The sequence below is a fragment of the Theobroma cacao genome, chromosome 5, assembly GCF_000208745.1.
Source record: "Theobroma cacao cultivar B97-61/B2 chromosome 5, Criollo_cocoa_genome_V2, whole genome shotgun sequence".
NCBI classification, from domain to species: domain Eukaryota; kingdom Viridiplantae; phylum Streptophyta; class Magnoliopsida; order Malvales; family Malvaceae; genus Theobroma; species Theobroma cacao.
In genome coordinates, this window is record NC_030854.1 from 33,039,625 (window position 1) to 33,180,572 (window position 140,948).

General features: G+C 33.5%; 20 protein-coding genes and 2 pseudogenes across 24 annotated transcripts in view; 7 read left to right on the forward strand and 15 right to left on the reverse strand.

Annotated features, from left to right (window-relative positions):
• Window positions 6,120-14,047, forward strand: LOC18599631 (disease resistance protein At4g27190). 2 transcript variants are annotated; one of them, XM_018122387.1, is made up of 6 exons: window positions 6,120-9,072; window positions 10,285-10,752; window positions 10,861-11,350; window positions 11,444-11,562; window positions 12,562-13,386; window positions 13,536-14,047. In XM_018122387.1, the coding sequence occupies exons 1-6, from the start codon at window positions 6,535-6,537 to the stop codon at window positions 13,575-13,577; spliced, it is 4,482 nt and encodes a 1,493-aa protein (XP_017977876.1). In that variant the 5' UTR covers window positions 6,120-6,534; the 3' UTR covers window positions 13,578-14,047. The 2 variants fall into 2 exon arrangements, with proteins under 2 accessions (XP_017977876.1, XP_017977875.1); XM_018122386.1 differs by having other exon boundaries at window positions 10,861-11,562.
• LOC18599632 lies at window positions 14,355-16,296 on the reverse strand (annotated as a pseudogene).
• Window positions 18,008-19,730, reverse strand: LOC108661858 (cytochrome P450 89A2-like). The gene has a single exon (XM_018120633.1). The coding sequence runs from the start codon at window positions 19,647-19,649 to the stop codon at window positions 18,087-18,089; it is 1,563 nt and encodes a 520-aa protein (XP_017976122.1). The 5' UTR covers window positions 19,650-19,730; the 3' UTR covers window positions 18,008-18,086.
• On the reverse strand, window positions 21,253-23,188 carry LOC18599633 (50S ribosomal protein L17, chloroplastic). Its single transcript, XM_018120551.1, has 2 exons — window positions 22,821-23,188; window positions 21,253-21,876 (listed from the first exon to the last, which is right to left on the reverse strand). The coding sequence occupies exons 1-2, from the start codon at window positions 23,023-23,025 to the stop codon at window positions 21,467-21,469; spliced, it is 615 nt and encodes a 204-aa protein (XP_017976040.1). The 5' UTR covers window positions 23,026-23,188; the 3' UTR covers window positions 21,253-21,466.
• Window positions 24,853-27,989, reverse strand: LOC18599634 (cytochrome P450 89A2). Its single transcript, XM_018122339.1, has 2 exons — window positions 26,406-27,989; window positions 24,853-25,262 (listed from the first exon to the last, which is right to left on the reverse strand). Exon 1 carries the CDS (start codon window positions 27,946-27,948, stop codon window positions 26,407-26,409), a length of 1,542 nt encoding a protein of 513 aa, XP_017977828.1. The 5' UTR covers window positions 27,949-27,989; the 3' UTR covers window positions 24,853-25,262; window position 26,406.
• Window positions 34,372-36,282, reverse strand: LOC18599635 (cytochrome P450 89A2). The gene has a single exon (XM_018122438.1). It carries the CDS (start codon window positions 36,157-36,159, stop codon window positions 34,618-34,620), a length of 1,542 nt encoding a protein of 513 aa, XP_017977927.1. The 5' UTR covers window positions 36,160-36,282; the 3' UTR covers window positions 34,372-34,617.
• LOC18599636 lies at window positions 46,884-48,921 on the reverse strand (annotated as a pseudogene).
• Window positions 50,319-51,040, forward strand: LOC18599638. The gene is made up of 2 exons (XM_007029689.2): window positions 50,319-50,599; window positions 50,700-51,040. The coding sequence occupies exons 1-2, from the start codon at window positions 50,410-50,412 to the stop codon at window positions 50,891-50,893; spliced, it is 384 nt and encodes a 127-aa protein (XP_007029751.2). The 5' UTR covers window positions 50,319-50,409; the 3' UTR covers window positions 50,894-51,040.
• Window positions 54,576-56,590, reverse strand: LOC18599639 (cytochrome P450 89A2). Its single transcript, XM_007029690.2, has one exon. It carries the CDS (start codon window positions 56,557-56,559, stop codon window positions 54,883-54,885), a length of 1,677 nt encoding a protein of 558 aa, XP_007029752.2. The 5' UTR covers window positions 56,560-56,590; the 3' UTR covers window positions 54,576-54,882.
• On the forward strand, window positions 58,076-58,772 carry LOC18599640. Its single transcript, XM_018121171.1, has 2 exons — window positions 58,076-58,332; window positions 58,432-58,772. Exons 1-2 carry the CDS (start codon window positions 58,143-58,145, stop codon window positions 58,623-58,625), a joined length of 384 nt encoding a protein of 127 aa, XP_017976660.1. The 5' UTR covers window positions 58,076-58,142; the 3' UTR covers window positions 58,626-58,772.
• Window positions 59,385-61,437, reverse strand: LOC18599637 (cytochrome P450 89A2). The gene is made up of 2 exons (XM_018120500.1): window positions 59,690-61,437; window positions 59,385-59,583 (listed from the first exon to the last, which is right to left on the reverse strand). The coding sequence occupies exon 1, from the start codon at window positions 61,288-61,290 to the stop codon at window positions 59,722-59,724; it is 1,569 nt and encodes a 522-aa protein (XP_017975989.1). The 5' UTR covers window positions 61,291-61,437; the 3' UTR covers window positions 59,385-59,583; window positions 59,690-59,721.
• LOC18599641 lies at window positions 62,402-63,205 on the forward strand. The gene is made up of 2 exons (XM_007029692.2): window positions 62,402-62,719; window positions 62,819-63,205. Exons 1-2 carry the CDS (start codon window positions 62,530-62,532, stop codon window positions 63,010-63,012), a joined length of 384 nt encoding a protein of 127 aa, XP_007029754.2. The 5' UTR covers window positions 62,402-62,529; the 3' UTR covers window positions 63,013-63,205.
• Window positions 64,175-67,070, reverse strand: LOC18599642 (probable folate-biopterin transporter 7). Its single transcript, XM_007029693.2, has 2 exons — window positions 66,455-67,070; window positions 64,175-65,543 (listed from the first exon to the last, which is right to left on the reverse strand). Exons 1-2 carry the CDS (start codon window positions 66,735-66,737, stop codon window positions 64,492-64,494), a joined length of 1,335 nt encoding a protein of 444 aa, XP_007029755.2. The 5' UTR covers window positions 66,738-67,070; the 3' UTR covers window positions 64,175-64,491.
• On the reverse strand, window positions 67,562-73,464 carry LOC18599643. The gene is made up of 8 exons (XM_018122361.1): window positions 72,818-73,464; window positions 71,585-72,114; window positions 69,285-69,335; window positions 69,099-69,206; window positions 68,243-68,338; window positions 68,024-68,122; window positions 67,873-67,932; window positions 67,562-67,768 (listed from the first exon to the last, which is right to left on the reverse strand). Exons 1-8 carry the CDS (start codon window positions 73,323-73,325, stop codon window positions 67,700-67,702), a joined length of 1,521 nt encoding a protein of 506 aa, XP_017977850.1. The 5' UTR covers window positions 73,326-73,464; the 3' UTR covers window positions 67,562-67,699.
• LOC18599644 (pentatricopeptide repeat-containing protein At5g14770, mitochondrial) lies at window positions 73,967-78,744 on the forward strand. 2 transcript variants are annotated; one of them, XM_018122302.1, is made up of 3 exons: window positions 73,967-77,362; window positions 77,640-77,715; window positions 77,887-78,744. In XM_018122302.1, the coding sequence occupies exon 1, from the start codon at window positions 74,158-74,160 to the stop codon at window positions 77,254-77,256; it is 3,099 nt and encodes a 1,032-aa protein (XP_017977791.1). In that variant the 5' UTR covers window positions 73,967-74,157; the 3' UTR covers window positions 77,257-77,362; window positions 77,640-77,715; window positions 77,887-78,744. The 2 variants fall into 2 exon arrangements, with proteins under 2 accessions (XP_017977791.1, XP_007029759.2); XM_007029697.2 differs by having other exon boundaries at window positions 73,967-77,715.
• Window positions 97,205-101,304, reverse strand: LOC18599646 (maltose excess protein 1, chloroplastic). Its single transcript, XM_007029700.2, has 9 exons — window positions 101,002-101,304; window positions 100,208-100,381; window positions 99,200-99,490; window positions 98,933-99,022; window positions 98,481-98,582; window positions 98,262-98,380; window positions 97,957-98,019; window positions 97,798-97,859; window positions 97,205-97,658 (listed from the first exon to the last, which is right to left on the reverse strand). The coding sequence occupies exons 1-9, from the start codon at window positions 101,242-101,244 to the stop codon at window positions 97,576-97,578; spliced, it is 1,227 nt and encodes a 408-aa protein (XP_007029762.2). The 5' UTR covers window positions 101,245-101,304; the 3' UTR covers window positions 97,205-97,575.
• LOC18599647 (septin and tuftelin-interacting protein 1 homolog 1) lies at window positions 102,423-106,111 on the forward strand. Its single transcript, XM_007029702.2, has 2 exons — window positions 102,423-102,552; window positions 102,692-106,111. Exon 2 carries the CDS (start codon window positions 102,738-102,740, stop codon window positions 105,315-105,317), a length of 2,580 nt encoding a protein of 859 aa, XP_007029764.2. The 5' UTR covers window positions 102,423-102,552; window positions 102,692-102,737; the 3' UTR covers window positions 105,318-106,111.
• Window positions 107,570-107,963, reverse strand: LOC108662019 (zinc finger A20 and AN1 domain-containing stress-associated protein 12-like). The gene is made up of 2 exons (XM_018121041.1): window positions 107,774-107,963; window positions 107,570-107,722 (listed from the first exon to the last, which is right to left on the reverse strand). Exons 1-2 carry the CDS (start codon window positions 107,933-107,935, stop codon window positions 107,570-107,572), a joined length of 315 nt encoding a protein of 104 aa, XP_017976530.1. The 5' UTR covers window positions 107,936-107,963.
• LOC18599648 (putative zinc finger A20 and AN1 domain-containing stress-associated protein 8) lies at window positions 111,621-112,557 on the forward strand. Of its 2 annotated transcripts, XM_018121408.1 has the most exons (2): window positions 111,621-111,748; window positions 112,096-112,547. In XM_018121408.1, exons 1-2 carry the CDS (start codon window positions 111,686-111,688, stop codon window positions 112,465-112,467), a joined length of 435 nt encoding a protein of 144 aa, XP_017976897.1. In that variant the 5' UTR covers window positions 111,621-111,685; the 3' UTR covers window positions 112,468-112,547. The 2 variants fall into 2 exon arrangements, with proteins under 2 accessions (XP_017976897.1, XP_007029765.2); XM_007029703.2 differs by lacking the exon at window positions 111,621-111,748 and having other exon boundaries at window positions 111,927-112,557.
• On the reverse strand, window positions 112,940-118,399 carry LOC18599649 (RNA polymerase sigma factor sigA). Of its 2 annotated transcripts, XM_007029704.2 has the most exons (10): window positions 118,169-118,398; window positions 116,483-117,323; window positions 116,191-116,389; window positions 115,990-116,082; window positions 115,104-115,232; window positions 114,827-114,880; window positions 114,664-114,741; window positions 114,500-114,562; window positions 113,727-113,839; window positions 112,940-113,336 (listed from the first exon to the last, which is right to left on the reverse strand). In XM_007029704.2, exons 2-10 carry the CDS (start codon window positions 117,169-117,171, stop codon window positions 113,228-113,230), a joined length of 1,527 nt encoding a protein of 508 aa, XP_007029766.2. In that variant the 5' UTR covers window positions 117,172-117,323; window positions 118,169-118,398; the 3' UTR covers window positions 112,940-113,227. The 2 variants fall into 2 exon arrangements, with proteins under 2 accessions (XP_007029766.2, XP_007029767.2); XM_007029705.2 differs by lacking the exon at window positions 112,940-113,336 and having other exon boundaries at window positions 113,815-113,901; window positions 118,169-118,399.
• On the reverse strand, window positions 119,829-133,063 carry LOC18599650 (dual specificity protein kinase YAK1). Its single transcript, XM_007029706.2, has 18 exons — window positions 132,285-133,063; window positions 130,148-130,347; window positions 128,690-128,843; window positions 128,485-128,594; window positions 128,288-128,357; window positions 128,086-128,168; window positions 127,906-127,984; window positions 127,774-127,814; window positions 126,530-126,652; window positions 124,992-125,142; window positions 124,715-124,829; window positions 124,514-124,596; window positions 124,352-124,426; window positions 123,376-123,450; window positions 122,449-123,275; window positions 120,973-121,125; window positions 120,272-120,567; window positions 119,829-120,110 (listed from the first exon to the last, which is right to left on the reverse strand). The coding sequence occupies exons 1-18, from the start codon at window positions 132,447-132,449 to the stop codon at window positions 120,034-120,036; spliced, it is 2,877 nt and encodes a 958-aa protein (XP_007029768.1). The 5' UTR covers window positions 132,450-133,063; the 3' UTR covers window positions 119,829-120,033.
• LOC18599652 (probable kinetochore protein NUF2) overlaps window positions 135,794-140,948 on the reverse strand; it is a 6,945-nt gene continuing 1,790 nt past the window's right edge. Inside the window, exons 4-11 of the mRNA XM_007029711.2 lie at window positions 140,809-140,948; window positions 139,973-140,062; window positions 138,502-138,609; window positions 137,515-137,568; window positions 137,076-137,190; window positions 136,826-136,983; window positions 136,623-136,718; window positions 135,794-136,225 (exon numbers count right to left, since the gene is read on the reverse strand). The exon at window positions 140,809-140,948 is cut by the window's right edge and continues 40 nt beyond it. Coding sequence (XP_007029773.1) covers window positions 136,163-136,225; window positions 136,623-136,718; window positions 136,826-136,983; window positions 137,076-137,190; window positions 137,515-137,568; window positions 138,502-138,609; window positions 139,973-140,062; window positions 140,809-140,948 — 824 coding nt within the window. The 3' untranslated portion in view covers window positions 135,794-136,162. The remainder of the gene's footprint in view (window positions 136,226-136,622; window positions 136,719-136,825; window positions 136,984-137,075; window positions 137,191-137,514; window positions 137,569-138,501; window positions 138,610-139,972; window positions 140,063-140,808) is intronic.

A 140,948-nucleotide genomic window follows, 5' to 3' on the forward strand; every position in this document is an offset into this window, starting at 1 on the left:
TCTTTGGTGAAAAAACAAATAGAAAAAAGAAAAGGTTTCATTTGGTAGATATTTTTGCTTTTTGTTATTTGTCTTTCATTTTCAGTTCATTTTTGACATTTTGTTTCCTCCTCTCCATTCAATTTTTAAAAACAAAAAACGAAAGTAAAAGCATTTATCAAGGGGAGCCTAAATGATTGATCGTGATAGCCAGTAACCTATAGAACGTTTATATGGCCAAAGAAGTTCACGTCAAACCGGCGATCGTCATATACTGTTGCAATGCATAATGACAATTCCTCCAATTAAGGGGTGACCTAAGAACACAAGAACAAGTTGAAAGTCCAATTTCTATTTTCCAAACAAGAATCATATTGCTAAACCAATAAAAATTCATAAACTTGAAATTCTTTGTTTGGATGGATTTTGGATTTACAATTCTGGATTCATTATATAGAGCTAGGGTCCCCTTGCAGGATCATCTTTCTGTACCTCATATCAAGTGCAAACTCATAGCTTAGTTGCTTTGGCTAAAAATAAATAGCTTAATTACATACGTTAAAACCTGTAATAAAACAAAATGGAAAAAACAAAATGCTTATTAGACAATATAATTAGTCGTAATCAAGCATGCAAAATAGTAAAAAATTTGAAAAAAGAAATTAATTTTTAGACTAGACAAACATAGGCACGTAAAAAAAATTTTAAAAATGAAAAGATTTAAAAAAAATAAAGACAATAAGTAGAACAACCTTTAATTGGATTGAATAAAAAAAGAAAAAACAAATATAAAGAAAATGAACTCTATCATAAATCAAATTAAAATTTATTTAAAATTTAAAATTATAAGAAAGAAATTTACTTATCATAATTTTTTAATAAAGGTGTTACATAAGTTTAATTTGAGTTTTTACAGTAGCATTCTTAATTCTAATAGTATTAAATAATGTATATAATAATAATAGTACAAAAATTTAATCATTTCCACATCACATTTTTTAATTTTAAAACTATTTGTATTTATATATAATTAATATTTAAAAATAATAAAGTATTCATGTGCAATGAATTTGACAGTTAATATTAGTAAAAAACTCTAAATACCAAAAGGATACTTTAGTCATTTCAAAAAAAAATAAAAAAGGAATAGCAAGGGACAAATTCCTTCCTTTAAAGAGAAAAATGTCGGGAAATTGAGAGCTACAAAAGAAGACTGATAGATCTATGGATTGGGATTTGGGAGTAGCTTTACTTAATGACAGATATCGATAAGTTGGAGGCTTTGGTGGAGTTAATAGTGATAAGAAGTTGAGCAGGGAGTCGAAGAGATCGTATCCACGCAATGAAAGGGACGTATGAGTTGTCCTTTCTCTGTTTCTCTCCCTTTCCATGCTTTGTCGTTAATGCTGAAAATGATCCTTCAATTATTTCGTAACGACATAATTGTAACTTATAACATCCACTCTACCATCTTTTAGAGGTGACTCAATAACTTTAAAATTTTAAAATAAAATTATTTAAATAAAGTTTTTTATTGAAATTTAAAAAAATTATTAAAATTTAATTTTTTTAACTTTTTGAGATATAAAATTTTTAATTAAATTTTTAGAATCAAGCTCTTATGATATTTTTTTTTAATTCATAATATAGTCAATTCATTTAATTTTTCTTAAAATATTATTAATTTTAAATAAGATTTTATTAATTTTAGTCTTGAAAAACTTTTTTCTCTTCAAATAACACTTATTAGAATTGTTAACATTATTCTAAGAGCAACAAAATGCGTTTGAAAAAAATCTAATCTTTTTATATGATTAAGTATGTCGTTTATACTTTTATCTTTCATTTGTATAATTTCTTTTAAATTTTTTAACTCTAAAAATAAATCTAGATTATCAATATCAAAGTAGTTGTTATATTTTATAGAACATTCAAGATCAGGCAATATATTCTTTTAAATAACTATCGTCTAATGACTTCAACTTTTTATCACTAAATAGATAACTAAAAATATTTTCATATATCTTAAATTGTTCAAATTGAATACTTTAGAGTGAAAAAATTACTTGATTTAATATATTTACGAAGTAATTAATTGTAAATGATTCTTCAAAAGATCTTGTTATTTCATTATAAACATTTTCATCAAATTGTTTTTTTCTTTTTGACAATTGATATGTGTATCATGAAATTTAGGTTATATGTTCATTTTAAATGCAATTTCTTTAGAAGAAATCATAGCAGATGCAAATCCTTAGTTGATTAAAAAATTAATATTTATTAGGCACATAATTAGAGAAATAAGAGAGAGTATGCTATTTTATTAATTTTCTTTTACTTTTACATATTTTTAATAGAAAATGAGACCAATAATTAAGAATTAATAAAAATATAAATGTGAAAAGAAATAAATATTTACAAAACATGAAAGAATAATTTAATATTTTATTAATTATTTTAATTTTATATATTTTTAATATAATTAATTATATTATAATTATTATAAAATTATGAAAGCTCTTCAAATTTGAAGTCGTAAAGACCTTCCATGGGTAAACCGGCCCTGCCATCTACACTCTACGTCAAAACGGTTTCAGCCAAGTCTTGTCACTAAAAGAGCAGCTAGTGGCAACATTGACACTTGCTTTTTTAGTTAATTAAGCATTTGGTACATGAGTTACAACTAAATTTTTTTAAAAAAGAAAATAAAAATAATACATTTTATTCGCAGAATTTTCGATGACGTGCTATGTTAAACTTTGAGTGTGTTCAAAACTGCAATCAACTCATTTTCTTTTCTCTCCACTTGTTTGCTTCTTACTAAACAACGAATGTTTTTTTTCTTCACCTTTGTCTTTCCACTTCTATTTTTTCCTTTCCATCTTATAAAGCACAAAAAATAAGCCTTTTTATCACCAATAAATAAATACACATGAAAAGTGATATTATCAAGTCTTCAACTTGCCATTGACGAAGGATGGTGCAAGAAAATTCAAGGACAAAACATTAAAGTTGGCACCAGTCACATTCAATCATTATGATGCATTTATTATTCAAGAAATTTATTCCTCCATTTTTTACTTTGTGATGAAAGGATTTTAAGACCTTTCCTTATTTTTATAGTCTCCATCCATTCGCTACCTTTTCTTTTTTCCTTTCTTTTCTTTTGCTTAAATTCTTAACAAAAATGTTATAATTTTAAATATTTTGTTTCTAATTTAGGTGCAAAAAAATAAAGAGAGAGACGATCAAAGAAAGGAAAAATGAAAAAATGATCTTGTTTTCTATTTTTTATTTTCCGTCTCCGTTTTATATTTTATAATAATTTAAAAATAATTACTAAATATAAAAATTTGACTAATTAATTTATGTTCTTAAAATAAGAATTATAACTGCCGTGAGTGTAGCGCTGGGAAAATTAATTAGTAATCGTATGGAATGAGAAAATACTAAAAGAAAAGGGACAAAGACTTACAACTTGCCTTTTTTTTCTTTTTCTTTTATTGTAAAATGGGACTGATATGGGCAGAGACCTATAGGAGAGTTTTAATTTATAGTCCAAGAACTTCAAACTAGAAAATTATAGTCCGCTCTAAATATGTAAACAGTGTAAATGGTAACGGGTAAAATGTCTAAAATGCTCATTACATAAAAAGGATGAACACATTAGTTTGTCAATAACTCTTTGGGAATTTTGTCAAACACTTTCAAATTTCACAACTCAAAAATGTTAAGTTCTCACAAAAAATTTTGAAACTCAAAATCTTAGATCAAACATGGGTTTATGGTTTTTAAACTGATAAACAAATAAGAAAAACTGACTCAACAACTCAACTTTCATTTTTTCTTCCCATCTTTTGGCCTCACTTTGAGTCACCCACCAAAATACAAAGATGAGTTTATGATTTCTCTTCACAAGTTGATTCTGAATTAGAGTGCCAAAAATCAATAAAAAACTAGAGCATTTGAGCAATTAAGTCTAGATTTTGAGAGGGTTTTAGCTTATGGTTGGTTTAGAAATACTGAACCTTTTATTTCTCTTGTGAAAGAAGTGTAGATTATCCTAAAAATGTTACCACATCATTAAAGTAATGAAAACATTAATAATTGATTAATGACAGGATTTATGTATCAAATGTAAAATATTTTTTTAAATAAATTATTTATTTCAAATACTAATGAACTCATGTAGTATTGTAAATAAAATTTAAAAAAAAAGAGTATTTTCGCTAAAAAAGAAAGCTGATTTTTATAATAGTTATTATGACTTAATATTCATTTTGCTTTTCATATAGGGCCGGCTTAGATGGAGAGGACATAATAATGAATGCTAATGACTTAAATTAGTTGTACCTTTCACATAGGCCACAACAATTCAAGTCATCGTAGAAATAAAAGGTCTTTGGCCAGTCAAATTATTATATTACATCTTAAAAACTTTAAAAATTTTATTATTTGATTTACAGGAAGTTTAAACAACGATTTGATTAGAATCATTCAACTTAATTATTTCAAATTCATGTTTTTGTTTCTGTTAAAAGATATATCTGACTTATTTCCTATTTTTGTCTCAATTAAATTCTAACTAGCGACAAAGTTAAGATTTGAACTTTGGAAGAAAGGAATGTGATAAAAGTAACATATAATTAAATATAATTAAAAGATGAGAAAAAAAACAGTAAATGCAGAACCGCTTTTGATAAAAATATTGTAAAAAGGATTGCCAAATTCGAATTAAAATAGCAAGTCTAAATTTCTTTTGAAAAGTAAAAAAAAAATAATTTTGAACATTGTAATTCATATTCCAATAAACACTCGAGTAAACTTAAAGTCTAACTAATAATTCTAATTAAAAATATAAGTTGCAAAACTTTCAAACACACAAAAAAAAAAAGATGACAGCTTGAAATAAAGGAATGATTTTAACAATAAGATTTTCAAAATTTAATTTTTCACACAGATTAGAATGTGAAACCAAAACTTAGTCAACCTGAAATATAGGCAAGAGGCACATGGTGGTTTGATTGTTGCTCTTCCTACAAAGATGAAATTGCTGAGAAACAGCTGGAAAGAAAAGAAAGACAAAGGAGACATTGACATACCCAATAGCACGAGAAAATTCTGACAAAGACTTGAGCTTTTCTTTAGAAAAAAACAAAGACTTAGACATCGGTTCAATTATTGTACTAGCATGAGAAAATGTTAACAAAAGAGGACAATGACTTGAGCTTTTCTCAAAAAAAAAAAAGAACAAAGACTTAGACATCGACTCAATTATTGTACTAACTCAATTAATTTTTTAAGTCATATAAGAATAAAATAATAAAAACACTTTTGGATTAGACTTAATAATAATTGTAACTGTGTACTAAAAAAATCCCTTCTGAATGAGTCGTTTCACTTTACATACCTCTCCTTTTTTTTTAATTGAAGAAATATACCTTTTTAGAATTGTGTTTTTTTTTTTTTCACAAATCTTTTTCCTTATACAATTCCCACCGAGTAAGCCGTTGAGTTATGTCTCTCCTTCAGGAAATTTGGTGGCAAGTTTTCATGAAAGAGAAAACCAGTAAAGGAGCCTCTTTAATAATAAGATATTTTTAATTTCCATAAACCACTATCATTAGAAAATGATTTGGTTCAAAATTTTTTGTTCATTATATTTCTAAATTATAATCATATTAAATATTTATATTTATATATAATTATTATTTAAAATGAATAAAATAAAATATTCACTTGTATTACCCCTTACAATAAATACTAATGTATTTTAAACATATTTTTATACAACACACTAGTACAAATAATTTTTTATTTATATTTATCATTTTATTATACTATAATCAGCCTCAATTGATTTGAGTTAGAAGTTAGAATTGTATCAATAATTCTCGCAAAATAAAATTTGATTGAGTTCAAGCGCTTAAATTTTGAAATTGTTCTCAAGCTTAATTATAAACATCCGGATGATTCCATTAAATTTGTGGACTTAACTTAATTGCCACCATGAATTTCGATTTCGATTTTTATGAAAAGTATAATTTAATTAAATCAGTCCTTATAATAATAATAATAATAAATTCTTTCAAATGTTTGATTGCTCTTTCCTCATCAATTTCTTGCCTTAAAAGGTTTGCCCTTCGTTATAACTCTCAAATATTCCCATTCCTCTGCAGCCTAGCCAAAAGCCAGAACTTCGTCCTTTACTTTTCTTTACCATTCCGATCTTAATTATGTTTACTCCTTTGTTCATTGATCCTCGAAAACCCTTTCCAGTACTTCCCTGTTCGTTTTCAGCTCACTTGGTTAGTATTAGTCCCTCCTTTCCTTTGTTCTGTTTCCAGTCAAGCCTTTTACTTTGATTCTCTGTTTATCAAATTAATTCCTCAGCTTTTTCCAGTCTTTGAAAACAGTTCCCGATTTCTCACCAGTTTTATATCGCGCTCGGTATCATCATCGTTGTTTTTCGTATTGTTTGGGTCTGCTCCCTTGTTGTCTCTGCTAGTTCATGATTTACTGTTGAAACCGAAAATTAAAAAAAACCCTAAAAATATGGAAATTCCTAGTAACTGCGCTGCCAATCTCGTTAGCGAAATTGCCAAATTCATGTTCTTCCAAATTAAGCGTCGTATCAGTTATGTATTCCACCATAAGAGAGAGGTTGAGAATTTTGAGGAAAAAGTTCAGAGGTTGAAAGAAAGAAGAGAGAGAGTGCAGCATGATGTTGATGCTGCTAAAAGGAACGTTGAGAAGATAGAGATCGGTGTCGAGAATTGGCTGATCAAGGTGGACAAGATGATCGATGAAGAGGCGAAAGAAACGAAGGACCTTGAAGACAAAGCAAAGAACAAGTGTTTCATTGGCTTGTGTCCCAATTTCAAGTCGCGTTACCAGCTTAGCAAGAAAGCAGAGAAAGATGCCAACGCTGTTGATGTACTCCTCCGGCAAGGTGAATTTGACAAAGTATCTTACCGTGATCCTCCTCAAGCCATGGTGTATGCATCTCCAAAAGATTTTGAGGCCTTTGATTCAAGAAAGCAGGTTTTTGACGAGATCATGGAGGCATTGAAAGATCCTAGTATCAACATTATAGGAGTGTACGGGATGGCTGGTGTGGGCAAGACCACACTTGTCAAAGAAGTTGCTAAGCAAATCAAAGGGGATAAGTTATTTGATTCGGTGGTTATGGCACATGTAACTCAGACTCTTGATATACAGAAAATGCAAGACCAAATTGCAGAGCCATTGGGTTTAAAAATAGAAGAAAAGAGTGTGGCTGCAAGAGCTAGTAGATTGCACGAAAGACTGAAGGGAGAAAAGAAGATTCTTGTTGTTTTAGATGATATTTGGGCAAGATTAGAGCTGAATAAAGTGGGAATTCCTGTTGGAGATGAACATAAAGGATGCAACATACTGCTTACGTCAAGAAATCTCGATGTTTCATTGAATGGTATGGATGTTCAGAAAAAATTTCGAATCAATGTTTTAAAAGAAGAGGAAGCTTGGGAATTGTTTAAGAAGATGGCAGGGAACGGTGATAAAAGTCCTGAATTACCGTCTATAGCGACTGAGGTAGCTAAAAAGTGTGCTGGTCTGCCAATCGCCGTTTCAACGGTTGCAACGGCTTTGAGGAATAAAGATTCATTTGAATGGGAGGATGCTTTGCGGCAACTGCAGAGGCCTTCCTCGAGCAACTTCAGTGAGGTACCAGAAGAGGCATATGCAGCTATAGAGTTGAGTTACAATCATTTAAAAGGTGAGGAACTCAAACAGACTTTCTTGCTTTGCAGTCTACTTGGTCATAATGTTGCTATTCAAGACATGCTGAAATATAGTATGGGTTTGGGTTTGTTTCATGGTGTCAACACAGTAGAAGAAGCAAGAAAAAGATTGTTAACGGTGGTGAGTAAGCTCAAAACCTCCTGTTTGTTACTTGATAGTTACACCGAACTGCACTTTGATATGCATGACCTTATTCGTGATGTCGCCATATCAATCGCTTCTAGGGACAACCGTGTCTTTGCATTAAACAATGAGGATGTTCCAAAAGATTGGCCAAATGTAGAGGCAATGAAAAGTTGGGACAAAATTGGTTTGCGTTATGCTATTAATCTCAAGCTTCCTGATCAATTGAAATGTCCGAAACTTACATTTTTCTATATGGGTAGCAGGGATCCTTCGATGGAAATGCCAACTAACTTTTTCAAGGAAACGAAAAATCTTAAAGTTCTAGATTTGACTGAAATGCATTTTCCGTCCTTACCTTCATCCATTTCTCTACTATCAAACCTTGGAACATTGTGCCTAGATCAATGTGTGTTGGGAGATATTGCCATTATTGGAGAGCTCAAGAATTTGGAAATTCTTAGCCTTTTGGATTCTGATATTAAAATGTTACCTGAGGAAATTGGAAAGCTGATTAAGTTAAAGTTATTAGATCTACATGGTTGTACCAAACTCAAAAGAATTACACCCGGCATCTTATCTAGTTTGTCTAGATTGGAAGAATTGTACATGGGTAACAGTCGTGTTCAATGGGAAGCAGAGGGACACACTCAACCAAGCAATGCCAGTTTTGCTGAATTCAAGGCTTTGTCTTGTTTAACCACCTTAGATGTTTGTATCCCTAATGCCAAGATTATTCCAAAAGACTTGTTCTTCGAAAATTTGCAAATATACAGGATTTTCATAGGAGAAGCATGGGATTGGGATGGTCAGATTGGATACTCGAGGACAAGGACAAGGACACTGAAACTCAAGCTAGATACAGGCATTGAGTATCTAAGTTATGGATTGAAAATGTTATTGAACAAAGCGGAAAATCTACATCTAGATGAAATGACAGGTGTCAAGATTTTGCTACATGAGTCAGAATATAGGGAAAGTTTTCGAATGTTGAAGAATCTTCATATCCAAAATGGTGCGTTGGTCCAATATATCATTAAAGATAATGATATTGTTGACAAAATTGAGTTTCTTCAACTACAGTCCTTGATACTTCAGGATCTGCCAAAACTCATTAGCTTTTGCTCTGAAAACAACAGTTCGACTTCTATTTCTCCAAAAGAGTTGCCACTTTTCAATGACAAGGTATTTAATAATTTTTCGTTCACCCAATGCCATATATTTGTCTCAATTCCAACTTGGTTTATATTTTATATTCATCTTAACAATATTTCTCCAAAAAATAAATAGGTTAAAGGAAGTGATATGTTATACTTGTTCTTCTATAAACTCTTATATGATAGCTATTGTCTTAATTGGTAGGATTGATGGTTTAACAAGAGATTTTATATATATTCTAATATTTCTAAAATTATGCCACTTGATATTTTACAGACAATTATAATACACACAATATATATATATATATATATATTCAAAGGCATATATATATATATATATATATATATTAATAAGATGATTTTTTTTCATGTGCTAATTAAAAAATCTTGTTACTTCTTATGATCATTCATTCCTTTTTGATCTCTTGATTCTCCTTAATTTTCTGTCCACTCTTCTTCCACCATTTCCCCACTCCCCAAAAACATAACTTTGTACTTTAATTATTTTTAAGAAATAAATTATAATTTATTTATGTAACATTTATTTATCTTTTTCTTTCACCCGCATTGCGGGTGGCATTCGGCCAGTATTCTTCAAACTACATATTTACACATTAGAATATCAGGTTATGACTTTAGTACCATCTTAACGTCCCTTTAGTAGTTAAAGAGCTGTCATCTGGTTTTCTTGGTTTTTACCTGTTGCATCGTGTTAGGTTTCAGCCAGAACTTAATCATCGTATAGGGGCTGTTTCTTTTTGCGGGTGCTGCCAGTTTCCTTTTGAGCAGGTTGTATTATTTTGCAATTGTATAGTTATTGACTCTTCTCTAAGCTACTTTTGATGCTAAAAGGAGTCTTTACCTACTAAAGTATAAGACTCTTCAGGGCATTCTAGTTTTTGTTATCAATAAATTACCAACTTTTTTTAAAAAAAGAAAAAACCGTCCTGTTTTTTTCTTAGCTAATTAGTGTCTTTGATATTATGGATTATGAATGGAAATGTTGATTTTAGTGTATTTTATATAAAAAATATTAATTTTTTAATATTTTTTATGATTAATTGTTTTAATGTAAAAAATAAAAATGTTATATATTTTCAATAAAATTTAATTCAATAGATATTTTACAGTTATTAAAATAAATTTATTATTTTAACAATAAAATAGTAGGTGACAAACGTCACACATGACCTTTCACAGCATGTTATTTGGTATTAATTCAAACTTCATTGTGCAGATAATGTTTCCTAAGTTGGAGAAGCTGAAACTATCCTCAATCAACATTGAAAGGATATGGCACTACCAACCTCCCAGAGGGTCTTATTCGATGCAAAATTTGACGAGCTTGATCATTGAGGGGTGTGACAAATTAAAGCACATATTATCCTACTCTATGGCTGAATGTCTGCAGCAGCTCCAAAGCTTTGAGGTAATTGGTTGTAGGTGCATACAACAGATAGTAGCAATGGAGGAGATAAAAGAAGATGGAAAAAGAGCAACGATTTCATTCCCTCTATTAAACTCCCTAAAATTAAAGGCTCTTCCGAAACTCATCGGATTTTGCCATGAAAACTATTTTCTTGAATTCCCATCCTTGAAGATTCTAGAGGTAGAGCACTGCCTTGAATTGAAGGGATTCATCAACAAATCTATGAGCAAAGATATCACTATTGGCAGTACTACTGAAGCGCTGTTCAATGAACAGGTGGGTTTCTTAATGTGCTCTGCATTTTCTTTTCTTAGCGATTTGATTTCCCTTTCACTTGCAGTTGGAATTATCGCTGCTTATGATCATTTTTACATTGGCTGGTAGGTTGCTTTTCCCAACCTGGAGAAAGTGACAATCTCCCATTTGAGGAACGTGAAGAGGTTATGGTATAACCAACTTCATACGGATTCCTTTTGTCAGATGAAAGAATTGAAAACTGAGTACTGTGATGAGTTGTTGAATATTTTTCCATCTTCTGTACTGGGAGTATTTCAAAGACTGGAAATACTAACAGTAACTGACTGTGAATTACTAGAAGAAGTGTTTGAACTCCAAGCCCAAGAGTTAGAAATCAAAGATACATACGATGTGACCTTCCAATTAAAACAAATGTATCTCCTTCGTCTGCCAAAGTTGAAGCATGTTTGGAATAGGGATCCCCATGGAAATATTTCTTTTCAAAATCTGCAAGGAGTAGATGTTTGGCAATGTAGGAGTTTGAAAAGTGTCTTTCCATTTTCAATAGCCAAAGGTCTTCCACAACTTGAAAGGCTTTTAGTTCAAGAATGTGGGGTGGAGGAGATTGTTTCGAAAGGTGAAGGATTAGAACAGGAAATTTGGTTTGAATTTAATCAGTTATCCTCCCTTATCCTTTGGATTGTGCCAAACTTGAAATGTTTTTACCCAGGAATGCACACCACTGTGTGGCCGGTGTTAAAAAATTTGAAGACATATGGGTGCAAGGAGATGGAGATATTCGGGCAGCTAGAGTCTAATATGCAGAAACCACTTTTCCATATTGAAAAGGTACAAGCTTTTACCGTTCCTTTGGAGATGTTCATACATTTTTCTGAAGTCATTCAGTGCCTTAATAATGTACCTAATTTTTTATTGGTAAAATAGAAAAAAATTAAAATAATCTTTTGTTTTGAATCTTATGTTATGTTTTAGTTCGCAAAAAATTATTAAAAGGACCAGGTTATTAGAAGTTTTTGGTTATAACATAAGGGGCCGTTACTGCACCCTTTAAGTAACTAGCTTTTATTTTACATATAATTTACAAGTGACTAAACTGTAGGTCAAGTATTAAATTTTTTTATGAAAAAAATGAGGGATACGATACTTAAATTTTCATATAAACTAACAAATTTTTTATTTAATTATAAGCCAATAGTATAGCTAATTATAACTAATAAATTAGTTTGATAAGTTAAACAATAAAAAATATTGATTTTGCTTAGATGATAACTTTAGTTTGTTTATTTTTAATCGTAATTAATTTCTTTAGTTTGTTTATTTTTAATCATAATTAATTTTATCTTCTATCTTTTGTTTCTACTTTTTAATAATCCTTTATGAAGTAAAAGTGAATGATAGAAAGAAAACAATAAAAATATCAATCAAAATAATCTCTCGAATTATTTAAGGCTGTTATTTTATTTGGAGCAATCATCCTAATGAAAATTGCCGACATGGCAATGGTTCTATAAGCTCGCTCATGTTAGAGTAGTGGTGGATAATATTAGCTGACATGTCATATACATATATAAAACAAAAATTGACATTGTAATTACATATAAATAAATAAAATTTACAAATATTTAAAAAGGGAATATGAAAGAAATTTTCCAAAAAAATTAGATTAAATCATCTACACCAGCAACCTGTTGCTTTCTCCATTTTCCCTTTTTTTCTTCTTCTTCTTCTTTTTTAACGAGAGCTTCTATAAGTGAAAATTTTAGTATGGTTTGAAGGCTTAATTTCAACATTATGGGTTCAACTTCTTACTGTTTGTTGACTTCTCAGGTCATCCCTCAATTGGAGGTAGTGTGGTTAAGTAGTGATGACATTGCAATGATATGTGGTGGCCAGTTTCCAGAAAACCTATTTTGCCATATAAAAGTTCTTGGGATTTCTTGCGAATCAGCTATTTATCCATTTTCTTTCCTCCGAAGATTTTACAATCTAGAAGAGCTTCTGGTGGGTCATTGCAACTTCAAAGAGCTGTCTCCTTCCGAAGGAAATGTTGGTGAAGAGAAAGAAGTCTGGATGCTCCCAAAAATTAAGAAGTTAGTATTGTACATGTTCCCTAGGTTGACACAGCTATGGAAGCAAGAGTCACCACTGGGTCATATTTGTGCAAGGCTTGAAACTCTTGACGTTTGGAGATGTGACAGTTTGATTAATTTAGGAGTATCATCCGCATCTTTTGAAAATCTTACAAGTTTATATGTCAGGAACTGCAAAGGGATGGTAGAGTTGATTACATCCTCCGAAGTCCAAAGTTTGATGCGTCTTGTCACAATGAGTATAAGAGAATGTGAAATGGTGAAAGAAGTAGTCGCAAGCGAGGCAGATGATGAAGCAACGTATGAGATTATTTTCACAGAGTTGAAATGTTTGGAACTTCATTGTTTAGCAAGCCTCAGAAGCTTCTGTTCAGGGGATCACACCTTCAAGTTCCCATCATTAGAACAAGTAATTGTGAGTCAATGTCCGAGATTGACCAGCTTTTGTCAGGGAGCTATTAGCACACCGAAACTACAAAGAGTACAACTAGCAGAAACAGACCATAATGGGCGTTGGGCTGGTGACCTTAATGTCACTATAGAACAGTTATATATGGAACAGGTACTTTCTAATTTCATTAAACATATATAAATTTATCACTTGCATTATTTTCCTTGTAGCCTTCAAGACCTGTTTGTATACCATCTAACGTTGAAAATGCTAGTATCAATGTTTCACCTTTTGATATATTGCTCCTCTTGTGATTATAGAATGTTCAAATTTTTGAAGAAGAAACTGAGGATACCATTTAGTTGCCCCAAGCTGGAATAAGGCTACACGGTGTTATACAAGTGAGACACTATTGTGATTGCAGAATGCTCAAATTTCTTTCAATTAATTGAAGTAAGATGGTGAGTTCGTAAAAAAAGAAGAAACAAGTCAGATGGTGAGTTCAACTTGCAGTTACTTTACAGAGATAGGGTCCTTATAGGCTGGAAATGCATTTGAAGAAGTATGGCTTGTCTGCTGCCATGCCTCATATCAGTCAAGTTTCTCCCTTGCAGTGTTCGTCCGCCTAAATTTCATATCCTTTGATTTTCTTGATTTTTGGTGTATGTCCATACCTTGGAGAAGACTTTGGTGTCTGTAATAGATTTGTTATAGTTGAGATATTTTGTGTTTAAATGAAATTATGTGTACATCACTCATTAGTGGGACTCGTAATTAGTTTCTAGAATTGATATGATTCAAATTTAGTTTTATCCAATTTATCTTCGTTTTCTGCCCACTGTTTTCAGAGTGTTAGAATCATCTATTGATTCAAAAGATAAATATCAAAATGTTCCAAATATTTGAGTTCAAAATAAGTTCCTAAGAAAATCAAAATGTTCTCATTCGGCCTCAGAGTGTATGTTCCCTGCTTTCTGTAAAGTATCCTGCTCTGTTTTGTTCAATTGCTTCTCAAAGGTGGATTCTTATGTGTCACTCTTGTTAGAAAGAAAACATGGGAAAATAATATACTTGTACAGGCAATGGATAAGTTGAGATACAAAGAGAGACAGAGAATCCATCAAGAATAGTCAAGAAGATATATACATATGCCTTTTCTTTTTATTATACAAACATATATCCATATTCTAAATCAATATGGGACCATTGATCTTATCCGGTTCAATAAAATAGTACAAAGAAACTATAGTACCCTTTTTAGTAAACAACAGTATTAAAATATATACAAACTATTTCTTCCAAAATATACATATATAAGCACAAACTATGCATGCCACTTATAAAATTTTTAAATTAATATTAGTTGTTTGATCAACCACAGCCTTATTACCTAAACCTGGGATATATGTGAGCCTACAACGGATTCTTCATTACCATTGTAAATTCTTGCTTCTCTGACAAATCAATGTCATCTCCATCCACAGCCTTCCATTCAAATGACAAAACTAAATTCGCTACAAAATACTCCAAATGAAGCATAGCTAAACCATAAGCAGGACATATCCTCCTCCCTGCCCCAAATGGTATCATCTTGATCTCCTTTCTGCCAGTTAAATCGAACACTTCCTCACCACCATCACTATTAAGAAACCTGTCTGGTCTGAACGCCATAGGATCTTCCCAAACCTTGGGGTCCCATCCCATTTCAGCAATGTAAAAATTTACAGTACCCTTCCTAGGCACCAAAAAATTGTTCAAAACGACATCTTCTGTCACTCTATGTGGCAACACAAAGTGTGCAAGAGGCTGCCCTCTTTGCCCTTCCAAGATCACTGCCTTCAAATAACGCATCGTCTACAAGTCATCTTCGTCAACCTCTTCTTTTCCATCTCCCACGACCCCTTTAATCTCCTCAAGTAGCTTTTCTTGAACATGCGGATATTTCACCAAATTTACCGTAATCCAATGCAACGCTGTGGATGTAGTATCTGTGCCAACATTAAGAAACTCCGAGCACAAACTTACCATTTCCACTTCATCAAGTTTCCTCTTCTCCTCATGGAGTTTTAAATCCAGCAGTGTATCAACATATGATACAATATGCTCTTCTTTATCTTCGATCTTTTTATCCTCTTTCTCCTTGCTCAAGTTTTCTTTCTTCACCTTCTTTCTGGCCTTTATCAAAGGGATCAATAGATCTTCTTGATTTTTGTGAATTTGAAAGATATATTTCCATTTCTTGCAAAACAATATCTTTGTCACTTTTGGCCAAAAGTTTATTTCATTGAACACCTCTACGTTCAGTAGAACGCAATGCTGAGCAACCTTAATTTTTTTCATCTGGCTTTCATCAAGCTTGTCACCGAAACACTTAAGGACTAGTAAACAGCACATGGCATATCTAAGATAGTTCACCACAAGGACAGCTTCACCAGCCTTCACACTGAGCTTCTCCTTAAGTATTTGCAAGACCAATTTGCGGCCATGAGAATAAGATTTGACGCGGGAATGGTTGAGTATTTCTGCTGTGAGGTTCCTGCGTAGAACACGCCATGTAAGCCCATAAACAGTAGTATCGATGGTACGTTGGTTGCTATTAATAATTCTGCAAGCGATAAGAGCTGGAGGACGATCAGCCAAAACTGCACCATTTTGGACCAAGGCTTGGTGGATAAGGAAGCGGTCAGAAATAAAGATAGCAGGGTGAGGGCCAATACCTACCATGGGACCAAACTTTGGGTGGAGGTCTCTGAGGATCGGTTCAAGGTCAGCGAAGGTTTTGGGTAGCCAGGAGAGGCTCTCAATGATTGGGAAGGTAAAAGGGCTTGGAGGAAGGTTGTGGGTAGGTCTTCTTGAAGGATAAAGAAGGTTAAAGACGGCTTTAAGGATTGCAGGAATGCAGAGAGAGGATATGATGATAAGCCAAGTTTCCATTCTGGCAAATCAGAAAGGAAATGTCTAGTGGACTGGATTTAAAAGAATTAAAGCAAAGAATTTATTGACTGGCTTTGGTCTTTTGTTTATTCTTATTAATTCAATTATATAAACTGTATAAAGCTAGTGCAATGTGGTAGGTTTGAACCATAAGTCTTGATAAGGATATATACTTGTTGTTTTTCTCAATCATATTGGTTATTTTATTCATCGCCATCATGGCGGTAATAAAAACAGCTTTCCAATAAAGAGGATAGCTGAAACAGAACACTAGACAAACTTATACTGCTGTCTGCAACACCAATAACACCGAAATAAAAAGTCATACAACACTGAAGAGAAAAAGAACCATACAACACCACTAATAGATTACTGTCTAAAACAGGACTCTACTGTCAACACCGAACCTTGCCAATGAGTCGGCAAACACATCAACTGAGATTTTAAAGGATTGAAGCAGGAGGTTTTATATTGACTAGCTTTGGTCTCTTTTTTTTTTTTTTGTGGTTATGTTAATTCAATGGTATAGTCTGTAAAAAGCTAGTCCAATCTGGGTGGGATTTGAACCATAGTTGATTGTCTTGATAAGAAGGTATACTTACGTGTTGAGCAGGATGACCACAAAACTACTCTATATCACGAACAGATAACTATCCTTTGTAATGATAACGCCATGCTCAACATTTTTTTTGTCTTTTTCTTTGTCTTTTTTTTTTTTTGAAAACCTAGGAAATGCATGAATGGAGGATGGATAATGCCAAATTTTTCATTCTTTATTGAAGGATTATCAACAATCAGAATGACCTTTTAGAGGGTTCAACCATCTTAATTTCTGCTTATTACATTATACAGGGTATTCCAAGTAGGACCAAAACTTGTTTCTTCTGTTGACTTCTATTGGGGTTCAATGCTGCTACATGACACGGTCCAAGGTACAAGAAAAGTCCAAATAAATTGCAAAACATTAACAGAGTTTTGCAATGGTTGATTGAATCTTGATGACTTCAATTTGAGAAGGAGGTTGCAATTATTTAATCTCTCTAAATTCGTTGTTTTGTTTGGTTCATTGAAGAAGGACAAAAACAGACATCACCTTCAGTACTAGAAAAATGAAAATTCTTAATTAAAAATAGCTATTATCGCTGTTACTGGGCCACTAGTAGTAGTTTATGCTTAACAAGCAAGCAATCTTAATTTAAAATTGCCTGAAGAACATTGAATTTATCAGCAGGAAAATAAAAATTGACCATTGACCATGTAACCTTGGTTAGAGAAGCTTGAATCTGAGACTTCAAACAGAGAGAGATATCTACAAGATCACTTTTTTCATCCTAAACTAAAGTAGGATTACATAATATTACTAGTTACTTATGTTTGGCTCAGAGCTGGACCTGACATCATTTGAAGAGATGTTTTAGCTGCGGTGGTATCTTTAATTGATTTATTGTTATATTATACATAATGTGGCAATGACTTATTCTCTGAAAGTTACATATACTTCTCAACAAATTTTCAGAAAAAAGAATTATATATAGTTTATCAAATAAAGTTTTCAACTTCAATAGGTTGAGTACAAGTATGAAGCAAATTGTGTTGGCAAAATAATTAAATAAAGCAAAGGAAAACTACACATTTTATCTACTTACATAGGAAAAACAATATATGTATATATACATATGCTAAATCAACATATGGACATCCTATCAAATTCATTGGAAAAGTAGAAAGAGCATCAAAAAAGGGGAAGTCAAAGGCATGACATTCAGGTAAGGCATTCTATGACAAGATTTGAAGGGAGGGAGGGCCTGTAGCAGCTTCTCTGTAATGGTTTGTCAAGACTATGCAAAAGTTCCAAAGGAACATCAAAAAATCTCTAAAAGATGCATTTCCAAAAGCTTAATAAGTATATTGACATTTCACCAGCATTTGTTAAATGATCAAACTTGCCTAGGCCTGCTATATATGCAAGCTTGCAATGGATTTTTCATCACAAATGTAAATTCTTCCTTCTCTGACAAATCAACATCATCTCCATCCTTGGCCTTCCACTCAAAAAACCAAACTAGATTTGCCACAAAAAACTCCAAATGAAGCATGGCCAAACTATGAGCAGGACAAATCCTCCTCCCTGCCCCAAATGGTATCATCTTGATCTCCTTCCGACCTGTTATGTCAACCTCTTCCTCACCACGTAGGAACCTTTCCGGTTTGAACGCCAAGGGATCTTCCCAAATCTTCGAGTCCAATCCCATCTCTTCTATGAAGAAAATTATAATACCCTTTCTAGGCACTAAAAAGTCGTTGAAAATTACATCTTCTGTCACTCCATGGAACAGAAAATGTGCAGGAGGGTGACGCCTAAGACCTTCCAAAATCACTGCTTTTAGGTAAGGCATCTTACGCAAATCATCTTCTTTGACCTCTTCAGCTGCATCTCCCACAACCCCTTTAATCTCCATGTATAGCTTCTCTTGAATAAGAGGGTACTTAACCAAATTGGCCATAATCCATTGCAACGCTGTGGATGTTGGATCTGTGCCGGCATTAAGAAATTCTGCGCACAAAGTCACAATTTCCCCTTCATCAAGTTTCCTCTTCTCCTCAGGAAGTTGTAAATCCAACAAAGTATCAACATATGATAAAATGTAATCATTTTCTTCTTTTCTTTCTTTACCCTCTTTCATCTTGCTGATCAAATACTCTTCCTTCACTTTTTTTCGGGCTCTGATTAATGGGATGAAAACATCCGCTTGATTTTTTCGAGTTTGCAAGAACTCCTTCCAGAGCTTATAAAGCAAAATCCTTGTCACCTTTGGCCAGAAATTTAGTGCATCGAACCTATGAATATTCAATAACATGCCCCTTTGAACAACCTCAACTTTTCTAAGCTGGTTTTCATCAACGTGAGCTCCAAAACACATCAGGGCTAACAAGAAAAACATGGCATGTCTAAAATAGTCTACCACAGGGATAGGATCACCGGTATTTCGTGACTTGATCAGCTGCTGCTTGAGGATTTGCAAGACCCTTATCCGAGCTTGAGAGTAAGATTTTATCCGAGAGGGATTAAGAATTTCAGCTGTCAGGTTTCTTCGCAGAGCACGCCAGGTAAGGCCATAAGCAGCAGAAGCAATACTATGTTGATTGCTACTACTTGTTTTGCTAACGGTAACTGCCAGCGATCGATCAGCAAAAACAGAACCATTCTCAACTAAGGCCTGGTGTGCAAGGGAACGGTCAGAAACAAAGATGGCAAGGTAATAGGTGATATGGAGAGTTACCATGGGGCCAAACTTTGTATTGACACTTCGAAGGATCGGTCCAAGATCGGAGAAGGATTTGTATCTGTGTAGCCATAACAAGTTGCCGATGATGGGAAATTTAGGGGGTCCTGGAGGGAGCTTGGGGCCAGGTTTTTGGGAAGGGAAGAAAAGGTTATAGAAGGCTTTAACGATTGCAGATATGCAAAGAGTGGAGACGATGAGGAACCAAGTTTCCATTTTGGCAGAAGGAAATTGAACCTCCAAGAGAATATTAGTACTTGAAAGTTATCAGATCAAAACCTGAATTGTTAAAGCAAAACTCGCTGCTAGCTACTGTTATATAAAGAATAATTTTCTAACAGTACTATCATTAGTGGGTTATGGGTATTTAATTAATCATTTGAATAACTTACTAATTGGCTTTATTACATAATAATCTGATATGACAACCATTTAATCTTTTCTTTTCTTTTCTATTTCATTTCTATAATACTAAATTATAATTATGACAGATATATTTTTTCCTTAATTCACAATGCTTTACTACGTAATTAGTGTAAAATTATTTATAATAAAATCCAAGTTATTATTCTACGAACAATTCACCAACGATTGTCCTATATATAAATATATCTCATTGGTCAATATTAATTTACAACAATGGTATGAATCGCATCACAATGAACGAGATACTGACAAGCATCAACTTAGATTTTTTCAATAATTTTATATATATATATATGTGTGTGTGTGTGTGTGTTTGTTAAACTGCTTATGTTGATAAATACTTATAAAATTTGTTGATACTTTATTGAAAATTATTGATTTTGTTGAATATTTTCAATAATAATAATAATAAGTGTGAGAAACAACCCCATATTGGAAAAATAAATAAAAAGGGAAAGAGTGTCCTTTAAATAAAAAAGAGTGCAAGTATTTAGTATTTGGACTAAAATGAACTAAAACGCAAATTGAACCATAGCTACACTTTCCCACGGTTTTAGCACAGTTTGTGCTATATATTGTACTGAATTCTAGATCAATCAAAAGGCTGAGTGGCATGCATTCCCACGGTTGTATGTAACTTTAGATTTGAATGATTTCCAGTTTGCTATCCACAACTATTTTCCTAAGCAAAATTCTTTGCAGACAATAAACTCCATAACTGCCACAATATTGGTGTGACGGGCACATTCCTGTTCAGATAGCACAGCAGTCACCTATAACGCACACAAGCAACATATCCCAAACTTTGAACCATCAAAATGTCAGGTTCACAGTAATGAAGACATCTTACCTTTCAGCTTGTACATCTTAGATATGCTGAGTGAAATATCATGCAGATTCAGAACCTCATGGCACTAGTTCTAAACATTATTAATGAAATTAAAGTATGAACCCAGCTTCAAAAAGAGGCAAAAAGTACTATGCAGAATGTGAAAACACCAAAATATAATGACGAATCAGTATAACAGGTGTTGCTAAAGTGAGAAGTGGGCATGGTGTGATGGATGAATGATGGAGAAACTAACATATCTGAAAACAGATATTTTAGGTACTACATCTACAGTATAAACAAAGCAAGTGAATTTCAATTATTTGGTCCTTTTCAATATTGTTAACCTGACATGTGAAATATGGTAAGGATCCAAAACACTAAAACAGAAAAGGAAGGTCAGATATAGGTGCAGCAGTTAGGAAAAAAAAGGCAGCCCATCATCAAAAAATATACATGGCCTGTGGAAGAAAATTTGTAGTGAACATTTAGCCACACATTCTAGGGTGTGGGAGGTGGCTTACTTACAATTTACTTATGTAGATCTTGTTGGGACATCATTCATTCAACGAACATTAAAGTGGCACGAAAATTTAGCTAAAACATCATCTAGAATCAAAGAACTTACATATGAAGGTAAACACAAGAAGAATAAAGACAAACCTTGATCTTCAAAAAAAAAAAAAATAGAGACAAACCTTGTCCATCTGCATTAATGTATATCAAAACAGGCAACTGTTCATACAATCATGCAATGTTCCTTAAGAACAGAAAGTACCTATACAAGTTCAATGTATGCCATTGGTGCATTGTCCCCTCGCCTAGGCAGGGTTCTAATAATTCTTGTATATCCACCATTTCTGTCACCATACCTGTCTGGCACCTCAGCAAAGAGGGCATGCACAATTTGTTTCTCATAAATGAAGCCAAGAGCCTGCCTCCTTTTGTGAAGAGAACCATCCTTAGCTAAGGTGATCATTTTGTCAACATACTTCCTCATAGCGCTTGCCCTGGCCCTGGTAGTTTTGATCCGACCATACTTAAGGAGCTGAGTTGTGAGGCCTCGTAGGAGTGCACGTCGCTGGTCCGGAGGCCTGTTGAGTTTAGGTACTCTTCTTCCATGCCTCATAGCATAAAATCGACAACCATTATCAATTATGGTGAAATTGTGCTCAAAGTTGTTGAGGTCTGCCAATGTTTGGTATGGTGAGTAACATAATAATTAAAGTTAAAGATCAGAAGAGTGTCTGTTTTGCATAATTTGAAAGAAAAAACTATCCTATGATGCCACTGCCTACTCATAAATGAAACGAAGCTATTAAAGAGTAGAAACAATGTAGAACAAGTGATCTCAAATAAAACACTCAAGAAATAATGTATAAATTTCAATCTCAATTCTCAATAGTCAATTTTTAATATCAAAATCTCAACTATCAAAGGCAACATTTAAAGTCTCAATAATCCAAATTTCATTAATTCATAGTAAATTAGTAACCAGAGAACTCAACAATTCCTAGTCCAAAAACAACCAGAAACTAGAATAACCAAGGTAATTACAAGCAAAAACCCAAATCCTTAATATAAACGCAAACTACCAAGCATACCCCAGAAAATAACAAAAAAACCTAGAAAAATACAACAAAGTATTTCATAAAGTCCTAAACAGTTTTAATACTCTACATCCAGAAATGGAATAAAAACAAATTAATAAACCAAGCCCTCCTCCCATTTAGTTTCTAGGGGACTAACAAAACATTTAAGCTTATTCTTTGCAGTTAATTTCTAGTTTATCGCCATAGAGAGTCAGCTGACAGCAACTTTAATTCTACTATTACACAACAATTAAAGCCCTGTAATTGATTAAAAATGACCAAATGACTAAATTGTTACACTAGGTCTACCCTAAACATTCTGCATAAAAGTAAAAATCATGCATTTTATTCTCCAAAAAAGAAAAATCCTCCATTCTCAATTATTCAATTGCTTTGGTACTCAAACCGGATGCTATTGGAGTAAAAAGCCCAGTAGCAAAAACCACAACCCAACTGTTACCTTATAAAGCAAAAATAAAGCGAAATTGAAGTAATTATATATAGAAAAAACAAAGTGGATGACAGAAGCATTAGTATTACCAGAGAAGCCAAGGGAATGGAGAGGGTTGACAGGAGAGAGAGCAGTAAAGGAACGGACAAGCTGAGGGCACTTGGTAGAACGACGGCGACATGGTAATTTAATTGAAGAAGTTGTGGAAGTGAGTGGCGGCAGAGCTGACTTTAAAGATACCATGCTCCATCCACTACTTCCACTGTCTGTTGTTATTGCCATTGCCATTGCCATTTTCGCTTTGGGTATTTCTTGGCTGACCCTGGAAAAATGGTGAAGATGGAATGGACAAGGAATTTCGTTTTAGAAGAAACTGATTAACAATTGAAGAAACAGTGAGAAAAAGAATTTGGGGCTTACCTGAAAGATGGAACTGGATAGAGTTTTTCAGAGAGTGAGGCCGGATCTATAACGACACTTTGTAAATTCGCTGCTTTGCCCTTTGGGCTAAGACTTACAAAAAGGATCCAAATTTTGTTTAATGGACCGTTTGGTATGAGCATGGGCCAGATGTCCATCATAATTGTTTTTCACTTTCTAAACTTAAAATATATATATATATATATACCTCATTTTAAAGTATTAATCGTAATTACACAAAAATTTATTAATTTTAAAATAATATTTAATTTAAAAAAATATTTCTTATTAAACACGTAAATTTAATCGTTAATAAATCGTTAATATTTTTATCAATTTGATGACATGATAAGAATAAAAAGATAATTTTATCTTTGATTAATTTTTGTAATTATTATTATATAATTTTATTAATTTTTTTATTAATGAAAAAANTAAAAATTAAAAAATAATTTTATTTTTGATTAATTTTTAAAATTATTATTATATAATTTTATTAATTTTTATTAATTAAAAAACCTACCCATCTGGGGAGCATCAAAGCTCCCTGAGGAGCTTCGATCTGAGCTCCTTTAGGAGCGCAGGTGCTCCCATTAGGAAGCCCAATTTGGGGCTCCTTAAAGGGAGCACTGGTGCTCCCTCTTTTTTAGGAGAGTTGGGGGTTTTTTATTTTTTTTAAAAATATATAATAATAATTTTTTAAATTAATAAAAAAATATTTTAATTTTTTATAATCTTTGTTAATTATGTTTATACTTTTGGAATGAAGTATCTATTTTAAAAACTAATAAATTTTTTTAAAATTTCGATTAAAACTTAAAAAAATGAGAGTATTTTATCCAAAAAAAAATGATTTAAGAATAAAAAAAAATACTATGTCAAAGGTCTCATTCACAATCGTTATAATAAGGTTCATCCTATTGTAAGATCAAATAATAAAATTATAAAAATAACAAAATATTTGTTAAACAAATCAGGTAAATAATGTGTGTAATATATAACTTTATCGATTTTATAGTAAATGTTAAATTCAAAAACTATTATTCAATATTACTATTGTAAAATTCACCTTCATAGAATAGATTTGTGAATTTGATTAAAGAACGTGATATTTTCATCCTAACAAGTGGATTCGAATGGTAATACTAGATTTGAAATTTCAAATATAAACACCATATCATACTAAAATATTTGATTTATTTCAGGTGTCTCATCTCATCTTTTCTTTCTCTCCCCCCTTTCTCTTTCTTTTAAACCCTTACTAAACTAACTTAGGTATGGGGAGAGAATCACTATAAAGCCTCCGATGCCCCATCCCTTGTAAGTCAAAATGCCAAGCTCCGATCATCCAAACCGATACAGCTCAAATCCAACTCTCAAAAGACAACAACATTAATTTTGCCAAATCACATAAAACAAAAGCATAATTCCTTAAAAGTCTAGGCATATGAAATTAATGCATCAATAACTCTTTTTATTCATAGGTATTAATTAGCTTATAATAACTTTTTCTTATTAATAACAAAAGATCTTATTAAAAAATTTTATGTATTTATATTATCTCGTAAGATACAGATATATCGTTTAAATATTAAACAAGTTTTCATCGTCAAATTAAATTTATGCATTCTGCAAGTATGAAATAAGAAGGCTTGAAGAACCTTAAATCATGCATCCAAATCCACTTATATACCCACAAGGAATACATAAGAAATTTGACTATATTCTCATTCAGACCTTTTTTTTTTCTTTGTTGCGTTTTCTATCTTAACAAAAACCTTCAAGACAAAGAACTTAGAAACAAATAGGTGAAATAATTTGCTTGCCTAGAGGTTGCATTGCCAAGTTTACTTTGGGGACAATGGCTGATGCCTTTATTTAAGGCTTAGAAAGGTAAATATCAAACTGGTTTAATATATACACAAATACATAGTACAGCCCGCAGGCATATAGGCTTCCAGAGAATCTTATAGCTTTTTCTGCAGACAATCAACAAAATCCTCATCCAAACCTTGGAGTTATATGAGCTTTAATGGATATTTCATCACCGTAGCGAACTCTTGTTTCTCAGACAAGTCTACATCATCTCCATGTACAGCAGTCCACTCGAATTGCCAAACCAAATTTGCAACAAAATATTCTAAGTGAAGCATGGCTAAAGCAAGGCCAGGGCAAATATTATCAATAAAATTAACCGAGTTCTCATGTTATACAATTCATAGTGGCATCAATAGTGACTCAGCTTTTTTCGACGTATTGCAGATCAGTGAAAGCAGATATACTCAAAAACAAAAGGACGTAAAGTTTCTGAAGTGTAGTTTTACATGTGGGAACTGTGTATCATATATTTACAAAGGGCAAAACAGCATTCCATCAAGATGTCTCGCGGAAGACTTCATGGAGGGATATGAATGTGTCCAAGCCAATGACTTCAAATGGAAGAAGTAGATTTTTATGGTTGATTTAGTGCCTTGCTTTCCAAACTTTGAACTTTCTATGCATTTTTTATTAGGATGCTGTTTAGTAATTTGCTTTATTTGAATAGGTTTAGGATCGAATGTTCTGAAGCCACTACTTCAACAAAGTAAAAATAAGTAATTGATCAGTAGACCAATTGGCTGCTACATTTTACTTTTTACATTCAATGAAAATTTGATTTGACAGGGGGAGTCAAATTCAAACCAGATTCATGTAAATGCATTTAAGGGAAAAAATTTGGGGCTACAACAATCTTTGACTGGTCAAAATAAACCATTGTAAGATACAGACAACATAAAAAACAAGAGCAAAACAGATGTCAACTTTGAACTTCCCTGAGTATGCAGAAAACAAGAGTAGTATTTATGATAATAACTACGACTAACCTTGGTAATTAATTATTAAATATGAAGGACAGTTCAAAGACAACACTATAAAAGACAACTTTTTTCCATTCTTTTCCAATGAAAATTTGCATGACAAGAATACAGGAAATGCCATAGAAATTTCGGGACACCTTAACCTAAAACCAGAATGCCTTGTCTTTTGTGAAAAGCTTAAATTGTGTGATAGCAATCAAGTTGGTTGCCTATTATTCATGGAGAAGTAACTCTCAAGGTTGCCCCATTAACAATTATTCCTCATTAAATAAATTCATAAAGTCATATGGCATCTATCTAAAGACCAGAGAGTTTTACAAGACATACATAGCATACAAGCGGGGACAGGATATTAAAAGAAATATAGTATTTAATTTCTTGGTAGAAAATCAAGACCTTATCTCTCCCTTGGTGACATGTGGGCCCGCAATGGAGTCTTCATCACTGTTGTGAACTCCTGCTTCTCCTCCAGGCTAATCTCATCTCCATCAATGGCCTTCCATTCGAATTTCCAAATCAAATTTGCCACAAAATACTCCAAATGAAGCAGGGCTAAGCCAATTCCAGGACAAATTCTTCTCCCAACTCCAAAAGGCATCATCTTAATCTCCCTACTCCCTGTTATATCAAACACTTCCCCGCTACTATCATCACTTCTCAAGAACCTCTCAGGCTTAAATGCCATTGGGTCCTCCCACACCTTTGGATCCCACGCCATATCTGCCACCATGAAATTGACAGTTCCATTCTTTGGGACCAAAAATCCTCCCAGGACTGTGTCTTCTGTCACACAATGAGGCAACACAAAGTGCCCTGGTGGGTGCCTTCTTAGCCCTTCTAAAATCACTGCTTTCAAAAAAGGCATCTTTTGCAAATCATCTTCTTGGATTTCTTCCGCCCCATCTCCCACAACCCCTTTGATTTCAAGCAATAATTTATCTTGAACATAAGGGTACTTCACCAAATTTGCCATGATCCACTGCAAAGCTGTGGAGGTAGTATCAGTGCCAGCATTAAGAAACTCAGAGGCCAAAGTAACAATTTCTCCTTCCTCAAGCTTCCTTTTGTCCTCCGGTAACTCCAAATCCAACAAAGTATCAACATATGCTAAAACACAATCATCACTTTCCTTCTTATTCAAGATCTCCTCTTTAGCTTTCTTTCTTGCTCTTATCAGAGGAATCAGCAAATCTTCTTGATCTTTACGTAGCTGATAAAGCTGCTCCCACTTCTTACGAAGCAAAACCTTGGTCACTCTAGGCCAAAAGTTAAGTATATTGAATCTTCCAAAACCTAACAGCACCCTTTGCTGAACCGCCTCAATCTCTTTGATTTGATCTTGACTAAGCTTGTCACCAAAACACATCAAAACCAATAAACAAAACATAGAATATTTAAATTGAGCCAGAACCTGAACCGCTTCTCCAGTGTTAGCCTTTAACTGTAAACCATCAAAAAGAATTTCCAAAACCCATTTACGTGCGTGAGAATACGACTTTATCCGTGAAGGATGGAGGATCTCTGACGTCAGATTCCGCCGCAAAAGCCGCCAGGTGGGGCCATAGAAGGCGGAGCTGATGCTATGTTGATTGGTATTCATGATCTTATTAGTAGGAAGAGCTTTGGGGCGGTCTGAAAATAGTGAACCACTCTGGACCAAAGCCTGGTGAGCAAGGGAACGATCGAAGACAAAGATGGTGGGACGAGGACCGATATGGATGGTGACCATGGGGCCAAGCTTTGGACGGAGGTCGCGGAGGATTGGTTCGATTTGGAAGAAAGATTTGCGGAGCCATAAGATGCCGCCGATGATAGGGAAAGTGGCGGGGCCTGGAGGGAGAGTGTGGTGAAGCTTTTTGGAAGGGTAGAAAAGGTTCAGGAAGGCCTTGAGAAGTAGAGAAATAGAGATCGTGAGAAGGAAGAGGAACCAAGTTTCCATTGCTTTTGGCCTTTGGTTAAAGTGTAGAGATGATATGACAAGAAAACCTTTTAAGATTAGAGTTTCTAGGGTGTCTCTGTCGGTGGATTGTTCAGTGCATTGATCAGTATCCAATATTCGATGCTCAAAATATATGCTTTTGAATAAAAGATTTTTTACCAAAAAAATTCTAGTCCCTTAAAGGAAATATAATATTTTTAAAAAAATTATTAAATTTACATTTTTTATAATATTCAATCAATTTTTTTAATTTTATTTAAATCAAATAAACTCTTATCATTATTCATCAATTAATTTTTATTAATTAAAATAGCATCTATGCATATAATATTTGTGAAAAGTAAATTTGTCATATTATCATGTCAATATATCATATCCACATGTTACATTATTATTTACTTTGATATATTAATGTTATGTGATATAAAATAATATGTATTATTTTAATAAAAAATTAATAATAATTAATAATATATTTAATTTAAAATAAACATATAAAAATTTAATTAAATATATTAAAAATTAAAAAAAATAAAACTTTCAAAAACTTTTTTGAATATTATACAAAAAAAGCATATTAAAAAGATTTTTATAAGGTAAGAATAGACCAAACTTGATTTTATCAAACAATCTTGAACTATTTCCTACGGCTCTATGGATTTTTCTTAGATAAGAATAATCTTCATTGCTAAAATACAATGGATTTTTATTTTATATAAAAATAAAAATATGATGTATATATATATGTGTTTAAAATTTTAAAGAATAATTACTTATCAATAAAATTTAAAGAATAATTTTATTATCCTCTTATTGGTCAAAATATGAAAATCTTTTTTATGGATAAGTGAAAATATGAAAAATAAATTATTACTAAACAATACAGTCTACTTCTCTACGTACCAACAAAAAAGAAATGAATCTACTTTTAAGGATGTATAAAATATGATATATAGGAACAACTTGAAATAAGTTCAACTGTATTTTCATCCTATTAGCATGTACCCTAACTACGAGTCATTAATATGTTAAAATAATATATTATTTTAATATAAATGTATAAAATATATAAGGTGTAATGTATATTTAAAATTTATTTACAACCATAATAATTAATCTCAAACTTTTAATTATTGGCGGGTCAATTTTGAACCAGTTTATGTGACAACTTTCAATTTAACTTTTTTTAATTTTGGCCATGAAAAGAGAGACAGAAAGTGTTTGTTTGAGGAGCGAAGGGGGAACAGAGAAGAAAGAGAGTGGGCTAAACTATTGAATTGGTTGAGTTGGCCCAATTTTAACATCTCTAAAATGAGCAAATAAATAGAAAACTAAGAAATGATTTGTGTATTCCAATTTATCCTCTACATTCGAGATAGAGTTTTAAATGTGTTCCATTGAGCATATTTATGAAAATTAATAATTAATTAATTACATCTAATCCCTTTTATGAAATTCAAAAACTCCACTAATATATAAAGTAATAATACATTTTAATATGCTTTTATAAAAAAGTACCTTTTAATATTCATCTATAACTTACTTTAAAAATTATGATTATTTATTTTTGAGAATTTTCAACTTTTAAATTTATTTATATTGAAGTTATAGCATTTGGTTCACTAATCCTATATAGAATTTATGCATTGACAAATGTATCAAATATAAACTCATTTCTTATTATTTAATCTTGATTTGAATAATAAAAGATTAACAGTACATGGGTCCCAAAAACATATCAATAAATCTTCCCATATGTCATATATATATATAAGGTCTCTATTTATATAACTAAACATAGTATGCAATGGTAAAAGTATCCCAATAATTTTTATAGTCATGTATTTTCTTTAATTTAGTCATTGACATTATTTCTTTTAACAGTAAAATTAAATGATATCATGAAAAGAGGCTAAATTACTTTAATTTTTAAAATTAATAAATTAATTTATTTTGATTTTAAATATAAAAATTAAATTAAAAAACATATACGAATACAGAATTATTTAAATATTTTAATTATTTGAGCACGAAAATTTTCACTTTTTGTGATACTAAAAAAATTTTACTTCAATGAACATAGTGATGTTGAAGTTGAAGGTTGAAGATCAAAAAAAAGAAAGCATTTGAAACGTGCATGCCAAGTTTGTATTTGCATCTGCATCACATGTGAGATTAAGATTGAGTTAATGGGCTTGCACCTACAAGAATAGATGGCCCTTTACCAATTATTTCAACTTCACACGTTTAGGTCTACTGCCTATCTAACACTACCTTTGATGAAACCACAAAAGCCTATAACCCTAAATTCTTTGCCTATAATGTAACTTCAGTCTTGTTACAGGAATCCTTCCCAAATACTCATTCATCCATCTACTTTATTTTCCTACCGGACAACTTTTTTCAAAAAACTCCTTTTGTTTTCTTTGATATTTCTATCACTTGTATTACGGTATCATTGAATTTTCATTTGACCTTCTCACGTGAACTCTCAATAAATTTAACAACAACATATTTAGGCCTAACAAACACATTCTTGACCTGCACTATGACCATCTCAAATATTTTCTTAACTGGTTCAAGCCCATCCCTATTTGAAAAGAATGGCTTACAACGTATTAAAAGTTCTATAAGGATCATAAGTATATTCTCACCATATTTCACAAGCTCTACAAATATACAGATGCTATCCAATACTTTCCATGTATGACCATCTTCTCTAGCCAACCACACTCCTTCCATAATGAAATTCATTTCCATCCTCAAGAGTATGTTGAGATAAAAAACAACTCTATGAGATGAACATAGCCATTCTAATGGAAATTTAGCCCCAGCTTCATGACCAACCTTGAAAGGAATACCTTGGAAGCTACATCACTCAATTAAGGGTTAACAGACAAATCTACGAAGACAAACATAAAAATCCAACCATAAAACCATTAGATCTTGTCTTCAAGTTCAATCTATCCAAGCTGAAGTCAGTTCAATGGAACTCAAATTGACAAACACCTATAATTCAAAAAGCCCAGTCAAAAGCTCGAGCTAGCCTCCAACAAACCCAAGACCCCTATGCCTATGATTTTAAGAATGATCCATATGACTTGGGTGATGATTTTGATCCAGAAGACATTTTTGTTAATGAGCTATGCCTAAAGCCAAGAATAACCAAGGCATCCACTAGCAAACGTGAAAAGTATCTCTTGAAGATGAAATGGAAGCAACAAACAGATCCCTTGAACAAATATTCGACTACAACTTCTCCCCTGGAGCAGACAATAGCCATCTCAATTTCCCATTCGACAGCCCATGAAAACCCAAAAATCCAAAGCCTAAAAGATCAAAATTCAGTCTATGTTCAAGTGTGCCAAGTCATGAGCAAATAAATGCATCAAGACAAAAAATAAAGGACTCCAATGCTTTCTTTAAAAGTAACGCCACCTCAAAAGAAACGAAAAGAAATCATATTTTTTTTATGTTTTTATTTTTATAATTTTTTAAAAAATATGCATCAATAATATAATATATAATGTAATTTTAATCTTTTCATAAGAACTTTATAAGTGTCAAGTCACTATCACAAATAATGATTAGTTTGTTGTCATGTGATCTTATAATGGCTATATAAGGCAACTCTTTCACTAGGAAAAGATCAAGTTTCAATTATCAAAGTTTTTAGTTACAATTTTCTTTTGTAAAATATTGAGTGAATTACCAAGTATGTTTTTCTAAACTTTCTCTTTTTAGCTACTCTCTCCTCTCAATTAGTTTCTAAGTATGAATCCACTGCTCACACCTAGTAAGTAATGATTCGAGACATATATTATACGATTGTCACTTCCATGGATTCTTTACATTAAATATCTTATGGATTTGTTTTATCGACCATCACTCAGCATCATTGCACAAAATTAACATTGAAAACTGGTACTTCATGAATCCGTCACTATAGCACGATAGTGTGGTTTTTGTGACCCTATTACCTTAAGCACATCATAAGGTCTATAAAAGTCTGAGACCTTGATTGGGCCTGTGTTAAGCTAAGAGGGCGTGAGCTGACTACAACCGCATGTGAGACTATGTTTAGTACATTTGATATGGGTGCCTGAATATCGACGCTTAGTGCTATGGATTACGATTTTCATATGTGTATTTTAATTTTTAACTTCAATCACTAAAGCAAAGACAAGGGATTAACTAGTTTATATTGAACCTTGCTTTATCTTCCATGCTCTTCCTAAATTCACAAGAAAGCAGGTGGCTAGTCCAGGAAACCAATATACTTTACATGTGTAAAGTTGATGCTTTACATGAGCCCAATATGCAACCTTTTAAGGTAGTTCAATTAAAGGCGAATATTTGTCAACCTAAGTTGACATTTATTGTCTATCAGTGTAAGTAGTGGATTCATTCATAAGAGAAATTATCATCATTTATTGAATTATCATCAAAGGAGGCAACAATGCTGCTGGAGTACACTACAAAATAAGTTATTTTGTCTTGTAATGGAGTCTAACTCACTTGTATTCAGTATCCAACCAAACATGAATCCAGAACTCAATCCATTTAATGCCATAAATGTACTATATAGGACACAACCAAGCTTCCCATATATATGCAAGATATATAAACTTTTAATCTTTGCTCTCATTTAATTAGATATAATTCAACAAAACGGATTGATAAGGATTTTAAAATATAATTTAGCTTATATTCGACAACCTTATCATTTAGGTTATAAAATTTAGGATGTCTTGGCAAAATGAAAGTGGCTCGAAGTAGCTGAATGACTTAAATTCAATAAGAAATGGAGGCAACAATGCTGCTGGAGTACACTACAAAATAAGTTTTTTTGTCTTGTAGTGGAGTTTAACTCGCCCGTATTCAGTATCCAAACAAACATGAATCCAAAACTCAATCCATTTAATGTCATAAACGTACTAAATAGGACACTACCGAGCTTCCCATATAAATGTAATATATATATATATATATATATAATAGAGAGAGAAAGAGAGAGAGAGAGTTAAAAAACGTAAATAATAAATATCAATTAAACGAAATTTTAATTAAATTGTTGAGAAGTAGAATTGTAAGGATTTGTGTGGCGATTGATATTTTACTAGAAATGTGATTGTTAAAAAGATAATATTGTCACATTTTTTATAGCATAAAAAAGTAATGATTGCTGTGAATGTGATTGTATTGTAGTATTTAGTTTGAAAATGCTTTGTTGAGAATATTATGTAAATTTACAAAATTATATATGAAAATATAAAGTTGAATAAATTTATATTTTTTTAATGTAAATTTTTAACTTTTTTACGTTATCTCTTAAATTAATAAATAATAACATAATAAATATAATATAATATTTATATATTAATTATTCAAATATTAAAATATGTGACATTACTAATTATTTATTTTTAATAAATTAATTAAGTTTTTAAAAATTAAATTAATTAATTTACATTATTTGACAAAAATATTAGTTAATTAATAAATTAATTAATTTAATTAACTTAAAATAAGTAATCAATTAATATTGGAATTGTAACATGGGTACCTTTTCTTCAAGTTATATCTGGATATCCAAGTTGTCACACAATCCACTACTTTTCTTTTCTTTTCTTTTTTTTCTTCGTGCACCCATAGTCGTTCCTATGGCTTCTTTTTTTTTTTTTTTTTTTTTCTTATTCTTCCTTCATGTTCCTATCACCGGATTCAAATAGCACCCCTCTCTCCAATTCAAGACGGAATCACTTTTCGTCTCATAGTTATTGCTCCTTGACCTCACTAATAATTGGTTTTGAAACTTTAAGATGTCTTTGGCAGAATGAAAATGGATCGAAATATCTAAATTACTTCAATTAGTCACTCTTCTGGGTTCTTTTACGATTAATTCAAGAAATAAACAAAAAATAATAATAATCGTAATAGATCTATTAGAAACAAAACTTTGTGTCGCTAATCAATTAAGTATTAAAACTTGGTCGTAACAAGGTAAATATACCGATTGGCTGCAACATTTTAATTTGGCAATCATTGAAAATTTGATTTGACCTTTGTAAATATATTTAAGGGAAAAAATGCGAGGCTATAACTATCTTTCAATGGTCGTAATAAACCTTTGTAAGATACAGACAACATAGAAAACAAGAGCATAACAGATGTCAACTATGTATGAAGTTCCCTGAGTATGCAGGAAAAAATCGTAGTAGTTTATGATAATAATATGACTAGACGTGATAATTATTAATTATTTAATGTGAAGGAAAGTTCAAAGACAACTCAATAAAAGTTTAACTTTTTCCTTTTTTTTTTAATGAAACTTTGCATGACAGGAATCCAAGAAATGCCACAGAAATTTCAGGACAACTTGACCTAAAACCAGAATACCTTGTCTTGTGTTAAAAGCTTAAATTGTGTGACAATAATCAAGTTTGTTGCCTATTATTCAGTGAGAAGTAACTGTCAAGGTTGCCCCATTCACAATTATTTCTGATTAGACAAATTCATAAAGTCATATAGTATCTATCCAAAAAACAGAAAGTTTTACAAAGTCATATAGAGCATACAAGCGAGGACAGCACATTAATTAAAAGTTAAAGTGACATCCGACCCCATACCTAAACATAGTATTTAATTTCTTGATAGAAAATCAAGACCTTATCTCTCCCTTGGTGAAATGTGGGCCCGCAATGGAGTCTTCATCACTATTGTGAACTCCTGCTTCTCCTCCAGGCTAATCTCATCTCCATCCATGGCCTTCCATTCGAATTTCCAAATCAAATTTGCCACAAAATACTCCAAATGAAGCATGGCTAAGCCAATTCCAGGACAAATTCTTCTCCCAACACCAAAAGGCATCATCTTAATCTCCCTACTCCCTGTTATATCAAACACTTCCCCACTACCATCATCACTTCTCAAGAACCTCTCAGGCTTAAATGCCATTGGATCCTCCCACACCTTTGGATCCCACCCCATATCGGCCACCATGAAATTGACAGTTCCATTCTTTGGGACCAAAAATCCTCCCAGGACTGTGTCTTCTGTCGCACAATGAGGCAACACAAAGTGCCCTGGTGGGTGCCTTCTTAGCCCTTCTAAAACCACTGCTTTCAAATAAGGCATCTTTTGCAAATCATCTTCTTTGATTTCTTCCGCCCCATCTCCTACAACCCCTTTGATTTCAAGCAATAATTTATCTTGAACATGAGGGTACTTCACCAAATTTGCCATGATCCACTGCAAAGCAGTGGAGGTCGTGTCAGTGCCACCATTAAGAAACTCAGAGGCCAAACTGACAATTTCTCCTTCCTCAAGCTTCCTTTTCTCCTCCGGTAACTCCAAATCCAACAAAGTATCAACATATGCTAAAACATAATCATCACTTGCCTTCTTAGTCAAGTTCTCCTCTTTAGCTTTCTTTCTTGCTCTTATCAGAGGAATCAGCAAATCTTCTTGATCTTTACGCAGCTGATAAAACTGCTCCCACCTCTTACGAAGCAAAACCTTGGTCACTCTAGGCCAAAAGTTAAGTATATTGAATCTTCCAAAACCTAACAGCACCCTTTGCAGAACCGCCTCAATCTCTTTGATTTGATCTTGACTAAGCTTGTCACCAAAACACATCAAAACCAATAAACAAAACATAGCATATTTAAATTGAGCCAAAACCTGAACTGCTTCACCAGTTTCAGCCTTTGACTGTAAACCATCAAAAAGGATTTCCAAAACCCATTTACGTGCAAGAGAATACGACTTTATACGTGAAGGATGGAGGATTTCTGACGTCAGATTCCGCCGCAAAAGCCGCCAGGTAGGGCCGTAGAAGGCGGAGCTGATGCTATGTTGGTTGCTACTCATAATCTTATTAATAGGAAGAGCTTTGGGGCGGTCTGAAAATAGTGAACCGCTCTGTACCAAAGCCTGGTGAGCAAGGGAACGATCGAAGACAAAGATGGCGGGACGAGGACCTATGTGGATGGTGACCATGGGGCCAAGCTTTGTACCGAGGTGGCGGAGGATTGGTTCGATTTGGAAGAAAGATTTGCGGAGCCATAAGATGTTGCCGATGATAGGGAAAGTGGGAGGGCCTGGAGGGAGAGTGTGGGGAAGCTTTTTGGAAGGGTAGAAGAGGTTGAGGAAGGCCTTGAGAAGGAGAGAAATAGAGATCGTGAGAACGATGAGGAACCAGGTTTCCATGGCTTTTGGCGCTTGGGAAAAGTAGAGAAGATGTGACAAAAAGATATTTTGAGGTTTTTCTGACTTTCTAGGCCCAGAGTGTCTCCGTCTTCATTTGTGGTGGTGGTGGATTGTTCAATGCATAATGATCGAAAGATACGCTTTTGAATAAAATATTTGCGAAGGAATATCCAATTAATTAAAAAATATTTAGCAATGAGACACGTATTTAAAGAAGGAAATACCGTAGCTGAGTTTTTGACAAACAAAGGCTTATTCATATATAAGGATTATGAATTTTATGATGTTCCATATTAGATTTGTACTTGTGAAGGATATGTTGAGGATTAGTTTTTTTCATTTAATTAAAATTTAATAATTTTTTTAAAAAATTTAATTAATTAATAAAAGAAATATTTAAAATTATTTATATAAATAATAGTACAAAAATATTTTGAACATAAAATTCTTTAATAAATATATTTATAGAGATTGTTTCATGCATTGACATATTTCATGTACAAATGTAGTTACTAATATGTATTCTTAGAGGATTATTCTAATGTTGATTAGACTAATAGTTTTACAAAAACTTTCAAAGTGTTTTTGGAGGCTGTAAACAAATTCAAAACTCCAAAATATTTATCACCATTACAAAAAATTACTACGAGAGTTATATGATTTTGTGAATGGTTTTTTTTTTTAGTGCTAATTTATCTAAACAATTTATATGCAGGTTGGATGGGGAGTTGACAATATGCAATTTGTCCAATCAACCTCAATCCAAAACTGTTCATTGAGTACTCAGTCTATCAATCTATATAACAAAAAGATTTCTTTAAGGTTAAGAGACTCTCAACATCCTTTCTTTGTCATTATCCTAGAATAAAAGAAATAGAAAAAGCAGGAAATAGTAAGTTTTAATTTCCATTTAGTAAGGGTAAAAGAAGAGAAAATATAAAATTACAACTCTGAAAACAAAATAGTGAAGCACCAAAAACAATAAAATCTACAAAGATTAAAAATGAAGCAGCCAAAAACATTATCTCTGGCTGCATTTTTCTCTGTTCAGTTTGTCACTGGGCTATCTGTCAGTCACTTTTGGTGTTGGAGTATTGAAGAACTTTTCTGATGAAGCAGGGTTTCATGTTATGACAACGGGGGATTGTTTTGGTTGCATGGAATACAGGGTTTTCATTTGCACAATGTACAGAGATTTTGAGTTTTTTTTCGTGAATGAACTGTCGTGCTGTACAAGGGTGGTTTTGTGCTCTTTTATTCGGCTAGATCCTCTTTCGGTTTGTCCAAGGTTTTCCAAACCTTTTGTGGTTGTAGGGTGGATGTATATTTTGTTTTTTGGGTTCATAGAGAGATCCAGCTGCTACAGATTGTGTTTTTGATATCTGCAGACTCTTCTTTCGGTGGTTGGAGGCTTATTGTCCTCCTCTTGGATGTATCTTTTGCAGGGCCGGCCCCTGACTATAGCCATCCAAGCAAGGGCATTAAACCCCCGAGTAGAGACGTTTTATAATTTTATAATATAATTTATTATATTAAAAATATATAAAAATTAATAAAATTATTTATTTTTTATTTTTTTAATTATGTGTTTAATAAATTTTAATTTTTTATCACTTTTAATTTTTAAAATACTATATTATTTCTAATTAACTGGCGATCATGTATATTTAATCATTTTCAATAATTATTTTTTTTTCATTTATTTTTTTTATGTCCAATCAACATATTTTTAACAACTATTTTTTCTCTTATATATAAAATCGATTATTTCTTTTTAAATATATAATATTTACTTTAAATTTTTTTTTTCATTTACTAATTCTTCCTTCTACTTTTACAGAATACACAAGAAGTCCATTATGTTATTATCTTTATAAAGTCGTGAATCTCATTTGCGGTTTGCAATAAGCATTCAGCAATTAGGTATAATTGTTCTAATATTTACAAACTTTTTTACTTTAATTTTTAATTTATGTTATATTGTTATATTACCTTTATTTTATATGATAATTGATTTATTTGAATTAAAAATTTTGATTGTTGATTTTGTATTAGTCATTCAAAAAATATAAAAATTTTGCATCTCAAATGGCTAGAAGAATAAAATTTAATAATTTTTTTAATTTCAATACAAAAAGACATCGTTGAATATTTCGCTTTATACTTTTAAACTTATTGAGTCGTCCTAATCTTTTGCATAGCTAATGAAATGGTTCAACTTTGGCTTAAAAAAAAAATGAAGGTTAGTCAATAAATATACAGCCAAACAAACAAAAACTGAAATAAAAATGAACAAAAATACTTTCAATTTCTATTGAATAAAACAATAAGTAAGATAAGATAATACTAATCCAGAATTCTATATGTAATGAACAAGACCATAGATATTCACAATATACATCACCATTAACTTCACCAATATTATGGGCAACCTCATTTGGCTCTCAAAGTAGATAGAGAAAGAACAAAATTTGCATGAAGAAACTAACATGGTATGTGAACTTAACCAAACTACATTGAAATATTATCAAACATATTGAAGCTCAATAGCTTAACAATCAAACAAAACTTGATAATAAAAATTTTTATTGCAGGAAGCCAAGACAAAACTTGATAATAAAAATTTTTATTGCAGGAAGCCAAGACAAAACTTACTTTTGTTTTTCTCCCAAAAAAAAAATTAAAGAATCAATAAAAATTGCAGTAAGTGGGCAACATAGATCTCAAACTTAAGCAAACAATACAGCAAAATAACAAACTATAGAAATCAAAGAGAAATTAATAAAAAGAAAGTAATTTTCAATTCCTATACAACAAAGTAGCAAATAAAATCATAGAAGAAAATTGATAAAGCAAATATATAAGTTATATTGTTTGACAGACTAAAACTTTATTACAAGAATAATATAATGATCAACAAATAAAATACAACAATGTATTAATCATCACAAACAAAATTATCAACTAATAATCACCAAATGAATCATCAAAGCAAAAAATGTGAAAGCAGAAAAAGAACAAAAAAAAGGTGCATCAATCCAAATATATTAGTTAAACATAAAAACGAAAAAAAAATCAAGTTTCTTATTCCTGAGAGTCTTTTCAAAGAACAAACTGCCATAACAAAGGGGTTGAATTAATGATGCAAACAATGATGATAATTGAAAGCAAATGAAAATTATAAACCAATAACAATGATTATTGAAAGCACAATAAATGAGGTAATAAAATAATATGATGACATGGTTTCACAATAGAATAATATCATGAACTTATTTTAATCATAAAAAAATAGTGAGTGAATGTATCGTGGTCGAAGGTAGGATAATTAAAATGGAATTGAGCATTACTTAAATAGGTTCCAACTTTTCCGCATTCGAGGGATCCACACATATGATAAAGCTTTTGTTTGGATTTTCAATTCTTTTTATGATTTAGCCATGGAAATACCAAAGAGAGATTTCCTAGTTGTGGACAAATAGTTCTCCGAAAACTCACGCTTTAAAGATTTAAGACAATCATCCCAAAAATAGGAATCCAATTGAAGATGGAATGGTATTTGAAAACTCAATTTTAATAGTTTGAAGATAAAGAAAACTCAATTTTAATAGCTTGTAGATGAAGACAAGAAGTAGGAATGTGTATTTCATTTTGTTTCTTTCAATTTTAAAATTACTTTGCTGACTTGAAGTTTCCTGGTCTTTGCACAAAGTTTTTAGTTAATCAATTCTTTTACAGTAGAGATAGAATATCTTAAAAATGTTTCGTTTCCATTAGCTCAATAACAAATAAAAAATAGCAATATGCAACTGAAGGATGAACTGGCAAGAACAAAAAAAAAAAAAAGTCACAAACCAAATTACAAACATATGCAAATGCATGAAAATGACGCCACTATTTTGTATAAGTACCAGAATAACAATGAGCATAAATTAAAAACAATAATATCTCACCACATAACATAGTTAAAAAAAAAAAACCCAATTGAGCATAAAAATCACAATATGTGTTTAGTAGTAACTGAAACCTTAGGTGACAATTACCTTAATGAAAGGTCAACAATATCATTAATGAAACATAGAATAAGTAAGCAAATATCAAAATTTACTGATAGATCGTGCACTAATTAAAGAAGCTTTTTCATTAGGATATTATTAGCATCAATCATAATTACTTCGATAGCTAAACATCTGATTATAACATACTGTTGAAATAACTGTTAAAACAAAACCATTCTTGCTAATAAAAGAAGAAGAGGCCGACCTATAGAAAAGAGCAATGGAAAAGGAGGAGAAGAAGACGAAAAAAATGGAGGAAGTAAGAGATGAGAGAGGATAGAGAACTTGGGAAAGAGAATTGAAAATGGCATTAAATAAAAAACTAAAAGAAGCAAGAAAAACGAAAGAAACATAAAAGAAAAGAAGTAAAAAACAATGAAAACAAACCTGAGTAAATCGAGTTCAAAACATTAAGAAATGAAGAAAAGAATTGACAAAAAAAAAAAAAAAACCAAAATAAATAAGNATAAAAGAAAAGAAGTAAAAAACAATGAAAACAAACCTGAGTAAATCGAGTTCAAAACATTAAGAAATGAAGAAAAGAATTGCAAAAAAAAAAAAAAAACCAAAATAAATAGAGGAAACAGACCTGCAAACCACACAAAGCAAGAAACCAAAAGAAACCATGAAGAAAACGATGAGAAGAAAGCAAAGAAAAAAATAAAGGAAGAAGGTAAATAAAAAAAAAAAGAAAAAAAGGTTTTGAAATAAAGCAAAGAAAGAAATAAACGAAGATGACAAAGAAAAAATAACTACTTCAACGTCAATGGGAGATTAGAACGTGGCCTATTTTTGGAGAAGGAAAGATTCTAGCCGACTGCATGGCTAATAAGGGCTTTGATATAGAAAATGACTATGTATTATATGATGTTCTATCACTAGGTATTAGGAATTTACTGATGAACGATATATTGGGATATGTCTCCCTCACCTGATTAGAATCTAATAAAACTTTCCTTCCTCAAAAAAAAAATCTGGAATAAAGCAAAGAAATAACTAAACTAAGAAGACAAAAAAAAAAGAAAGTTTTGGAATAGGTAAAAAAAAGGAAAATACAAAAATGTCCTTTACAAAATATGAAAACCGAAAAGCATCTTAACAAAAAGAAGAGAAAAAAAATGAAAAGACCCAAAAAGCCCTTCACAATCCCACAAGGACCAAAGAAACTACCCAAAAATCTCCTCTCCACTTGGAGCAAATCGGGCTGGTCAAACCAAATCCAGGCCCGTTGAACCCGACCCGCTCAAGGCTTTTGAAACCCTCCTCAAACCCTCAAATTAGAAAGCAACGTGGTCCTCATTTAGCAACCCCGAGCAATATAAAGCCTTCCAAAGTAGCTCTTTTTCATAGTAATTGAGTGTCACGTGTTATTCAATTGGGAGCACCAGATGTTAACTAATTACTCCTTTTAGGGGAGACTTTTAATATATATTAGCTTGAAACTTGGCTCATTTTAGGATAATAATGCCGTTGAAGCTGTTGGTTCTGCTAATGGTTAATTCACACTTTTAGAGCTTTATTACAAAGCCATTCAAGATATGTGAAACGGAAACATGTTCAAATTTACATTTCAGATTTGTTTCTCATTACATACAGAAGTTTCTCTCCATCTTATATTATTTTAAACGTATTAAACTATTGCAGTCATGTCTGCTTTAATAATTTCTATGCTTTCATCATTGCAAGTGATTTTGTTGAAAGATTTTCTTTCAGCCTTTGTTGTTGAAAGATCTCACAACTCTCAAATAAAACCAAAAAAAAAAGAGAGATTTCAATTGATGTTGCGATAATATACAGACGCTTTCTTCTACATTTCGCATGTCTTCCTTTATAAATGGACAAGCAGTAGTAAAGAATAATTGAAGTGCAACTGTTGGGGCACATGGCCTATGATATGGCCCCAACCCCATTTTTTTTAGTTTGCATATATGATCTCGAGTACTAAATGTGTCAATAAAAAATCCTTTTCCACAAAATCAATGTTGGAACTTCAATTCTGATTCATTGGAAATAGCTTGTCACAGACTGGCAGAATGGACAATTGCTACCAGACATTATTTTTCTCTTTTGCTATGTCTTCGAATACCATACAAGGTTGCCAAAATGACCTCTTGATGTCAGATATTATAACTGTCTTAGTAGGCGTATGCCATGATATTTTCTGAATATCCATTTGAACAGTATCAGTCTTGAAGCGACCAAGAACACCTCCAGCAGCGCCAGGCATGGTTGATTATCAGCACCCTGACCATGAACAGCTAAGGAAAAGATTGGGGCCATGATATTTTGTAATCATGAAGAGAGACATTCTCCGATAGGATAATTTCAATCTTAACTATAACTGTTGAATTTATGGAAGGATGAGAAGATTTTTTTAAAAACTAATGGATTCATCAAGAATATTGAAAAGATAAAGTAAAATTAATGAAATCCCTACAAAAACCAATAGATACCTGCATAACCCCTTTCATATTTTCTTTCAAGCCTAAAACTCTCTCCAAATTCACTTCAACCCACAGTCCAAAACCTTGAAAAAAACGTGTGGCTTAATACATGGGCTCTTTTGGACCTTCTTTTTAATACAGATGAAGGAAAAATTATTTTTTAAAAAAACCCTAACTGAAATGGGAGTAATAAACTTTATATAAATATATATATATATATATATATATATATATATAATGGAACCAAGAAAGAACAATGAAAGCCGAAAAGAAGAAAAAAGGGACAAAACAAATCTGGGAAAAGATAGATAGTAGTCAAAAATGGAAAGAAAACCCTAGAGAAGAAAAACGCAAAATCCAAACCGAGAAAGACACAAAGTACAGAAAACAGGAAAGCAAACCAGCTAAACTCAAAGAGAGAAATCACCAACAACAGAGCAAACAAACCAAAAAATGAAGGACGCAAACTCTAAAGAGAAGAAAGGAAGTTTCTGGAGTAACCAAACTCAATAAAGAAAAACTCCTCACCTAAATTTGAAAATCAAGTGAGACATGAAACGAATGCATGAAAAGCAAGCTAAGCACGTCATTTCATTAAGACCACACACGTGTCTCCTCTGAAAAATGCGCAGCTCCAGACACCAAACACATCACAACACCGACGTCGCTCCTCTATCCTTCATGTTGCAAAACTTGGGGACCCCGTTGGAGCATAAAAAGCATCTGACACAAAACCAAGGACTTGCATGAAAATGGGTTGGCTGGATTGACAGAGAGTAGAGATTTTTGTTTTATTATGTAGCTTTAATTTAATTTTCTCACTTGGGACCCCATTGATGCAATTTAAAATTCCCTCATGAAGTTTAATTTGATCTTGATTATGGGGAATCGTGGCTTGATTGGCTCTTTTGCAAAGTTTGATTTACTCATGGGTTTAGAGATTAAAAACGTGATCATTGTCTGAGTGACACATGGGTAAATAAAGAAGCCTCTTTAGTACTTTCTTTTACTTATGTTATAGAAATATACATTTTTTAACAACATTAAATTTTTTAAAAAATGAAATAAATCTTTTATCTTTTTTATTAGATTTAATTAAGTTTTTTATTTTTATTTTAAATCAAATAAACTTTATAATAATANAATAAAAAACATTAAAATTTTTTAAAAAATGAAATAAATCTTTTATCTTTTTTATTAGATTTAATTAAGTTTTTTATTTTTATTTTAAATCATATAAACTTTTATAATTAATAGATAATTCATATTTATTATTTTTATACTCATATAACATCAACATTAAAAGTGATAGTCACTGACTATATCATTGTGTCACATTTACTTGTCATATTATTATCAATTATCACATGTCAACTTAATATGACATAAAATTAAATATGTCATTTTAATTAATGATAATTAATTAAAACTAGTTATAAAAAATTATCTAATTTAAAATAAAAGTATAAATATATATTTAATTAAACGTAATAAACATAAAAATTTATTTGAGTATTTTTAAAATGTGAAGGGATTTTTATAAGCATTAGGTAAAAAATATATTAAAAAGATTTTTATAAGATAAGAATAGCGCAAACTTGATTTTTATAAGATAAGAAAAGTCTTGAAATTTATTTGTATACCAAATAATCCTGTTCAATCAATTATTCAATTATGGATATCTTTCAAAATTTCATTAGTTAGGCTTATTGTTATTGTTTAATCATTCATCTCTCAACTCACTCCTATATATATATCAAACACTACTAAATCCATATTACTTATTGGTTGATAATGACTTGTGGCTTGTCATAGCTAGCAAGCACGCTAGTTTTTGTTATGAAATAGAAAATCTTATACGTTACATACAACATATGCGACAATAATCTTATATTCTAATAATAATAATAATTATGTGTACCAAATCTATTTCGAAACAAGCAAATTGAATTTTCCAATTTTTTTAGACCAAGATATTTACCAACTCTTTTAAAATTCCTATGAACTTTTAATTTGTTATCATAATACAATAAAAGACTAAATCTTCCAAACCCACTATAAATTTAATTTGTTTGTAAAACTTGCTAAAATCAAAATCATATATATCACTTTTCCTATAGGGCTCTTGAATCATTATTTATTACTGCATAATAACTACATTTATCATTATAACTATTTATAGAATAACTCAAATCCAAAGTCATTTCTCAAGTACTTATTTCGGCATCAAGCATACGAAAATTTTCACTTTGTCTAATGCTCTTTCAGGTAAGAGGAAAAAGATTTACCTCTAATGTATGGAAAGAGAATATGTTTGAAGCACCACTCCATGGAAAGTTTATAGATGAAGCTTTGGCTATTAGTTCCATATTAAACTTGTTATTTGAAACAAAATCAACATAGTGGTGTTGAAGTTGAAGGTTGAACGTGATAAAAAAAAAGCATCTAAGCGTAGGGACGAGCAAATATAAATCGAACAGAATTAAAATGAGTTCGATTTTTTCGGGTCGATTAGTTCGGTTTTTCTGTTAATTCGATTAGGATAGTTAGATTAGCAAAATTATTTTGATTTGGTTTTAGCTAGAAAAATTTATAATCGAACTAACCAAACCTAAATAAGGGTATTATGGAGATTTTACATGAAAAAAAATTCTAAACTTAAATTATTTATTGTTGTTTATATCATATAAATTATATGAGTATTTATTTTATTTATTATAATTTTTTAGAATCATTTTTAATATTTTTGTAATATTGATTTATTTTAAAAAATATAATATAAATAAATATATACAAACAAAATTTTTTTTGTTAAGTTCGGTTTTTAAAAACCGAATTGAACTAATCGAATTAGTTCGATTTCGGTTAATTCGATTCAATTTTAATTATTTAAAAAATATTTGATTAATTTAATTATTATATATCTAAAATCGAATTAATCGAATTAATATTTGAGCCTGCATGCCAAGTTTGTATTTGCATCACATGTAAGATCGAGTTAAGGGGCTTGCACCTAAACGGATTGATGGCCCCTTGCCTATTGTTTCAACTTTGCACTTTCAGGTCTACTGCCTATCTAACGCTACTTTTGATGAAGCCACAAAAGCCTGTCCCCCCTAATTCCTCTGCCTCTTGGAATCAATTTTCTTTCAGGTCTATTGGTTATCTAAATATTCACTAAAGCGAAGACAACGGATTAACCGGTCTTTATTTGAACCTTGCTTCATTTTCCATGTCCTTCCCAAACTCGCCAGAAAAAAAAAGGGTGTCCAAATTGTTTAAAATGGATTGAGAATCAAAAGTTTTTCCTAGTTCCCATGATTTAACACAAGTACAAATTAAAGCAGGTGGCTAATCCAGGAGAGTTAATGCTTAACATGAGCCCAATATGCAACCTTATCCAGTAGATCAATCAAGGGCCAATATTTCTTAACCTGAGTTGACATTATTTTTTTGGAAGATTATCATCCTGCTTTCATTATAAGGAAGGAATGAAACAATTCCTTCCATCAAGAGGAACCATTACAAACAGACACACCCATACACCCACTTCTTCCAGGCAAGTAGATCACGCCAACATCCCTTTATAACATCTATTGTCCATCAGTTGAAGTAGTCGATTCATTCATAAGGGACATTATCATCGTTTATTGAATTATTCCCATATCTGCAGATCAATGGACGCAACATTAATGCTGTGCACTAGAAATAATAAGGTATTTATCTTGTAGTGGAGTTTAACTCGCCTGTATTCAGTATCCAGCCAAACATGAATCCAGAACTCAATCCATTTATTGTCATAAATGTACCAAATAGGACACTGCCAAGCTTCCCATAGATAATGTCATAATTTAGCTTATATTTCGACAATCTTATCATTTAGGTTATGAAATTTAAGATGTCTTGACAGAATGAAAATGGCTTGAAATAGCTGAATTACTTAAATTCGATTATCAATCAGTTACTCTTTTGGGTTCCACTAAATTCATTTAAAATTAATTCAAGAAATAAACCAAAAAAAATCTCAGTAGATGTATTAGACAAAAAACTTTGTGTTGCTGATCAATTAAGGATAAAAACTTGGTCGTGGAATCGAATCATATTCTGGCATTGTAAACTCCTTGAATAGAATTATACAAACAAATTGAACCAATTTATGATATAAAACTTTGAGTAATTTTAGTAGCCAATAGAAAAATGAAGAAAAATTTCACCAGGCAGCTGAACATAACATTAGCTTTTCCATTCTGATTTAATAAGACTTACATTAGATGAATCCATGAACAGCCACATGAATTTCAGGGCTTAAGATATGTGAAATCAATGAAGGCTGTTGCTACAATTCTGGAAGAATTTACTATGCAGCTAATTGCCCTGAGCTGATCAGTCGTATCATTCTGGTTTAACAGATAGAAGCTTATCTGACAAAGGTTTACAAGTCCTGGATCAGAAGGATGTGTATATCATTGGACAGATATTAAAAGCTAGACTGGCTTTCCAGAAAAAGAAAAGCTAGGCTGACCATTACCTATATATAATATCCTAGTAAAAATCAGTATCTTATCTTTTCCTTGGATAAATATGGGCCTGCAATGGAGTCTTCATCCCCATTGTGAACTCCTGCATCTCCTCCAAGCTCACCTCATCTCCATCCATAGCCTTCCATTCGAGTTCCAAACCAGATTTGCCACAAAATACTCCAGATGAAGCATGGCCAAGCTGAGTCCAGGACAAATTCTCCTCCCTACCCCAAACGGCATCATCTTGATTTCCCTACTTCCTGTTATATCAAAGACTTCCCCACTTTTATTGTCACTGCTAAGGAACCTTTCAGGCTTAAATGACATAGGATCCTCCCATACTTTCGGATCCCACCCCATTTCTGCTACCATGAAATTAATGGTAGCATTCTTGGGTACTGAAAATCCTCCAAGGACTGTGTCTTCTCTCGCACTATGAGGCAGAACAAAGTGGCCTGGTGGGTGCCTTCTTAGACCTTCCAATATCACTGCCTTCAAGTAAGGCATCTTCTGCAAATCATCTTCCTTGACCTCTTCCTCTCCATCTCCCACAACCCCTTTGATCTCCATGAATAGCTTCTCTTGAACATGTGGATATTTCACCATGTTTGCCATAATCCAGTGCAAAGCAGTGGAGGTAGTATCTGTTCCAGCATTGAGAAACTCAGAGCTCAAAGTGACAATTTCCTGTTCAGTAAGATTCCTTTGTCCCTTCGGTAGTTGAAGATCAAGCAAAGTATCAACATACGCCAAAAGATGCTCCTCATCATCAGCTTCCTCTTTGTCCTCTTTACTCTTGCTCAATCTCTCCTCTTTCACTTTCTTTCGTGCCCTTATCAAAGGAACCAACACCTTCTCTTGATCCTCAACGGCCTGAAAGAACTCCTTCCAACGTTTATGAAGCAAAAACCTTGTCAAGCTAGGGCAGAAATTGAGTAGGTTGAATCTTCCTCCCAAGCCTATTAGCAAAGGGCGCTGAACATTCTCAATCTCTTTAATTTGTTCTTGATTAAGCTTGTCACCGAAACACATCAGCACCAATAAGCAGAACATAGCATATTGAAAATGATCCACAGCACGAACTGGTTCTCCAGTTTTAGAGTGCGAGATTAAGGATTCTAACAAGATTTGAATAACCCATTTCCGAGCATGAGAGTAGGATTTTATACGCGAAGGATGGAGGATTTGAGCTGTGAGGTTACGCCTCAAAAGTCTCCAAGTTGGACCATAGGGAGCAAAACTGATATTATGTTGATTACAGCTTAAAATCTTGGCTATGGTAGGAAGTTCGGGGCGGTCGGCAAACAAAGCACCGTTTTGAATTAACGCCTGGTGGGCGAGAGAGCGATCGGAGATGAAAATAGCAGGGCGAGAAAGAATGTTGAGAGTGACCATCGGACCAAGCTTGTTATGGAGGTTCCGGAGGATTGGTTCCAGCTCGGAAACGTTTCTCCTGACCCATAAAATGTTGCTGATAATGGGAATGTTGGCAGGGCCCGGAGGGAGTGTTTGGGAAGGGTTCTCGGAATGGGATGAAAGAAGGTTAATGAGAGCTCTAAAGAGAAGAGAAATGGAGATGGTGACGAGAATGATGAACCAGGTTTCCATGTTGCTTTGGGTTGGGAGAGAGTTGTGTGGTGGATATATAAAAGAGGATTTGAGGGAGCGGCAAGTATTATTTGTAATTTGAGTTTGTTGGCAAAAGCTTGACTTCATGTAACGAGGTCAAGAGAGATACGAAATGAACACTACTGTGCTTTTTAATTGGAAGATGGTAGATTGATAGCATGGCCAACATTTTTTGTGGTGGTTGACCAGAGTGAGTCTCTAGGCATTTTGTCTAACATAAAAGCGGGATGCTACTGATTGCTCACTTCAACTGTATTTTAAATGCTTACCATGGTTTCATTTTTAAATCGATCTTAGTACCAATTCAAGAGTCACAAGTCTTTCTCTTGTCTTAATTGAGGCTTATCTTAATATCTCTTATAAAACGTCTATTCAATGAAGAATGTTGAATAAATTTTGATATCACATTACACTAATTTACATTTTCAATCAAAAAAAATGTTTTTTTATTAAATAAAAATAGATCTTCCAAACTTTTTTCATTTTTTATTAATGTGGAATTTATGTAGTGTATAATGTTATTAAAAATTATATTTTTTAAAAAATTATCTAATTCTAATAGATTTTTGTTTTTTATATAGTAAATATACAAGTTGCTAGTTATTTAATATATTATAGGGACATGTTTTCATCTTAATTTGTAACGAGAAAATAATTTTAATATACAGCTTGCTTTATATTTTAAATATATAATTTTAATTCAACAACACTTTCTTACAAAAATAATTACATGAATAACACATTACTTATAATTAATAGATATCTTTGAAAAATATAAAATTGATAACAAATCTCATATATATATATATATATAGAAATAAATTGATAATATGTTGTCTTTTTGTTAATAATAAATGTATACATTCCTTTTTACATTTCATTTTTCCAATAGTTGCATACTCACACAATGTACAAATTTATGTAAAACAATTATACGATAACATAGTATGATTTTGTTTTATTTATATAATCATATACAGATTAACATTGCAGACCATTATAAAGTTCATCATCCAATCAAACATATAAACGAATGTATAGAATTTAAGGAGAAAAAGAAAATGATGAAGTAATATTTGAAAAAAATCATAATCTTTGATATTTCATTATTTCAATAATTAATTCATTTATACCAAAAACTTTACGCGCATAAGATATATATAAAACCGATACAAATTGAAGGATTCTATTAACCAATCTTTAGATATATATAGATAATTTATATATTATATTCACAACTCAAAATTCCAACACAATTAAATAGGATATTACTATTACTTAATTCAATATAACAAATTAATTAATAAATAAGAAAATTGTCATACGAATATTCTAAAATATTAATTTTGACGGAATGGGGCTTAAAATTGAAGGCCTGAACTGGTAGATGGGCTCATAAACAGGGTTAACTCCCAGCTTAGTTATGCCGTTAGGCCCATGGAAAACAACCAGAAGACGAGGACCCAGCCCGAGAAATCAACATTGGAATGCAGGATTTGATAAATCCCAGAACCCAAGAAACAGCTCGGAGAAACAAGATTTTGAATTTTGAATTTTGAATTTACACGGAAGCTTTGGGGAGGAGAATGAGAATCAAGCATGGCAACCACTTCCAAGAACATGAAGGGTTTCTACAGGCAAAAGAAGAACAACAGTAGGGGACGCATAACCAAGTCGAAATCCTCGAAATCAACCGAAAACCCGTCGCCCAAACACCCCGCTACTTTCAGTTCCGATATCACCCAGCCCGCCGCCCTTACTTCTCCCGGTGGTTCCCTCGATCTCAAAGGTCACTCTCTTTTCCCTTTTTCTTTTAATGGGTATTTATAAAAAAATAAATACTATTATATTTCTTTACTTACTTTTATTGGTTTTTGGGGAGGAAGCAGATGATTTTGATGAGCAAGAGGAAGTGTTAAGGCAATTTGATATGAACATGGCATATGGACCGTGCCTTGGGATAACGCGGATGGCTCGTTGGGAAAGAGCTCAAAGGTTGGGGCTAAACCCTCCTAAAGAAATTGAGAATCTCTTGAAAGGTGGGAAAGTGAAGTTAGAATCCTTATTTGATGGTCGTGTTTAGTTAATTGTTACTGATGTTTTTAGGGTGAAATGTACAGCCTCTAGCTGTGCTTTTAGTTTGGTGGTCAGTGTTCTTAATGTTGTAATGAACTGGAGAAGTTTGGCAATATTAATGGAGATGTTATGCGACGACTGATTAGTTGTTTAATGTTGTGTTATGATTAAAATTGGATCTAACAAGTTGATTTCTTTTAGAGTAATTAGCTTGTTCCTAGCTAATTTTGGCCTCTAAAAGAGTTGAAGGGAAAGGGTTGCATATGTTGGGTTATTTTACCTTGGAATTTCTTTCAATAACTAATCTGGCTGCTACTTGCGTTCTAAAATATGTCTTGTTTAGCAGCATCAAATATTCAAGTTGTAGCAATTCATGTGGTTTCCTGCTTGCTAGTGTATAGCTTGTAACAACTCTGGGAAATTCTAGTTGTTTATTGATCTAATTAAAGGGTATAGAGTAATATTAGCTTATACTATCAACACATTAAAGTAGTTTATCAAGCTTTAATCTATCATGCAGTCTTAGGGTTAAGTAACCTGATGAATGATTGTAGAATATATGCCCAATGCCGAATTGCGGGTACATGAAATTTCACTGGTCAATGCATATGACGAATCACATTGTACAATCATGTTAAGCCATCTTTTGAACAATGGGAAGATCTTAAAGTTACTTGTGTGCCTATTTGGTGCTAGTGCTACTGATTCATTTTGTTTAAATACTGTTACATACTTGTTCTCATGTCAGTTATCAGAGTATTAGGTATCCACATATTGCCCTTAAATAAGTTGGAAGTGGAAGAGAGAAAAGGAAAGGTAAAGGAAGCAATTCTATCATCTAATTTTTATGCATGTGAGTGGAATTCCAATTTAATTTCTTATTAAAGGGAAAGGAGAAGGTGAAAAAGAAGATGCTGCACCACATATAACTACCATTTGGTTTGGGCTTGACAAGCAACTTAAATTGAAAAATGAGAATTTTTCTCATCTGGACATGTTCATGGCAAGAGTGTCTATACTAATAGACAATATATTAGGGTTTTCAAAAAAATTATGACAGAACTCAAAGCACACAGTTAAGTAAAGACTGGAAAGTTGAATTTAAATCTTGCTCGGTTTAATTTGCCATAGAAACACAAGAACCCAGCTACATTTTCCATCTGAAATCATGGAAGCAGAAACGATTATCTCACATACATAACTTGCCACTATAACAGCTCTTTCATCTCTAAAAATGTTAAAATCTGATAGTGTTGTGCACTTGCAATAACAAATCCAAAGACATCATCACTATTAGGGACCTAAAACTACCTCTGATTCTTCTTACTTGGTCATGTTCATTCATATATATATCTAACGACATAAAAAAAATATCCATATTACTTATTGGTTGATAATGACTTGTGGCTTGTCATAGCTAGCAAGCACGTTAGTTTTTGTTATGAAATAAAAAATCTTATACGTTACATACAACATATGCGATAATAATTTTATATTCTAAATAATAATAATTATGTGTACCAAATCTATTTCGAAACAAGCAAATTGAATTTTCCAATTTTTTTAGACCAAGATATTTACCAAATCTTTTAAAATTCCTATGAACTTTTAATTTGTTATCATAATACAATAAAAGACCAAATCTTCCAAACCCACTATCAATTTAATCTGTTTGTAAAACTTGTTAAAATCAAAATCATATATATATATATAAAACANGATAATGACTTGTGGCTTGTCATAGCTAGCAAGCACGTTAGTTTTTGTTATGAAATAAAAAATCTTATACGTTACATACAACATATGCGATAATAATTTTATATTCTAAATAATAATAATTATGTGTACCAAATCTATTTCGAAACAAGCAAATTGAATTTTCCAATTTTTTTAGACCAAGATATTTACCAAATCTTTTAAAATTCCTATGAACTTTTAATTTGTTATCATAATACAATAAAAGACCAAATCTTCCAAACCCACTATCAATTTAATCTGTTTGTAAAACTTGTTAAAATCAAATATTCATATATATATATATATATATATATATATATATATATATATATATCACTTTTCCTATAAGGCTCTTGAATCATTATTTGTTTCTGCATAATAACTACATTTATCATTATAACTATTTGTAGAATAACTAAAATCCAAAGTCATTTCTCAAGTACTTATTTCGACATCAAGCATACGAAAACTTTCACTTTGTCTAATGCTCTTTCAGGTAAGAGGAAAAAGATTTACCTCTAATGTATGGAAAGAGAATATGTTTGAAGCACTACTCCACGGAAAGTTTATAGATGAAGCTTTGGCTATTAGTTCCATATTAAACTTGTAATTTGAAACAAAATCAACATAGTGGTGTTGGAGTTGAATGTTGAAGATGATAAAAAAGAAAGCATTTGAGCGTGCATGCCAAGTTTGTATTTGCATCATATGTAAGATTGAGTTAATGGGCTTCCACCTAAAAGGATTGATGGCCCTTTGCCTATTGTTTCAACTTTACAATTTCAGGTCTACGGTCTTTCTAACACTACTTTTGATGAAGCCCCAAAAGCCCATAGCCCCTAATTCCTCTGCCTCTTGGAATCAATTTTCTTTCCGGTCTATTGGTTATCTAAAAATTCACTAAAGCAAAGACAACGGATTAACTGGTCTATATTTGAACCTTGCTTCATCTTCCATGTTCTTCCCAAATTCGCCAGAAAAAAAAATGGCGTGTCCAAATTGTTGAAAATGGATTGAGAATCAAAAGTTTTTCCTAGTTCCCATGATTTAACACAAGTTCAAATTAAAGCAGGTGGCTAATCCAGGAGAGTTAATGCTTAACATGAGCCCAATATGCAACCTTATCGAGTAGGTCAATCAAAGGCCAATATTTCTCAACCTAAGTTGACAGTAATTTTTTGGAAGATTATCATCCTGCTTTCATTAAAAGGAAGGAATGAAATAATTCCTTCCATCAAGAGGAACCATTACAAACAGACCCACCCATACACCCACTTCTTCCAGGCAAGTAGATAACTCCAACACCCCTTTATAACATTTATTGTCCATCAGTTGAAGTAGTCGATTCATTCATAAGGGTCATTATCATCGTTTATTGAATTATTTCCATATCTGTAGATCAATGGAAGCAACGTTACTGCTGCTGGAGTACACGACAAATAATAAGTTATTTTATCTTGTAGTGGAGTTTAACTCGACTGTACTCAGTATCCAACCACACATGAATCCAGAACTCAATCCATTTAATGTCATAAATGTACCAAATAGGACACTGCCAAGCTTCTCATATATCATGTCATAATTTAGCTTAAATTCGACAACCTTAGCATTTAGGTTATGAAATTTAAGATGTCTTGACAGAATGAAAATGACTTGAAGTAGCTAAATTATTTAAATTCGATCATCCATCAGTCACTCTTTTGGGTTCCACTAAATTCATTTAAGATTAATTCAAGAAATAAACAAAAAAAAAATCTCAATAGATGTATTAGACAAAAAACTTTGTGTTGCTGATCAATTAAGGATAAAAACTTGGTCATGGAATTGAATCATATGCTGGCTTTGTAAACTCCCTGAACGGAATTATACAAATAAATTGAACTAATTTATGATATTAAACTTTGAGTAATTTTAGTAGCCAATGGAAAAATGAAGAAAAATTTCACCAGGCAAGCGAACATAACATTAGCTTTTCCATTCTGATTTAATAAGACTTACATTAGATGAATCCATGAACAGCCACATGAATTTCGGGGCTTAAGATATGTGAAATCAATGAAGGTTGTAATTGCCCTGAGCTGATCAGTCGTATCATTCTGGTTTAACATATAGAAGCGTATTTGACAAAGGTTTACAAGTCCTGGATCAGAAGGATGGGTATATCACTGGACTGATATTAAAAGCGAGACTGCCTTTCCAGAAAAAGAAAAGCTAGACTGACAATTACCTAAGTATAATATCCTAGTAAAAATCAGTATCTTATCTTTTCCTAGGATAAATATGGGCCTGCAATGGAGTCTTCATCCCCACCGTGAACTCCTGCTTCTCCTCCAAGCTGACCTCATCTCCATCCATAGCCTTCCATTCGAGGTTCCAAACAAGATTTGCCACAAAATACTCCAGATGAAGCATGGCCAAGCCGAGTCCAGGACAAATCCTCCTCCCTACCCCAAACGGCATCATCTTGATTTCCCTAGTTCCTGTTATATCAAAGACTTCCCCGCTTTTATTGCCACTGCTAAGGAACCTTTCAGGCTTAAATGACATTGGATCCTCCCATATTTTCGGATCCCACCCCATTTCTGCTATCATGAAATTAATGGTAGCATTCTTGGGTACGGAAAATCCTCCGAGGACTGTGTCTTCTCTCACACTATGAGGCAGAACAAAGTGGCCTGGTGGGTGCCTTCTTAGCCCCTCCAAGATCACTGCCTTCAAGTAAGGCATCTTCTGCAAATCATCTTCCTTGACCTCTTCCTCTCCATCTCTCACAACCCCTTTGATCTCCATGAATAGCTTCTCTTGAACATGTGGATATTTCACCATGTTTGCCATAATCCACTGCAAAGCAGTGGAGGTAGTATCTGTTCCACCATTGAGAAACTCAGAGCTCAAAGTGACAATTTCCTGTTCAGTAAGATTCCTTTGTCCCTCCGGTAGTTGAAGATCAAGCAAAGTATCAACATACGCCAAAAGATACTCGTCATCATCAGCTTCCTCTTTGTCCTCTTTACTCTTGCTCAATCTCTCCTCTTTCACTTTCTTTCGTGCCCTTATCAAATGAACCAACACCTTTTCTTGAACCTCGAGGGCCTGACAGAACTCCTTCCAACGTTTATGAAGCAAAAACCTTGTCAAGTTAGGCCAGAAATTGAGTAGGTTGAATCTTCCTCCCACGTCTATTAGCAAACGGCGCTGAATACTCTCAATCTCTTTAATTTGTTCTTGATTAAGCTTGTCACCGAAACACATCAGCACCAATAAGCAGAACATAGCATATTGAAAATGATCCACAGCACGAACTGGTTCTCCAGTTTTAGAGTGTGAGATTAAGGATTCTAACAAGATTTGAAGAACCCATTTCCGAGCATGAGAGTAGGATTTTATACGCGAAGGATGGAGGATTTGAGCTGTGAGGTTACGCCTCAAAAGTCTCCAAGTTGGACCATAGGGAGCAGAGTTGATATTATGTTGATTACAGGTTACAATCTTGGCTATGAAAGGAGGTTCGGGGCGGTCGGCAAACAAAGCACCGCTTTGAATTAACGCCTGGTGGGCGAGAGAGCGATCGGAGATGAAAATAGCAGGGCGAGAAAGAATGTTGAGAGTGACCATCGGACCAAGCTTGTTATGGAGGTTCCGGAGGATTGGTTCCAGTTCGGAAAAGGTTCTCCTGAGCCATAAAATGTTGCTGATAATGGGAATGTTGGCAGGGCCCGGAGGGAGTGTTTGAGAAGGGTTCTCTGAATGGGATGAAAGAAGGTTAATGAGAGCTCTAAAGAGAAGAGAAATGGAGATGGTGACGAGAATGACGAACCAGGTTTCCATGTTGCTTTGGGTTGAGAGAGAGTTGGGTGGTGGGTATATAAAAGAGGATTTGAGGGAGCGGCAAGTATTATTTGTAATTTGAGTTTGTTGGCAAAAGCTTGACTTCATGTAACGAGGTCAAGAGAGATACGAAATGAATACTACTATGCTTTTTAATTGGAAGATGATAGATTGATAGAATGGCTAACCTTTTTGTGGTGGTAGACGAGAGTGAGTCTCTAGATATTTTGTCTGAGATATTAGCGGGAGCTTCAACTGTATTTTAAATGCTTACCGTGGTTTCATTTTTAAATCTTAGCACCAATTCAAGAATCACAAGTCCTTCTCTTATCTTAATTGAGGCTTATCTTAATTCTTAATATCTCTTATAAAACGTCTATTCAATGAAGAATATTGAATAAATTTTGATATCATATTACATCGGTTTACATTTTCAATCCTAAAAATGCATTTGTTTATTAGATGAAAAAAGATCTTCCAAACTTATTTCATCTTTTATTAATGTGGAATTTATGTAGTGTATAATGTTATCAAAAATTCTATTTTTACAAAAATTATACAATTTTAATAAATTTCTGTTTTTAATATAGTAAATATACAAGTTGCTAGTTATTTAATATATTATAGGGACATGTTTTCATCTTAACTTGTAACGAGAAAATAATTTTAACATATAGCTCGCTTTATATTTTAAATATATAATTTTAATTCAATAACACTTTTTTTAAAAAAATTACCTGAATAACACATTACTTAAATTAATAGAGATCTTTAAAAAATATTAAAATTAAATAACAAATCTCATATATATATATATATATATATATATAGAAATAAATTGATAGTATGTTGTCTTTTTGTTAATAATAAATGTATACATTCCTTTTTATGTTTCATTTTCCCTATAGTTGCATACTCACACAATGTACAAGTTTATGTAAAACAATTATACGATAACATATTATAATTTTGTTTTATTTATATAATCATATACATATTAACACTGCAAACCATTATAAAGCTCATCATCCAATCAAAAATATAAACGCATGTATATAATTTAAGGAGAAAAAAATGATGAAGTAATATTTCAAAAAAATCACAATCTTTTTTATTATAAGTGGGGGAGGGGGATTCGAATCTTACTTTTTAGATAGGGAGATTGTATATCAACAAATGAGTCAAATGCTTAGGTGCAAAAAAAGTCATAATCTTTGATATTTTATTATTTCAGTAATTAATTCATTTATACCAAAAACTTTACGCACATAAGATATAAAAAAAATACAAATTGAAGGATTCCATTAACCAATCTTTAAAAATATATATAATTTATATATTATATTCACAACTCAAAATTCCAACACAATTAAATAGGATATTACTATTAATTACATTCAATATAACAAATTAATTAATAAATAAGAAAATTGTCACACTAATATTCTAAAATATCAATTTTGATGGAAATGGGGATTAAAATTGAAGGCCTGAACTGGTAACCGGGCTCATAAGCAGAGTTAACTCGTTAGGCCCATGGAAAACAACCAGAAGACGAGGGCCCAGCCCTAGAAATCAGCATCGGAATGCAAAATTTGATAAATGCCAGAACCCAAGAAACAATTCGGAGATACAAAATTTGGAATTTTGAATTTAAACGGAAGCTTTGGGGAGGAGAAGGCGAATCGAGAATGGCAACCACTTCCAAGAACATGAAGGGTTTCTACAGGCAAAAGAAGAACAACAGTAGGGGAGGCATAACCAAGTCGAAATCCTCGAAATCAACCAAAAACCCGTCGCCCAGTCACGCCGCTACTTTCGGTTCCGATATCACCCAGCCCGCCGCCCTTACTTCTCCCGGCGGTTCCCTCGATCTCAAAGGCCACACTCTTTTCCCTTTTTCTCTTAATGGGTATTTATAAAAAATAAATACTATTATATTTCTTTACTTACTTTTATTGGTTTCTTGGGAGGAAGCAGATGATTTTGATGTGCAAGAGGAAGTGTCAAGGCATTTTGATATGAACATGGCATATGGACCGTGCCTTGGGATAACGCGGATGGCTCGTTGGGAAAGAGCTCAAAGGTTGGGGCTAAACCCTCCTAAAGAAATTGAGAATCTCTTGAAAGGTGGGAAAGTGAAGTTAGAATCCTTATTTGATGGTCGTGTTTAGTTAATTGTTACTAATGATTTTTGGGTGACATGTACAGCCTCTAGCTGTACTTTTAGTTTGGTGTTCAGTGTTCTTAATGTTGTAATGAACTGGAGAAGTTTGGCAATATTAATGGAGATGTTATGCGATGACTGATTTGGTGTTTAATGTTGTGTTATGATTAAAATTGGATCTAACAAGTTGATTTTCTTTTAGAGTAATTCGCGTGTTCCTAACTGATTTTGGCCTTTAAAAGATTTGAAGGGAAAGGGTTGCATATGTTGGGTTATTTTACCTTGGAATTTCTTTCAATAACTAATCCGGCTGCCACTTGTGTTCTAAAATATGTCTTCTTTAGCAGCATCAAATATTCAAGTTGTAGCAGTACATGTGGTTTCCTACTTAATAGCGTATAGCCTATAGTTTTATATCATAAATTAGTTCAAATATTCAAGGTGTGTTCTAAAATGGCTTGAAGTGGCTGAATTACTTAAATTCGATCATCAATCAGTCACTCTTTTGGGTTCCACTTGATTCATTTAAAATTAATTCAAGAAATAAACCAAAAAAAAATCTCAGTAGATGTATTAGACAAAAAACTTTGTGCTGCTGATCAATTAAGGATAAAAACTTGGTCGTGGAATCGAAACATATTCATTATTCTGGCATTGTAAACTCCTTGAACAGAATTATACAAATAAATTGAACTAATTTATGATATAAAACTTTGAGTAATTTTAGTAGCCAATGGAAAAATGAAGAAATATTTCACCAGGCAAGTGAACATAACATTAGCTTTTCCATTCTGATTTAATAAGACTTACATTAGATGAACCCATGAGCAGCCACATGAATTCCAGGGCTTAAGATATGTGAAATCAATGAAGGTTGTTGCTACAATTCTGGAAGAATTTACTATCCAGCTAATTGCCCTGAGCTGGTCAGTCGTATCACTCTGGTTTAACACATAGAAGCGTATCTGACAAAGGTTTACAAGTCCTGGATCAGAGGATGTGTATATCACTGGACAGATATTAAAAGCTAGACTGACTTTCCAGAAAAAGAAAAGCTAGACTGGCAATTACCTATATATAATATACTGGTAAAAATCGGTATCTTATCTTTTCCTAGGATGAATATGGGCCTGCAATGGAGTCTTCATCCCCACTGTGAACTCCTGCTTCTCCTCCAAGCTCACCTCATCTCCATCCATAGCCTTCCATTCGAGTTTCCAAACCAGATTTGCCACAAAATACTCCAGATGAAGCATGGCCAAGCCGAGTCCAGGACAAATCCTCCTCCCTACCCCAAACGGCATCATCTTGATCTCCCTACTTCCTGTTATATCAAAGACTTCCCCACTTTTATTGCCACTGCTAAGGAACCTTTCAGGCTTAAATGACATTGGATCCTCCCATACTTTCGGATCCCGCCCCATTTCTGCTACCAGGAAATTAATGGTAGCATTCTTGGGTACCGAAAATCCTCCGAGGACTGTGTCTTCTCTCACGCTATGAGGCAGAACAAAGTGGCCTGGTGGGTGCCTCCTTAGCCCTTCCAAGATCACTGCCTTCAGGTAAGGCATCTTCTGCAAATCATCTTCCTTGACCTCTTCCTCTCCATCTCCCACAACCCCTTTGATCTCCATTAATAGCTTCTCTTGAACATGTGGATATTTCACCATGTTTGCCATAATCCACTGCAAAGCAGTGGAGGTAGTATCTGTTCCAGCACTGAGAAACTCAGAGCTCAAAGTGGCAATTTCCTGTTCAGTAAGATTCCTTTGTCCCTCCGATAATTGAAGATCAAGCAAAGTATCAACATACGCCAAAAGATACTCGTCATCATCAGCTTCCTCTTTGTCCTCTTTACTCTTGCTCAATCTCTCCTCTTTCACTTTCTTTCGTGCCCTTATCAAACGAACCAACACCTTCTCTTGATCCTCAACGGTCTGAAAGAACTCCTTCCAACGTTTATGAAGCAAAAACCTTGTCAAGCTAGGCCAGAAATTGAGTAGGTTGAATCTTCCTCCCATGCCTATTAGCAAACGGCGCGCAACATTCTCAATCTCTTTAATTTGTTCTTGACTAAGCTTGTCACCGAAACACATCAGCACCAATAAGCAGAACATAGCATATTGAAAATGATCCACAGCACGAACTGGTTCTCCAGTTTTAGAGTGTGAAATTAAGGATTCTAACAAGATTTGAATAACCCATTTCCGAGCATGAGAGTAGGATTTTATACGCGAAGGATGGAGGATTTGAGCTGTGAGGTTACGCCTCAAAAGTCTCCAAGTTGGACCGTAGGGAGCAGAGTTGATATTATGTTGATTACAGGTTACAATCTTGGCTATGAAAGGAGGTTCGGGGCGGTCGGCAAACAAAGCACCGCTTTGAATTAACGCCTGGTGGGCGAGAGAGCGATCGGAGATGAAAATAGCAGGGCGAGAAAGAATGTTGAGAGTGACCATCGGACCAAGGTTGTTATGGAGGTTCCGGAGGATTGGTTCCAGCTCGGAAAAGGTTCTCCTGAGCCATAAAATGTTGCTGATAATGGGAATGTTGGCAGGGCCTGGAGGGAGTGTTTGGGAAGGGTTCTCGGAATGGGATGAAAGAAGGTTAATGAGAGCTCTAAAGAGAAGAGAAATGGAGATGGTGACGAGAATGATGAACCAGGTTTCCATGTTGCTTTGGGTCGAGAGAGAGTTGTGTGGTGGGTGAAAGAGGATTTGAGGGACCGGCAAGTATTTGTAATTTGAGTTTGTTGGCGAGAGCTTGACTTCATGTAACGAGGTCAAGAGAGATAGGAAAAGTATACTGCTGTGCACTTTAATTGGAAGATGATAGAACAGAATGCCTAACTTGTTTTGTGGTGTTAGACTAGAGTGATTGCGTACCAATTCGGGAGTCAAAGTCCTTCTCTTATTTTAATTGAGTCTTACCTTAAGTCTTAATGTCTCTTATCAAACGTCTATTCAATGAAGAATATTGACTAAATTTTGATATCACATTAGACCAGTTTACATTTTCAGTCCAAAAAATACGTTTGTTTATTAGATAAAAAACAATCTTTCAAACTTATTTCATCTTTTATTAATGTAGAATTTATGTAGTGTATAATGTTATCAAAAATTCTATTTTTACAAAAATTATACAATTTTAATAAATTTTTGTTTTTTATATAGTAAATATACAAGTTGCTAGTTATTTAATATATTATAGGGACATGTTTTCATCTTAATTTGTAACGAGAAAATAATTTTAATATACAGCTTGCTTTATATTTTAAATATATAATTTTAATTCAATAAAAACACTTTTTTTAAAAAAAATTATATGAATAACACATTACTTATAGTTGATAGAAATCTTTAAAAAATATAAAATTGCTAACAGATCTCATAAATAGATATAGATATAAATTGATAATATGTTGTCTTTTTGTTAATAAGTCATTCATATCAAAACCTTTAGGGGCATAAGATATAAAACCGATACAAATCGAAAGATTTCATTAACTAATCTTTAGAAATATATATAATTTATATATTATATTCACAATTCAAAATTTCAACACAATTAAATAGGATATTACTGTTAATTACTCTCAATATAACAAATTAATTAACAAATAAGAAAATTGTCATACTAATATTCTAAAATATCTTTTGAAATAAAATAATTTTGATGGAATAGGGCTTCAAATTGAAGGCCTGAGCTGCTAAACGGGCTTATAAACAGGGTTAACTACAAGCTATGCCGTTAGGCCCATGGAAAACAACCAGAAGACGAGGCCCAGCTCGAGAAATCATCATTGGAATGCAGGATTTGATAAATTCCAAACCAAAGAACCAATCCGGAGAAACAAAATTTTGAATTTTGAATTTAAACAGAAGCTTTGGGAAGGAGAAGGCGAATCAAGAATGGCAACCACTTCCAAGAACATGAAGGGTTTCTACAGGCAAAAGAAGAACAGCAGTAGGGGAGGCATAACCAAGTCGAAATCCTCGAAATCAACCAAAAACCCGTCGCCCAAACACGCCGCTACTTTCGGTTCCAATATCACCCAGCCCGCCGCCCTTACTTCTCCCGGCGGTTCCCTCGATCTCAAAGGTCACTCTCTTTTCCCTTTTTCTTTTAATGGGTATTTATAAAAAATAAATGCTATTATATTTCTTTACTTACTTTTATTGGTTTTTTGGGAGGAAGCAGATGATTTTGATGAGCAAGAGGAAGTGTTAAGGCAATTTGATATGAACATGGCATATGGACCGTGCCTTGGGATAACGCGGATGGCTCGTTGGGAAAGAGCTCAAAGGTTGGGGCTAAACCCTCCTAAAGAAATTGAGAATCTCTTGAAAGGTGGGAAAGTGAAGTTAGAATCCTTATTTGATGGTCGTGTTTAGTTAATTGTTACTGATGTTTTTAGGGTGAAATGTACAGCCTCTAGCTGTGCTTTTAGTTTGGTCATTACTAATGTTGTAATGAACTGGAGAAGTTTGGTAGTTTTAATGCAGATGTTATGCGACGACTGATTAGTTGTTTAATGTTGTGTTATGATTAAAATTGGATCTAACAAGTTGATTTCTTTTAGAGTAATTAGCTTGTTCCTAGCTGATTTTGGCCTCTAAAAGAGTTGAAGGGAAAGGGTTGCATATGTTGGGTTATTTTACCTTGGAATTTCTTTCAATAACTAATCTGGCTGCTACTTGCGTTCTAAAATATGTCTTGTTTAGTGGCATCAAATATTCAAGTTGTAGCAATTCATGTGGTTTCCTGCTTGCTAGTGTATAGCTTGTAACAACTCTGGGAAATTCTAGTTGTTTATTGATCTAATTAAAGGGTATAGAGTAATATTAGCTTATACTATCAACGCATTAAAGTAGTTTATCAAGCTTTAATCTATCATGCAGTCTTAGGGTTAAGTAACCTGATGTATGATTGTAGAATATATGCCCAATGCCGAATTGCGGGTACATGAAATTTCACTGGTCAATGCATATGACGAATCACATTGTACAATCATGTTAAGCCATCTTTTGAACAATGGGAAGATCTTAAAGTTACTTGTGTGCCTATTTGGTGCTAGTGCTACTGATTCATTTTGTTTAAATACTGTTACACACTTGATCTCATGTCAGTTATCAGAGTATTAGGTATCCACATATTGCCCTTAAATAAGTTGGAAATCGAAGAGAGAAAAGGAAAGGTAAAGGAAGCAATTCTATCATCTAATTTTTATGCATATGTGAGAGGAATTCCAATTTAATTTCTTATTAAAGGGAAAGGAGAAGGTGAAAAAGAAGATGCAGCACCACATATAACTACCATTTGGTTTGAGCTTGACAAGCAACTTAAATTGAAAAATGAGAATTTTTCTCATCTGGACATGTTCATGGCAAGAGTGTCTATACTAATAGACAATATATTAGGGTTTTCAAAAAAATTATGACAGAACTCAAAGCAAACAGTTAAGTAAAGACTGGAAAGTTCAATTTAAATCTTGCTGGGTTTAATTTGCCATAGAAACACAAGAACCCAGCTACATTTTCCATCTGAAATCATGGAAGCACAAATGATTATCTCACATACATAACTTGCCACTATAACAGCTCTTTCATCTGAAAAAATGTTAAAATCTGATACTGTTGTGCACTTGCAATAACAAATCCAAAGACATCATCACTATGAGGGACCTAAAACTACCTCTGATTCTTCTTATTTGGTCATGTTCATTAATCTATATATCTAATGACATAAAAAAAATAAAAGAAATAGCAAAGTAAACAAAAAAAGAAAAAAGCATTAGTGCTTCTGATAACTTTTCTGAAGCTGCTCCTCACAATTTAGCATTTAACACCATATTTTGAAAACACCAATGCTACTTACTCCGTCCTGGTTTTGGATTTCACATCATCAGGTATGCATGATGACCAAAATAGTGGCAGAAAGGTGCAAACTGCCTGTATTAGGAGGCCAAGAGGAAATCCAGAAAAATCATTTTCTGTGACCCCAACATAGGATGCCAATGCGACACCAAGGTATCCACTCACTATGAATGCAAGGGCAACAGCTGACATGACAAATGCGATTAGAGACCCTTCACATCCTGGAGGGCAGAGTTGTGCTATTAGAACACTAAATGGCAGAATCTTGAAGAAGAACAGAACCTCTAAGACACCTGAGAAAACTACAACATAAACCGAGTCTGGCACCCCCATCTGTTGATAGATTCCTTTCACAAACAACACATCTGAAATCATGAATACTGCCATTGTTAGCTGAATGGCTTCAATCAGTTTCCTTGGTCGGACTGACTTGAAGCGACGATTGTAAATGACACCCCATAACAGCATTACTGCCTGCCCAAACACCTTAGAAATTCCCAACAGAGAGGCATCAATCTTCAAATATTGTGTTTGGTAAAAGAACATGGTCCCTGTCAGTGCTGGAATTATGGCATAGGATGCGGCAAACCAGGTTATTGAATAAGCTATCTCAGGTTTTCGCAATGCAACTAAGAGCTCTGAAAGCTGCTTCTTAATCCCAACATTTGATGGACTTTTTGGAAGATTAAGAGAGCGCTCAGGAACTGAGACAGTTATGAAAAACTGGAAAGCAAGGAGAAGTCCAAAGAAGAGGAACATTGATTGGGGGTAAAATCTGTCAATGGCGATGCCACCTAACAGGTTCCCAAGGACTCCACCAACAGAGGAAGCCATCCAAACAAATGACTGGAGCTCACCTGAGGAAGCTGATTGAGACTTTTTGGAAGAAGTTTGTGTTTTTCCTGTCTCGGCAACAATGGCATCATTAGCAACCTCAGCTATTGAAGCGCCAAGATTACTGAGTAGAAGATATAGGCTCATAGTTAACATTGAAATGTTTGAGTGTGAAAGGATTGTTATTGCTAGCCATGACACTGCTTGTAAGAAAGCTGCAACAGGGTAAGAGCAAAAGTTATTATGGAGAAGAAATAGACATTCAATTATTTGAGAGGTTACATTTGTTTAACAAACAATAAAATAGTATATTCATGTTTAACTGATTTACCTTAATAATATGTTATTCAAATTTTAACAACAGTATCAGATGGTGCCAGTCAGCTTAACTTCAGGTTTAATCATCTATAATTGCACCAGGAACTTACAGTCACATCCTCTCTTCCCCATTTTCAGGGGTTTTTATCACTGAGGAGTATATTGCCATAAAAGCATAACTACACAAGTATTCAATCTTAACATTAATATTAGAAGCACAAGCTTTACTTCAACCAAAATCATTCTATCCTTCACAGAAAACTATCTTATCCTACACAATATCTCTGGTTGTTTGAAAGCAATTAGAAGCACAATAACATAATATACAACTAGGTTTAGTAGGTTTGTCAGTAAAAATATCTTTACTTTTTCATAAAATAAGTACTTATCAACCAAAAGGAAAGAAAAATGGTGAAGCAATTGATTCTCATGAAGAAACAGAACTTCCCATTTTTATAAATTTATTTAAACAAAAAAAAAAGATAAAGTTGAAGAAATGAATAAACTTCAGACCATTTTTCCCCCTAAAATCTCCTTTTCCTGAACTAGCCTTATTATACTAATAGCAAGTTACACATATTAATAAATTAATCCCATATTCCTCCAATGCCAATAAATATAAATATATTATGTAAAAATCCCATACATGCCTAAAATCATAAAAAAAGAAAAAGAAAAAGATAATCATTAGAACATTTCCTATTTTCCAGAATCAAACAGAGAGTGGCATTATCGTAAATAGAACACAAAACACCTACAATTAAAAAAGACCATAAAAATTTTTTAAAAAAAAAGTAAAAAGAATTACCACCGATGGCGATATAAGGAACACGGTGCTGGCCAGAGATATAAACGGCATCGGAAACGACACCGTAGAGGGGCTTCGCAACCATAGGGAGATTAGCAGAATTCTGAAGGATTTGAAGAGTAGAAGGGTCGACCTTAACGCTATCTTTCAGAAAGAAGTTAACAGCCATCCATGGAAAACACCTGAATCCTTGGACCCAATACCCGACTCCCAGAAGGCTCCGGACCAGATTGGCCTTCCCTTTCGCGGGTCGCCTCCCATTTCCGTCCTCAGCTGACACCATAATAATAATAATAATAATAATAATAATGATTTTACAAAAAAGAAGAGGTTAATTTATTTGTGAATTTTACTTTTCTCTTTCACGTTCTGGTTTTGATTTTGAAAAGAGTTCTAAGCGGCGGAGATGACGGTGGCGATCGTACTCTGGTGAAGGTGCATGAAAGTTTGTATATTTGTAACTGTAGTGTAACATTGGTTTGTAGTTTATTCTAGAGCAATCCTTGTTAAATAAAGTGAAATGTGTTTTCTAATTATCAAATCTTGATTTCCTTTGGATTTGGACAGACTGACTGACTGACGTTTTCTTTCCTTCTTTCACTTCTTTATCTTTTTCTTTTTTCTCTTACTTTCACTGATTCTTGATTCTTGATTCTTGATTCTTGAATATATATATATATATATATAAAATAAAAAGTCTAAGTTTCTTCGTTTGATGATGTGATGGGCGAGGCTAGCTAGAAAGTGAAGTTCATATTTGTTTTAGTGATCACTAGAAAACAAACAAGATTGCCGAAAGCAAAAGAAAAGGAACATAGATTGATTCATTCGGTTGGGGGGCTACCAGCTAGCTCCACCCATACAACATTAAGTATTGAAAGATATTATATAAATGTTCAGGATAGACTTATAATTCACTACCTTTGTTAATTAAATTAGACATGTATGGTATGGACTTTTTTGGGTGCACTAATCCGTGCTTTTAGATTATTAGAAGCTAAAATCAAATTTGACCTCATTTTCATAAAACACAAAACCCTTTCATTTCTTTTATCTCATCTTAATCGCAATGGTGAACCTTTTGAGGAAATGCAGCAGCAAAATGTATCTACCAAATACATGGGGGCAAGGAAAGCATCAACCCATGACAACATTTTCATTATTTTTTCTCTCGTCTAATTTATGATTCAAAATGTTCAAAATTGAGAAAATATAATGTATGCTGCTTGGGCTGTAAAAGCATGCTTACTGCAGCAAGTATTTCTCAACTACTGTCCTGCCAAACTTCTCTTGAATGTCTTTCGGAGTTTCAATCTGAAAAAATGGAAATTGTAAAAGATGACAGCAGTCCAGTCATTGTGATATTTAGGATGCAAAAGAAAGGGAATATTCATCATGTTGGTGATGGGGCTACTTACTGCATTGAGGGCTTTAAAAAGAGCCTTGACTGTGTTGTGAGGATTCCTTGAGCCAACAACCTAAGAAGAAGAAGAGGGTTGAGGTTAACTATAAAATGGCCAAATTTCAAACACTTTTGTAAAGAACCTGATTCAGGTAGAATTCTGTTACCTTTGATTTGACATTCTTGAAGCCAGCTAAATTTAAAATGATTTCGACAGTTTTTCCAGCTTTCATACCAGTTGTAGTTGGTGCAGGCCAGAGATACACCTATCAAAAAAGCATGCAAATTCAAACACGGTGAATGCAAAGAACCTTCGAGCAGCAACAAAAGTGGAGAATTAACTCGCTGAGAATGTGATAAAAAAACAACTAAAGATAGTAATGCACCTTAGTCTTCTTATATGCTGTTTGAACTGCATGGGCAATTGTATGCTCCTCATGCCGTTCAATATAGTGGAGATTCTGGAAGCATTTCTCATATGCCTGTTCGTTGACCACCCGGTCAGTAAATTTCACACATCAATTCATCAAGCTTGTGACAGAAAAATGATTAATGATAGGAAAGAACGTGCTCATGAGGGACAATACTGATGGTGTTAGACACCTCTCAATCCAGTTGGTTTTATGTACCTCAAATCATAGAATCATACCAGGAAAGTAGCCCATTAAAAACCAATTGTAACAAAAATGAAGAAACTGAACTTTACCAAAACTACACCCAAAAAAAAAGGAATTCGACAGAAGCATGTGAATATCAGATTCGAAATCCATCCAAATCAGATTAGCTAGTCAAACTAAGTACAACATATGAAACCCAGCCAAAACAAAACTTCAGATTATAAAAGTTCCAGAGGCAAAAATCTACTTATTAATTTAGAATTGCACATGTCCATTGTATAAAAAATCTAGACGATAGGTACAGATAAACCTATCTCAAAAATCCAAAAATTGAAAATTGTCACATCAGGAGTAAAGTGTCAAAAGTGCATATGTTTTCCCTTCATTTCTGATAATGCCCCTAACTCATACATGAAGGGAATATCCTAATGCTCAAGGCATGTCAAATACTATATCAAGAAATGTCCAAAGAAAAACTGGATACCAATCCATTATATTTTAAAACATGTCCCGAAAGATATCAATTTTCCAGTCCACCCATAGAAGTTAAATAACTGATTCACCTACCAATAATCTATCTAGTGCATTAATCAACAATAAAGAAATAAAATCACTAACATGTTACCTTTTGGAGGGCAATAGGGACTGCTGCGCCTTTGGCTTTTGCATAGCCAACAACACCGTGATAGTTTCCACAAGCTAACAAAGCAGTGTACTTGATCACTTGCCCTCCCTGGATCATATCAAATTCAAAATGAATTATATAGAAATCACTCTAATAACAAAACAAACTTAGATGGCATGACATTACCTTAGTTACTTTACAAGTTCGATTTACATCTATCAACCTCACATCAAAACCCTGCCATATTCAATAAAAATTGAATTAATTACCTATAACATAAAACTGTTGAAAACAAAAACGAGTTACAAAGAGACAAAAGCATCAGCACACAAGTGAAGCTTGAAGAGAAGCAAAGAAGAAACCAGAAATAGTACAGGACCATAAGAAGTGCACACCACGTTTATAGAAGAAATGAAGCCAGAGAACAGAAGTAGTACTTTTGAAGTGGTTGAATTATGTACTATTGCCCCCTTGAAAAGACATCTTATGTCAAATACAAAAGAAAGAACCCCAACAAACTATCAATCTAATCATCCCAAACAGATGTCACGGAATGAGACACATTGGAGTCATGCATTAGAAACTCAATGTGAATAAATTCAAATAATCCATCAAAAACTTAAAACCGCATCAGCGAAGAATTTCACGTAGAAATAACAAATCTGGGCAAAACATGGAGTAAACCACATTCCTTAATAGTGCAATGAACTCAGAAGCAGCACAGAAGCAAACTGTGCTTGTATATCATTACCTTGCTATTTATCTTAGGATGTTCTTTTACGTATGTTGTATTCCTACCCTTTTAAGATGAGACTGTTTCTTCAATAGCAGTAATGCAGATTCGCAGAGAGAGAACTCATTCCTTTAATAATACAATCAGCTCAGAAGCAGCACAGAAGCAAACTGTATATCATTAGCTCGCTATTTATCATAGGATGTTCTGTCATGTATGTTGTATTCCTACCCTTTTAAGATGACACTGTTTCTTCAATTTAAGCAGTAATCCAGCTTACACAGAGAGAGCACCCATTGTCTAGTGCAAAGAGAAAAGTAATTAGACTTAGAAATGCAATTTGCTCAAATCCAAGTCTTAGGGCCATTTTATGCAAATATAAACACATGATTGTTTCCCTTTTCCTCCTCCAAGAAGTGGAAACCGTTTTGGTTAGACCATAACTCAGTAATGATCCTTTTAGAATTGAATTGCATCTATTGCCCCAATCCACCTGCGGTAGTTTGTACTTCCACCAGAGTAATTACGTTGCCAACCCACAGAAAAGAAATCTATATTGGTATATATTTTATTACTATCAGCAAAACTGCGTTGACAGCAAGCAAATATGGACCTTGATCTTTATAAATTCCTTAATAGGCTAACACCAATGACACACATGACAATCATCCTAATTACTTTGACAAAAAGGTTCATCTTACAAATTGATGGTCAAAAGCACACATTATAGCGGTCAATCAAGATTCAAGCAGAAAACAATTTTTGTTTGACTGCCTATTGGATTTTCAAACTTAAAAGACAAGAAAGCAAGCTGCAAAGTTGTACCACATTCAAAATGTCCATGATACAAAATTCAGGCTTATCATCACAGAGCCACAATACACAATTACATGTTTCCCCAGAATCCATATTCTCAGTAAAAACTGCAACCAGAATTAGAGTATAAGCTTCTCCACTCAAAAAAAAAAATATATATATATATATATATCATTGCTAACCCAACCCTAAAAGAAAATTAACAAAACCTACTGCTTGTTTATTAGATTCTGCCAAAGTGACTGCTTAGTCCAAATTTTATAAATCAATAATGCAATAAAAGGAAAGCATTTTTGTACCTCTAGGCAAAGGAATAGGCTATATCTTTTTTTGACTATGAATTTATAAACAAATTACCTCAGGTACTACATACTCAAGTTCAACTATAGCTATTTACAAGGTAGCTTAACAGTAAGCTCAAACATGAAGCAAATGCATTGTGACCTTAAAAATTAAAACTTCAAAAGGGTAGATAACTTCACCACAGAGCCATCAGAGAACACTGAACAAGTATGCTAACACCCATACAGCATATATCACGTTGCAGAGTCTTTTATATGGACATCTCATATTTTTAACATGATGTCAACATTATTTTTTCTATTCAACACCTGAATAAATAATGAACTTGCGCACTCATATATATCATCAGAGAATATGAAGAAAACTAAAACTTCAGCTTAAGAAATTTCCTAGAATTTTTTCAATGCAACCTATTTCATACTTGCAAGGAAATGATAAAAGGGGGAGAAACATCAGAAAGACAAACTCCAATCAACAGCTTGCTAACTAGAGGCATGAATATAAATGAAATGTATTTAGGAAAAAGAAGAATAACATAAGCTTAGCCTTTTCCTCCTCTAGTTTTAAATTACTATTTGAAAAAAAAAAAACTGATGCTTTGGAAGCAATCACGTAGGGTCTTGCATGCACTTACCTTTCTGTAAAGAGGTTTTCTTTTCTTTTCAATCAAAGCATTTCTTTCCTCAGCAAGATCTCTGATCTCCTCCTCCAGAAGCTTTCCCTTCTTCCCGAAGGTATGATCCAAGTCTGCCAGCTTCTCTTCAAGTTTCTTGTCAATAGCATTGAGCTTCTCTAACAGTATGTTATCCTTCTCTTTCATGTCATCAAATTCTTCATCATCATCGTCATCAGCAGCAGCTCCTCGTACCATTTGCTCTTCCTCTTCTTGTCCAGCATTTTCCACAAGATCATCAGATTGACCAACTTGTTCAAGCTGAATAACTCCATAATTGGAAGGATTGTTGGGATCATAGGCTTCCTTCCATTCAATCAGCCTCATTGCCCTATTTAATTTTTGCTGAAGAATGAATTTCTCCTTGCCTTCTGCTACCTTAAGTCGATTCATCAACTCACCAATGACCCTGTATTCAGGGCGAAGCCGAAAATGCTTTTCCTCAAACTTGTCAATTTTTCTCATACATTTGAAAGCTTCATCAAGTGTCTCTGTCCAGTGTGTTCAGGTAATAAGTCATGGCTAGACCAAAAAATGATAGTTATACCAAATTTTTAATGTATTATGTTGTTATGTTATGCCTTATCACTGAGTAAACATAAGTATCTTTCTTTCAGACTTCATCAGATTCACTGAATATATTTACTTCATGAAACTTGCAAACAAGTCCAAGTTCATTTAAAATTTTACCAAATCAAACTTGAATATTATTTTGAGCTTGACAGATGAGTCAAGCTTCATTTACAAAGAAAAAAAATGAGCTCGAACACTTTGGTATCAGTTCAACTCATTCATGACCCTTATAAAGCAATTTTTTTAACTTTTTCACAATACTTAAGAGAGCATAGTCAATCATGCAACTTATCATTTCAAAAGAATCACCGAATCAATCAACGTAATCAATACAAATGATCAAATTGTCTTCTTCTTGATAAGATTTGGAAAAGAAGAAAATAGTTGGCATTGTCCCTATTTTCCCATGAAAATAATGTTTAAATCTTCATTTTCACTCTTTATCTAAGCAACGTGATAAACAATCCCAACTCTCCTACTCAAAAATACGAGCCTAAAGCCATAAACTTTAAATGTATAATATGCTTAAATACACCTACGTTGTATTGTATATTACATCATGCTGCTTATAGTGAAAGAAAACAAAAAGAAAAAGAAAATTTCTTTTTTTTTTCTTTTTACCGGCCTCAGTGAAGTCCTTTAGCAACTCCTCATGCCTCTTATGCTTCTTCTCAAACTCCTCAATCCTCTTCTGAACTGCCTCAGGCCCAAACCTCTCATCATCTTCATCTTCATCGCTATCCGAATCTGTAGGCTCCTCGTACCTGTCTAAATTCCCAGTATCCTTCAATTTCTCCTTCTCAAGCTTCTCTATCAACGGCATTACACCCATGTAATCTTCTTGATCCTCTTCATCAATATCCTTTGTATCCAAACCTTTTCTCGTCCTGTCCTCTTTTTCTCTCCGCTTCTCACGCTCTACTTCAGCAAGAAGATCCCGAACTTCTGTGGAGGAGGCTGTGGAGAAATGGGCTCCTTTCGAAGAAAATGAGGATTTTGGTGTTTGCTTAGCGGGAAAATGTGGGAAAGTTGAGATTTTCCGGTAAAATGAGGGTAGGGTTTTGGACCTGCTTTGAAGGGTTTGGCTGAGGAACCTAGAGCACAAAGATGCTTGGGATCTTGTTGACATTTTTTTTGCTATTGGCTTATCATCTGAGATATGAAGAATCAAAGTTCATTGAAGACAACAAAAAAATTAGAAAAGAAAATTGGAGATTTTCCGAACAGAGGTTTAGGGTTTTAACACTGAAGCAGGTTTGTTAAAGAAATGGTGACAATTTTACATTTAAAAAAAAAACAAATATCACAAATTATAAAGAAATTATGTTTGGGCTTCAGTCCATGGTTATTGGGCTTTGTTTTATTGGTTTTTAATTAAATTATTTCAATTTTTTTTATTTGAATGATTGGTGAACGAACGGTGATATACGGAGGGAGTAAAATAATATAGAAAAAAAAATATAATTTCATATAAGATACTATTCTGACAAATAATTTTCAAAATTAGATACTGAATATTAAAAAAAAATACTTAATGCTATTTAAATATGAGTATTTGACGAACAATAAATTTCTCATTCATAAATATTTCAAGTTTGAATGTGAAATATTCGAACTCTATGTAGTAAAATAATATAATCCGAATATTTGAAAAATTATGTTTATTGACATCCATAACAAAATGACATAAAAAAAATCATTGTCGGTTGAAAATTATAATAAAAAACTATGTAAAGATCAGCTTCAGTCCTGGTTTTAATAGCATCTAAACGGTGCGTTTTGATTGTCTCGTTTCTTTCGAGCTCATCCCTACATTGAGCTCAACTCCTTAACGAGCAGAAACTCTGTTTAGTTCCTTCTTGTCTGCTCAGTTTCAGTTCCAAAATCCTAGGAAACTACTTTGACAACTCTGGTGCAAAAACCCAATTTTTTCCTTAAAATATAAATCCACACGTTTAGTTATGATAAAATATTTCACCTCCCATAAAAAATTTCTCTTTCCCTTCCGTTTTCTGTCAAGATCCTCCACTTTCTCATCGACCAAACACCCGTCTCCCCATAAACCCTCCAAAATCCCACCACCCTTTTCTCCAAACACTCTTTCCAATCCAACAATCCCCTCATCGAAATCCCATCTTTACGCCTCACTTTTCTGCACTCTTATCCACTTATACTTAACCTGTGGAAGATTTTCCCAAGCCAAGGACACATTTTGTAACATGAGGAAACATGGTGTCATTCCCGTTTTGCCCCTGTGGAATCACCTTATTTACAGTTTCAATGCCTCTGGCTTGGTTTCTGAGGTAATGCTACTTTACTCTGAGATGATAGCTTGTGGGGTTTTGCCTAATGTTTTCACAATAAATGTTTTGGTTCATTCTTTAGCCAAAGTTGGTAATTTGAGCTTTGCCTTGGAATTGCTTAAAAATGTTGGTAACAACAACAATGTTGATACTGTTACTTACAATACTTTGATTTGGGGTTTTTGTGAGCAAGGTTTGGCTTATCAAGGTTTCGGCCTTTTGTCTGAAATGGTAAAAAAAGGTATAAATTTTGATACTTTTTCATGTAACATAGTTGTTAAGGGATTTTGTAGAATTGGGTTTGTTAAATATGGAGAGTGGGTTATGGATAATTTGGTGAATGGTGGGATTTTTAAGGATGTTATAGGGTTTAACATATTGATTGATGGGTATTGTAAGAGTGGAGATATGAATTATGCAGTGCAAATAATGGATAGGATGAGAAGAGAAGGTTTAGTGCCTGATATCATTAGTTATAATACTTTGATTGATGGATTTTGCAAAAAAGGTGATTTTGCTAAGGCTAAAGGTTTAATTGACGAGATTTTGGGTTCTCATAGGAAAAAGGATTTTATGATTTTGGATGAGAATGATCATCGAAGTGAGGGTGAGAACAGTGTGATATTGGAACCAGACCTTATTACACACACTACACTTATAAGTGCCTACTGTAAGCGAGAAGCGCTTGAGGAAGCACTTTCCTTGTATGAAGAAACAGTTGTAAATGGGTTTTTGCCTGATGTCGTCACTTATAGTTCAATTATGAATGGCCTTCGCAAGCATGGAAAGTTTGCTGAAGCAAAAGTGCTATTGATGGAGATGGAGAAGATGGGTGTGGATCCCAATCATGTCTCTTATTCTACTCTTGTGGATTCCTTCTTCAAAGCAGGGAATTCCATGGATGCTTTTGCCCTTCAAAGTCAAATGGTTGTTCGTGGAATTGCTTTTGATGTTGTTGTGTACACTACACTGATGGATGGGCTTTTTAAGGTTGGAAAGCCTAAAGAGGCTGAAAACACGTTTAGTACTCTTTTAAAGCACAAATTGGTGCCTAATTTGACGACCTATGCAGCATTGATTGATGGCCGCTGCAAGTCGGGAGACATAAATGGTGCAGAATCTGCATTGAAAGAAATGAAGGAAAAAAATGTTGTTCCTAATGTCGTGACTTATTCTTCTGTCATAAACAGCTATATCAGGAAAGGAATGCTTGATGAAGCTGTTAACATGATGAGGAAAATGGTGAGTGAAAATATATTGTCAAATGTTTTTATTTATGCTGCACTAATTGATGGATATTTCAAGGCAGGTAAAGAACTAGTTGCTCTTGATCTCTATAATGAAATGAAACTGGCAGGATTAGAGGAAAACAATTTTATACTTGATGCTTTTGTGAACAACTTGAAAAGAGCTGGAAGGATGGGGGAAGCTGAGGTTTTAGTTAAAGATATGATGTCCAAGGGCTTGTCACTTGACCATGTAAACTATACATCTCTGATGGATGGCTTTTTCAAAGAGGGAAAGGATTCAGCTGCTCTTATCTTGGCCCAGGAAATGACTGAGAAGAATATAACATTTGATGTTGTTGTGTACAACGTCTTAATTAATGGTCTTTTGAGGCTTGGAAAATATGAGGCACAATCTGTTTATGCTAGAATGAGAGAGTTGGATCTGGCTCCGGACCTCATTACATGCAATACCATGATTAATGCATACTGCAAAGAGGGTAAGTTTGAATATGCATTAAACCTCTGGGATGACATGAAGAGTTGTGGTTTAATGCCAAATTCCATAACTTGTAACATTCTGATCAGAGGTCTTTGTAGAGCTGGTGAAATTCAAAAAGCTCTAAATGTTTTGAATGAGATGCTGGTTTTAGGCTTTTCACCTACCACTGCTATTCACAAATTTCTGCTTGATGCATCCTCTAGGAATGGAAGGGCTGATGCCATTTTGTTAATGCATGAACGTCTTGTTTCCATGGGACTTAAACTTAATCAGGCAGTTTTCAACACTCTCATCACTGTCTTATGCAGACTAGGGATGACCAAGAAAGCCATTTCAGCTTTAAACGATATGACAGGAAGAGGGTTTTCAGCTGACACAATAACTTACAATGCACTTATAAATGGATATTGCAGAGGCAGTCATATAAAGAAGGCTTTTGCTACATATTCTCATATGTTAAGGGAAGGAGTTCCACCAAATGTTGTCACTTACAATCTGCTTCTGAGAGGTCTCTCAACTGCCGGTTTGATGAAAGAAGCAGATGAATTATTTAGCCAAATGAAAGAAAAAGGCTTGAACCCTAACGCTTCAACATATGATACATTGATATCTGGCCATGGTAAGATTGGAAACAAAAGGGAATCTGTAAAAGTTTATTGTGAAATGATTTCCAAAGGATTTGTTCCGAGAACTGGCACCTACAATTTGCTTATCAGTGGTTTTGCTAAAATAGGAAAAATGTCCCAAGCTAGAGAGCTTCTTAAGGAGATGCAATTGAGGGGAGCATTGCCTAATTCTTCAACTTATGACATACTGATCTCTGGTTGGTGTAACCTCTCTGACCAGCCAGAGCTGGACAGGGCATCAAAATTATCATGCCTAGCTGAGGTGAAAAAATTACTTCTGGAAGTGAAAGATAGACAGTTTTTACCATGTGAAAGTACTCTTTCCAATATCAGTTCTGCCTTTGCAAAACTAGGAAAGAAGTTAAATGCTCAGAAGGGACTATACATGAGAAAGAACATATAAGAAATAAGCTAAATACAAACAGGGGATTCCTTCAATTTGGATAGGCAACTTTCTTGATCTTCATTAGCTCTTCATTCAGAAACCTGGCTTCAGTTCTTTGTGCATGGTATGCTCTTACTGCTTTGCGTTTAGCATATGGATGTCATGTTGCTGCTCCCATCTCTGATAAGCTGTGATGCTGGCAATGAAAACTATTCTATGTTTCTATGACTTTGAATTATTCACATGTAGACTGTAAGAAAGGTTTAATAAGATGCATGCATTTTCTTTAGTTCTTTTTTTTTTTTTCTTAGGAATCTTTCCATTGACATTTTATTAGCAATTTGCAAGCACCATGCTAGGACTATCTCGATTAACCACTGACATGTTGGGCCTCTCTACAGTCATTACAGTGCATGGTGATATTCAAGGGTTTCATTTATGGACTTCTTATCAGCTGTTCTTAGTCCAACAGAGTGGGTATGTGAGTTTTGATATGTAAATTTAAGTTCTTTCTTTCTTTTATTGCCACATTATAGGCCTGTATTTTCTTCTATCTTTCCCTCTTTATGTCTTCTTATGATAAAGAATATGAAAAGTGGAGATAGCCATTGATTTCTACCTTTAACAGGTTTCTTGATTTTGAATCAGAAAAAATTTCCATTGTGTGAGAAGAGCAATGCATTCACTGTTGGATTCAGCTTCAGGCATATGGCTTTCAGAGGCAAGATTTTGCACATCATCTTTCAGTCAGTGCTGTCTGCTGGTAAAAAATTTCCATTGCAGGAGGAGATTGATGTATTCACTGTTGGATTCAGCTTTAGGCAAATGGTTTTCAGAGGCAAGATTCGTACTGTCTTTCATCATTTCATGATAGTGTACTGATAATACTTTGCAAAACTGCACCAAACCTTAGTAATCAGTATGCATTCAATTCGTGGCACCTATGTCTATCACATTTTGCTGGACAAGACCCAGGGCAATGTTTCTCCGCTAGTAATGAAGCTTCTCGGCTGCTTCAGAACTAATTCAGCATTCTGAGATTGTCAGTGTATGGGATAGTGTTCAAGACATTTCAATGTTTAAAACTTGATTTGGTATGAGCCAACTATAGAGGTGCTAAATGCATATCTTGATCACGGGAGAAGACTAGGGGGACATTGGACTCAAAAGCTTTTCAGTTGTATCCCTCTTTTCAACTTTCAGTAAAGAAAGGAAGGCTTCATAGCTTGGTCAGTGCACTTGTCTATTATAGTTGAACAAAACATATTGTTGGGCTGACAATCTGATGCTCTTGGTAATTCTGATGTATAACTTTTAATTGATGTTGTTTTACTAAATCATGGACGATTGAGCGTCCTGTCCTTGTGCTGTCTATATCCTTAAAAAGTGGATTTCATGCTGATGAAACATCTCCTATAACTAAAAGGTTGCATCTTCTCCTTTTCCTAGTATCCTCTTGAAGACTAAAAAGAGGTTTCAAGTCTGATAATGCTATGATTTTATTTATTTGTTGTCTTTTTGGTTTGAGCTAATTTGAAGCATCTTCACATTATTCTCGCACTCTCTGACGGATTCCTCTTTTAGTTATAGCTATCATTATGAATCTCTCAGTAATAACTGGGTAAATTTTATACAAACTTAATCGCTACAATGCAAAAAGAATTGTTATCTAAACAGTTCTTTGTAACTTAATCAGAACGGATTAGTAGTATCCATTGATTACCAAAAATCGTTTATTTGATAAAAAAATCCAAATTTGATATTACTCAATTCAAAAATTTAATTTTATAAATTAGAGTATGATATTACAAATGTATTATTTCAAAATGAACTCAATGTTGATAACCTACTTCTAAATTCAAACAAAAAATGATAATTGAATATGAAATAAAATATAAACCAAGAAATGACACATATATTACTTTGTTAAGTTTTACAACTTCATTGCTCAAGAGAAATCATATATATTACTATGTCAAATTATTACAAAATCACAACTTGAACTTCTTAGTTGAGGTGTTCAAGAGTGGATGGATTTCAAAGATTCAAGAATTTGAAATTCATTTTCCTCATTCAATGGTTTTTAAAATAGTTTTCATTTGGATATTAATACACACTCAAATCAACTGATATATAAACAATTTAGGATAGCAGATATCCTAAGCTTCAAAATCAAATTAAGTGGCACGTCATGCTAACAGAAAGATTAAGAAAAAGTCTAAAGGGATGTCTGTGTTCACCAATTTTATTTTATTTTTGGTACACTTTNTTTTCCTTTTTTCTTTTTGCAGGTCAAGATTAAAATAAAGAAAGATAAATAATAAAAAAACAACTAATTCTCTATTTGGGCAACATCTTTGAACTTTCCTATTTAGCAGATATACATATATATATATATACACACACACCTCTAACCACTTAGAAAATATATATCCCTGAGAATTTGGTAAGGCAATCACTAAAAAACACCTTGGCCTGCAGAGATAATGTAACTGTTCCAGCATTTATACCCTAATAAATACAAAAGCTCCACACATTCTCATCCACCTCTCTTTTTTCTTTTGTCTAGGTCTCTTTATTATATCTGCATCACATGCATGCATTCGGAAGTATAGATTCATGTCCTTGAACTTTTCAAAATTTTAGCAAATTTCTTCGTTTAAAACAATTTTTCTTGGAAATGTTTATCTAGTTGATTTGATCGATTGTTTGATTACTTTAAACAGGATGCAATTTCGTTGCTCGACATGGATTCGATGTTTTTGGTGTCAATTAGTCTACATACTTTGGATTGAAAAGCGGGGAGATACACAACCTCTCTCTCATAGTATGTCGTGGGGTTTGTAGGAAATGGCGAGCTTTGACCTCCAGTCGTCAATTTACTGAAAAACAAGTTAAACGTGCTTGTCCAACTTATTTTTGCAACTTTATGAGACGAGGAATGAGTTAGAATTCTATTTTCTTGATGAAAAGCTTTAGAAAAAGAAGATGAGGAAGAGAGTTTGCACTGTGTTTATGCACCAACTTTGGAATTATAATCCTCAGATTGTCCATTCTTGAGATGGATATTGCTTCTTTGCATAGCTTCTCTTCATCTTTCAAGTTTATGGTTGTTCATTTGCAACCCTCTCACGCAAGAAGTAGTATCCTTAAGGAAACCATATCCTGAGGGTTCGGTGATCGCAATCCTTTTCACTCACTGACCAAGGAATACAGGTTGATCTATTCACGACCAGGATTGGGCTATAGCGAATACTTCATACATAGTCTAGGGTCTCAATCTTGGAGAAGACTTGGCAAGTTTCGTTACGAAACATCTCCAATGCACCCTGTAATTTATGATAAATCTCTTTATTGGATCGCTGAATCCCCATGCTTTTTTAAAGACCCTTATATGACTTGTACAGACTGTATCATGGAATTCAACACGGACAGTGAAACATTCAAAGCGTTGCCACATCCAGGCGAGGAATGTTCCTCCGAGCAGTGCCAGCGACGTATGTGTCTCTCACAAATGGAAAGAAACGATCTATCACTCTGCTTTCTCTGTCCTAAAGTGATAGATGTTAGGGTATTGAAGGATCATGGAAAGTGGAGGTGGGATAAAATGTACAAGATCGACCTTGATTGGCATGTGAAGCGATATCCCTTTCTTAGCTTCCTCGATGTACCTTCACGTGATTATACTGGTTTCTTTATTGTAGGAATATCCAAAATAAGGAAGCACTACTAGTTTGGCAACATCAAAGAGTATTTAGATATAATCTACGAACAACAACCATTCGGGAAGTCCATAGAAGGCCCAAGTATTGCTATCACTCGTTGCTTATATTTAGTTATACTAAGAGCTTGATTTCCTTGAAGGAATTATATGCTGGCTACGGGCAAAGCAAGGAGATGGGATGTTAGAAGATGTACAGTTAGATGCTCTTTAATTACAAATTGATATTTATTTGTACCAAAATTTATGACAATTATTTGCCTAGTCAATTTTTTTTTAATTAAGATAATGATTAATTTGAAATTTCGATGGAATTTGTACCTTTTTAAAGTGATTTATGATTGAACAATTATTATTCATGCTTGGGAATTAAGGAATTTGATTCAATTTGGTGTACGGCTTTTGTGATAATCATCTGATTCAATATTAAAAAATATAATAAAATTTTTTTCATTACATTTTTAGCAATATCACTTAATATTTACAATTAAGTTTTGATAGTCATTCCACTGAAAAAGCAAGTTAACCCTAGAATTAAGCGAATTCCTCTAATTAAACATACTGCAAATACGTTTACTTTCATTCATGAGAAAAATAATTTCCTTATTAATTAATCCTCTGTGTAATTAAAAAGAAATCCACACAAATATAAAACTTAATCCTTTGTGAAAAAGAGTTCCACATATATGTTGAACCCTAAGTCATAAGAACAATAAAAAGGGAGGAAAATATAACTCCTTACTTTGTTCGGATGATAGGAAAATGTAAAGGAAAATTGAAGAAATTTCATCAAAATCCAAAAGAAAAAGATTAAAGCAGCATTTCTATACGTTTGCTTAATTTCTTTGAGTGGAAGAATACATTAACATCGGTCAAAAGGGACCTTCTAACTGCTTATAAAGCTATTATTTCATTTTGTTCTTAGCACAAATCGTCTGGCTCTTTTCCCCGACAAAGACCTAAAATCAAATCTTAGATGTGGGTGTAGGCCATTAAATTATTAATCATAAATGATTTGATTTGATTTTATTTGAATAACTCCGAATGTATTTGGGAGTTCATATGAACTCAATAGAATATTACTCATAGTGTATGCATGAATAATAATATTATTTAATCTCAATTATTTGAGAGTAATTAATTCGCATAAACTCATTCACAGTTGTTGCTCATTAATTATCCTTTTTCTTTTTCTTTGTACATGCTCACTATCTTTCTTTGTTTCACTTTTATCACAACTTATTCAACATATGAAGATAAATAAGAATTTGTGAAGGCATATTTTGTTTTGCAAAAAAAATTAATTTATTTAATTTTTAAAATTTCAACAGAGATATTCCTTTTTAAAACCTCACACACTTTTTTTTTTCTTCGAAAACAAAAATCACAATTAACTATTAATTGTCAAATCTAAGTTAATTATATTGCAAACAATTAACTGAATTAAATCTCAGTTAATTATTAAAAAAAAGTCTTAAAAAGATTTTCTCTTAAAGCGCACTATAAGGTTAGTAGGTTATCTTGCACCGATTTCACAAAACCTGAGAGATTTGCTTCTAATGGAGGCAGATTTATCAGGTGAATCTCAATGGCATGTTGGTGAGGATAATACTGTGAAGGAGACGGGGGTGGTAACGAAAAGAAGTTGTCCCGTTTTAGATAGCATTGTGGCTTCGAAGCCACCTTCTACGACAGGCGGTACTGATGAGATTTCAACACAGCAGTATGCAGCAAAAACGTCTAATCGTGGGATACTTTTGCATGGTGATAAGGGTAGATAGAAGTCTAGATGTTGAGGATTTCGAGGAAGAAGGTGAGATAGTGGAGGAATCAGACTCGGATCATGACATTAATGAAACAGTTTTGGGAGGGCCTCATATAAGGCTAACCAAAGAGGAGAAAAGGCGAATCAGGAGGCTGTGGAGGAACACTCTTATTGTTAAGTTGTTAGGAAGAGAGATCAGTTACACTTATTTGTGTAATAGAGTGAAGCAATTATGGTCTTTGGTTGGGGATTTTTAAGCAATTGACTTAGAAAATGGATTTTGTTGCTTCAAGTTTAGCAATAAATCAGATTATAATTATGTTCTGTCTGAGGGCCCTTGGATTATTGCGGATCACTATCTTACAATTAGGAGATGGTCACCAGACTTTTGTTCAGAGGATGCATCTATTGACTCAGTGTCTGCCTGGATTAGATTATCAGGAAGGTTAGGGAAGACTTTGCGAATCGATTGAAACACTTCTTCCGCAACGAGAGGGAAATTTGCCAGAATCTGTGTGGAGATTGACTTGTCTAAGCCATTGATATTGAAAATTTTTATTGAAGGCAGATGGCAAAGGATAGAGTATCAAGGCCTCAGACTCCTATGTTTCCATTGTGGTGAGTTTGGCCACAATGTTGAGAATTGTCCTGTGAAGAAAAAGGAGGCCGAAGGTTTCACAGAAGATGAAGCTCTGAATCTGTCTAAACTAGATAAGATCCTGGAGAAGGATTATGAATCTTCAAAATATGGTCCTTGGATGCATGCTAAGAAAAGCTACAGGAGGAGTGTTGCAAGCAGAATGGATGGAGGACAAAAGAGCAAATTTAAGACAGATAATCATGAGAGGTCCTATAAATGTGCCCCATGCTCAGGATCACGGTTCTTTGTTTTGGAAGAAGACAATAATGATCAAGATGATGTAGAGATAGTACCAAATACAATGGAGCAAAAGTCATTTGCGCCAATTGTTCCAAATACTAAGAATACTGTCATGGGTGTAAAGGAGAGGACAAACTTGAAAAAGTCTGTGCAAGACTCACCTCAAATTTCTAATGGGGAACCTATTTCTTCCAGGTCAAAGGGTAAAGCTGTTGTTTCTGGGTAGGTAAAAATTGCATCATTAGAGCAAAATTTGAGCCACACTAAGAGTTCGAAGAATAAAACAAAAGAGACAAATGTAGTGATTGTTATTGGGCAGAGTAAAACATGTAACTTAAGTGCTGAAGCAGTAGCTATGGCACTTACAAATGAGCAACAGAAAGCAGCTAAAGAATCTGATAATGTCATTATCTCTCCACTTTCACATGAGAAAGACAATGATAGCCTGGGAGTAGGAGTAAATGGCGTGGCCAGAGAAAAAGATATAACCATGAGGGACTAATCTGAAGATATTGGTAGTAGCCCAGTGGTCGATATGGAGTTTGAGGATGGTGAGGGAGATATCATGCGAATTTAATTCTATAGCTTTACGCTATATGCAGCTTAGTATGATTATCTGTTTACTTTATTTATTTGTGATTAATATACGTAGTTAGAATGTGAGAGGGACAGCCTCACTGCCAAGTGTTAGAAATGCGAAGAATATGATTCGATTACATAATATTCACTTAATGATTATTTTGGAACCTAAGATATCTGATGGTAAAGCTGATAATGTTTGCCATCAAATTCGTTTTCCAAATTATTTTAGGGTGGAATGAGATGGGTTTAAAGGAGGTACTTGATTATAATGGGATGCAACTATGTTGGAGATTGATATCCTTGCTTATTCCTCTCAATTAATTCATGCTTTAATCACTACTGCTGAAGGTAATTGGCTTCTCACAATCGTGTATGGCAGTCCAATTGTAGAAGAAAAAGGTAGACTATGGCAATCGCTAAATATGGCAAGCAACTTGCATGAGTTCCCTTAGATAGTGTTAAGAGACTTTAATCAAGTGATGTCGACTGATGAAAAATTAGGGAAGCGAGGGGTGATATATTCACAGTGTAATATGATGATTGACTGTTTTAATTATTGTAACATATTTGATTTAAGCGCTGCTGGTTCGAAATATACATGGTGGATTAAACGAGATGGCCAAGAGTTTATCAGAGAAAGACTAGATGGAGCAGTAGTTAATGAAGCCTGGTGTGATATTTTTCCCTACACTCAAGTTGTTAATTTGCCTCGAATTCACTCAAACCATCATCCTCTATTGGTTAAACGTAGCAACATCTCACCAGATAGACAAGCGTCGAAGAATTTTAGGTTTGAAAATGCTTGGCTGTCTCATCCTTCTTTTGCTGATTTTATCAAGCAGAATTGATTTTTTTATGGTAGCAACCTCACATCAACTCTAAATTCTCTCGCATCTTTACTAACAAAATGGCGGTCTAAAATATTTGGAGATATTTTCAAGAGGAAACGACGCTTGCTTGCTCAAACTGAGGGACTACAGAAAAAACTTGAACAAGGGATGAATGACTCTCTAAAATTTGGAGTTTGAATTAACTGAATAATATAATTTAGCTCTTTATCAAAAAGAATTATTGATGCAGCAGAAAGCAAAATTTGAGTGGTTGAAATATGGGGATGCCAATTCCAAATTTTACCATGCTGTAATCAAAGGCACACAACATAAGAAAAAAAATTTTAGCCTTAAAAAGATGGAACTTGGTGTTTTAACCAATCAGAATTATGCCATATGATGTTATGGTTTTATAAAAACCTGTACACTAATGATGGTGTTGGTGGCAGACTACCATTGTGCCCAAATTGGAGACTAGATGCTACGGCTTTGACTGACATTACAAAGTCGATTACTGCAGGTGAGGTGAAAAATGCGGTTTTTGGTATAAACCCATAGAAAAGTCCTGGTCATGATGGGTTTCCCACAGGTTTCTATCAAAAAAATTGGATTAATGTTCGTGTAGATATTGTTAGATTTGTACAGCAAACATATCAAAGTTCCAATAGAATTGAACCACACATTGATTTCTCTTATTCCTAAGTTAAATATGCCAGAAATGATATCGCAATTTGGCCCTATAAGTCTTTGCACAGTGCCTCTGAAGATTGTTAGTAAGCTACTTGTTGACAGATTAAGGCTTCATCTCAGTGGGATTATTGGAGAACATTAATGTAGTTTTATACTTGGTAGACATGCTACGGGTAATATAATTATAGTACAAGAAGCTCTAAATACGATGAGGAGAATGAAGAGAAAGAAGGGAGTCTTGGCCATAAAAATAGATTTAGAAAAGCCTATGACAGGCTTAAATGGGATTTTTTGCAGCAAGTTTTAGAAGAGATTAGCCCACCTTCATAGTGGATAAATTTAATTATGTTCATTAAGGTCTACAACTTTCTCCATTATTTGGAATGGTGCTCAAATGGATAGTTTTTCACCTTCTAGAGGAATCAAGTAGGGTGATCCTCTATCACCTTATTTATTTGTCCTATGTCTTGAGAAGCTCTCCCATTTAATTAAGTACTCAGTGAAGCAGGGCAAATGGACACCACTTTATTTCACAAGAAGTGGTCCATTACTTTTTCATATTTGTTTTGTAGATGACTTGATGCTATTTGGAGTGGCTACTACACGTCAAGTGAAGGCTATGATGAAAATCATAAATTGATTTTGTCGAGCTTCAGATTAAAAGGTTAGTCTACCAAAATCAAAACTATTTGTGTCTTCGAATGTTCTTATAGAAAGAGCAAGATCCTTAAGTACCATTGCGAAAATCCCTTTGACAAATAACTTGGGTAAGTACCTTGGCACTCCAATGTTACATGGCAGAATTCTGAAGTCAACTTATGCAAATTTGATTAACAAGATCAAGCCAAGATTGACCAAATGGAGTAACAAAAAATTGTCAATCGCTGGTCATATAGCTTTAGTTTAATTTATTACAAGTTATATGGCCATATATTGATGCAGAAAACCTTTCTTCCAAAAAGTGTTACAGGAAATTGATAGATTAAACAAGAATTTTATATAGGGTCGGTGCAAATGTGTCATAACCTAAATCTCGAGCCATGACTAGCTCATGGGCCCAATAAGGATAGCCACTAAACCCAAACAAACCTCTCTGTGTGAACCTATTCATCAATCCATCTATCATACATCATTATTTAAGAACCACAATTCATAATTCTCAATCATGGTTTTCTCAATAATATAACATGACAAGCAAGTATATATACATATATTTATATCATCCCAAAATAATGTTATCTATTACCAACTCGTGGCGGCATCATCAATCAAACTAGACATATAGTGTTTACAAAATAAATCTCTCAATTTACATCAAAACATCTATATACACATGTAAAAGATTCGCTGTATAGGTACTACTACTGAATGCCATGGTAAATCTACCGAAAGGTTAGTATGAGTAAACATCTCAATCTAAGTTCCAACTATCTCTAAATCTGAAACCAAAACATGATGTTACAACATCATACATTCATTTAAATTTGTTGAGAAGTGTCATTCCTTTCAACTATTTGTATCATTTTCTAGAGTTTTACCTTTTGCGAATTCAATAAAAATAAGTCTTTCACGAACAATCTTGCCATTAATTGTTTTCAATGCTTTTTGTGCCTTAACCTCAGTTTCAAAGCCATTTAAGCCTTCGTGTTTTTGGGCCTCTTATTAGCTTAGCTTATTTAACAACACCAATTGATGAAAATAAAGTTTTAAGATCTTGATTGGCTGTGAAAAATGACAACTTGCTAATGAAAAGTTGGGAACCCAATATCTTTACCATCTGAGGAATAAATGAAGTGTAGCCAGACAAGGACACTGATATAGCACTGTTATATCAATGCTATGTATTTAAAGTTTTATTTTTTATAATGCTACATCAGTGGTATGTCAATTTTATGTATTTAAAGCTTTATTTTTGGTAATGCTATATCAATGTTATGTATTTAAAATTTTTTTTTTCATATCTGGTAATAAATTGTTTAGTTATTTATGAATTTTGAAATAGGAACTAGTTACGGAGGAAAATATTAAAGCTAAACTGACATTTTGTGACACATGAGAAGTAATTGCAACCATTTGTACCACATAAGAAGTAATAATAAATTTCAACCATTTGTACCACATGAAAAGTAATAATAACTTTCGTATACGATTTTTTTAGTATCTTTTTGCTTAAAGTCTAAATCTTAAAGATTAAAATTATAAAAAATGGTTTATAATGTTTAAAAAACTAAAAAAATGAGTTTTTAGTAATTGTACACATATCGTGCGAAAAATGTTCAATATTTCATCAAAATGATAAAATCTATCGATTGTTATTATTTTTTCATTAATATCGATATTGTAAATTATGTTTAAAACAACTGAATTAACTAGTACCATCCTCAATTAATGATATTAGAAATAAAAAAAAAGAAATTAGTTCAAATACTAAAAAAAAAACTTGATAAGGTCAATCAACTTGTTTATCTCTCATAGCATGCTTGGTTGGAAAATATAATAATTAATCCCTTATTCAAATCACCAACCAAAGATTACATTTGGTTGGATATAATAATCATTCAAAAGAATGACCATTCTAAGAAAACGCTAAATAACTAATACCGAGCCATTGGCTATTTCTAAAGGTTAGAAATAAAATTATAAATTAATTGGATAAAAATGTTTCTTAAAAATATAAAAAATTACTCTCCTAGATAATACCTAATTTCACTGTCACACCAACTATAAGTGAGTTTCTCCTTCTTCAAGGTTCTTATCTCTTTAAAACCATCCAATTCCCTTAATTCACCATCGATTGGCTCATATACATTGAGTTGTTCATTATCTTTCTCTATTCTAATTTGGATTTTTTTTATACAATAATGTTGGGTTAATCAAAAAAAGAAAAAGGTTTTTAATTTATAAAGGAATTCGATTCAATCACAAAAGAATTCTTATTTGCTCCGTTCTACAATGTCATAGCAAAATAACTCATTCGCTTTTAAGATAATCTAGATAGTTGACACAAAATTCAACTCATTAATACAAGTCTTTTCAATTTATTATTCAAAGGATTGACAGCCCAACATAGTTGTAGACACCTAAAAAAATAATAAATAAATAAAAAATTAAATTATAATAAAATAAAATATAAAGTAAAATAACTAAATAAATAAATAAAAATAAATAAATAAATAAATAAATAAATAAAAGAGAGAGGGAATGGCTGGGCGATCCCTTCCCCAACCACCACGCATGATGGGGTTCTGGCCACCAACTCCCTGGTGCCAGAACCCCATTGCCGGGTTGTCCAAATTTTTGGACAACTCGACTTTTTTAAGGATCACCTGCAAAACCAAACGGAAGGGGAGAGATAAAAAAAATCTACTAGAAGCTACCTAGTCACAAGCAAAAAGAAAAACAAAAAAACCACAGATCAAAAGTCCTAAATCTACCAGCAGCAAGACCCTAGCCACAAAAAATATATATAAAAAAAAAGATAAGCCAAAACAACCAAATCAGTGTTTCAACAGAGGGTTCGGGTAGTGTGTGTGAAGGAGAGTGGATTGCGTGGGTAAGGTGTGAATCGGAAAGGACGCCGGCGGCAAGGGAAGGTTACCGACAAATAGAGGGCGGTAAAAAAGGGGGGAGGCCTCCAATCTGGGTTCCTAACCCGGACGGCATCAGCGACAGGAAGGCCAGATCCACATCGGCGAAGGGGAGAGGAACATCTGGGCCGCCGGTTAGAGAGAAGAAAAAGGGGTTAGTACGTCGACGTCGACGGCGAGGGAAGGCTTTTTAGAGAGAAGGCAGAGAGAGTGGCCGACTAGAGAGAGAAAAAGAAAATTGAAAATGAATAAAAAAGGCTAAAAAAGGGTTTTTATACCCAGGTCTAGGAGAGCAAACGGTGCCGTTTTAGTGGAGTGGCAGAAGTCAGAAGGTCCAGACCTAAACGACGTCGTTTTGAACGGCTCTACAGACACCAAACGGTGTGTTTTGAATCCTGCTTTGTGGACCTCAAGAAGCGAACCAGGTTGGGCTTCTGCGGGCTAGCGAGCTGGGCTGATTCGAGCCTAGAAAGGTATAACCCATCTTCTTTGGTTTGGACTTGTCCCAATTAATTTTGGGTTGGCCCATTCGGTTAAATAAATTACATTTTATTGTTATGATTTAAATTATATTAGGAAAAGTTATTTATATATATATCATGAATGCTTATTTTAATATTAAAAAAATCAAAAAATAATAATGATAGTAATAAAAAAAATAAAAAACAATAATAATGGTAAAAATGCATAGTTTAGAAGAATATATATATAAAATAAGTAAATAAATAGAAAAAAATTCATAATAGATTTAGTTTACCTCCTTTTAAAAAAAAATAAAAATAAAAATAATAAATAAATAAAAAATAAAAAATTAAAATATACACATAAATAATAACAATAACAATAATGAGTGAATAAAAAATATTTATATTATAAATATATTCAGAGGCTTGCAAATAATAAAATAATAATAATAATAAATATATATATATTTAAAATAATAATAATAATAAATAATATAAATGGAACAATTATTTGAGTATTACCACCTAAAAGGGGCAAAGAGTTGTCTTTCGGATGGGTCACTTAAGTGCGGAGTTCGAAATGGATTTTTACCGAAGCATCGAGATAAATCCGAATTCTATATTCCTATACCCATTAGTCCAAATAATTGTTGTTTAAAATAGTATATAAAAATGATAAATAATAATGATAAATAATAATAATAAATATATGAATAAGTCAATAAATTACCTGAAATTATTAAGCATGTTAGTATTACCAACCAACTAATTAATAAACACGGTCATGTAGATTTCATTATTTTATACTGTTATTGCATGCCACATTTATTTTGCAAATGGCGCGGGAATCTCGATGATGGGATTTCCTCGAGGAGCTTGTAGAGACGAGTTCTTCAGGGGATATCTCTAAGTGAGGAAAATTTCGAGACTTCACCAAAACGTTGGGATGGTCTTCGAATGATTTTTCAATAAAAGATTACCGACCCCATTATTTAAAATAAACAAGTCATGACATCATTTTACGCTTGCATCATGTGCATACGTAAAATCAAATAAAAACTCTCAGTCAGTCAATTTAATAAAAATTTAAGAGATTAAATTAAAAGTAGGTTATATTAAGATAACTTAAGATTAAATGGTACCGTTCGTGGAACGGGTGCCACGGAGGTGCTAACCCTTCTCCGTGTGTAACCGCACTCCCGAACCCATCTCTAAAAACGTAGGCCAGTTCTCGTTCTTTCGACGGACCTAAAATTAATTTAGGACTTCGTCTATTAGAATCGGGTTAATAGGTGACCAATCACACCTAGATAAAAAAGATTGGTGGCGACTCCTAAACCGATTTATTTTCGCCCGCGTCTGGCGGTCGGGTCCCCAGACCCGTACGTTACGACAATAGTTAGGACATCAAGCAAGGTAGGTAATTTTCCCTTCCAGTACTCTATTTCTTTTTATACTCAAAAACTTGGAAAAAGTTTGCTTGTTTGATTCTGTTTTGTGCATCTCATGACTTGTTATTGATTCTCTGTTTAACTTATTCTGTCCTTTTCCCTCTTTCAGTAAGATATTCATTTCTTTTCATATATATATATATAAACAAAACACTCATTATAAGGAAAAGGTTCTCAACATCCCTCTGCAAATCTCTTAACCCTTAAACAACTCGTTCTACATATTAAAGAAAATAAAAATTAAAATTAAGGAAAATAAATAATATTGTCATATTGTTTGCTAGAAAATGATACATATGCCCTTATAATGCTGCCAGCACTTATACCTCCTCTTGCAGAAACCCAAACTTAATTCAATAAAACAACCTTGACCAAGGAAGCATTCATCAACCATATACAAGCTCATTGTCACCCAATAATCGCCATTACGAATTATAAATCTTATCTTAAATTTGAAAAAGCCCTCAATGCAAACTCATTAATTGGCATTGGCCACTAGAGACTCATCATTCATTGCCAATTTGCTTTATAGGAATTAATCAGGTGTCCTCTAGGTTATAATCTAGTATTTATAATCTACTAGTTTGCTTTATAGAAAGTAATCAGATGACCTTTATTCAATAGTATTGAATTTAGAAGATTAAAAAAAATATGGTTTTCATAAAATTAAAAATAATTTTTCAAAAATTAATTTCTTTGTTCTTTCCCAATGTGGCATTTTCAGGTTAGCCATATGTACATTTATTATCCAACACGAAATATTATGTCATCATTTTTGTTGTTCTATATTCTTGTCATCATTTTTTATCCAACACAAATGATATGTCATCAAATTAGAGTGGCAAATTCAATGTAATTGAAGTATATTAGTATACTGATAAAACTCAATATTGAGCCATAGTATAGTTATAAATTTAGCCTTATTTAAATGATTGAATGATTCTTGAATCTTGATATTACTTAGTTAAAATATTGATCACATGATGAAGATTTTTAGTTAACAATATAATTAAGAATCATTGAGTATTTTATATTGCAATGTGTTGATTATTATTGTTATGGACTTTGTGGTTTTGCTTTTGAATAAATATTTATTAACTAGGCCTAATAAATATTTATTGTATGTTTATCTTTGTTGCTCTCTTCATAACAATACAAATCATGAATATGAATATCTAATTTTTGCAGTTATGGTTTGTTTGGGTTTACGTAAAAATTTAAATAGGAGAAAAAAGATTGTAGCTACATTGATAGTGTTCTTGGAGATGTATATTGTTGTTATTTAGTTTTGGCTTATGTTGACATTCATTTGTGTTTTACAAAATTGTGGGCAAAGAATGAGATTTTATAACTTATATATTTTTTTTTTTGCAAATCAAGAGTATGTGATGCAACTTGTGCATGATAATGATTTTTCATATATTTCACAAGCTAGAATGAATACGCGTACCTTTTTTAAACTATGTGAGATACTAGAAAATATTGAAGGGTTGAAGTTAATGAGGAACATACTTGTAAATGAGCATGTAGCGATATTTTTATATATTATTGCTCATCATCTTAAAAGTCTAGTTATTAAACAAAATTTTAGAAGGTTAAGTGAGACAATTAGTCGACACTTTCATAAGGTGTTAAATGCAGTGATAAAGTTGTAAGATCATTTGCTTAAAAAACTTGAGCTCATTCCAACAAACTCTATGGACAATAGGTGGAAGTGGTTTAAGGTAGATTAATCATCTTATTGATTTTGTAGCTATACATACAAGACAACAATAGGTTTTTCTGATAAAAGTTAATTCCATTTTAATTTTAGAATTGTTTAGATGCTTTAGATGGGACAGATATAAAGGTTGAGGTGCTAAGTGCAAATAAACCTAGATATTGAACTCATAAGTGTGACATTGCAACAAATATGTTAAGTGTACATACATCTAACATGCAATTTACCTATGTTTTTCTTGGCTGAGAAAGATCAATAGTTGATGGTAGAGTTTTTTGAGATGCAATTACTAAGAGACATGGACTTAAAATGTCTCATGGTAAGTTTTTCTAAGATAATAGGAAGCTTAAGGTTTTTCACTATAAAATTATATCAAGTAAATAAATAAATTAATAATTAATTTTTTTATATAGGTTGTTATTACCTTGTTGATACGAAATATACAAATTGTGAGGGCTTTCTTGGACTTTTCAAGAGTCAAATGTATCATTTGTATGAATGGCGTCAAGGTCATCAACCAACAACTCCCGAATAATTTTTTAATAGGAAACATGCAACTGCTCGCAATGTAATTGAGAAATGTTTTGGGTTGCTAAAATTATTTGGGGTTTCCTTAGAAGCCTATCATTTTATCTAATTAGAATACATAATCGGATTATTATAGCTTACTATTTGCTTCACAATTTGACCTTATTGAAGATGAACTGGGTGAATATCTTCAGATAACACAGTTCTTGAGGGGGAAGATGCAATAATTGTTATTAACCCCACTTATGCTTGGACTAATTAGAGAATGCAATTGGCAAATGAAATGTTTACTGAATGGCAAACATCTAGGCGAAATCAAAATTGAAGATGAAGTTTGTTTTTGTATAGATCAAAATAGATTTTTGGCTTAGGTAGACTTGATAGGGCAACTTGTTCTTTTGAATAGACGAAAATAGATTTCTATCTTGGTTGTGATTATGATAATTATACTAAGATATTTATATTTCATTTATCACTATGATTATTTATTTGATAAATAAATTTTTACTTTTTGATAGTAAAAAATGTCTTCATCTTCAACCATTCCTTCTCAAAGTTCCAAAAAAAAAAAAAACAAAAAAAAAATGGACCCACAATGAAGATGTTTTACTAGTATCATGTTTGGTTAATCTCCACAATAATGGAACATATAATGTAGACACTAGTTTCAGATGTGGTTATTTGTTAGAACTCGAAAGAATGATTGAAAAAAGTTTACCACATATAAACTTGAAGGCCAAACCTCACATAAAATCAAGGATTAAGACCTTTAAGAAAGAAGGAACAATTGTACATGATACGGTACAAGGAAAAGGTAATAGTAGATTTGGTTGGGACAATGAAATAAGGAAAAGACCTTATTGAAGTGGGTGAATATCTTCAGATAACACAGTACTTGAGGGGGAAGATGCAGTAATTGTTATTAACCCCACTTATGCTTGGACTAACTGGAGAATGCAATTGGCAAATGAAATGTTTACTGAATGGCAAACATCTAGGCAGAATCAAAATTGAAGATGAAGTTTGTTTTTGTATAGATCAAAATAGATTTTTGGCTTAGGTAGACTTGATAGGGCAACTTGTTCTTTTGAATAGACGAAAATAGGTTTCTATCTCGGTTGTGATTATGATAATTATACTAAGATATTTATATTTCATTTATCACTATGATTATCTATTTGATAAATAAATTTTTACTTTTTGATAGTAAAGAATGTCTTCATCTTCAACCATTCCTTCTTAAAGTTCCAAAAAAAAAAAAAAAATGAACCCAAAATGAAGATGTTTTACTAATATCATGTTCGGTAAATCTTCACAATAAGGAAACATATAATGTAGACATCAGTTTCAGATGTGGTTATTTGTTAGAACTCAAAAGAATGATTGAAAAAAGTTTACCAAATATAAACTTGAAGGCCAAACCTCACATAGAATCAAGGATTAAAACCTTAAAGAAAGAAAGAACAATTGTACATGATATGGTACAAGGAAAAGGTAATAGTAGATTTGGTTAGGACAATGAAAGGAACGTAGTTATTACTGAAGATCCTATATGGGATTCTTATATAAGTATAAATATGTTGTTTAAATTTGTTTACATATTTGATTTTATTTTCTTATCATTATTATACATAATAATATTATTTATTTACTTTGATTAGAGTCACAAAGATGCTGCTCAGTTTAGAAAAACGAATTTTTCTTTTTTTTAATGAGTTGTTTGATATTCATGTTAAAGATCGACAACAAAACAAGATGTTCAAACTCCTACAAATATCCTAGATGAAATTGAAGAAGATGCTACTCACGTGATAGATGAAGATTTTGCATGTAACTATGAAATTGGTTTGGATGATGTGGATGTTTTTACTACCCAACCTCAACCATCAATTGATAAAAGAAATCAAAATTCTACAGCAAGTAAGAGGCGAAGGATCGATAACATTTCTGAAGCGGATGAGTTTGAAAAATTTATGGATGCTACCATTTTATTGAGTGAGAAATTAGAAAACATTGGAACTTCATTGGGCCATGCTCTCAAGACTGAAGTACTTTTACGTCAAAAAAATCTTCAAGATTTGAATAGCGGATTACGTGAGGTTATGGGTTTGACAAAGAATAAAATAAACGAGACATCTTACAAACTTACTAATTATCCATCTCAAATGATTTACATTTTTACTTTTCCCCCTAACGTAGACTTAAATGGTTGAGAAAGATTATTTCAAGGCCTTAATGTTGAAATAGTTTGGTCTTTCAAGACTTCATTGTTAGTTGGTGAAAATTTAAAAACTTGCTAGTTGGTTCTTCTATAATACCAAGATTATTCTGGATGTCTGTGTTCTTATCTATTAGTATGAATGTTTGTGTTCTTGAATATTATTTTGGATATTTGTGTTCTTAATTAATATCTTCATCTCATATATTTATGAATAAGGTTTTTGTAAATTGTGATAATATGGTCTTCACTTGTTTTTGTTGTAAATTATGGATAAGTATTGTTTTTTTTTTTCCTCTTTCTCTAAATCCAATAGGGACATGTAGAAAAAAGAGTAAATTAATACCAAAGGTATCATTAAACAAACTAAAATTAAAGAGTAGTTATTATTAACAAATATTATTAAATTATTTTTGTATTTTGATAAAAAGTATTACTTATTTACAATAAAGAGTATTTTTTCTCATCATCTGTTATTTGCGTGTTTTTGTTTTTTACTTAAAAAATTTTTAAATTTTGATAAAAGGTATTTTTGTCATTTATTAGTTATTCTTTAATCATTCCTAAAATTATTCTTATCAACCAAACAATGGATTAGTAATAATAACAATTCTCATCCTATTCCATTTCCATAAACCAATCTATATAATAGTTATTCTTTCCTTATTCTATTCTCACGGAATAGTTATTTCATTATCATTCTGTTTCTTTCTACGAACTAAGCATATTGTCAGTTAATTAGGCTATTCATTTTTGACGCATATAAAAGAAATTAAACAAAAAAAATTACTTTTTATAATTTTTGTGATATATTTTATAAAATAATCTAATTTAAAGTAGATAATAATTTTTACATTTTTTACTTTTTAATATTTACATTTTTTATTTTATATTTTTAAATTTGAAATTAAAAATACAAATTAGGTTTTCTTTTTCAAAATGAAAATTATAACATTTTTCTTCTCAATTTTCAAATTAAAATTTTTTTATTAATTGGATTTAAAATTTTTTATTTCAAAATATATTTTTAATTATAAAATGTGTTTTCAAAAATTAAATAAATGAAAATTTCATATATTGCCTGCTAGCATTATGTGTCAAACACGCTACTTGAGTTAAGAATTCAACCGATAAAAAGAGCCAAAACATATGATTTGAAAAATGTGAAGACTAAGCTATTTAGTTTATTTTTGTAATTTAATTTTACATAATACATTTTGTTAGAAAAAATTACCCACTTCTCTTAAAAATCTATCCAATTCTTTTTTATAAAACTACTCATAAATAACTTTTTATTGTCTTCCAAAACAATTTTTGTTTTTTGCATATTCTAGTTTTTAAAGTCAAAACAATGGCTATATTGACTTTTACAACTGTGACCTGTGACCAATACTATGAGTTATTTGGTTTTAAAAATGCCATCATGAAAAACAACTGAAGCTGTCATCCATGGAAGCCAAGAAATATTTGAAGAGTATGAGTTAGCAGATTAATTAGTTCAGCAAGAACATTATAACACCCAAGCAAGTAGTAACCAGAATCATACTGTTTATTATCAGCTATCCTTCTGCAGTATACACCTCAAGCTAACAATTTTTCCTGTTCAGGTCTGCATAAACTGGACTGCAGTTCCCAATAACATGAACCGCCTGCCGTATTATCCATATTTATTATATTACAGTACTAATTACAAACGATCATTCAAGCTATCTTTGTAAATGAAATCAATGGTAATTAGGAACATACAACACTATCCTTAGGGTAACCCTCTAGTTGGCACTTGGCAGATCACTGCAACTTTCACTACTTACTTGGAATCTCAGTATAGACATGCTCAAGATCATGCGACCAAGTCGCTTATGTGTCTTCAAACTCATGGCATTGTCACAATTGGCTTCAACTTATGATCCAAAAACCAACTCTTTCAAAGATCTTAATGGCGAGTTGTATCCATATACAACAGTATCTCTCCATAGAGCCATTCCTGTTGATGGGGGAAATAATTAGATACCTAGAATTGCAAGGTAAAAACCCATTAATTTATTTTCCCCTCTCTGTCTCTAGCCAAGAAGAGGAAGGGGGGAGGATAGTTTATTGTAAGTTAGATTGGGTGTAGAGACAACCTATCCATGAAAATAAACCGACCGTTGCTGCCAAGAAGAATTCCCGACTGATAGTGTTGAAACTGGAATGACAAAACCATTGACATATAACACTTCATGATAAAAGTGCAACATGAAATAAAAATTGCACATGAACATAATAAATCAGATATTCCTTACAAGTATAAGCATACAATATTCCCGTATCCATAAAAGAGAGATGCCCAAGTAGCACCAGTGAACCTGCAACGTCAGTTGAACCAACATGTAAGAAGCATGGACAATTAATTTAATGAAAAATTTGCAGAAAGCCAACCCAAAAAGGGATAACAATCAGAAATCAAAAACCGTTGAGTTCGAAGTCACTTATAATACATTCTAATCAGTCTTTCACATTAATATTTGTGCTTTCACGGTCATGTGCATGTGGTTGGAATCATTTATACAAATAAACCAATAAATAAGATAGAAAAAAAGCGCATTACCACATAAAATCGCGAATAAATAGTGCACGTGGAATCATAAGTCCATTTCCAATCATAGCAAGCAACATTGAAAAAGCTGATAGGCCTTTAATGTTATCAGGATTCAGGAAATTTGTCCACTGGAAGGAAGCACAAATCTTGGTTAGATATGCAGGTGAATTAATTAATTTTGCTTGATATCTTCAGAGCCTTAGATACAGAAGTTCAAACAAGGATCACCATTTGTGAAACTGGCATCCACATAAAGAGAAGTGTTGCCGTCCAGCCAGAAATAGCTCCCACGAATTTGACACCTTTCTCTGAAAGTTTGCCCATACGTGCCTGTAAATGTTGGCAAATGCAACTTTAAAAGGGTGCAATTGTACCTATTTTTCTATATTTGTTTGTCAAAAAGGAAGGCAAGAAATTTCTAGACCAAAACTATTGATTTTAACTTAAAGGGAAAAAACAAAAACAACTTAACATTTTAAAGTCAATAGACTAATCTCAAAACAAGTTTCCAAAGAAAGAGGGGGTTTTTTTTTTTGAAAGGCCAAAGAAAGAGGGTTTTAAAATACATAAAAGGAAGTATGAGTCTAATTGCTCACCAGTTTCATGATAAATGACAAAAGTTTAATAAAATCGATAGAAACGGACAACAATATCATAATAAAGCAGCGTATAGATCTTACCATAATTACAGCTGTTACAGCTAGAACAAAAGCTATTGCCCCTGGCAAGATACTGTTGGGTATGTATGGGACAAATGTGGACCACATTATCTGTAATCAAATTTGTTATAAAGGAGGTGAGAGGCTTAAATAAATAAACTGCTGCTAAATGGCCAAAAGGAATAGAAAAATATATTTTGCTCTTTAAATATATCATGTTTGAGTTTGCATGTCCATCAGTCCTTTTAAGTGTGTGCAGAAATGCAGACAGAGGGACTGAGAGCATACCTGGGGAAGTACTGACAGTCCACCAACAGTAATAAAATCTTCCCAAAATTGCCAGATTGTTGTGTTGAGTTTACCATAGTAATTCAAAAAATTTAAAATGAGACCAGCTCCCACAACAACAGAAGTGCCAACAAAGTGTGGGAGAGGCATAGCTTCCGCCATTGCAAGCTGAGTGATCACCACATATATCGATACCACTCCAAGTGTTTGCACTGCAATTGCCTCCTTTTCCCTTTTCTTGGCAAAGTAAGAAAGCAGTGAAAGATTTCCAAGCAAACCAGTGAACATTCCCTGCATTTACAGCACTCCCTTCCTTAAGTTCCTAAAACGGCATCTTCATTTGATTCATAAAAAGAAAGAAAGAAATTACATAAAACTTTAAAAATATAAAATTTCCATATATAAAATAGAGCTCATAATCACTGCTCAGAAGAGACTAATACGGACACGATCGTCAAATAATGTGAGTTCTCGTGATGAGTCCACAAAAACACATTACACTCTCAACTGTTAGATATTCTATATGAAGACTCAAAACCAATAAAATTAAGCTTAGCCTTGTCAGAAATAGAGGTTCTTGTACTGCTATGCTGACTAAAAGGGGAAAAGGCATAAACAGTACTGCACAAGAAAACCCACAAAACTCAGTATCTATCTTCTATTCATGATACACTGTTCACCCCCACTTCAAAGATATATTGTTTACCCCCACTTCTAAGCAGCAAATGACGTCAAATTCATTGTTTCATCATACTGATTAAAGACATTGAAGTCCATGGGCTAGTGTGGATATTTCCAAAGCAAAAAGGCAAGAAGATTTGGCATCTTGCCCCCACTACAATTGATAAAAGAGCCAGACTCCCTCTAAGATTATTCATCTGCCTTAACCCTTAAATTTTGGCTTTCAGATATCAGCAAAAAAAGTTAGAAAAACAACAATTAAGAAAAAAAAAAGAAAACATAAATCTTACATAAGCCGCAAGAAATCTAACTGTAATTGTACATTACCAGCCATGGTACTGCGAAAAGGGCAGTCTTATTCCCTGCCAGAAGATTTCGTGCATTGAGGATGATCTGAGGCAATTGAAGCAATAAAAATGGTATATTTGCCGCCCCAGAAAACTTTGCTGTCAATGAATCCCATTGCTCATAGATCTTTGCACTCTTAAAATTCACTGATCCCTTTCAAATTCCACAACAAACACAAAAAGAATTATTAAAACATTTTAACTCAACTTACACAATTTTCTACTAATTAAACAAATTCAGCTCAATTCAGTTAGTCTTTAAATCCCAAATCCCTTCCCTTTTTTTTCCTCAGATTTCTAAAACATAGAATCCGTGAAATTGTCATAAACCCGCCGCATTTGGTTAAAGAAGCTAAGGTTTTTGGAGGACTCTGTTTTTACTCTAAAGAACAGAGAAAACCCCAAATAAAAGAAATAAAAAAAGGTTCAAATTTGATCTTTTTAACTTTTGGGGCATTGCAAAATTGAAAACCCCTTTTAAATTAATATATCACTCTATCAAAAATCTATGGCTTCACTTTAGTGCATTATTTGACTGCTCAAAATTCAGTGATTAAAGAAACAACAAATAAATAAATAATAAGTTTTGAAGGAAAGTAAAGAAACCCAGTTAATTTGATTTACTTATATAAACCCACACAAAAAATAAAATACAATAAAAATTCACTTCACATATGCTAAGCAAGCAAACAGAGCTTCAATTAACTGTCACCAACTGTCAATGACTGCCACTCTCTTTTGATAATAAAAAATGAACTCTAAATTCTGAAATACCTTGTGAAGAGGGTGAGGAAAGTCGGAGTCAAGAGCAGGAGTCGGGCCGACTCGGTAGCGGAGCGAAACGAGCGAGTACTGACTCAGAGCCAACACATTCAACTTATTCTTACTCCCATTCAAATGCAAAGGGAAGGGTTTGGATGGCAATAAACGAGAAGGAAAAGGACAATTGCGGAAAACAAAAGAAGAATGATCACCGGGAGCCTTGGCAGCCAATGGAAAAAACAAAGAATCAGCCATTGAAAGAACAGTTTAACCTTTTTTTTTTTTGTGTGTGTGCTCTTTTTGATTGAAGTTGAGAGCGGAACTAAAGGTGGGAAGAGCCCTTTGGGGGGATGATTGGGGAGTGTGGGAATCTTGAGGTGACACGTGGAAAGATGGTAGACGGTGGTAGGATATTATTTGAGTGTGTAGGGATGTGAGGTTAGCACGTGAAGATATTTAATGTCGAGTGTAGTGCAGTATGGGGTACGTTACGAGGTTACATGTAAGTAGGAGAAGGAAGCGGTGGATCGGATCTTGTTTCCAATTCATTGTCAGAATTTGGTCTTCGTTTTATCGTCTCAACATTTGCGTTTCGTACGGCTCTCATCCTTAGGAAATTGCATTATAGTGCATGACATTGGCACCATCAATCTTAGAAATTGTGTATTATATACAACATGTATATATACATAGGTTAATTTTGTAAGTATATAATTTATAATTTTTATTTAATTTTTTAGTAATTTATTAACTTAATGCTATAGATTCATAACTTTTTGGGAGTGCCTTTTTCATGCAAACTCAAATAAAGATGCTTATCATGAAAAAAAAAATCAAGAGATAAAATTACATTTATTACTCTATTTAAAATGATCGATCAAATTTATTGTTTGTTTATCATTGAGGTATTCTCTCGATGACAAAGAATAAATCATAAAATTTTTAAATTTTAAGTTTAAATCTCATCATATGTGGGTTTAAATCAATTTTATATAGTTTGTTTTAATTGTTTGGTTTGTTTATTAACTTTTTGATATATTTATAAGAAAAAATTTTTATTGTGAATGTAATATTTTCTAGTAAAAAGTTAATGATAAAAAAATCTTTTTGCTTCGAAATAATTTGCTTACGGTTTTAACTTTTTATTATTTTTTAATTAATTAAATTAAAAATTTGTACCAATTCCAAAATGAATAATAAAATTGATGATGATGAATCTAAATAAAGTGATAAATTTGAAAATAATATAATATCTATTAGTAGTAAAGATGATATTGCATGCCAAAAACCAAAATAACGTTTAAAAGAAATCAGGAGGTTGGGCCAACCATGTACCTGAACAAAAGGTTGGGCCAACTCAAAATCCATAACAAATTCGGGTCATTCAGCTGGAGCCTATAAACCGTACCCTACACACCAAGTAAACGCAAAACCCCAATCAAAGTCAGTTCTTCCCAATTTTTTCCCTCTAAATTCTCCCTTGCTTTTCTCCTTCCTAGAAATCAAAATCCCACGTCGAATTTACACCTACTTTTGAAGCTTTTCTCACTCTGAGATTTCCACGTACTAAAATCTCTTCTTTATCTACTATATATCGTACTTCAAAATTTCGTATTTTTACCAATTTCGCAATTTGGTTCTTTTTGCCTTTTCTTTTTTAAATTCTGGGTTATAACTCTTTTTTTTGCTCTTTTTCCTTCAGATTTTGATAAAGCGAAAAGAAAAGACAAAGTGGGTTTCAATCAAAGATGGATGAATATCAAGAGATGGAAAGGTTTGGGATGGAGAACGATTTTGAAGACGGGCAATGGATAAACGGCGAATTCTACTACAAAAAACGCAAACAAAAGCGGACTCAGACAAAAGATGATGTTCTTTACGGTGTTTTTGCGTCTGATACCGACTCGGAAGACGATGATTCTTCTTCATCAAGGAAGAGAAGGAAGGACTTCGGGAAAAAACCTGACTTGACGAAGCCTGTCAACTTTGTTTCCACAGGTACTGTAATGCCTAACCAAGAAATTGATGAGAATTCTAAGGAAGAGAATGATAATGATGTTTTTGATGATAATGATAATGATAGCAGGCCTGGATTGGGGTCTGGCGTAGGATTAGGTTTTGGTGGAAATGATAGTTTGCGAAAAAGTGATGGCAATGATGGTGGTGTTGAGGATGATGATCATAGTTTTTTGCCTACGGCCTTTGGGAGGAAGATAAAGGAAGGGGCACAAAGGAGAGAGAAAGAGAGGGAGAGGTTGAGGATGGAGAAGAAAAGTTTAGGAGGGAGAAGGGAGGTTGGAGGTGGGCATGGAGATGTTGGGGGTTTTGAGAAGCATACAAAGGGGATTGGGATGAAGTTACTTGAGAAAATGGGGTATAAAGGTGGTGGTCTTGGGAAGAATGAGCAAGGTATTGTTGCTCCTATTGAAGCAAAGTTGAGGCCGAAGAATATGGGAATGGGGTTTAACGATTTTAAGGAGGCTAAGTTGCCAGGGTTGCAGCAGTTGGACGAGAAGAAGAGTGTGAATCAGCAGCCAGTTGGGAGAGTGAAGGAGAGGCTTTGGTCGAAGAATGCAAAGGGGAGGAAGAAGCAGCAGTATGTTACAGTGGAAGAGCTGTTAGTGAAGAAGCAAGAAGAGGGTGTTGAAGTTGTTCAGAAGGTGATTGATATGAGGGGGCCACAGGTTAGAGTTTTGACGAACTTGGAGAATTTGGATGCAGAAGAGAAGGCAAGAGAGAATGATGTTCCGATGCCCGAGTTGCAGCATAACTTGAAGTTAATTGTTGACTTGGCAGAGCTTGATATTCAGAAGATTGATAGGGATTTAAGGAACGAAAAAGAGACAGCATTGAGCTTACAAAAGGAGAAGGAAAAGTTGGAGATTGAGGCTGCACGCCAGAAGCAACAGTTAGCTAATATGGACCAAATTGCTAGTGTGCTGGCCCTGATTGAGGAAGAGAACTCGTCTGGCAAATTGACCTTGGAGTCTCTTGAAAAGAGTTTTAGGGATCTGCAGAGGAATTATGCTGATGATTATAAACTGTGTAACTTGTCCTGCATTGCATGTTCATTTGCTTTACCTCTGTTTATAAGAATGTTTCAGGGTTGGGATCCTCTTGAAAATCCATCTTATGGGCTGGAGGTGATATCTGCATGGAAGGATGTGCTGCAAAGAGAGGACAGTTATGACATTTGGGAGGATGTAACAACACCTTACTGTCAGCTGGTTTCCGAAGTTGTTTTACCAGCTGTGAGAATATCTGGAATTAACACATGGGAGCCTAGGAACCCTGAACCAATGCTTGGATTTTTGGAATTATGGGAAAAGTTGCTGCCATCTTCTATTCGTGACATGATATTGGATACTGTAGTAATGCCAAAATTGTCAAGAGCAGTTGACTCATGGAACCCACGTAAGGAAACTGTTCCAATCCATGTTTGGGTGCATCCATGGCTGCTGATGTTGGGACAAAAGCTGGAGGGTTTGTATCAGACCATACGTATGAAGCTGAGTAATGTTCTTGATGCTTGGCACCCAAGTGATCCATCTGCTTATGCCATCCTATCACCTTGGAAGACTGTGTTTGATTCAGTGAGCTGGGAACAACTTATGCGTCAATATATTGTCCCAAAGTTGCAGATCGCTCTGCAGGAGTTCCAAATAAACCCTGCAGATCAGAAGCTTGATCAGTTTTATTGGGTTATGTCTTGGGCCTCTGCAATTCCTATTCATCTCATGGTTGATTTGATGGAGAAATTTTTCTTTGTAAAGTGGCTGCAGGTTTTGTATCATTGGTTGTGTTCAAAACCTGACTTTGAGGAGATAAAAAATTGGTACATGGGTTGGAAGGGACTTCTGCCACAGGAGCTTTTGGCAAATGAAAGTATCCGTAATCAACTTAATTGTGGTCTTGAGATGATGGTTCAGGCTGCTGACCACGTACCAGTAGTGCAGCCTGGTTTGAGAGAAAATGTTACGTATCTTAAGGTGCGTGAGCAGAGGCAGTTTGAGGCTCAGCAGAGAGCAGCTGCACATGTGCAACAGCCGGTTGCAGCTGGCCTGGGTGCTACAGTCCAGATGGATGGTGTTCCTGAGATGAGTTTGAAGGAAGTAGTTGAGGCCTATGCACAGCAACATGAGTTACTATTCAAGCCCAAGCCTGGCAGGATGCATAACGGTCAGCAGATATATGGCTTCGGTAACATAAGTGTAATAGTTGATTCACTTAACCAGAAGGTTTATGCCCAAAAGGAGGATGGGTGGTCCCTGGTCTCACTTGATGATTTGTTGAAAATGCACTATACTTCTCTTGCGAGGAGACGTTGAGTTTTAGGTAGTTATCGGAAGAGATGCTGCAGTGCAAAGTATTTTTGAGTTTTAAACTGTCCTTTGAAAGGGGGTTGGTAGTTTTTCTGGTTATGGAGTTCAAATGCATAATGCATGAAAATTTTCGAGAACACAAGCAGTTAGTTTCTCCTTGATCCCTCGGTTATAGGAATTGATTATTGAGACGTAATTTTTTTACAATGCTTAATTTAAAGGGACAACCATGCCTTTTGCATGTGGGTGTTTTCCCGATCTTGTAAATATGTTGTTCTGCAGTACTGTTAGTGAGCATTAGTTCTTTATTTAAGCGGGCTTGCTTGGTTCTATACTTTAATTATTTATCAAGGACCTCTACCTTTGTATGTCTACGTGTGTGTATGTGAGTTACAAGTTGCAGCAGTTGGAACTTGGTTTTTGAAGATGAAGCAATGCCGGCTCTCAAGGCCACTTGAACGGCTAGGTTGGATGGTTTCTGTTTTAAGATGATTTATTTTTGGACTTCCTTTTGGGACATTATTCATTACAGCATCTTATCCTAATGAAGTAGTTGTAAGGAGCTCAGTGGAATGTAAGACTACTCTGTTTCTGGAGCAGGAACTAGGCTCTGACCATTAGCAATAAAGACATGACTATTCAGCTGGAGCAGGAAGCTATGTCCTTTCTTCAAATGCAAATATTCCCTAAAGTCTGTTATACGTAGGATTCATCTGAGACCTGGCTCGTCCAGATTTGTAGATGAATTTACCATACGGCTAAACCTAATTTTTGATGAGAATAATGTGATCAGATTGTCATATCGTGAAGCGACTGGATAGCTGCAAAACAGTAGTTGGTTTATTTTCACGAGTACAAAAGGTACTCTCATTATGTAGCACTACACTTTTGCCCTGTTTTTCAACTCTCTTCGCTAGCCTCCAACTCTAATCCTTCCAATTGGAATTTGGTAAATAACTAAAATTAAGTGCTTAACTTGATAAAATAAAAACAAGAACAAAACTCCAAAAAAAAAAAATGCTTTGCTCAATGTGAATAATCTGTCATCATTCTCAGTCAACTAATGTGTAAGGATGAGAATTATGAGATTTATTCCTTCTGCATAAGTCAAATAACATCTTGCAACATATTTTAGATTTTTAGGTAAAATACACTAACATTTTTAATTTTTAATCATAATTATATACGAATTTATTAATTTTCAAAATAGACATTCCGTCACAAAAAAATATTTTTACTGGACACATAAGTTTTACTATTTACCAATTGTTTTTTGTTAATTTGATGACATGATAATATTTTTAAAATAATTTTACTGTTTATTAATTTTAAAAATTATCACTATATAAATTATAATTTTTATTATTAAGTTTTTTTTGACCACTCGCAACCGATGGCACTCCCCAAGAGAGCATTAGATCTGGTGCTTCCCTAGGGAGCTTCAATGCTCCCTTAGGGAGCCCGATTTGGGGGTCTAGGGAAGCTCAATTTGGAACTCTCCAAGGGAGCACCAGATTTGGTGCTCTCTAAGGAAGCTCGAGGAAATGGGTAGTCGGTCGATGTAAGGAAACATTATCGACCGGTTTGAGAAAAAGGCAAAAAGTGAAAAAAAAAAAACAAAAGGGTATTTTAGATATTTCATGTATAATTATTAATGCCGTTTATAAGTTTGAGACAAAATATATACTTTAAAAACTAGTAGATTCGCATGTAATTATGATTAAAAATGAAAAATATTAATGTATTTTACTCTAGATTTTTTTTTTTGGCATTGAATTGGGACTCATCATAATGAATTTTGTGATGCAAACCCAAAAGGAAGAAGGAAGACATTCCCTGAGAATAGTGTCTGTATTTTGGGGTTTCTTTGCTACGAAGATGTTCATATTCATAGGAAGTGGAGTTTTATTCTTTAATTAAATGTAATAGAATAAATTGAGTTTCCTTTTCCCCTTTATTTTTTTTCATCTATAGTAAAGATGGAAATTCTTCATTCCTTCCAGATCAGTAGATTTAATCTGAGCAGGTAAAAAGCTTGTTATTCCTACTACTAGACTTGCAATCTAAATTTGATAAAAACTTCCAAGACAATAATTTTCCCTCTAATAAATAGATTATCTAAATACTTACTGATCAGTAGAATTAAATACTTACTATAACCAGAAACAAGAGCAAGGAAAACAAAGTAAAAAACTAACCAGTTACAAACTGCTACAGGAGGGAAAAAAAAAGAAAGTTAAATCTTGGATTTTAGTTTTTCACCCTTTTATAACAGGGTTTTGTTTAGGTAAAATTTGGCGATCAGCCTTCTTGAAATCATACTGGCATGAATGCACCATGGGATATAGGTGAACCTGACAGAAAACTTTGCCACACCGACACGTGAAACCCATTAAACCTAGCTTCTTGTTACAGCTTTCGCATCAGTTCTTGAGTTTTGATGGACCAGAATCGACAGAAACACAAGGGTTTGGTGTAGCTGAAGTAGGATCGTTTGTTTTGGCCGAGTTGGAAAGCTCTTGTTTGAACAGCTCTAATTTGTAACACTTGGAACAACAATTCTTGGTCTCCGCTGAACCATAGAAGCCACAACCGTTAGCACATAGAGGAGTAGCATTCACCATCTTTCTTCTTCATTGTCTTCCCAATCTTGGGTTGATGCTAGAAAATTCTGAGAGAACCTTGAGCTTTTTCAGTCTTTTTTTGTTCTAGTAAAAATATACATAGAGAGAGAGTCCACATTCTTATTACTAGATTTGGATTCTAGTCAACCGCTAAGAAGCTATATCGGTGAATTATAATTAGATTTGATAGTCAGAAAGTTCTATAAGTTTCTTTTAGCTTGTTAATATGGCACAATGTTGACACGGATGATCATGTCTATTGCTGCATCGACATTTTCAGGGTTTTCCTAGTGGTTTGCTAAAGTTTAACTAAGTTAATTAATTGCAATCCTTGAAAATTTGAAGGCAATTGAGCTTTCAACAGAATACTTTACTAATCGATAGATTTAGCTAATAGATCATATTGGTTAAAAGTTTTGTGAAATCTCCAAAGAAAGGATACACAATCACATCCAATTCATCAAATTTGTTATTTATCGTACAACTACATTTTTTTTTCATGCTGTATATTTATTTCGCTTCCACTACTCGATATGCAAAGAGAAATTATGCAAATATATACAATGAAATCAACGTCTAACTTTGTCTTACTCTTATAAGAGTAGATCGTAAGACATACTCGAAGATTGCAAAGTTGTTTAACTTTAGACTCTACTTTCTGCAACATATAATTTATAAGAAATTTCGACACTTTTGGTAAGCAATGAGAAATCAAAATATTTATGTTTATTTTTTAAATTTTTTAATTCAGAATATAAACTTTTCTTGCTTTTGACTTTCTACTTTTGTCTTGTTTGATTGATGTATCAAAATAATTGATAATAAATCTTTTATATAAGGTTACAAATATCTCGTCCCTAGGCACCTCTATGTGTTCAGAGACACCATTTCATGTTACAAAACATAACCTTTAGATAAAGATGTTTCAATAATTACTTTATAAAAAAACAACCACTCATATCATTGTCGTAACGTGTGGGTCCGGAAACCCGACCGCCAGACGTCAGCGAAAATTAAGTGGTGTGGGAGTCGCCACCAATCTTTTTTTATCTAGGTGTGATTGATCACCTATTAACCTGATTCTAATCGACGAAGTTCTAAATTGATTTTAGATTCGTCGACAGAAGGAGAACTGACCCACGTTTTTCAGAGATAGGTTCGGGAGTGCGGTTACGCATGGAGAAGGGTTAGCACCTTCGTGACGCCCGTTTCGCGAACGGTACCATTTAATCTTAAGTTATCTTATTGTAGCCTACTTTTGATTTAATCTCTACTTATTAACTAATTTTTTTATTAAATTGGCTGATTGAGTTTTTTATTTGATTTTACGTATGTACATGATGCAAGCGTAAAATGATGTCATGACTCGTTTATTTTAAATAATGGAGTCGGTAATCTTTTATTGAAAAATTATTCGAAAACCATCCCAACGCTTTGGTGAAGTCTCGAAATTTTTCTTACCTAAAGATATCCCCGAAAGAACTCGTCTCTACAAGCTCTTCGGAGAAATCCCATCATCGAAACTCCCGCACCATTTGCAAGATAAATGTGGCATACTATGACAAGATAAAATGATGATGTCTACATGCACACGTTTATTGACTTAAGCGGTTCATAATTCATCCAATTATGTGTTTAATAATTTATCACCTTGTTTATATGTTTAGTATTATTTGTTGTTAATTATTTATTATTTTTTAGAGTTTCCTATTTAAATCTATATTCTTTAACTAACATAGTGGATTAATATTCCATCTTATTTAACTGATTAATCCATCTTATTTAACTATGTATTATTTTCCTTTTTTAATCAAATAAGCAATTAATTAAATTAAGGGTTAGCTTAATTTTATTTAATGATATTTATTTGCTAATTAACTAACTACACTAACCTAGATTTAAATGTAATATTATGTAGATTTATTTTTCTTGATATATATTATTATTTTAGCAATGATTATTTGAATTAATAAGTATTGGAGTGTTGAAGTCGGATTCATCCCGATGCTTCGGTGAAAATCCTTCCGAACTCCGCACCTAAGAAATCCACCCGAAAAAAAAGTAACTCTTTACTATTTTTTAAGTGAAATTCTATCATCGAGTCACTCAAAATAATCATTGTAATTTTATAATAATTATATTTTATTATACTTACAAGTATCTAATATATTTATACTATAAATATTTCCTTCTATTTAGACATCTTTACTTTTTTACTATTAATACTATACTTTAAAATATTATCTAAAATAAATTTTAGGACACTATACTAAATAATTTAGCTTAATTTTATGCCATCTAATTACATATTCAACCTAATAAATTGAACCAAACCTAAGTAACATAATTATAATGCATTTATAAAAAAAATGGTTAGATTTTTACCTGATTTAGATTTTAACAATGACCCAAACAGTTTGTGTACAACCCACCAAACCTTTCAATTAATTGAGCTGTTAAAAACCAAAAAAAAAAAAATCTCTCTTCCTTAAAAAGAAAGCACAATGCCGTTTGAACCTTTCTCCCTTTTTTTTTCTTTTTTTTTTCTTTTTCTTTCTCTCCCAGCCGCTCCCCCTTTCTTCTCTCTTTCTTTTTCTTTNTTCTTCTCTCTTTCTTTTTCTTTTCTCTTTCTTCTTTCTTTCTCTTTCTTCTCCTTTCTTTCCCCCGCTGGCTTCTCCTTTCTTTTTCCTCTTTCTTTCTTTCTCCTTCTCTTTCTCTCTTTTCCCCCTGCCAGCGTCGCACTCTTCTCCTCTTCTCTCTCCCTCTTCTTCTTTTTTTTCTTTTTACTCTATTTTTTTGTGTTTGATTGTGACTTTTTTTGGGTTAATTGTCGTGTCTTTTTTTGTTTGAGTGTTTCAATTTTTTTGGTGGAGGGATTTTTTTTGCAGGAGATCAATTCGTTTTTTTTCTTTAAAGTTTTTCTTCCTTTAAAAATGGGGTTTGGACAACTCGGTATACTTATGGTGATTGGGAAATGGATACGTCCAGCCATTTCTCTATTTTTTTTAATTTTTTAATCATTTTATTTTATATTTTATTATTATTTTATATTTTAAAGATGTCTACAATCATATAACATAACTTTTTAATTATAATATAAAAAAATGACTTTTCATACTCAAACTTTTGAATAATAATGTTTATCAATTGTTTCATGATCTTTGGATTTAGAAGTGTTTTTCCAAATATTACTTTACTAATAGACATAACTTTTTATATAAAAAATTATCTACAATCTAATAATCACATTATATAAAATAATCTTTCAATTAATGTGACTTTCCAATAGTCACAACTTTTCTTATATAAAAACATAACATTTCATTTTAAAAATACATCAACAATATATGTATATGCACATCTAGTTGAGTTAAATAGATAAAATATAATAACTGAGTTGAGTAGGAGCTTGTTTCAATTTTTATTATATTTGGAAGTTTTATTTCATATTTTGATTCAAGTTTTACTTTTTGTACGTGAAGTTCAATTTTAAAAAAAAAATCTTATAATTTGAATTTCTTGAATTAATTAAGATCAATTATCATCGAGAATTTAAAATTTAAATAAAATATCTCTCTCTCTCTATATATATATATATATGGATATTTTTTGACAGTGTTTATTTGTGTACATTATATTATAGAATGCAGAAGGTATTAATGAAGCTTGTTAATATATAATATAAAAAAGATTAATCTTGTTAATTAATTTGTAGCAACTTTGAAGGTCACTGGCCGAACTCCTTCAGCCATGCAACACTCTTCAGAATTGAGAAGTGTGCCGCCCTCAATCCAACTAATAATAACGATAAAGGTTGAGACAACAGCACGAATCCTACTCCAAGTTAAATATTCAAATTTCATTAAAATATAAGTAATTAATATATTACTAATTATTTACCTCACACACACACGCATATATATATATATAACTCCTTCATGGTTTGACTAAATCCAAATCCAAATTCATCCAGGACTATGACTCAATAAATCCAAATCCACATTCAATAAGGACCATGACTCAATAGGAAGCCTATATATATGAATGTACATAGTAACTCTAATAGCATTCACCCACAAATATTGAACTTTTCATATTAGCATCAAAGTAGAAGAAACTACCACATGGCTAACGCTAATCTACCTCCTCTGTGTGCAAAGGGTTGCGGCTTCTACAGTTCGTTGCAGGCCAAGAATTTGTGCTCCAAGTGTTACAACGATTTCCTCAAAGAACTGATTGCCAAGTCTACAGCCGAAGTCAAAGTTGATCCTTCTTCCGCTGCACCAAACCCTTCTGTTTCCGTTGATTCTTCATCGGTTCCTACTCCATCAAAATTGAAGAACCGGTGTGAAAGCTGCAACAAGAAAGTCGGTTTGATGGGATTTTCTTGTCGGTGCGGGAAAGTTTTATGCGGTGTTCATCGTTATCCCAAGGAACATTCATGTAACTTTGATTTCAAGACAGCTGATCGTTTGATTTTAGCGGAAGAAAACTCCCTTGTTATGGCTGACAAACTAGAATCAAGGATTTGATTGTATTTTTCTTTTCTTTTTCAGGATTAGTTTGTTATTGCTTGTTGATTAAGGACTCTATAAAGTTTTAATATATATTATCTTCTTGCTTCAATTTTTCTTTTAAATTTGATGTTGAGGGGTGATCTCAAAAATAAAATCCCTTATGTTTCTCCTTCTGTTTAGTCCATAATTGCACTAACATTAAGCCTGTGTCTAGTTTATGATCAAGGTTTGGAGTGATTAAAGTAGGGTTTGATTGGCAATCTCCTTTCTCAACAAAGCGAAACCTTATGTCTAGTACCCACATCATGATTGCAAGGATCAAGCCTTCATATATATAAAATTCGCTACTAGTTTCTGTTCTTGTCGACCTGGACCTGATCTGGGTTGCAAGGATCAATGAAGGCAAACAAGTACTTCCAAACTCATGCCCATTCCTCTTCTTCTTTCTGGACTAGAGCATTATACATTTAATATAAAATTGTAAATATTTGATGAAAGGTCAGCTCAATATCTGCATTGAAACTACTTGTTTATCATCATAACTACATGAAAATTTTGACGCACAACCAGTTATTGTCTCCATAAATATAATACATAAAAAAGAATTTTCTTCGCTCCAACTTACAGGCTCTTAAATCAGTTTGATGAACTCGTGTTACAGGAAGTTTGTCGAACTATAGTTACTCTTGATAGGAAAAATAAATCGAAGATACAATTTTCCTTTCTGTATCTATATACAGTCTTTTTTACCATGTGTATGTTTAAGCATACAAAATCAATGTTTTACTAGCATAGCCTCCATTTTCTTCTTCCTCGCTGCGTGTTTTAGTTTCTCTAGCGCGACAAGTCCAACTTGCCTGACTCTCTCTCTGGACAAACCTATGCTGAAGAATATAACGAAAGAAAACGTCAAACGAACTTGAAAGTGAAATGAAACCAAAGAAAACTATTGCCAGAAACACAGGCCGGTGAATGCTAACAAATTCAACAAATAAGATGCATGGCTAAAAGAATCTGTAGATGTGAACAAACATGTCCTTTTTCTTCTGTTGCTTTCTTTTCCTTTGTTTCTATATTTCTTTATATTGTTATTTTCGAGTTCCATCCCTATGACTTAAGAGATAAATATCTGTGATATTTGCTTTGTTAGTGACAGAGACATGCAGGTGATCTGACTAGTAAAACAATTAAACTTTGCACTCAATATATCATACATACTCTTTTAACTATGACCACTTGTCAGTAATAAATAAGAAAATTATATATGTGCTCACCGTTTACTAATGTCCTCCCATGTAAGACTTTCCTTATCTAGACCGTAATAAAGGCGTATAATCTCTCTTTCTCGTTCTCCAAGCGTTATAGTAATGAGTCTGTTCACTTCATCCTGTAAATACAACATCAGTAAGGATCACTTTCGCTTTGAGTAGAATGTGAATACAACATCATCTGTCCAAAGTTGTTGGAAAACAAGGAGTTAACATACAGATGTGTCCATGCGCAACCAAAAGAGAATTAAAGTAAGCTAGAAGATAATACATATTATGCCATTATATTAATCTCCTATATCCCCTGCTTATCCAACAAAAAGGTTTTTGTTCTGGAAAAAAAAAAACCTACACAATGACCATTCAGATAGAATGTAGTTTTTCTAGTTCCAAATCCAAGCTACTTCTGTTTTTAACCCACTTGTGCCCTTTTCAAAATGTATTGACACTTTTGTCTGAACAGGAAGATTTCAAGTAACAAATATGCGCTAAGATTAGGCCTACAGTATGAGAAAATTAAGTCATAAGCACTGGTGGTTGAGCTTTAAAGAATCGGAAAGAGTTGTGATCTAGAGACTGGGCCAGACTTAAAATAAAGAAGTACTATGAATATTGAATAATTTGCATGGTTGGCGCTTGTTGAACCTTAATTTGTCAATAGAAAACATTATGAGCCTCTAAAATGATTTCTTTTTTGAACAAATCTCATTTGATTTGTTTTTTATAAAAAAGTATTGCTCTCTAGTTTTCAGTCTGTGTACTAAAATTATTCATTTTACCTTGAGTGCCCACTCATCTACTCCATGCCATGGAATGTTTTCTACATGGTTATCTGCAATGTACTGAAAAGATAAAATAGGTTAATAGTAAATAACAGGAAAGAAGCAAAAAGAAAATTAAAATTCTCTCCAGTTGGGTGGTATAAACTGAAATGGGAGCTTACACTATGATGAGTCTCTCCAGGAAGACCATTCAAAGAGGGGAATGCATCCCTGTCAAGTGAGAAGACCTTACTGACTGCCTGCATTTTTCATGAAATTGTAGTGTGAGGATGAAACAGTAATTTGCAATAGTTCAACAGAAAGTAACTTTTAAACAAATAGTACCTCTGTAGCATTCCTAACTTTCTTCTGAGACATGTTCAGACTCTCGGCAATCCTCTGAAAATATAATAGAATCAAATAACTAATGATGGCCCATTGAGAGAATGGAAAAAAACTTACATATGGTAAAGCTCAGACACAGAAATTAAACATCCAAATTTGTTTTGCTAATATAATGATTGGCTGGACCAATCGGACTTTACTCAAATGTAATCATGTGCAGTTCATAGTAAGTGAATAAATTTCCATTACTTTTACAACAGTAATGAAAGTCACTTACATCAATAGTTGGTGTAATTCCTTTCTCTTCCAGTCTAATTTTTGCATTTCGGATTAATCCCAGTCTTTCATGCAAATGCGTTGGCAACCTTAATGTTCTTGAGTTCTCAACTAATGCTCTAGAAACACCCTGAGATAAAGTGTGGACTACATTAGATTTTGTACAATCAAAATAAGATAAAAACAAATTTAAAAAGTAAGTAATATAAAGTACAAAACAAAACAGAAACGTCTACAATGAATTTATTTTAAGAGTAATTGGTCTCAGAACTTTGTGAGTAGATTTATATCTCCGGTTAAATCTGGAAAGGATGGCTGAGGCTCTCACATTGAGGGGTTTTGAGAGGGTCTAATTTATGAAGACTTAACCTTACTTTGAGGAATATCAAATCTTGAGAGAGAGAGAGAGAAGTATTCTGTATTTTCTATACCTAAAAAGCTGTTGCAGAAACCTATTTCCTTAAGTTTGTGACTTACATATCACCAATAAAGATGAAGATAAGAAGTGAAAGACTAGGCACAAATAACAATACCAGAGAAATGGGTTGTTCTCTTTCTTATTTCAGAAACTGATGGCAATAACAGAGAAATGGGTTGTTCTCTTTCTTATTTCGGAAACTGATGGCACCAATGGTTTATCAGAAAGCTTCTGCATAGGAAGGATTGGGCTACAGCAGAAATGATGAGATAGATGGATAACACATTATTGTTGACAATCTCACGGATCTTGCTCTTTTAGGAATGATAATATAAATTTAGAAACTTTCATTCATTTCAGAGAAAATCCAGAAGGTGAAGAAGAACGCAAAGAAATCAATCAGTTGTACATAATCAGATCTATTTTGTACCATGTGCAATGTTTATTCACAAAATCAGACTAACATTACCTGACGTATCCACCAGTACACATAAGTTGAAATCTTATATCCCTTTGAAGAATCAAATTTTTCAATGCCACGCAACAATCCAATCAAACCACCCTACACATAAATTGGAAAAAAATTTATAAGCAGGAAAAATCAACAATTTGATATAGTATCAGTAGATTATCTTATCATGTATGTAAGGCCAAAAATATAGTCAATTACCTGAATAAGATCGGACATTTCAGCACCCATGTTATCATATCTTTGAGCTATCGACATAACCAAACGAACATTGCTCATTGCCAATTTTTCTCTTGCCAAAGAACATTCAATTAACTTTGACCGTAACTCAGCACGAGAAATCTTCAAGGAAGTTGCAAGCTGTTCATCAGAAGGCTCACATCCCAGTCTCTCCTTCAATCTAGAATTTCAGCACAACAATTACAAATAATTTCAAGAATTTAATAATTTTCTAAATTCGATGATTAATCTAATACACATCATATATCATTACCTTAACCTGTGCTCCTCTAAGGAAAGTCCAGCTTTGATTTTCTTTGACAAGCGCACAACTTCTGCATGGCTGAGCAACTCTTCACTTACTACACCCTTCACATAACCCTTCAAACGACTTTGAAGCAGCTCTGGACTGATCAAAGATCTTAGCTGCTTAGCGTTTGGTTGTATGATTGATTTATTTTGGCTCAGAATTTTCCTCTTTGTATTGAATCTCCGTTGCCGAGCAGACACCCCAGAACAAGTAACAGGTATCTTCTTGTGAATTTTTCTACTAGGTGATTCAGTGAACACTGTCCTCTCAAAAGAAAGAGTCCATTGCTTTTCCAGCATAGACTTCTGCAGCAAAAGAAGAGCCTCCACAGAGTAGTCAAGGTCATAGCTTTCTACTTCTAAGTGATTGGATCCCTGAAACAAAGGCTCTGCAGTTGAAACAATGGAGGCAGAATCGACATGCTCTTTGAGAGCTTTAATTGACTGAGCACGCCGATTGGATGATGGAAGACTTTGGCTACAGTTAGATGATTTTTTTGCAACTATTAAACTTTTTGTGGAAGAAGTCTGATGATGTGAAGATCCATAATCATTGGCATATGAGAGCTTCTCTATGATATCAGAATAAGAAAAGGAAGAGCTCAAGAGTCTCTTTCCAGTGGTAAGTCCAATCACAGCAGCTGTGGCCATCATACAGCTCCTTCTCACGTTGGCACAATAACCATCACACAGTTTAACAAGCTTGTCAATTTAAAACAATTTAATATAAATCTTCAACAGCATATTCTGTAGGCGACTAGGCTAGCAAACTTGTTGTCTTGTATGCTCAATCTCTTTAAGACAATCTGTAAGAAAAATGGTAAAAAAATGTTAGAGTTAGTTTTTTCAAATGCAAAAATATATGCTAATGGGAAATTAAACTAAAAAAGTAAAGGAATAAAGGAATCTTTTTCCCAAATAGGTGGCATAAGGCTGTATCTGATTCAAGTAGATTCCAGAAAGATGAAGCTCATGATGTTTTGAACAAAATAAAATTTAAAAAAGTTTAAAAAACTGAAAGAGAATATCAGAGCATGTGGCAGACATGTTAAAGAATAGGATCAACAACCATGTGAACACAAATATAACTGATTTGAAACTAGTTAATAACAAAGAAACTGGAAAAACAGAGACCCTTTCAAGATATCCACAAATCTATTTCATTTTTTTTGAGAAAAAAAAATTACCAAAACTTTCAACTCGTATTTTCAAGCTTGTAAACCATCCGATCTTACATTTGTAGAGTATGCTGTTGAATTCATGAACAGATACTAGCCATAAACGATACAGTTATCTCTTGAATTGTAATGTTATCACTGTCCAAAACAAAGAAAATCAATATTGAAGCAGAACCCAGCTTTTCTTTTCACTAGATTGGATGAATGAATCACAAAGTTCATTCATTTTAAAAAGGCTAGTCTTTGTATCCATCGAACGTACTGGCAGAGTATAACTGCAAATGGAACAATTTTCCATATCTTCCACCTTAAATTATGTCATTTTACTTGTATTTATGAACAAAAACAAAATAAATACATCAAAATCCAACAACCCAAATCCATGTACTGGTAAAAAAAAAAAAACATGAACATTTATCCAAAGAAACTAAAGGAAAAGAGCAGGTTGTTTAAAGGGTCGTTACTAAGCTTACCTTAACTTAAAAAAACTGCCAGCTATAAGCTTAAGAAGAAGGAAATGAAACAACCAAGAAGAAGAAGAAGAAGAAGAAGAAGAAGAAGAAAGAGAACGGTTGTTCCAAAGTGGGAACTAAACAGTTGGCAAAAGAAGAGGTTGTAGGAGTTGGAACCTGTCTTCCACAGTAATTACAACCTTTTCCCTTTTTTTTTTTTTTAATTATTTGGGTTTATAAATTTATTTTGTTACGTTGGCTTTGATAAAACTGTGGGATTTAATTTATGATAAAATGAAGAAAAAAGGGTGCCAAATGGACAAAAAGGATATTGGAAGGAGAGATTCCATTGGCTACTTTAGATATTGGGTCCATCTTTGAGTGGTGCATAGCTTGCCATTTTGCTTCTCTCTCCTCTGTTCTTTTTTTCTTTTATTTAAAATTCTCTTTTAATCTGTTAGATATACATGTACGGATGGGTTTGGTCACCACACATCACCAATAAACTGACGGCGAAATCCGAGCAAAAATCGATGAACGCGGTGGGTCCCACATTCCACGTCACTCCTTCCCCATGTAATTGTGTGATTCAGACACGCGTCTTCCATCCATTTTGTTTGAATCTGATTCTGGGCCTCCCTACCCGATCGTTTCAGGCCCATATTTTCAAACTTTAACTCTCTTGGGCTTCGAGGCTGACCCAAAACTCGAAACAATAGTTTTTATATTGATAATAACAAAAAAGATTTGTCAAACCGTGGGATCCATATGTTTTTTGTGGAGCGTTAATCCTGAAACCAACCCAGGTTTCATTTCTAACATGGAAACCCACCACCCTGATTCATAACTCACCTCCAACGGCAAAGGTCCACGATATACACATCACCATGTTACTATTGTACAACTTAAATCCATGATATCATAGTTTTTTTTTTTTTTTTGAAAAAGTTACCTCATAATCTCTCTCTTTGAGAACATGCTGCCATGTGAGAGTGATGCCCGCCCTGCTTACAGGGAAAAGTCATGTATAATCTCCAAAGAAAACCAGCATTCTTGGCGTTGCAGACAACCGAAACAAATGCCCGAGCATCATATCACAAACTCCTGTCATCAAGCAATAACGTTATAATATATATTCTTTTCTCATACTGGTTTGGTTATAAAGATGTGTCCTGTACAATGTTGGTCAACAAATCTTATTACGACTAGGGCATAATATGTTAAATCTAAATTCTTAATCCAGTCCCAAAATGTCCATACAATGACATTATCTTGTCACCAAATGACTGGAAGACAATTGATATACAATAAGATACAGAAACTGGGGTAATGCTAATAGCTCCAAGAATCTCCACAGTAGCTGTTGTCTATCTCAAGCAAAAACTTACACTTTCCCAACCGCCAAGAGTTTACACATCATGAAAGAAAGGAGTTCAGCTTCAACATCACTCAGCTATACCATATACTCTCCCACTAATTAGATACTCCAACATCTAGACATTGGCTCAGACCTGAACTTCCACTTGTCTACTTGTCAGCAGCTGCCTTGAATACCTCAGTAACCTGGTTAGATTACTCAAACAGATTAAAAAACAATTTCAGAATTAGAACTACTTTAGAAATCTCGAATTCTGGGAATACAAGTAGGGAAGAAGAGCAGTAAAGCATCATAACCAAAAGATATAGCAATTGCGCATGAATTGATTGGATGACAAGCAAAACAACCACCATTAATTATATTTATGGAAAGCACAATGAATGAGCATGGTCCAGATGAGCATTTGCTTAAAATGAGCTCACTAGTTAAGTGAACTATTGAGTACAAATTTCTTGCCAAACACCCAATACATAATCCCACACTGCAAAAAATCAAGTTGATTCCAACATTAGGCAATCCTTCCATAGTCCTTTCTTCCACGAGATGCTGGCGGAATATTTGAGACAGGATGACTGGCCCTACGCCCTACATTAACAATAGCACGATCAAAGTAAAATGGAATCAGTTAATTTTGTTCCTTTAATTATCCAACAATAATTACATATTTTGACACAAGAACTCTATGAAATTACTTAACAAAGAATTAGGTAACTAGAGTAGTTTGATGGAATGAAGTAAGGAAGTACCCCATGGCATGCCATTACTGAATGAACTATTTCCAGGAGAACGTGGGCCCCCAGAACTAAAGCTAGGAGGAGGGAGCTGGACTTTCATGTGATTCCATTCACTACCCCGAGCAGCAGTAGATCTCCCATGATTGAACCGCTGAACAGTTTGCTGCCCCAAACGGCTTGGAGAATTTTGTGTCATATGTGGCATGAAGTGAGAATGCTTTGACATAAAACGAGGATATCCAGCATGTGGATCATTAGCAGGAGGGCTACCCACTTCTATATGTGAAAATCCTACAGGTCCATTTTGTCTGCACTCAAACAATATAGAAATAAGTCAAGAACAGTAAAGATAATACTTCAACAAAAAACAATAGCTCCACCCATGTATGTCTGAGATATTTGAACATTATAGTGCATATCCATCTCTACAATGTACAACTCATCTTGGATGCATCAATTATGTGAAAGAAAAAAATGGACTATAACTTTTAATAAGGGAAACAAAAGTCACAGCTAAAAGCAAAACCAGACATGATATCGAAAGACAAATGAAAAATATGACAAAAAATAATTTTACATATTTATCTTGCAACTAACTCAACTGAGGGAAAGTGATATCCATTTCCCCTGTCAACTTTGCCCCCTCTCCCCTCAAGCATGACATGCAGATTAAACCTCTATAAGCGAATTCATGAAGAAGGATATGCAACTACCTTTGAATTGATAAATTTGAGCTTGTGGTCAAAGCACGGTTGAATCTTCCAACTCCAACAGATGAATCAGCCGAACCAATATGCATTCCTCTGTTGAACTCAGCTGTCATGCAGCTCTCATCTGATCCATCCTCTTGCAGAAGAAGCTCATCACTGTAGTGATAACGAATGCAAGTAATATAAGAAGTTAAAAGATCATAGAATAAATATCACGGCAAAAAGTCTATGTTAAAAGCTCTTAGAGTCCCTATTAACAGCAGGCAAAAATTCCTAAAACTTCCAATAATTAGTTTGATATTGAAACCAAAAGTGGTTTTTAGAGATATAACACCAAAGCCATAATCTGGTAAATAACAATATAGACATACAATGATGATAAGCATGACAAAAATCTAGTGTTACTCATAATAATAATTAAAGAAAAAAAGGTATGATAATAAAGAGAATTTTCATCTACTTGCAAATAACATATCCACCTACACAAAAAGAGGCATGAGTAAATGAAATTTTTTTTTTTTTATTGGGGGGGGGGGGGGGGGGGGGTGTGGGGGTGAGGGATGGGGGGAATAAATGACCAAAAATGAAGAGTAATCTGGATAGAAACAATTCCACATCTTAACAATTGTACAAAGTTTAAGAGCTTGTCTTTCATATTCACACTTATTAAGGAGGCAACTCTGTTACTGAAGCAGCAAGAAGCCAAATGTTGCAGCTAGACCTGGTTTAGGAGTACCCTAATACAGCATGTAAAATTTTTGAGGAACAGGAAAGCGTATGGGATTTCTGATAAAACACCCATAAGTATTTTACTATAATCAAGCAGTAAAATATTGAGCCAACAACCCAGTATTTTGTGAAATGCAACTTCAGTTCCTTGATCTAGTTAGAACATAATACAAAGAAGTAAGTTATGACATGCTACCAGAAGTTGTGTACTATTTGCAGGAACCATTTTCAAAGATGCATAGGCACTACTCTCCTCGCTGAAGGAAAAGTGTTCAGAGGTGATTTATTACCATCTTCTTCAACACATTATGCAATAATAAATATAGAAGAGACGGCTTATATAATTTGTGTATCAAGGTGGCTCCCATTCTCTCTATCCCTTATCTTACTAGTATTTTATAACAACAAGCAATCTATACAGAAGAAATGCATAAAATCAGCATGAAAAAATTAAGAAATACTGGAAAGTGTCAGTGAACTAAATAGGATAAAAATGGCTGCTAAACTACATAACAGTATACTAAGGAATGGTCTCCACCCTTAATGCAGTCTGCAGAAGAGGCCTGACAAACGGTCAGCTGCTGCAAGCCCCACATGTTGGCACCCAACTAATCTTTGAGAGAGTAAAGAAGAATAAAGACCATTCTCATAAAAAAATAACACATCCAACAAAGCTAGAAGATAAATGTATCTTAACATTTGATGAACATTGTTTAGAGTTTAGACTGCAAATTCAAGTTTTCTACTCACCTATAATTTGGATCCCAATCTCCAGGATCAGGCAGTGACATGCTGGCATCTGTCTTGTCTTGAGCTGCTCCTGTGCCATGCTGCAGTTGCACATTAGAACCAAGTCCTATGGAGTTGGGTATGTTTTGAATGACTGAGTAACCTGTAGCCATTCCAATGCCACCTCGCTGCTGCTTCCAGTTGGCTGTGTTAGAATTTGACTGTATATGAGAGGGCAGACCACTGACCACTTGAGAGTTTCCCTCAGCTTGGCTAGAAGTGGTGCCGTCAGATACTTGTCCTTGCCAATTTGATAATGATGAACTCTCTTGAGATTGGGAACTTCCAGAATATCCCCAACTTTTTCTTCTATTAAACTGGCCAGCTGCAGCCATCTTACTTAAAGGTGATCCCTGACAACTGTTTCTTGCAGGAGAAGTAGGACCATAATGTCCGGGAGAGCCACCTGAAACTTGACCATAGGAGCTTGGAGGAGTAAATTGTGAGGGACTGGTGCCAAGGGGAAGAGGTGCAAAGTTTCCAGCTGATGGACTCACACCAAGTCCATTCCCATGAGAGTACTGCATAACTCTCCGTCTAGCATCAGGACTACTTCCAAGCATTGATGCACCACCCTGTGAATGCATGTTCATTGCAGATGGGCCAACAGGTGAATAATATGCAAACATATTACTACTATCTCCATAACTCCCATAGCTGCTTCCAAGCCCAGTATTATCATTATAACTACCATAACTTCCTATACTACCATAGCTATTAGCATGACCATATGGCACCATCGGGAAGTGTGGGCTGTTATGGAAGGCAACTCTGTTCCTGTTTGGAATCTACACAAGGGAAAATATACATCATTATAAGACTGATATTAAAATAATGCAGGAACTCACTACTCTAGTAATAAAAATGCTGAACTATTAAGAATCTCACATTAGGGGAAAGACCAGCCGCAAACCAATGGCCTCCACCAGGGTGATGGTCCACCTTAATGTTTTGAGCAACAGGCTACCAAAAAGCAAAAAGCCACCAGACATTAGGTAAATATCATTTCATTTATTTCTTGCCTAGAAAATAACAGATTATTAATAATACTAATGCTGCCAAATGTCTTTATAAACTTCTATCCAAAACTCTTTGTAACAAAAGAATTTGATGTGGTGGGGGAATCCTAATGAAACCAAACTGACTGCTAAAACAGAAGAAACACCAGCAAACAAATTATTTAAAAGAATAAAAATAAAAAGAAAAGAAAACAAAGTTGTGGTAAATCTAGGACATGCCTTGGATTTGTTCTCTTTATATAGATTCACAGAAACCAGGGTAATTTCTTTATCTGTCAAAGCCAAAGTATCATTTTGTAAAGCCATAAAGGGGAGCCAATATTTACATTAGAAGAACTTAAGCATAAAAAAAAAAAAAAAGCTTGTGATCCAACAAAAACAGATTGCTATAACAGAAAAACAGCTGAAGCCACAAGAAGACCAATAAAGCCAACCTTTCACATGCCTCAAAGAATTTTAGGTGCAGACACAATATAAAGAGAAAGATGTACAATGGAAATTAAAATTACATCAAAAGATTGCTATATATCTTTCGTGTTTTAAGGATAAGATTTTATATTTCAAATTATTTTTCAACAACTTTGAACTTTTATTACAACTTTTTATAAATAAGACAAAAGTGCCTTGAATATAACACAAAATTGTCCCAGTGTTCAGAAGATTACATAAATGACCAATCAACTAAGAATAAACAACCCCAATCACCATGGAAATCAGAGAGGGCCAGGCAAATCCTCTGTACGAATGGTGCCAAGCATTGAAATAAAAGCCACATAGTTAATGTAAAATTTGACTTAAGGTTCAACCTCTCTTCAATTGCAGAGCTACATGCATAGGTCCCTTACCAAGCGAGGGGTCTCAGGTGGGGGTCTATATGGGCATGTGAAAGGCTCCCCAGTAACAAAAGGGTGTTTTGAAGCCTGCACAATGAAGTTGAAACTCTGACTATAGCTTCATATTTAGTTGGAATAGCATGATAAAGAAGGTTTAAGGGAAATTTCAACTACCTGAAAAGGTGACCAGCGTTTTGCGGGATCAAACTCAACTAGTCCCCTCAAGAAATCAATCAAAGCTAATCGTATTTGACTTTCTGTTATAGATTCATTATGCAACAGCCTTAGTAAGTTCTTAACAGATGGTAGTCTCACACGACAATCATTTTCCCACCATGCCACACTGTACATTCAATGTAGAAGTTAGATGCTAACCTTTGATGATATCTTCTTTAGGCAAGTTTTTCCGGTAAGGATAGTTTGTAACAATTGCTTCAAGGTTCTTATGATTGAAATACTCTTTCCCAATCAACGGTTTTTTTAATTCCCTCTGAACAGAAACAAGCAACAATCACTATCAGATGAAGAAAATTATACTTGAAAAGAGATGTACAAACATAAAAATTAACAAGATCCAGTCATATAGAAATTTCTATCCTTTTACTACTTTTCACGAAGTTTTTCTTTAAAAAATGCAAATATGAACACTTACAGCTTCATATTCTTCTTCTGTTAATGCTTGGTAAGCACTTCTGCCACCAATGAAGACTTCACCATTCTCTGTATTGTGGATACTCCCAATGCACTTAAAGAACTTACTTGTGTTTTTTGCCTCCTTTAGTACATAATCAGGGGGTTGTCCTCTACAACATGACAACCATATATAAAAGGCTGTTCACAACAAGTGCAAAAAATACAACTAACTGAATGGGTAACAAGTGCTAAAAACAACTTTTCAATTTATAGAGTATCTCACAGTAACTAGGTTTATTTGGGATAAAAAGAAATAAGTTGGAAATGAAAGTTTGTATGAAAATATTAAGAAAATGATAAGCAGCATATTACTTTACATTCAATGCAAGAAAAGAGCAGATGACTAAGAAACAGCAACTGATTACACATAGGTCATGGAAAATTGAGCTGGAAGGATTCTAAAATTCTAAAGATGGAACACGCATTATTATGCAAAATTTGAACTTCAATGAATTAACACAGCTAAATGACTACAGTCTAGCCCAAAGTTCTAATGTAACTTTAGTACACAGTCCAGAGGCACTTCTTCTATTTACTTGTTTTAGAGAACAGAAACTATTTATTTTGGAGTAATCCCCTACCCAATCAGATCACCAGTTCAAATTACTTGATGTGTGTGCAATAGCGCATACATGTGTGTGTAAAGGTGTGTTTAACTCTTTTTTCCTTTTTGACACATACATAAATAAGGTATGGTAGTCTGTTAAATAAACTAAAATTCCATTATGAACCAAAAAATCTACTGTGGTGTTCACAAGTCGTCAATTTTGCACCCGCTAGAAGGGACTGGAAAAAGAAGATAATGTCCAAAAGCTCAAGGACAGATGCATAATTCTAGAACATCATTCAGAGGTTCTTATATACAAGCAATCAAACTAGACTAATCATATTGATCAGCAAGTTATTAACATCCTGAACTGCGACATTAATTCATGTCATATAAGGCACATATATCGCTCTCATAAGTATTTATGCCTATCTTGCTAATTCATGAGAAGAATGATCTTAGAGGATCTGACCTGTCATTATATTACTTTTAAATGGAATAAAGGAAATCAGAGAGAGAGAGAGAGAGAGAGAAAGATTGAACTTTCAATTTGGGATGTTCAAAAAATATTTTCCTACTTTGAAACATCAAAGCAATTTTTTCTCTTTTCTTGAAAATTGTTGATCCTCATAAGGGCAATTTTTACTATGAAAATCGATAAATTTGTGAAGCATTACATATTTGTTGCCTTAAATGCTGGAATTTCTAAGAAAACCAAAGAATAAGGGACAGAGGGAGTAAGAATTTTGGTAGATGCACATGCTTATTTAGTGATAAGTGACTACTTATATAACTTCTACCATTTGAACATGACAACTACCTGCCCGGTTATCGTCCTATCAAATGAACCAAAGAATAGCTATCCCTAGATCAGTCACAAGAAAATGATGCCTAGAAATACAGAGAAATTGTTACCCAGAGATGTATGACCACAAATGCAAGAGGCATACCCAAGTATTTCGATCATTCGTCTTAGAAGATCAAATTCTGAAGCACCAGGGAATAATGGCAGCCCTAGAAACAGTTCGGCAACTATGCAGCCAAAGGACCACATGTCAATAGCTGTCGTATATCTGGACAAGGATCAAGGTTCAAACTAAAACAAAAAAAATTCTTTGATGGATCATAAGCATAGACACAGAAATCAGAATTAAGGTATCTAATCATCAAATATATAATGAATCACAACCACTGAACATTAATATGAATGAGCATTTTTTAATTATTACTTCCAAAGAGTTTGAAAATATATGATTAATGCAAAGTTATATAGGTTGTGGCATGCTAAAGAGAACAGCAATATGACAGAACTGAATCTTTTAAGTCATTATTTCAGAGAGATAATCTTCATATAGAAATACAAAGAACTTAATAGTATTGCAAATATTAAAACAAATTAGTTATTATGCCAATTTAGATAGAGTTTCAAATGTTATATCAATTGTTATCATTCAGGCAGTAGAAGGCTCTGAGGGACAACAATGAATGCAGACCTACCTTTATCTCTTTTCTTTTTTGTTCATCTGTTGTTGCTCAGTATTATATGAAATAACTCAATGAGTTAAATAAGATGAAAGCAGTCAAGCAAAAACTAAGTTTTGAACAATCTACTCAAGGCGGAATCCAAGTATATTGGGTTTCAGATCTGCAATGCTTAACTCAAGCATCAAGCCTGTCAAATTTGATGGAGTAGGAAGAGTTTGACAGAGTCGCTTGAGCTAGGATAAGAAAACTTTAAAATTTGATATTTTATACACTTCCCACCTTAGATGATAGTTATCATAGACAAACAGCACATACATACCTCAAAACACGTTAGAAGCAAAGAGAACGGGATCTAATGAAGGACAGCAGCAATTAAACATTAACTTCAACGTATTCACACCCATATAAAGGTCAGGTTCAATTTTTTGCACTGATAGTGTACCAAGCACTGTTCACAAGTTGGGTTAAATTTTTCACATGATTAATTACCATGAACTATAAAGGTTCATTTTAAACCTGAGGATCGATTAGATCAAACTAACTACTGCTCAAGTTTATCCCACCCAAGTTCCAGTCCAGCAAGAAATTTAAAATGAGAAGATATATTGTAAAGAAAGAAACAACACCACGGTTGATTAAAAGACAAAAGCAGAAAGCAGAATCAAGAGATAGAAAAGAATAAGGCTATACATTTGTATTAAAAGGATACTGATATCCAAGAAGAACTTCAGGAGACCTATAATACCGGCTCTGCAGAAGAAAATAAGAAAATGCAGCTCTAAGACCCTCCTGAGCATTATAACAATGAACAGTATGACAAGTGGTAGGTATACATGCAAACCTGAATGTAGGAATAAACAGTCCGATCTTCCATGCAAGCTGATCCAAAGTCAATTATTTTAATTTCTGCTGGCTTGACACTGTTATTTTCAGGACAAAAACATCAAACTTCACTGAAAAAAACATACAGAATATATATTATAAGGTTGTAATCCAGACAAATCCTGAAAAAGCAACTCACCTCGTGCACAGAAGGATATTTTCTGGCTTTAGATCACAATGAATTATCCCAGCATCTTTTAACAAAGCCAGTCCACGTAAAATCTATATAAAATTACAAGTATACGATGCAAGTCAAACGACAATCAGAAAGCGATGTCTACAGCTAGTCCAATCAATATTCAGCACAGAACCAAGTTCAGCTATAAGTAAACTGCAAATACCTGTTTCGAGAACAGCTGAACAATGCTCAATGACAAACCCCTAAAATGATTTATCTTGATAAGCTCATACCTAGATCAGGGTGAAATTGTCAAGAACATGCTGCAAAAAAATCTATAAGAAATGCATCTGTGTACAGGATAAAAGAAATTCACAAATGATGCATCTTGTTTCATTGTAAGACAACAAAATTACTTACAGATTTGTGTCAAGCAGTTCAAAACAAATGCACAAGTGACGTTGATATACAAAGTAATCATAAATACGGACAATGTGATGCTTGTCCTCCGGATCATACTTTTTGTTTAACTGCAAAAGGCAAACAATGAAGCAAACACAATAATGTTTCACTACCAGTATTTCTAAAAGAAGGATACATACAGCTGTAAGAAGACTAAATTTACCGTTGTCAAAATAGAAACTTCAACCAGTGCCTGCTGATAGTAAGCAGGTTGATTTTTAATTATCTTCACAGCAACAAAACTGCTTGTTTCTGGAACCCAACATTTAGCAACCTGCCCGAAAGTCCCATGACCAAGAACATCTTTGACAATATATCTACAGATAATCATTGAAACATGAGTAAATGCTTCCTTCAATAATTAATTCGTAAATCATAATAGGCCACCAACAATGATTTTAATTTTCACATTGTCTAGTCCATGAATCTACCAAATGCCTGAGCCTGAGCCTTCATGAATAATATCTGCTCCTTTCCTTTCTTAGTTTTCTTTCCCCTTCTTTCTTTAGATGCTATGTTATCCTTTGTTTCTCGTATGGATAATATTTGCTGAATTGCATTAACTAACAGTTTTGGTGCCTCATTATGAGAAAAACAAAATTGATACCCAGGTAATGTAGGTAAAATATTAGCACACAGTAATGAGCTATAACAAAATTGATACCCGGGTAACGTAGGAAACATATTATAACACAGTATTGAGCTACGCCAACAGCAACCTTGCCTGCTATGGATATGTATATAACATGAAATGTATTCATACTAAAAAATAACCATAGAATTCAATTTGGTACATAGAGGAACACCTTGAAAACAGTTTTCGTTCTTAAACCATGCTAGCCAGCACATCAAACAATCAACTGAATAATTCCCTCAAGGCAACAACTTGCCTGGCCAAGTCATGCCTGAGATCAGGTCAGGCTTCAGCTGGCACTGTACCTGTCAGCTATGGCCCCAATTCAGCCTCATCCTCACCCAGCCCCAACTCTGATCCTTTTCTAAACATTTCTACCTTAGAACCCAGAATGGTTGAATGCTAAACACAGGCATTTTGCCAGGGTAGCAAAGAAGACAGAATCAAAAAAGTATTCTTCATTACTAGACTTAAGTAGAAACAAACCAGCTAGATACATAGATTAGAACTGAAACTTTTCGTGGAGAACATGGATTAAGAGGGGAAAGGGAGTTGGAATTTGGAAATGAAAAAACGGGTTATCCAAGCTTGGCAAACCCAAAGCTCATATCTACACTGATGTACAAACAATTCCAACATGCTAAGGTTCAAAGTTCAAAAGCCAAAAACTAAGCAGGTGTTGTCATAACTTACAGAAGCTAAAGGCCACATGAATGAGAAACAAATATGCACTTCAAGATGATCTATATTTCTAACACATCAAAGTCAAGAATAGTCCATTTTAGTTTAAGATCAACTGCCTATCAGCAGCACAAATAAAAGTGTTGGCAAAATTGAAAAAAAAAAAAAAACAACAACAGTCTTTATTCAACCAATAAGAAAGTCCACAATGCCCATGTGAGGTCAATTCACAAAGCAATGCACAAGAAATGCTTCAAAAACTACAGTTGAACATCATGAGGAAAGTTATAAAAAGCAGCAACAAACCTTCGCTGCGTTTCTAAATTGGTCAAGACAAAGTTCACCGTCAGAATAAGATCTGAGTTCACATTGTCATAGCCATCATTGAGGACACCAACAGATGGACTAGTCAAAAAACGCTTTGGGTTCAATTCTTCTGAATATTTAAATTGCGGATTGCATATTTGGTATGTTTCAATTATGTCCTTTGTCAGTCTTGCCACCAACTGCACAATTAAAGCTGCATGTCAGCACAAATATTTGCCTTATATGAATCCAAGACTAGAGATTATCACAAACTTGCTACATGATGGGGGGAAAAATGTCAGTGCAAACACTATATTGCAGTTTGGTAACCAAATAAAGTGTTGAAAACTAAATTTCCAATTATGAAACTTTTCACAGCGATTGGATACTCATTTTGCAAACACTTAATAGAATATTTTAAAGTAAACAAGTGTTGAAAATTTAAGTGGCTTAGACCTACTTAAGGCATTTCGTCAAAATGTATTTTCTATTATTTGACTACATTAAAACTACATATTAGTGGTGCATTTGGTGTGTAAGATGAAGGACAACATATGATAAAATCATCGTATACAATGTTACATGTTCCCATTCAGAGGAGGATAGGATGACATAGGATGAGTCATCCTCCTAGTATAGGATGACCTCACCTATGGAAAGGGGAAGGATTATTTTAACCCTATAGGATAGAGTGCTAGGTTGTATATATTATTTTTCATGTTTTCTATTTTCATCCTAGAGTTACAGTCTTCTTTAAAAAAAATTGTATCTACACAAAATGGTATTGCAAGGTGTATTTTTGACCAAGGACAATCATCCTATATCTTGCACACACCAAACACAGTAGTTATAAATTGAACCTAAACTACTCTTAATCTGGCACAAATAATGTAAGGTAGGATGATAAAATCTAATCCTATATCCATCCTCATTTTATCTTATTTAATTCTCTCCATTATTCTACATATCCAACACAACTCTCCTTTGCCATCTTTTTTAACTCTTTTACTTCTTGTTTGATGAAAAAGATTTAAAAATACCAATATACTTTTACTATATAAATTCAATACTAATAATGTAGTACTTAATTTTATAGTTTCTACAGCATCATCCTATATTCAGACACTAAAGCATAAATGGCAATTCAAATGATTTCTTGCATTAAGACATGAATAGAGCAAACCCATACACAAAGCCAAACAGCAGTATTGGACAATAGATCATTCAATGAATAGGAGGAGATCCATATTGGTATCATTGGTGTAAGGACAGAATTTAATGATTAAACATGTAAGTGAAAAAATAACTAAACATCCATGCCCCACTGAGACTCGTATTCTTCATGGAGTCTCTTCTCCCTAGTTTAGCTGTCTTACGAACATCATAAATTGGCATGAGTGGCAACGTGATGGCTTGTCAAGATAGATAGGACTTGGGATATAAAATCAATTTAGCAACCTCAATTTGTGAATATTTGTACTGACACATTGCATTCTTCTATCTGAAACCAATTTGATCACCTGCTCTGCTTAAGCTTACTGACATGGAGCATTTTACTTACTGAAGTAGGTATAACATTTCCCAGTCATTTTCACAGCTTTATATGATACATTTGCAACTAGTGAAACATTTAAGATTTACTCCCTGTTTATTGGGAAAGTAAGGGACATTCTCTTCTGGCCACTGCATTCTTCTTATGGGATTACTTTATTCATATATGCTTTCACTGTGTCACTAACACTTCTACTTGTGATAGAAAATACTAGCTCAACTGGGAAGAGAAACTAACCATGGCATATATGCACCAAGTAGTCAGTCTGTTTTATCACAACAATTCTTAAACATTTGTCTTTCTCACTTACATTTTTTAAATTTTTCGTTTTGCTATGGCATACTCAACTAGCATATATTATACAGTTCTAAACGGCAACAAAGTTTTTCTTACTAACCATGCCATATAAACAGAATCACTCACTAAACCACAACTGAAACCAGCTGAACATCTCTTAATCCATACCATTCAAATTCAAACCAAATCAAAAAGCTCCTCAATTTTCTACACATTTCAACATGCCAACGAAAATCCGCAAAGCATTTTGAACTAAAAATGAACGGACAAACAAAAAAGAGGACTTACAGGCCTCCTGACAACAACTCGCAGCTTTCTATCAGCTTCATTTCTAGGTGAATAAGCCCCAAAAACTAGCTGCCTTGGCCGCCACCGCACCTTCGACCCCTCCTCTGATCCCAATTCTGAGGCCCCTTCAGGCTCTCCTTGATTACTAGGACCAACCTCATCCATAACTATCCCCCAAAAACAAAAAAAATCAACCTTTTCTAATCCCCCAAGTTTACTATTATCCCCAATAGCTCCATTGAAATAGAAAACACTCAAAACACGAAAGAAAGAAGACAATCCAACAACAAATAAAGGAAAAAGTAAGAAAACCCCAATTTTGATCAATAATTGAATTGTAGTTTTGAAGTCAATATTGAAACTTCAGTGATTTTTCAAGGAACCCACCAGCTGATTCCAATCCCATTCTTTGTTTTCCTTTCTATTTCCTCTAATTCAGTCTAAAAAGAGAAGAATCAAAAAAATGGAAGTCCAGGTGGATCCATAGATGATAAAAAAAACCCAACTTTTGATATAGTAAAAAGGATTGAATCGTTTCTATAGATTATAAATTAAAACCATGCAACAAAAACCCACCAAAACAAAACAAATTGGATGAACAGAAAAACCAAATTCGACCCAAAACTTAGATTATAAAGAAGAAATATGATGCAACAAAGAAGGATCAGGAGATGAAGAAATAGATAGAGAGAGAGTGGTTTTCTTAGAGAGAGAAAGATAGGGAGAGAGAGTTTTGGTCTGAGGACAAAGGCACCGTGTTTCTTTCTTCCTCCAAATGGGAGTTTTTTTTTTTTTCCCTTTTTAGATTTGTTTTTTTTTTTATGGGACTGTGGCATGGGCACACTGTACAGTGGCATTTTCTTTTTCCCTGTTTTAATTTATTAATTTTATTCCAATTTTGTTGATGTAGCACCTGCTCACTTCTTCTTTTTTCCTATATTTTCTTTAGATTTTATGCCATTTATTGGGATATGAAATTTTTAAATTGCTACAATTCACATATATACACTCCATTTTTTATTTGAATTTTTAAAAATGGTAAATTGGAAAAAAATTTGTAGGTAAAAATATAATTTACTCATCTAATTTCATTAAATGTTACTAGGCATAAAAATTGGGTATGTAAAATTATTTAATTGTTGAGTAAAGAGTGAAAATATTGTCATTATGATATGACATGACTTCTATCACAAACATATATAAAATTATTCTATGGTAGTGTTGCATGTATGGCTTTCAATTGGATATTGAAACATAAACATAAATCTAAATTTAAATATAATTTGTTGTCAAAAGAATTTAAACATATTTTTCCTTCTAGACAACAAAATATAGAAATTTCCTTTGCTTATATTATCTAGATTGATATCTTCATTTAAACAATTAATAGTTTCAAATTATAAAATAAAAATATAATCGTTATTCATTTCAAAAAATTTATTTGGTCGATATTAAATTTTAACTATTGATAAAATGAAACTCCGTCATTATTCTATAATAATGGTAATAAATTTGAAAAAAAAAAAAGTAAAAACAAATGATGGAAGGGAAGGGAGTGTGATTAAAAAAAGAGAGAAGGGAAATTGAAAATGATATATGATTGCACATTGAAAATTGGTGAAAGGGAAATACGGATAAAGAAAGTCACCTAACCATTTGTGTTCCTCCATATAAAAGGTAAGTAATAGCTATAAAGCTATGTGGTTTTATGCTGTTCTCTGCCTAAATCGAAAAGACTAATTAAAGTTTCTAAACATTAATTAAGAGGTGTTTATGTCCCTTTTATTTTTATTTTTTTACCAATAATCCTTGTTTAATTTTAGACGCTAAACTTGTATACCCTCCAAATATTGGCATTCATTTTGTAGCTCTCCTTGTTCAGCTTTGACTCTCTTATCTGCAAAGGAGGATCCATTCAATAATTAGCTTCACGTAGCCGAAAATGGATATATACTAAACAAGTACATATGCATGTATGCATGTATCTACCCAATTTTTGGCACTGGGAAAGACTTTGAAAGGAAGAGAAGAGGGAAAAGAAAACAAAAAGAAATTAGTTTTGACTAGATTACGTCGTCTTTTTTCGTAAAAGAAGGCCCCTTTCTTTTCCCCTTAATTCCAAGAAAATGAAGCGGTTTCGGTTACAGTTTGGAAAGCCCTACACACTATCATATATGGGTTCCTCTCTAGCTGTTGACCCTAGCTCATTCAGGCCCCCTCCCCTGATCCCTTTGTCTAGCCCTTTATTGGCTGACCATTTCCACTTAAAAGAACCATCAGCACCACCAGATTGAGACAGATTTAAGATTTACCAACCCATGTATGAACTGAGAACCTTTGTAGGAATGTGCCCAAAAGCCCAAACAAAGAGCATCTACTACAGCCTGGCAAGCCTATAGTAAAAGTCATTCAACTCCTAATTGATCATTGAACAAGCAGAGCAACCCCTATTATGCCTTCCATGAATGGGAGACTATTAACAATCTCGATCCTGCACTTGAACATAGGATTCAATGGTAAATTCGTATATCCTCTGTTCAAAAAGGCAAAAGAATAGTTCCCTCTGTGCTGACCACACGGCTCCATTCTGTTCAAAAAACTAGATTCAAATTCCTGTTCCCAAAAAGGGAAAAATAAAATACAGCCCTATTCCCTTGCAAAAAGTTCACAACATCCTGAAATCAGGTGGCCATTAGGATCATGGAAAGCGCACTCAGCCACTCATTTCTGAGCTTATTAACAGTGAAAAGGATTTTCACTCAGCTTCGGCTACCACCATATAAGCATAAGCATGATTTTCACAAAAAAAAAAAGCATAAGCAGAAATCATGAAGACTCACTCAAAGCCCAGCTGTTCGATGCCTGACAACCCTGTATGTGAATTCCATTGACCAGTTGCCTTGTTCATGTCAATTAGTACCCCCAACACCTGATAAGGCTAGAGATTTACCATCCAACAGCAATCAATATTAAGCATTAGTACAGAAACTACATCCCGCAGCCTGATGAAGTATCAGATGAGAAAGTTGCACCAATCCCAAATACAGCATGCACCATGCTGCATCAGCAGACACTGGCCAGGGAATTCCAGCAAGTTACTCCCATGTTATTAAAACACCAAGAATCCATATATAGAAGAATGTAAGAAAGTCCCTCAGGCTGCTCTTATAATCAAACCAAGCTACATCCCATGCCAACGATGCAACATAACTTCCAACAAGAATTCATGTGTGCTTCATTTAAAGACTACATGTTTGGTCATGGAAAACCTTGCTTCTCTTCAAAATCCAAAACAAATTGTAGACTAACAGATTCCACATGATATGATTAGAAAATATATAAGGTATATAGGTCATCTCATCGGGTGAATGAGGCATTGAGAAATTGGCATCCAGCGCAATAACTAGCTTACTTGTGAAATTACCTAAAAACTATAAAAAATTTTATTAAATCTGGATTGTAGGCTTCACTAGAAATATTAACATTTATAATCTATTCCCCATTCATCATTAGAGAACCATCTTATCTGTCATTATCATAAGTCTGGTTATATACAAAAAACTGTCAGTCTACACTGCATATAAAGCAAGCAAAGATACAAGGGCAACACTACCCTAAAGATCTTCTACAGAACTCCACAAGAAGTGATATTTTAACAAGTTAGTACCATCTTGGCTACGTACGATAAATAGAACTCACTTACAAGCCTCATCATATACTAACAGAAAGTCAATAAATAATTTGAAGCACTGGAAGACCATATAAATATATTTCTACTGCTGCAGACTAAACACAACTTACAGTTTCATGAATAAAATGGATTTCACAATTGAGTGGCTTCCTAACATGCAAGTTAAAGGCTGGTTGTAGCTACTCAATCAAGTTGTCTTTGTCCCAAGCACAGGCAGCAAGACCCCAATAGAGGATGAATAATGTTGAAACTGCAATCAGATGACCATTTGGACAAATTTCAGCTCAAGAATTTAAAAAAATCTAGCCTTCTTGTATCAACTAATATACAATGAACTCAGCATAAGAGAACAAAGATAAGGATAATTTTAAAATAATAATACAAGTTGATCAAAATAACAATAATGATAATAATAAAAGTGTTCAATGGTTGATAAACAGAAAAAATTAATCTAATTAATGGAGGTTTATCATATACATAATAAATTTATTCATTAATAATTCCATTATAACTAAATCAAGATTTACTAATAATCCTAGTTTAACTAGATCTTTATACTGATTGAATGAAGCAAAGAACAAATATTCAATATTTATGATAAGCACATTGTAAAGAATGATTCAAGGTTAAAATCAGCAGTATAATACCTGTTTTACAATCTCTTCACACTTACTAACTAAATCGTGCACTTTAGCAGCTCCAGATTCTTTTGCCATACTAGTCTTTAACGTTATGGAGTCTACCTGTTAAGTTTAAGAAATATAAAAGGAGAAATTAAGAAGTTGAGCAACTTCAGGTAGAGAGTAGAGACAACTTGGCATCATGTAGAATTTGAAGACATGAGGATTACCTCTGCTACCACATCTTCAACCTTCCTTTGCCTTGCTTCCAGATCACGCCGCCTAGATTCCACCTCCAACTTCACATCATTCAAATGTTTAGTAGACTCCTCAAACTTGAGATCCCTTTCTTTTTGTAACTGCCTTTGGAGTTCGTCCAATTGTTCAACTGGTGAAAGAATAAAGCTAAAGGTTTAAGCACCTATGTAGCGGTTTATGTATGAAGGACAGTAACACAACATAATTTGAATAAGAACCTGCCTTTTCCTTGCCGTTCAATCAGTTTAGCCTCAAGTGACTTGTCTAACACAGCATCATCACTTAACTTAGCTTTTAAACCCTTCCATTCTTTTTCAACTGATTTTGCAGAGTTCACCTATTAAAACAATATTATAAACAAGGGGATTTGGCATAATGAGTAGTTTCAACACAAAGAAAAATGGCTAGCATTCAAAAATCAAAACCTTTCCTTTTAAGAGAAAAATCTCAGTTGTAATATTTTAAGAGTAAAGGAGCTCGAGGAAATGCAACCTTATTGAAAGCTAATACAACTGATATGTATTTGAAAATGCCAAAAACGTTTCTTTTCTTGGTGGGGATGGGATTTTGTTCCACGAGCCACAAAAAACTTCAAAAGTGGCATTGCTATTCAGTTTCAGAGCACAAACACAAAAGGAACAGAGGCCAACTGTCTGTGTACCTGTTCATGTATAGCTTGCATTAAGGCAAAGTGCTTTGACATCTTCTTAAGAGCCTGTAACAACACCCAAGGATATCAAGAATTAGTAATCCTTCTTTTCTACCATATGCAACTCCTCGTGTATGCATGTTGACTTGATGCACATGCACTTCAATCCTTTTCCAGATATTTATTTCTGAATAAACCTGTAAAGTTGGCTCTTGTGTTTTATAATTAACTAGTAATGTTCCTTTCTGCAATTCTAATATTTGAGCTATTTTGTCACCTTTGTTTAAAGAAAGTACTAGGGGGTTTTATTCTCAGTATGTCACCCAGATAATATTGATATGTGAGAGGAAAAAAAGGTGCTTACTTTGATTGCTAATGAATACAAAATATAGATTTAACAGTATAAAAGAATATACAAGCAAGCTTTATAAAGGAAAAGCTAAGGTTTTACAGTCCAATGATAGCTCAATTTCTTCATCTCAAGTGTACGCATGTGAACATCCATGCATCTCTGCTCAGACTTTATCTGCAATTGTAAATGCAGGACCACTGGGTTCCCACTGCTGAATAACAATAGCATAATATACAAGTAGCTTCTAAGGCCCAGGTCCCAAAAGAATCCAATCTTGTAGGAGCAATAATTGACTCTTGATTTTTTTAACAATAGAGGATACAAAATCCAAAGAGTGAAGCAAGAAGTTCAGCAACAACATATGATTAGCATTTCAAGGACAAAGAGTACAAACAGTAAAATCTTGCTACAAAAGGTGAGGTATGCCATATACAATCGTTAAACTTCTATCTGAAACAGATAAACAAGCATTCTATTACTATTTAGGTTAAGAAATTGTGAGCCTCTTCATCATGCAATTCTTTTATGTATATCATATGTTAGAATGCATTTAAATGAATATGATCAAGCAAACTAAACTCTCACAGCCAGTCAGCTTTCAGATGAATGACAACAAGAGGCTGACACCTCATAATATAGGCACATACCTTGCTATAAACCTCAACAATGGTAGTCTTCTCCTGAAAAGACTGCATAGCTAACCTTTCAGCAGTCTTTGCCTCATCTCGAGCTAATTTCCTCTCCTCTAAAGCTCTCTTTCAGGAAAACAAATGTAACAAACAAAACATAGAGAATAACAATTTAGTGCAAAGAAAGAAAGTCATACCATCCAAGAGAAGTGAATAACAAATTTAACAGAAGCTACATTAAATACTCCAATCAACTTGGCTAGTTAACAGAGAAAAGTGACTTTGCACTATATTTACTTTGTCATGGAAAACTATGAAACAAAGAAAACAACTTTGAATATCAAGTGACGATTGTCGCACAAGCCATATGTCTGTATGCCTAAATACAAAGTAAAATGAAAACTCAATTTTAGCATACTGGATAAAATGCGTAAGTTTAGACACCTCCACATGAAAGAATGCATGCACAAATAAAAGCTGCCAATCTGACATGCAAGTATTCCACTACTAAGTGGGGAAGAGGAAGGTGATAGCAGATAACAAGGCTTGAGAAAAACCACCCACATCAAAAAACTAAAAGAAAATTATCCCAAAGTTTCAGAATTGCAAGTAATCATTGACGACAACAACACTATAGTAACACAAAGGTGGCTTTGGGTTTAAAATTAGCATGCAAGAAGATGATAGCAGACACAAAAATCAGGGCAGACATGCATCCTTCGCTACCAGCATAATTAAATTTTCAGCGAAGCAATTTTCTAGAACCAGAAACAGAAGCAAGATTCCATTTTATTATGCTCTTCTCTCCAAGTTAAATGCACCTAGTCATGCATGCCAGATACCATTTTAGGCACAACAAAGGTTAAGCTAGCTGTATTCCAACTGTATATAATTTAGATCCTTGGACATAACTTGAGGATCACAGACCAAAAAAAATTCACATTCACCTTCCCAAGTATTTTATTCTTCCAACTTCCCTTGATACAATCTTGAATAGCAATGCTGTCTTTCCATCTCAACAATTTTTGGCGTATGTTTACTTTAGTGAGAGGTTATGAAGAAATATGTGAGAAGCATCAGCTAAACATGCAATAAAAAATAGTAGTTTTCTATCAATTAAATCCCATTTTTTTCCTCATTACTTTGAGGAGATATTTTATAGCAGTTAATTCTATAGTTTTTCTCAATAACATAAAACTGGTTCCACTATAGAAATCACCAATTAGTAGGGATTTCCCAAACCCCAAGACTAAAAGATAATTACATAATACCACCTGTCAAAATAAATAACTAAACCATATCCCATCCATTCTAGTATGCATACATAAAATATAAACCATGCTCTCCATTCTTACCTTAAAAGCATTCCATTATAAGAAAAGTATCAATAGCCTGTACACTTGGTTTTTCAGATTCAATAACAGCAAGATTTTACATATCTGATGAGCCATAATTACCTAAATAGAACTTAATAAGAAGGAATATGAACCTGTAGTTTATCTGGTGACTGAACTATTTTGGAACGTAGATTTGCATTTTCTTGGACACTTTGTACCAGGTCAAACTCAGCCTTAGAAATCTGTAAATAGAGGGCATGCCAACATAAACAACAATAAAAAGTAGTTCTAGCATTTAAAAAGGGGAAAATATAATGCAGATATAAAAGCAAAAATGGAGAACCAAAAAGTTTAAAACAATTTTTAGAAATAAAATATCAACATTAGAATTAAAAAGTGGTCCAACCAGAAAAGAAAGGAGACCTTCTACACACGTGAAGAATATAGGGTGTGTACCAGGACTAACCCTAGATCAGCAGACATGGGATATCTATTCACAGTAGCAAAGAAGGATAACAAAAATAAAATGTGACAATGACAATAAAGTAAGCATCTGTTTAAGGAAAATTGTACAATAAATCAAGCAGATATAAAACTTAAAAAGATAATATTTAAGCAACCATGCAAGAAAAATGCAAAATTCAGATGAAAGAAGGGCATCTCAGCATTTTAGAAGGAACCTAGATCAAACACTACTATGAAAAATCCTTCAGGTTCAAAGGCATGTGGCAAGTAGGTGAAAATACATTGAGAACGAATGGCACAAAATTATTTACTTTACCACAATTTACAGACACACATCTAACTCTAAGCACATCTTATGGTCAAAAAAACTGTGTATAAGTATTTCTCCAATGCTAAATACTATCAAAAATGTTAGTTTGAAAAACACATATAGGTTAACTCTCCTCACCAAGTGAGAACTGGGTCGCTATGTCTACATCATTGAAATAAAGCTTTGGTAAGGAGCTACTATTAACATCCTAACCTTCTCATCCATTTGCCCAGTCTTATCCTTCAAATTCCGAAAAGAAGTTCTCAATGACATCTGGTTACTGTTGAGGCCAGCAATCATCTCACGCAATTCTTTAACTTTTGAGTCTACCTCTTGAACAAGGGGTAACTCCC

Excerpts from the sequence above, each read along its gene's own strand:
- LOC18599631 (XM_018122386.1), top strand. The coding sequence starts at position 6,535 with ATGGAAATTCCTAGTAACTGCGCTGCCAATCTCGTTAGCGAAATTGCC. Across the intron at positions 9,073-10,284 it reads TGCCACTTTTCAATGACAAG|ATAATGTTTCCTAAGTTGGA; the intron begins GTATTTAATAAT and ends TTCATTGTGCAG. Across the intron at positions 11,563-12,561 it reads CACTTTTCCATATTGAAAAG|GTCATCCCTCAATTGGAGGT; the intron begins GTACAAGCTTTT and ends TTGACTTCTCAG.
- LOC108661858 (XM_018120633.1), bottom strand. The coding sequence starts at position 19,649 with ATGGAAACTTGGTTCCTCATCGTCTCCACTCTTTGCATATCTGCAATC.
- LOC18599633 (XM_018120551.1), bottom strand. The coding sequence starts at position 23,025 with ATGGCAATGGCAATGGCAATAACAACAGACAGTGGAAGTAGTGGATGG. Across the intron at positions 21,877-22,820 it reads CCATTCCCTTGGCTTCTCTG|ACCTCAACAACTTTGAGCAC; the intron begins GTAATACTAATG and ends AAACATTGGCAG.
- LOC18599634 (XM_018122339.1), bottom strand. The coding sequence starts at position 27,948 with ATGGAAACTTGGTTCCTCTTCCTTCTCACGATCTCTATTTCTCTACTT.
- LOC18599635 (XM_018122438.1), bottom strand. The coding sequence starts at position 36,159 with ATGGAAACCTGGTTCCTCATCGTTCTCACGATCTCTATTTCTCTCCTT.
- LOC18599638 (XM_007029689.2), top strand. The coding sequence starts at position 50,410 with ATGGCAACCACTTCCAAGAACATGAAGGGTTTCTACAGGCAAAAGAAG. Across the intron at positions 50,600-50,699 it reads TGGTTCCCTCGATCTCAAAG|ATGATTTTGATGAGCAAGAG; the intron begins GTCACTCTCTTT and ends GGGAGGAAGCAG.
- LOC18599639 (XM_007029690.2), bottom strand. The coding sequence starts at position 56,559 with ATGAAGTCAAGCTTTTGCCAACAAACTCAAATTACAAATAATACTTGC.
- LOC18599640 (XM_018121171.1), top strand. The coding sequence starts at position 58,143 with ATGGCAACCACTTCCAAGAACATGAAGGGTTTCTACAGGCAAAAGAAG. Across the intron at positions 58,333-58,431 it reads CGGTTCCCTCGATCTCAAAG|ATGATTTTGATGTGCAAGAG; the intron begins GCCACACTCTTT and ends GGGAGGAAGCAG.
- LOC18599637 (XM_018120500.1), bottom strand. The coding sequence starts at position 61,290 with ATGGAAACCTGGTTCATCATTCTCGTCACCATCTCCATTTCTCTTCTC.
- LOC18599641 (XM_007029692.2), top strand. The coding sequence starts at position 62,530 with ATGGCAACCACTTCCAAGAACATGAAGGGTTTCTACAGGCAAAAGAAG. Across the intron at positions 62,720-62,818 it reads CGGTTCCCTCGATCTCAAAG|ATGATTTTGATGAGCAAGAG; the intron begins GTCACTCTCTTT and ends GGGAGGAAGCAG.
- LOC18599642 (XM_007029693.2), bottom strand. The coding sequence starts at position 66,737 with ATGGTGTCAGCTGAGGACGGAAATGGGAGGCGACCCGCGAAAGGGAAG. Across the intron at positions 65,544-66,454 it reads TCCTTATATCGCCATCGGTG|CTTTCTTACAAGCAGTGTCA; the intron begins GTAATTCTTTTT and ends ACCCTGTTGCAG.
- LOC18599643 (XM_018122361.1), bottom strand. The coding sequence starts at position 73,325 with ATGTCAACAAGATCCCAAGCATCTTTGTGCTCTAGGTTCCTCAGCCAA. Across the intron at positions 72,115-72,817 it reads AAAGGACTTCACTGAGGCCG|AGACACTTGATGAAGCTTTC; the intron begins GTAAAAAGAAAA and ends CACACTGGACAG. Across the intron at positions 67,769-67,872 it reads TTTTTAAAGCCCTCAATGCA|ATTGAAACTCCGAAAGACAT; the intron begins GTAAGTAGCCCC and ends CCATTTTTTCAG.
- LOC18599644 (XM_007029697.2), top strand. The coding sequence starts at position 74,158 with ATGATAAAATATTTCACCTCCCATAAAAAATTTCTCTTTCCCTTCCGT.
- LOC18599646 (XM_007029700.2), bottom strand. The coding sequence starts at position 101,244 with ATGGCTGATTCTTTGTTTTTTCCATTGGCTGCCAAGGCTCCCGGTGAT. Across the intron at positions 99,491-100,207 it reads TTTTCGCAGTACCATGGCTG|GGAATGTTCACTGGTTTGCT; the intron begins GTAATGTACAAT and ends CTGTAAATGCAG. Across the intron at positions 98,583-98,932 it reads CTGTAACAGCTGTAATTATG|GCACGTATGGGCAAACTTTC; the intron begins GTAAGATCTATA and ends CAACATTTACAG.
- LOC18599647 (XM_007029702.2), top strand. The coding sequence starts at position 102,738 with ATGGATGAATATCAAGAGATGGAAAGGTTTGGGATGGAGAACGATTTT.
- LOC108662019 (XM_018121041.1), bottom strand. The coding sequence starts at position 107,935 with ATGGTGAATGCTACTCCTCTATGTGCTAACGGTTGTGGCTTCTATGGT. Across the intron at positions 107,723-107,773 it reads CAGCTACACCAAACCCTTGT|AACAAGAAGCTAGGTTTAAT; the intron begins GTTTCTGTCGAT and ends TGCGAAAGCTGT.
- LOC18599648 (XM_018121408.1), top strand. The coding sequence starts at position 111,686 with ATGCAACACTCTTCAGAATTGAGAAGTGTGCCGCCCTCAATCCAACTA. Across the intron at positions 111,749-112,095 it reads AACTAATAATAACGATAAAG|GGTTGCGGCTTCTACAGTTC; the intron begins GTTGAGACAACA and ends CTGTGTGCAAAG.
- LOC18599649 (XM_007029704.2), bottom strand. The coding sequence starts at position 117,171 with ATGATGGCCACAGCTGCTGTGATTGGACTTACCACTGGAAAGAGACTC. Across the intron at positions 116,390-116,482 it reads TTAGAGGAGCACAGGTTAAG|ATTGAAGGAGAGACTGGGAT; the intron begins GTAATGATATAT and ends CTGAAATTCTAG. Across the intron at positions 113,337-113,726 it reads TGGGAGGACATTAGTAAACG|CATAGGTTTGTCCAGAGAGA; the intron begins GTGAGCACATAT and ends TATATTCTTCAG.
- LOC18599650 (XM_007029706.2), bottom strand. The coding sequence starts at position 132,449 with ATGGATGAGGTTGGTCCTAGTAATCAAGGAGAGCCTGAAGGGGCCTCA. Across the intron at positions 128,844-130,147 it reads AATTTAGAAACGCAGCGAAG|ATATATTGTCAAAGATGTTC; the intron begins GTTTGTTGCTGC and ends GATTATCTGTAG. Across the intron at positions 124,597-124,714 it reads TAAAGAAGATATCATCAAAG|AAAGTCAAATACGATTAGCT; the intron begins GTTAGCATCTAA and ends AATCTATAACAG.